This window comes from Cricetulus griseus, chromosome 5 (genome assembly GCF_003668045.3).
Source record: "Cricetulus griseus strain 17A/GY chromosome 5, alternate assembly CriGri-PICRH-1.0, whole genome shotgun sequence".
NCBI lineage: Eukaryota > Metazoa > Chordata > Mammalia > Rodentia > Cricetidae > Cricetulus > Cricetulus griseus.
In genome coordinates, this window is record NC_048598.1 from 143,501,665 (window position 1) to 143,645,843 (window position 144,179).

Sequence of the window (144,179 nt, forward strand, 5' to 3'; positions counted from 1 at the left end):
GTAGGGAGAGCCAGGAGGATCAAGAGTTCAAGGCCATCTACTGGTACATAGTAGAGACTAACTGTAGTCTTTGTGGGGTTTGAAACCAGCTCGTTTGTCTTCATGAGACTTAAAAAAAAAAAGTCCTGTCATACTTCATCTTGCATAAATTTTACAAATATGTTAGATGAAATAAACCAGTCACATTGACAATGAAGATTAATCATCAAAAACTCCAATCCTTTTCAACTTGACATCTGACAATTACTTTAAATCATAAAATTTTATCCCCCTAAGCTCTCACTGTATCCCATAATACAAAATGCACTTATTCCATTTCTACAAACTTCCATTATTGCGATTTCTCTTATCATTTTATTAAAAATAAAACTCTGGAGTAAATATTAGGGAGTAAACTTGAGAGATCCACAGAGCTACTGAGACATGATTCTGCCTTTCTTCACTTTGGGATAGAAAAGGGAGTGCAGCCCCTCAGCCCCTCCTCTTCATCCTCTGTGTATCCTTCCATCTCCCTCTGAGTCGGCTAGAAAACTATAGTCCACCCCAGCCTATTCAAGAGAGACTCATGAGAATCTCTTATGAGCTATAAAACACAAGTTACATATTTGCAACATATAATAGCATTGTATTATGGGAGGAATGGGGATAAATTCAGGAAAAATGGGACCAAAGGAAGACCAAAATCCAACAAGGCAAACACCATCTCCTCCACTTCCATGGTTGGCATATGGGGAATCAGGACTGCTCCAAAGAACTTGGGTAGACTTGCCTCTCTAGCTCTGACACCTGCACCATATCCTAACTTCTCTTAGGCCAGCTCTGCACCATACCTGTGGCTTTCCTCAGTTAATACCTTATGGTGCTGGCATCTCCAATGTCTTTGGGTCTCCATTGCATTGCACCTTAGGTTTCACTCAGTTTCATGTGTGGGCTGATGATTCTACCACATGTTGCTGACCCTCAGCCTGGAACCTTGTAAATAATTATTGGTACATTCCTGTAATCCTAGCATTCAGGAGGTTGAGGCTAGAAGATCATTAATCTGCCTGGGTGACATAAGAATGTGTTTCAAAAACAACCAACCCTAAAACAATCCAGGTATGGAGGCACACAGCTGTAATTCCAGCACTTGGGAACATCAGGAATTCAAGGTCATTTTCCTCTACATAAGTTTGAGGCCAGGTTGTGAAAATACACGAGATACTGTCTCAAAAGATTAAAATTGAAACATAACAAAAGTAGGCTTTTGAAGCCTGGTATGGTGTTGCATGTCTATAATCCCAGCATTCAGGATGCTGAAGTTGGAAGATGATACAAATTTGAGGTCAGTATTGGTTACATATCTTCCTGGGTAATTTTATGTCAACTTGACACAAACTATACTTGTGAAAGGAGAGAACCTCATTTGGGAAAATGTCTCCCTAAAAATGGGCTGTAAGTTGGGGAGCTCTTGATCCCCAGAATGATAGCTGGGATAGCAGCATGGGACTAATCCAGGCCCCATAAACGTGGGTTTCAGTGAGGAGACCTCGGAAATCTACAGGACCTCCTGTAGTAGTTCTGTACTTATCCCTAGCATAGGTGTGGACTTAGGGAGCCCATTCCATATAGAGGGATACTCCCTGAACCAAGACACACGGGGGTGGGCCTAGGCCCTATCCCAAAGGATATGATAGACTCTGATGACCCCTATGGAAGGCCTCACCCTCTCTGGGGAGCAGAAAGGATATGTGATAGGTAGGGTTTTAGTTGCGGTGGGGGGGACGGACGGACTGGGATTGACATGTAAAACAATCTTGTTTCTAATTAAAAAAAAAAAAAAAGGGATGTAAGCAGAGAAGCCTGTAAGGCATTTTCTTAACTAGTGACCACACATAGGTGGCAACACCCCTGGGCTGGTTGTCCTAGGTTCTGTAAGAAAGCATTCCTCCTTGGCCTCTCCATCAGCTCCTGCCTCTGTTCCTTCCCTGCTTGAGTTCCTACACTGATTTCCTTTTATGATGAACTGTGGTGTGGAAACATAAGTCAAATAAATTCTTTCTTCCCCGTGTTGCTTTTGGTCATGGTGTTTCATCATCACATCAATAGTAACCTTAACTATGGCAGAATTGGTACCAGGAGTAGGGTATTGTTGTGACAGACCTCACATATTTGGGAGAATTGTAGAAGCACTTTGGAACTCTGGGGCAGAAAAGCCATTGAAAGTTCAAATGTTGGTGAACTGTTCTGTGTGAACTTGGAAGATAAGATTATTGAGAGAAATGCAGACATGGAGCCTGGCTCTCGAAGTTCCAGAGGGAAGTTTGAGAGTTACTTAAACTATGTGGGCCGTTGCATTCTTTTTTTTTACCCCCTGAGACTGTTGCATATTTGAAATTAAGAATCTGTGGTTCTGGTTATCTGGGGCTTAAAAATGATTATTACGAGATACCAGAACCACTAAAGCAAAATCTTTGCTTTGCTGGGATACTTGGTGCTGGTTAGCTGGAAGTGATAAATTAGCAGTGATTAAGAAGAGACCAGTATCACTGAAGTGAAATCTGGGAAGTGTTTCTGTCCCGAGCTACCGTCTCGCCAGCAAGAACGACGCGGCACACTCAGGATCCTTCTGCAGTAAAGCTTTAATGCATCTTGAGAGGGAGAGCATAAGCTTACAGAGCGGAGACCTCGAACTCCCAAAAACCCATCCCTTATATAGGCTGGCAACCGCCGCCTCGGACGTGTCACCCCCTGACTGGCTGCAGCTCATCGGACCATATGACGCCACGGGAGAGGCAGAGACCAAGGGATGGAAAGTTACCCAGTGCCTGCGCACTAACTTGTTTACCATTCGGTGCCTGCCGGATGCAGGCGCCATCTTGGAGAGTGCAGGGACGGCTCCCTACATGTTTCATCAGTCAGCCCACAAAGGCTTTGTTCCAGAGGTGGCCAAGATTGTACTTCATAGCCAAGCACAGTGGTATTAGCCTTTAATCCCAGCACTTGCAGAAGCAGAGGCAGGAGGATCTCTGAGTTGCAAGCCAATCTTGTCTACAGAGCGAGTCCCAGGACAGCCAAAGATGATACACAAAGAAACCCTGTCTTGAAAAACAAAACAAAAACGTGCAGCTCAGTAGCAGCAAGAACATTTTGGAGATGCCAGTGCCATGGGACAACCATCAACAGATGGACAAGAACAGCAGCAACAGTGGAGTGGAGACAACCTGAGGTTAGGGGACAGTCTGTGTAGGCTGCAGTGGGTGGAGACAGAAGTGACCCAGGCCCTTTGGAGGAGCCCGGAAGTTTGTGAGTGGATCCTAGGCATTGGACATGCAGTTATTTACACAGTTGAGGTTTGGTTTTACTTTGTTCATATTGTGACTATGCCCTGGTTCTTCCCTCTTTATATTACCAGTTCTCAACCTGTGGATCATGCATATCAGATATCCTCATATCAGATATTTACATTATGATTTATAGGAACAGCAAAATTAGTTATGTAGCAACAAAATAATTTTATAGTTGGGGTTCATTACAATATAAGGAACTGTATTAAAGGGTCACAGCATTTGGAAGGTTGAGAACCCCTGCTTTATATTGTGATATCAAAATTAATGTTTGACCTTGGGATGAACAATAAAAGAAAGGTTGTAGCTTAATAGTGATGTTTGTGTGTCGAATTGGCAAGAGTTTAATTGTACTGGCTAGGAGTACACAGGGAAATCCTATCTTCAAAAGCCAAACACACACACACACACACACACACACACACACACACACACACACACACAGAGGAAAAATTGATGGCAGTTTCATGAAAATGTTTGAAGAGGGAAAAATACATACTATAGGGATTAGTGAATATCTGCATTTATAAGAACATTTATGCTCATGCTCTAACTCAGCAATTCCATTTTTACAAAATTAAGCTAAGAAAGTAAGGATATGAATAGTATGTAGGAGGGTTTTCACTAGTTGATTAAGCATTTATTGGTGTCGCTTGATTAAATGATTGTACAAAGAAATTCTGTGCAGCTGTTAAAAAGATGAAATGAATTTACATGTACACATGTAAACTGGTATTTTAACAACAAAAAATGAGAAGGGCTGGAGAGATGGCTTATAGTGTATCTTAGTTTTTCCTATTGTGACCCAACACTATGACCAAAGCAACTTATAAAAGAAACCACTTAATTGATATTGTGCTTTCAGAAGGTTGGAGTCCATGATGGTGGAGTGAAGGCATGGTGGCAGGTGGCTGGATGGCAGTTGAGTGCTCACATCTCACAAGCAGGAGGCAGAGAAAGAGAACTATGCTTTTGAAACTTCAGAGTCTGCCCTCAACCAGTGACACATTTTCTCCAACAAGGTCACACCTCTTAACCCTTCCCAAACAGTTCCACCAACTTGGGACCAAATACTCATTTTCGCTTTAAAACTTTACTTTTCATTTTCTTTTTTAAAACTGTATTTTTTACCTTTTATTTTCTTTTTAAAACTTTACTTTTCATTTTCTATTTTTCTATTATTTTTTACTTTTCATAACAATTCCTCTAACTGCAGTTTTCTTTTTGAGACAGTGCTTCTCTATTTCCAATCCAACTCTCTCAGGAGTTGAGGCACCGTCCACCCTTATAAACCTTACTTGCTGGCGCCAGCCTTCTGAGGGCGATCTCTCAGCGTCCCTTTTCTTTCCTGATCTTGGTGGAACCTCCACTTGTGTCGTCTGCGCCACGACTAAGTCTGGAGATTTAGTTAAACGCAGAGAAGTCTGGCAGCTTGTACTATGTGCGTCTTTCCATCGTTATTCATCTTCCTTATTTCAGGGGGAGAGCAGCCTGGAATATACACTTACAGCACAGTAGAAAAACCCCAGGTGTAAGAGCTCTTGGAAGAAGAGCTCGTGTTTTCCCAGGTGTGGTGGGGCAAGGGTCCGGGCTGTAAGCCAGGACTAGAAAACAGGATGCACCTGTGGTTATTGGCTGACAAGCAACTCACAGAGACCCTGTGGGGGCTGGGGCCCAATAAACATCAATGAATAGTTACCATCAATGCTCCCGGTATGAAAGTTACAAATACATTGTGAAGTAGTTCTCCAAAGCTTTTGACATTTAGCCTTCCTTTATATTTTGTGGGTGTCTTAGTGTTCTACTGCTGTGAAGACACCATGATCATGGCAACTCTTAGAAAAGAAAGAATTCAACTGGGGCTTGCTTGCAGTCAAAGGTTTAGTCCATTCTCACCAGGGCAGGAAGCTTGGCAGCCCAAAGGAAGAGATGGTGCTGGAGAAGGAGCCCAGAGTAATGGGCAGGCAGCAGAAAGAGACACTGGAACTGGCTTGGGCTTTTGAAACTCCAAAGCCCACCCCCAATGACACATTTTCTACACCAAGGCCACACCTCTTTTTTTTTTTTCTAAAGATTTTATTTATTTACTATGTATGCAACATTCTGCTTCCATGTACATCTGCACACCAGAAGAGGGCACCAGATCTTATAATGGATGGTTGTGAGCCACCATGTGGTTGCTGGGAATTGAACTCAGGACCTCTGGAAGATCAGTCAGTGCTCTTAACCACTGAGCCATCTCTCCAGCCCCAAGGCCACACCTCTTAACGCCACTCCCTAAGCATTCAACTATGTAAGCCCTATGAAAGCCATTCATATTCAAACCATCACAGTGGGTTATTAATGACCTCCACAATAAATGAATTTCTGTTGTGAGATACTAGGAGCTGCATGAGGGTGGGGACAATTCTAGGGTCCCAAAGAAACCTATAGGGTTATTGTGCAAAGGTATGGTTTAAAATAATTACTTCTATTTGTCTCCAGTACCCAAAATATCCTTACACCAAATTAAATCATTTTTGTTCACTTAATTAAACCACATAATCTCATGTTTGTTCATAATCCTCTAGCTAAACCAGGTATGGTGGCTCATGGCTGTTATTACATATAATATTTAGGAAACGGAGGTACAGATTCACACAAGTTTGAGGCCATCTTGGGCTACATAGTGACTTCCAGGTCAGGCTGGACTATGGAGTCTTAGCAACAATACCAATCCTTTAGTTTGCTAGTAGAGATGCAACTATGTAATGATAAGTCTTTCTGCCAGCCTCCTGCCAACACTTTAGGGCCCCAAGTAACACACAGAGAATTATATTAGTTTCAATGCTGCTGACCAATGACTAGGATTTCTTATCTGCTTTCTCTGTCTTAAGTATCAACCATAATTATTAATCTATATATTTTATAAAGACTTGTCTGATCAAGGATGCCGTGGCATGTGTCCTCTCTTGTCGGGCTCACATGGTGGCTCCCAGAGAAGAGAGGAGGAGGAAGAGAGAGATTTCCTGCTTGTCCCTGCTTATATTCTGAGTCTGCCTGTTATGTTACTTCTTGCCTGGATCACAAGACTTCTCTTTACTACATTTCCCAGAATCCTCCTAGACTCCTAGTTCACACCTATATTGCTTCCCTATTGGCCAACAGTACTTTATTTATCAACCAATAAGGCAAACATACACAGAAGGACCTCCCCCCATCATCACCTCTTTTCTGTCTAAATAAAAAGAAGGGTTTCAACATTAACATATATAAAAATATATATAAGTAAGATATATAAAAAAACAGTTATCAAGTAAGAACTATAGTTACAATATTTAGTTCATTAACATTTAGCCAGATTTAAAGAAAATATTCTTTCATCTATCCTATCTTTGTGAGTCTGAAGTCTTATATGTAGCTTAACTAAAGAAAACTAATCACTGTCTTCAACTCCATCAAAGACCACAGAAGGATAATATATAAATTCTAGATTTGACAGAGACATCTTGCCCAAAGTTCCTCTGTAACGTTGGGACATCCATCTTCAGCCTATAGGCTACAGTGTGTCTGGCAGACTTCTCCATGAAGCAGGAACCCTTCGGGACTGTCTTGTTTTCCAAGTTCAGCAGTTCCAAGTTCACTTTCCTGTGGGTCCTGCATGTCCAGTTTATACAGTAACAAACAAGGCGAGAGCAGTTTCTTGCCCAAATGGCTAATCTTGCTATGTTGAAAGCAAACTCCATAAGGAGTTTCTTCGATGCCCGTCTTCCTCTAGAAGTAATTGGTGTGCCAGGAGCAGTTGTCTCTCAAGGCCATGAAAAACCCTAAACCATTTAAATGCCATATATTCTGTAGCTCTTTGAAAGGTTTGAAGAATATCTATCCATCTCAAATACATCTCTGTATATCTGGAAAACCTAACTAACTTAATAATAAGTTCTGACTATTATAGGTGACTATATAGTCTGTATTTAATTATGCATTACATTTTAAAAGATCTGTATATACACAATACCTAAACAAGAGGAGAAATATACATATCACAAAATTGAGCTTAAAGTTGTATCAATTAATGAAAATCCATACCAATACAAAGTATTCATTTCTATATCCTATTCCCCCTTTTTCCTTTAAAAAGAGATTGACTGTGGTCATTACCATTTATAACCAACCCCATTTAAATGAAAACAAACATAAACAATATTTGGGAATTTGGGTGTCGTTGATTCCAAACTGCTTCCTGTTGGTTGGGGGCGATGTCCATACCATGGGGATCATGATAAGACACAGAAATCCTGGCTGTAGTTGTCTATGACTGCATCATCTCAGCTGTTTTGGATGTAGGATCAGTTGGGCCACTGCTTTAGGGGGTCTTGCTTGATCAAACCATATTAGTCTGGAAGGAATCCACAGCTTTACATTTTCTATGTAAACAAAAGCAGAAATTCTTTTCCCAAGTAGTCTGTCCTTAGACTTAAATTTTGAAGTCAAAGCACTTTTTAAAATATATAAATTGGATTAATTCAACAGCTTTGATAATCAAATGTCTTTTAGCAGTTGTTGCTCTTTCCTCAGCAATCAAACAATTTAAAGACAATGTAGCATATAGTATCCAGACTCTCTTTGTATTTTCCATCATTACATGGCTTATTTATTATTCTATTTCTTTTACTTCCTTCTTTTTTTTTTTTTTTTTCCTGAGACAGGGTTTCTCTGTGGAAACCCACCTGCCTCTGCTTCCTTCCAGCAAATCCTACCAGCATGTGCCACCACAACCGGCTTCTCTTTCTTTTTCTTCCTTCTTTCCTTCCTTCCTTCTTTCCTCTTTCTTTCTTTCTTTCTTTTAATTACTTTATCCTGTTTCTTTTCTTTCACATGTCTACGTATATTTTTTTATTTTTAAAGATTTTTGTTTATTTATTATGTATACAGTCTTCTGCCTTCACACCAGCAGAGGGTACCAAATCCCATGTGGTTGCCGGGAATTGAACTCAGGATCTTTGGAAGAACAGTCAGTGCTCTTAACCACTGAGCCATCTCTCTGGCCCATCTACGTATATTTTTAAACACACTGTAAACCTTTAGAGGTTTTCCTTCTTCTGAATCTGTCTGTACTGTAAATCTTTACCTTTTCTGGCCATGTGGTCTTTTATCTGCTAAACAGCACTGCTAAAATTAAGCAGCAGCTGCTTTAGCTGTTGTCTTTCCAAGATGGGAGGGGTATGTTTACTGCCAGCACTGAGAGCTGTGCTCCTTGCCTTGGTCTATGCTGCCATCAAGGAGCACACTGCCGGCTTGGAGATGTGGTCACTGCCACTGCCAGCTGCTCATAGACACCCTGCAGTTTTTTCCGCTTATGCTGAGTCAGGAAACGTCTCTTAAAGGAGCCACTCGAGTCTCTGCTTGTCTCTAGCAAAACAGAGACCACCTGAGAAAATGCTGCTACCAAATGTCATGCTTGTCTCTGTTCTTTTGCTTCTAAAAGGTCCTTCTGTGTATATGTTTGTCTCATTGGTTGATAAAGTACTGTTGGCCAATAGGGAAGCAAGATAGGTGTGACAAGGACTCTAGGAAGATTCTGGGAAATGTAGTAAAGAGAAATCGTGAGATCCAGGCAGGAAGTGACATAGCAGGCCGACTCAGAATATAAGCAGGGACAAACAGGAAATTGCTCTCTTCCTCCTCCTCTCTTGTCTATGGAGCTGCCATGTGATCCTGGCAAGAGAAGACACTTGCTGCCAACATCCCCCATAAGTCTTTATAAAATATGTAGATTAATAGTTATGGTTGATAATTAAGACTGAGCTAGCATATAAGAAATCCTGGTCATTGGCCAGCAGCATTGTAACTAATATTAATCTCTGTGTGTTATTTTGGGTGCTCAGGTGACAGTGGGCAGAACTCAGGCGGGTGGCAGAAAGACATCGTTACAGAACCACATTAAGGTGATAGCTTATACCTCTTATCCACTGCATATGCAAAACTGCTTTGTAAATGTTACCCACTCAGGAATTTTACTGTGAGTAGTACATATAACCTTATGCTACTAGCTGTGGAAATTAAAATAAACAAATAAATTGTAATTGACACTTCATCTGTACCATATCAGCAGTCACCAGTGCATTTTCCTCTCCCAAACAAATCAAAACAACATGAAGCTTTAAATCCATTCATGGTAAATGTTCTTGCTTTTAGATTTTATTTAGAAGATTTGTTTATTTTTAATGGATGCAAGTGTTTTGCCTTTATGTATACTAGTGTGCATGCCTGGCATGCACTGTCAGGATGACAGAAGCGGTGTAAGGCATGTGGATAGTGTAAGATCCTATGTAACTGGGCTGGAGAGATGGCTTAGTGGTTAGGATCACTGCCTGCTCTTCCAGAAGTCCTGAGTTCAATTCCCAGCAACCACATGGTGGTTTACAAGCATACATAATGAGATCTGGTGTCCTCTTCTGGCCTGCAGGCATACATGTAGGCAGAATACTATATATATAGTAAATAATTAATCTTAAAAAAAAGTGACAGACTTCGATGATCCTTCACAGAAGGCCTTTCTATGGAGCAGAAGAGGGATGGAATGGGGGTCGGTGGTGGGCATGGGAGAATTGGAGGGAGAGGGAACTGGGATTGATATATAAAATAAGATTGTTTGTAATTTAAATAAAATTAAAAACAAAGATCCTAGGGAACTGATGTCACAGATGGTTGACAGCTGCTACATAGGTTCTAAAGTGAACCCAAGTCCTCTGCAAGAGCAAGTGCTCTAAACCACTGATCCATCTCTAGCTCCCCCTGTACCCCTTTTTTGAGGTAGTCTTATATAGCCCAAATTGGCTTAGAACCACCAAATGCTGGAATGATAAGCTGTATCATGCACAGTTTACTAGGACATTACCGAAAATGACTTGCTAGAAAAAGATTTGGTGGTACAATTAAACAATTGAATTTAAACCTGGACATCTGGTTAGTTTTGTTGACTATAAACAGATTTGCCATTTGATCTATACGAACTATAATTCTAAGGACATCAACTGTCTTTTATTTTGTTCAAGAGCCAAATGAAATTTGAGTAGTCAAAATACATTTCAACATAAATACTTATGTATATTTGTAAACAAACAATGAAACAGCACCAGGGACTTGTATAAAATTTCATGTTTTTATGCAAGCTGCTTAAGTAATAAGTCACACTTGGTCTATTTTCAATGCACATGACTGAAGAAGCTATTGCAACTGTTCATCAAATGCCCCGTGGGCTTTTCCTTAGCTATTTCAGACACTCAAACCAATATTGTCTATATTCTGAATATCAACTTGAGTTACAGATTAAGATGAAACACTTCACATGGTGTTGAAGAAGTGATGCACTCTGTCTTCAAATTGCCATTATGCTTTCTCAGACTTAGACTGCCTTCCAAGAACTATTTTCCATCCCCAGGAGATAGGCTTTATCAAGATGGCTCATCAGCTAAATCACGCTGGTCAAAATACCTAGTAAGAAAAAGAATTCAGTGTATTCATATCAAGCACAGCATTGCCTATAACAGTAAAAGCTCACAACTCTATAAAGAGACTAAACTACAGCCTATCTACCCAATGGGAAAAAACACCCATATACATTAAAAAATGGGGGGAGAGGATGTTGCATTCTTCAGGAAAGCTGCCTAGGTTTGGATCCTGTCTCTACCATACACTACCCCTGTGAAGCTCAGGAAGTAGGAAAGTTATTTTCTGTCTTTCTCCCAGTTTCCTCATAAACCTACCTATTATGGCACACTAAGAAAAATGCTTGCTATAAAGTCCCCAGTAAAATGAAATTCATCAAACATCATAATTATTAATAGATCAAGAAACAAGATGAGCAGGGCAGTGGTGGCGCATGCTTTTAACCCCAGCACTTGGGATACAGAAGCAGGCAGATCTCAGTTTGAGACCAGCAAGGACTAGCTTGACAGAGAAACCCTATGTCAAAAAACCAACAAAAAAAAATCACTCAATGCTCAGTGTGTGTGTGTGTTCTCAAATCAAGTTTGGGGAAGGGGATAACTTCTGGGTATTTAATGAAATGTATTATGAAGTTTTAGAAAGGTGCTAGCAAAAACAAGACAAAGCAAATAATAATAACAAACCACTGATGAATGAGTAAAAACATGTCCAGGAAGGGACCTAAATAATTGTGTGCCTTTTGTTTAGAGTTAGAATATATTTTCAAACAAATTCAGGGGATACTCTGATACAAGGTATTAGATCAAACAAGGAATGCAGATGCAGCCTAGTTGGTAGACCTTTGCCTTAAACACACATACAAGGCACCAGGTTCTAGCCCCATTCTGATAAAAAAACAAACAAAAAAAAGGAAACGAGATTAAACATATTAGATAGAAATATACAGCAACTGAAAATGAATGAAGCATTAGTACATTCTACCTTCTATTGATAACAAACAGGAGATTGGATTTCTTAATTTACCTGCTAACTAAGCAGATCAGCAGATTCAAAGCGGGAACTCTTTCATCATCTTTACTGCCCTGAAATACAAGAAAAGTATAGTTTATTTCCCCTCAGATTTTTTTTTTTAAGATTTTATTTATTTTATTATTAAGTATACAACATGCTGCTTTCTTGTATATATCTGCACACCAGAAGAAGACACCAGATCTCATAACGTATGGTTGTGAGCCACCATGTGGTTGCTGGGAATTGAACTCAGGACCTCTGGAAGAGCAGTCAGTGCTCTTTTTTCTTTCTTTCTTTTTTTTTTTTAAATATTTTATTTATTATGTATAATCTTCTGCCTGCATGCCAGCAGAGGGCACCAGATCTCATCCAAGGTGGTTGTGAGCTACCATGCGGTTGCTGGGAATTGAACTCAGGACCTCTGTAAGAACAGTCAGTGCTCTTAACCGATGAGCCATCTCTCCAGCCTGCAGTCAGTGCTCTTAACCTCTGAGCCATCTCTCCAGCCCCTTCCCCTCAGATATTTTCATAATAAATTTCTTTTTAAGACAAAATCGTGAAAGTTTTATTAGATGACAGTCATCACCACATGGAATAAACTGTCAAGATGCTGGTTTTTGACTCATGCCTTAGATATCAGAGATGGGAGGCAGAAGCAGGTGGAGCTCTGTGCATTAAAGGCCAGTCTTGTCTCCAAAATGGACAGAAGAAACCTGAAGTTAAGCATTCATTGAAAACACTGGGGTATTTTTGTTTGTTTTGTTTTGTTTTGTTTTGTTTTGAGGCAAGGTTTCACTGTTTTCCCCTAGCTGGCCTGGAACTCCCTATGCAGACTGGACTGACCTAATGTTCAGAGACCTGCCTGCTTTGCCTCTTGAGCGCTGGGGTTAAAAGCAGGTGACACTATGTCTGGCTCATCTTTTATTTATAAAATTAAAATATAAACACATCATTTCCCCTGTTCCCAAGTTTCCTCCCTCCAATTATTTCCATGTACCCCATCTTGCTCTCTCTCAAATTCATGGCCTCTTTTCCTTGTTGTTTTACACACACCACACACACAAAATCTGCTTAGTCCATATACTGTTACTTATGCACAATTTCAGGGCTGACGAGTTGGATAACCAATTCGGGGGCCTCTATTATCATTCTTTAGTTACATATAAAAGGCCCCTTATTTTATTCTGAGGCTTAGGTTTCATGTAGCCCAGTAGGACCTAAAATTCCTATGTCGTTTCCAGGCTGCTTTGATCCTCCTGCCTTCACCTCTCCAGTGCTGACAGGCTTGGGCTATCACACTTGAAATATGCAGTGCCATGGCTAGAACCCTGGGCATGCTAGAAGAGCACTGTGATCAATAGGTTTTAGCCCCAGTTACAATCTCTTATTTTACTTTGTTGGTTTTTGAGACAGGGTTTCTCTGTGTAACAGTCCTGGCTATCCTGGAACTAGCTCTGTAGACCAGGCAGGCCTTGAACTCAGAAATCTGCCTGTCTCTGCCTCCCAAGTTCTGGGATTAAAGGCATGCCCCCCCCCCCAACCTGCAGTTTATTTTACTTTTTAATTATGCTTCTATTTATTGTGTATTTCCCAGGATATCAAGCTCAGGTCACCGGCCCAAGATCATATAAAGAAAGATGCTGTTCAGAAGGATTAATAATTAATGCTTGGCAGTGCTGGTGCATGCCTTTAATCCCAGCACTTAGGAAGCAGAGGCAGGTGGATCTTTTGAGTTTAGCAACCCTGGTTTACAGAATGAGTTCTAGGACAGCCAGGCTACACAGGGAGACCCTGTCATGGGGTGAAAAGAAAAATTAATGCTGTTTACAAGGGTTCTAGTTTTATAGGCACTACAACAGGGGTGGTTATAAGTGAAATGAGGCAGGGATTGCTCTGGACACTGTCCTATTAGGTGATCTTCCCCACTATATCATGATTAAGTTGGTAGGTAGAACAACACATGGGCTCTTTGAGCTTCCAAGACCAAACTAAAATCAGTTTCTTTTCAGGCTGGAGAGAGTGCTTGCTCAGCATACAGAAGGTCCTGGGTTCAATTCCTCCAGAGTTAATAAACATTTGCTATAGCAACACAAAACAGACTAAGAGAAGGGTGGAAGCCATGAGCATCAGAACTAAATCCTGGGGTCTACTCATTTTTATCTTGTCTGTACCTTCAGACTTCCTTTACCTGAAGGAGAAAAAAAAAAAAAATCTTCACTGTACTCCTTTTCCTTATTCTTTTTTTTTTTTTTTTTTGAGACAGGTCTTACTATGTAGTTGTGGCTGGCCAGAGGCTCACCATGTAGACTAGGCTGGCCTTACAGAAATCCACTGGCCTCTGCCTTCTAAGTGCTGGGATTAAATTAAAGGTACTCACCACCATGTCCCCTCCCTCCCCCTTTTGAGAGAGGGTCTTTAATATAGCTCAGGCTGGACTTAAGCAGCAGTCCTCTCCTTTCCATCTCCTAGTCTTGTCTACCATCTGGCTTTATGTTATTTAATCTACTATATTTGAGGCTTTGTGGTTTTGTGGCTTCTTTAATGTCAACTAATAACATATCCCAGATTTTTCTATGTCACATGATCACTGAACTTCTTTTCCACCATCTCCATGAGTAGACAATTCGTATCTGACATATATGTTATAACTCACCACCAGGAGCCTAACTTCAGAGCATCTTCTTGCAAGCTGTCGAATTAGTGAATGAGCTTCAGGTAGTAAAGGCTTTTCAAGACAAGCCAACAAAGCATAAAACCATCTTCCCTAAGTAAAAATATAAGAAGCAATGAATAGACAAATAATGAAGCATCCACTCAACTTGCTTTTCTAAATGCCCAATGTTGTTCCCTGCTTACATGCTACTAATAAATTGAGGGATGAATAAATCAAATGATAGCTCCTCTATTTCCTAGCCACAGACGTAGGCCACTAGATACATCAAAATAGCTTAAGATTCCCAACAAACTCACTTCTGATATTTGTACTACAGTTTAGGGGTACACTTCCCTCTCCATGCCCCCCGCCCCTTGAGACGGTTTCATTATGTATCACTGGCTGCTGGCTTGCTTAGAGATCTGCTTGGCTCTGCCAAGAATAAAGGTATGTACCACCACACTGGAGTATAAGCAAAACTCTTAATTTCTAAATTCGGTGGGCCTGTAGTGCTAATCACTTCAGAGGTTGAAAAGAGGGATTTCGAGTTCAAGGCCACCCTGACCAACTTAATAAGACTGTGTCTCAAAATGAAATAGTAAAATGGGGGCTGAGGGTACAGCTCATTGTAAAGCACTTACCTAGCATGCATGAAGGGAAAAATCTTAATTAAGATGTATATAAAAACTTGCTCTTCATCGACAATAGTGCAAACCATTTTAGTATTAAAACTTGTCTCCTGAAGCCGGACAGTGGTGGCGCACACCTTTAATCCCAGCACTTGGGAGGCAGAGGCAGGCAGGTGGATCTCTGTGAGTTAGAGACCAGCCTGGTCTACAAGAGCTAGCTCCAGGACAGCCTCCAAAGCCACAGAGAAACCCTGTTTTGAAAAACCAAAAAAACCCAACCAACCAACCAACCAACCAAACAAACAAACAAAAACCCCCGCCTGTCTCCTGAATCCACACAAAGGAACTGTAATGCAAACAAAACCGTTGGGTTCCCTTTGCCAAATGGTCCCATCAGCAGCTGTGCTTCACTATTCCCTACCAGCCTGGTGCTCTGCCTCACGGAAGCCAGGGACAAAGGAAAGGCAGCATAGGAGCAAGGACTCTGAAACTGTGAGCCCAAATGTGTCCTTAACAAAACCACAAAGCTCTGGAGCTTCATGTAGCTAGACTCTTGAAGTGGTACTTCAATTACAAAATAGAAAAGTAGGGCGCTGGAGAGACGGCTCAGAGGTTCAGAGCACTGGCTGCTCTTCTAGAGGTCCTGACTTCAATTCCCAGCAACTACAGGGGAGCTTATAGCCATCTATAATGAGAGCTGATGTCCTCTTCTGGTGTGCAGGCAAACATGCAGACAGAACACTGGCTACATAATACATAAATGAATCTTAAAAAAACACATCTTAAAAAAAATAGTAACAGTTTACACAGAAAAATGCTAAGAATATTAAGGAAATAGAAGAAACATAATTTCAGTCTTATCATCCAGATAAAATTTCTGACTTTTGAAATGTTTGACTTCAGGCTTCTTACAGTGTACAAAATGTTTAAAACTATGTGAAAAGTCAGGTATGATCCTAGGGGGGACAAAGTATGAGTGATTTTAATATGTTTTTATCTCATGAAAAAATACGCTAAAGACTTCTTTTTGCTGAGAAGGGCCTACTTTGTAGCCCTTGCTGGTCTCAGACTTACTATATAGTCCTGGCAGGTCTTGAACTCACAAGTGATCTGCCTGCCTCTGCCTACCCAGTACTAGGATTTCAGGTATGTGCTACTTTACCTGGCTGAAGGTTAAAAAGAGTGGCTCTCAGAGAAGACCACATTCATGTTCCTGCTGTGCCTTTTATTTAGAAAGGTTTTTTGCTTTCTCTTAACTCCCATCCTTAAAAATCTGTATTAAAATATCTCTTACTTCATTGAAAAACATGGCTTAAAAGAACGAAAAGTGAAAATTTAGTGTTAGTGTGAGCTCCACCTCTGACGGACTATGTGACTGTAATAAAATCTACTAAACTTACCTGTGCTTTAATGTCCTCACCCATAAAATGGGCTGGCAGTTTATAAACTCTTAGAGTTAGTAAAGACGTGTGCAAAACCTTAGAATAACACAAGTGGGCTGGAGAGATGGCTCAGCGGTTAAGAGCACTGACTGTTCTTCCAGAGGTCCTGAGTTCAATTCCCAGCAACCACATGGTGGTTCACAACCACCTTGAATGAGATCTAGTGCCTCTGCTGGCGTGCAGGCAGAAGACTGTATACATAATAAATAAATAAAATCTGTTTTTTTTTTTTTTTTTGGTTTTTCGAGACAGGGTTTCTCTGTGTAGCTTTGGAGCCTATCCTGGCACTCGCTTTGGAGACCAGGCTGGCCTCGAACTCACAGAGATCGGCCTGCCTCTGCCTCCTGAGTGCTGGGATTAAAGGTGTGCGCCACCAACGCCTGGCTAAATAAATAAAATCTTAAAAAAAAAAAAAAAGAATAACACACATGATATAGTGTTTGACTATTGCTCACACCTTTTTTGTATTTTCTTCTTTTTGGTTTTTCAAGACAGGGTTTCTCGGTGTTGCCCTGACTGGCCTGGAACTCCCTGTGTAGACCAGGCTGATCTCAAACCCACAAAGACCTGCCTGCCTCTGCCTCCCTAGTACTAGGATTAAAGGCACACACAACCACTGTCTTTCTCCCTTTTTTGTATTTTTTCCGAGACAGGGTTTCTCTGTGGCTTTGGGGGATATCCTGGAACTAGCTCTTGTAGACCAGGCTGGTCTTGAACTCACAAAGATCCGCCTGTTTCTGACTCCCAAGTGCTGGGATTAAAGGTGTGTGCTGCCACCACTGCCCGGCCTTTTTTTTTTTTTTTTTGAGACAGGGTTTCTCTGTGTAGCTTTGGAGCCTTTTTTGTATTTTTGAGAAAAGGTCTTATTCTGTAGCCTAGGCTGAACTACAATTCATTATGTAGCTGAAGCTGCCCTCAAACTCTTGTACCTGCGTCCCAAGTACTACAATTCACAGTAGGTGCCATTGTATTCCCAGTCCCTATCACTTTCTTAATGAGGAAAATATATTGATTTTTCTAATAAGGCCATTATTTATAAACAAGATTTGGATTTTATATTGCAGAACACATGAATACATGTATATATGAATACATATATGTAAGTATAAATACTGCAGTCATACCTCATATAAGTAAACTTAATTTTGCCTGCATAATTAAAAGAAAAAGATGCAATACTACCAATTCTGGAGTAAAATCTCTTTCTCCAAACCAATTACTCAGATATTCCAAGACACTAGTAACTGTTGCCTAAAAAAAAAAAAAAGAAGTCGGGTGGGGGCAGGAAACAGTGACATTAGAGATAAAACACTGACAAGTTCAACGTGAATTCCATTATTTGCAGTTAAAAAACAGCTGTAAGGGTTAAATGTTCTGTAAGCTTCCAGAGATTACTGTGAGTAAGGAGTGTGGCTCACACCTAGCAATTGGCTTTTTCTTTTGTTTCTTGAGACAAGGTCTCACTATGTGGCCCTGCCTGGCCTGGATTCACAATGCAGAGCAGGCTGGTCTCAAACTTGTGGCTATCCTCCTGCTTCTGCCTCCCAAGTGCTACCATTTACAGGCATGAGCACAAGCCTGACTAAAAAGGGTCCTTTAAGAGAAATAGTTTTATACTTTCAAGTGCCAACGTAGGCTTTAAATTTAGTTTGTAACTAATGAAAAATTTCAAACATTCCTACAAAAAGAGCCTTTAGTTTACTTACCAATTGAAATCAAGTTGAAAACCAAATCTAAAGAGAAACAAACTTAGCTAGAGAAGGATGTTTTAAAACTACAGATGAAATTATCAATGCTTGAGTATATTCTCTTACTTAAATGTAAGTGGGTACTTAAAAAGAGCCTCAAATAATAGACTTCAGCTATGACTACTAGCTTCTTTCCTTTCTGAGACAGGATGTCTCTACAGAGCCCTGGCTGTCCTGGAACTCACTCTGTAGACCAGGCTGACCTAAACTCAGTGATCAGCCTATCTGCCCCCTGAGTGCTGAGGTTAAAGGCATGTGCCAACTGGCTTCATTTGTTTTTTTAAGTTGACAATAAAAATCTCTACTCCTAAAGGAATAAAGAATGAAATCCCATCTGTTTCCCACTTTGGTCCAATAAATTATCTATTTCAATCTTTATGAATTATGCTGAGACAGGCTCTTTACAACTATAACTGTGTCTTGGCCTCAAGTACTGAATTCTGATGCAGACTTCACATTCATAACTAAATGTACAAAAATGAATGTTAGCACCATATCAGGAACATATAAGCACCATCTTTCACAGAATCCTTTTACTTGATGAAATTTTGTTTCCTCAGCTATAAAACAGCTATTGGCATTATTATTTTACATTGAAATATAATCAGAATCACTGCAAGGCCTAGTCAAGACCCTGCCTATAATAAATACTTAGTAAATGGATTCAAACCCTTTCATATACACTGCAAGCAAAAGACTGTATGCATTGTTTGACGGACAGTGCTTACCTGATTCATTCTGCTAACAATACTAAGCAAGGGAGGAAAACCAATCTGAAAGAAAAAGGAGAGATGGAGGTTTACTAAATGACAGCACAAGTGGGACTTCATTTACTTCTGGTCAAACTTTTAAGTTTCTTGCCAAACAAAGGACAGGAAATCCTAAGGGCTGGGTGTGTAGTTCTGTGATAGAGCACTTGGTTAGTGTGTGTTACATGCTGGGTCTCAGTTATGTGAGGAAAAGGAAGAGAGGGAGAGGGAGAGAGAGAGAGAGAGAGAGAGAGAGAGAGAGAGAGAGAGAGAGAGAGAGAGAGAGACTGGAGAAATGGCTCAGCAGCAGAGTGTTATTTCCTGACCCTGTAGAGGACCCATATGGTGGCTCACAGCTGTCTGTAACTCTAGCTCCAACAGGAGATCCTTTCCCCTCTCTGGCTTCCTGGACACCGGGCACACATATAGGCAGGCAAACACTCATATACATGAAATTAAAAGAATCTTAAAAACCAAACCAAACGGAACGAAAATTCCTTCTAAAAAAGAAAGAAGCCTTTGAGGCTGGGGAGATGACTCAGTTGGTAGAGAGCTTGCCTTGCAAGAATGAGGACCGGAGACCGGGCGTTGGTGTTGCACGCCTTTAACCCCAGCACTCGGGAGGCAGAGGCAGGCGGATATCTGTGAGTTCGAGGACAGCCTGGTCTCCAGAGCGAGTGCCAGGATAGGCTCCAAAGCTACACAGAGAAACTCTTGCCTCGAAAAAAACCAAAAAAAAAAAAAAAAAAAAAAAAAAAAAAAAAAAAAAAAAAAAAAAAAGAATGAGGACCGGAGTTCAATTCCAGAACCTCTGTGGCACATAAGCTGTGGTGGTGCCTGCCCACACTCCTAGTGCTGAGGAAACAGACAGGTTTCCTCACTAGCCCACCAGCCTAGAGAATAGGTAAGCCTAGGCTACTAAGTTTGGATGGACAGCCTCTGAGGAGTAAGAGCTGAGGCTGGCCTCTGGCTTCCATTATGCTCCTCTACATACATGTGCACCCTCAGATAGACAAACAGAGGCCAATTTCTTCACTATGAGACATTCTGAGCATATTTTTTTTTTTTTAAATTAATGTCTTTTATTTTTTTGAGACAGGGTCTGCTTATGTAGCACCAAAAATCACAGAGATCTGGCAGCCTCTGCCTTCTGAATACTGGGATTAAAGGTGTGCACCTCCTCCCTGCCTGGCTGCTTATCTGTTTTTAAGACAGTGTCTCATTATGTAGACCAAGTTGGCCTCAAATGCCAGAGATCTGCCTGCTTCTGTATCTTGAATGCTGGGATTAAAGACATTCATCACCATACCTGGCTTTTATTTTAATTTTTGGTTTGGTTTTATGAAAGAGGTTCTCGCCACACAGTCCAAGCTATCTTGAACTTACCGTATAACCCAGCTGGACTCAGGGATCCTCCTGCCTCAGTCTCAGAAGTACTTAGTGCTAACATTACAAATATGCCCCACAACTCATGGCTCGGAATAGGATTTTAGTAGCTGAAATATTAAAGTAAGCAATCTAAAAAAAAAATGCTATTTGAACATACTAACTTTTTTTTTGTTGTTTGAGACAGTCTTATATATCCCATAGTAACAGCCAAATCAGTAACAGTTCTACGAGAAGTGAGGTTGGGCATATTCTAGAAAAAGTTTTAGTATTTTGTGATATGTCTATTTATACCTTTTGTTTTTTCCTAGTTTTTTTTTTTTTGTGTGTGTGAGTGTGTGTGTGTGTGTGTGTGTGTGTGTGAGAGAGAGAGAGAGAGAGAGAGAGAGAGAGAGAGAGAGAGAGAATGAGAGAGAGAGAGCGCCTTTTACATTTTGAGAACAAGGATTTTAATGTTTTTACTGTGGAGAGAGAGAGAAGAGAGAGAGAGAGAGAGAGAGAGAGAGAGAGAGAGAGAGAGAATGAGAGAGAGAGCGCCTTTTACATTTTGAGAACAAGGTTTTTTACTGTTTTTACTGTACTCACTAGGCCTAACTTGGGAAGTAGTTTTAAACAGGAAAAACAAAAATATGGCACTGCATACCAAAAAGTTATCTGTTAAATAGAAATTTAATATGGAGAGTCTAGGGGTGTGGCACATACACTTGATCCCCACAATCATAAGGTAGATATAGATAGACATCTTTGAGTTCCAGGTTAGCCAGGGTTACATAGTGAGACCCCACCTCAAAAAACATAAAACAGGCTGGAGAGATGGCTCAGAGGTTAAAAACATTGGCTACTCTTCCAGAGGACCCTGGTTCAATTCCCAGCAACCACATGGTAGCTCACAACTATCTGATAACTCTAGTTCCAGGGGATGTGACACTCTCACACAGACATACATGCAAGCAAAACACCAATACACCTAAAAACAAAAGGAATTCTCAACAAACAACCCCACCAAACAAAACAATAATGAAACAAGCAAACTATATATATATTAAATGCAGTAATGCAGATCTATACAGGGGGTCTTAAAAAATTAAAAATGTATATATGTATTTTTCTTGAGTGTATGTGGGTGGGCAAACATGTGCCATGGTGTGTGTGTAAATGGGAAGACAGGAGTTGATTTTCTTCTTCTACCATGTGGGTTCTGGGGATTGAATTCAGGTTGTCAGGCTTGGTGGCAAATGCCACCTACACAGTCATCTGCTGGCCCTCACAATGGGTTTTATGGGAATATCTACAAACTTAGAAGCAGGTCAATTATGAAGAGCAAGGAGTTAGACACAAAACTTATGATTGTAGCCATATACATAGTTTGGGTGGTGTGTCATGATGATTATGAGATCGAGATCATCCCAGGCTACAGACACAGTGACTTCCAGGACAGCCCTGGGCAAGACTGTCTCAATATTCTCCACAAACTTGCGAAAAAATTTAAATATACTCTTAATATCTCATCTGCAGAATAAGTTTATTAATAACTTAAATTCCTAATTGAGCTGGGTGGTAGTGGCACAAACCTTTAATCCCAGTGCTGGGAGGCAAAGACAGGCAGATCTCTGTGAGTTTGAGGCCAGACTGGTCTACAAAGTGAGTTAGTTCTAGGACATCCAGGGCTACACAGTGAGTTCCTATGTGAAAAAAGCAAAAAGCCAACCAGAGCAAGTGTTTTCTAATTATCATGTTTTCCTGTGTTTCTGACTACTTGTAACTTAATGTTTAATCCATGCCCAATCATTAAAAACTTGTCTTAGTCATATCCAGTTTTGTTTTTAACAACCTGTGAAAAAGAGCAAGCACTCTTAGGTCATGAGGTGTACACAAACAGTTTGTGGTTTGAATTTGGTGGAAGCTGTGAACTGATATATTACTAATACACTAATCAATGTCTGTACTTCTTTCACTTCTTGTGTTTATCAACATCAGCACCTACTTGTACATAATCAATCCCAGGACTTTCATTTGTAGAGGGTCCAATAGCCCCTTCAGCATATAACCTTTCACCCAGACAAAATTTTTTCCAGCCTTCTTCATCTTCAGATTTTGGCTGAAAAGAAAAAAAATTACTTATTTCTATTTATTTATTTTTGTACTGAACAGTAAAAAAAGGAGGTGGGGCAAATATGTCACTGAAGGGAAATTCAAATGCAAGAAATAAACAAATAAAAAATTTTGGCTCATTTTCTCTTTCTTTCTTTCTTTCTTTCTTTCTTTCTTTCTTTCTTTCTTTCTTTCTTTTTGAGACAGGGTTTCTCTGTGTAGCTTTCGACCCTGTCCTGGCACTTGCTCTATAGACCATGCTGGCCTTAAACTCACAGAGTTCTGCCTACCTCTGCCTCCCAAGTGCTGGAATTAAAGGTATGCACCATCACTGCCCAAACTGAAAAAGATGAGGATTCCCTATATCTTGATTACCCCAACTTGAAGACATGGTATTAGTAATTAAGCACATAATTATCTTTGCTCTCCAAATTCCTATGTTGAAGCCCTAACTGCCAGAACTGTAGGCTGTGGCTGCTCTTGGAGATATGACCTTTAAAACTGCCAGAGTGAACTCTAATTCAACTTGACGGCCTCTTTTCCAAAAACCCAAACCAATTCTTATTATCTATTTGTATGTCTACACATCAGAGAAGTTGAAGATTCCTACTATTCATGTGTGTGTGTACACATCAGAGAACAACTTGAAGGAGTCAGTTCTTTCCTTCCACTATGTGGGTCCTGAAGATCAAGCTCATGCCATCAATTGCCTTCAAAGACTGAGCCATCTCACTGGCCCCTGACTGGTGGGAACTTGGTCATAAAGATACATTATAAGGGGGAACTTGGGTCATAAAGATACATTTTCCTCTCTTTCAGAAGATAAATAGCTTTCATCACTTTATTAGACGTATGACTCTCTAGAAAATTTAAGAAAATTGCCACCTGGGCAGTGGTGGCACAGGCCTTTAATCCCAGCACTGGGAGACAGAGGCAGGTGGATTTCTGAGCTTGAGGCCAGCCTAGTCTACAGAATGAGTTCCAGGACAGCCAGCAGACGGGGTTTACACAGAGAAACCCTGCTTGGAAAAAAAAAAAAAAAAAAAAGAAAGAAAACAGAAAATTGCCCAGAACAATGTATTTATCTCTCCCCCAATTCCAATCTTTAACTGCTAAATATTTGAAGGGCTTAATTATACCTAAGCTGCTATGACACAGAAAGCAGTATCTCCCAATGTAGACCACAGGCTTCACTATTATGCAAGTTACTGTCAAGCAGTATAAATGTGTTCATTGCATGACAATAATATCTCACTAAGAAAATCTACTAAGTCCCTTTCAGTGTTTTTAGATCCCCCAAATATATTTATATTCTAAGAATGCAACAGTTTAGAAAAATCCTTAAAAGCCTGTATAGGTCACACAGTCACCATTTGTCAACCTAAATGAAAAAGTAGAGAGACGCCCGCATGGCAGCACATGCCTTTCCCAGGACTCAGGAGGTAGAGACTTGAGATTCCAAGTTTAAGGCTAGGCTGAGCTACACAGTAGACCTTGTTTTAAGAAACCAAAGGCCAGGGGTAAGAACTACTTAGCATATGCAAAGCTCCGAGTTCAATAGCTAGCACTTCAAAGAAAAATATGCAGCACAGGAAACTCTAGGACACTTAAAGAGGGTGAGGAAAAGGACCACAGCAAACATTCTGAAAAATCAGTCTGAGGGTGAACAGACAGCAGCTGGGCAGATGTCCTCGTAGAAGTATTTTGTTTACTTGATTTTTGGGATAAGATTACCTCACAGCCTAGGCTGACCTTTAAATTACTCTTACTGGTCTCAAACTTATTATCCTCCAGCTTCACCCTCCAGAGTGCTGCGATTATAGGAGAGTGCCACCATTCCTGACATGGAAGTACTTTTGTGTAATGTGGTGGTGGTGGTCTTGTGCAAGAGTGCAGTTTGACAGTCTTTTATGGCTATTATTAGGCAATAATCCAGAAGAACATGTCCTAACTTCCCAGCCTTACTTATTATTTTGTTAGGATGGATACAACATTTATACTATACTTTGATCCTGACAACTTTCACATACAGTAAGTCTCTCAAGATAAGGTGAATTAAAACAGTCATGGGTCAGGCTTGGTGGTACATGCCTTTAATTCCAGCACTCCAGAAGAAGAAGGAGGCAAATCCCTTGTAGACCAGGTTAGCCTAGTCTACATAATGAGTTCCACACCAGCTGGGGCAATATAGTGAGACCCTGTCTCAAAAACAAATGAACAAACAAAAAATCCTCACAAAACGAAAACATGAACTGACTCAGGCTACTACTATAAAAAACTGATACATACACATTGGCATATGAAGGAAAATAAAAATAATGCAGACTAAGCAATTAACTCTTTAAAGACTAGAATATGGATTATTTCACACAGGCATGCACTGGACAACTTAAGCCAAGAAATTCACATACCATTGTCACATTGCTATCCAACTGCTGAGATTTCCAGTGATTTCTATGCTTGTTCACACTCTAAAGGAAGAAAGGTTAATCATCTTCAGAGAATGAAAAACTAGAAAGAAACTAGTTTTGTACAAAATTCCAACTACCCTAAAATTTAGAAAATACATACATACTAAATATATCTAACGATTAGAATAATTTGGTAATTGATTAATAAATACTTGTACATTTATAATTTTCCCAATTATAGTCTAAGAACTATAACACCTGAAGGAGGTTTAATTTGATTTAAAGGAACACTTGCCTGTCGAACAGCTGAAAACTGTACCACTTGTTGCTGCTGCCACTGAAGTGTTGGAGAATAACCTTCAGGGGCAGGCTGGCATCCTGAAATCTGGAAATCAGTCAGTTTTAGTGCTGTAACTAGAATCTATGCCTATGTAGAGTAAGACGAAAACCATGATGAAGAGTAAATATGTTTTAGTGAATGATGAGATTATTTAAGAGAATAAGGGTGTATTTTATCAGAGCAGAAAAGCAGGTAGTTCATTTTACAATCCTTGGACAAGTTAATAAAAGATATCCTTTGGGGCTAGAGAGATGGCTAAGTGATTAAGAGCACTGACTGCTCTTCCACAGGATCCGGGATTAATTCCCAATACCCACATGGCAGCTGACCACTGTCTGCAGCTCCAGTTCCAAGGGATCTGAGGCCCTCAGACATACATGCAGGCAAAACACCAATGCACATGAAATAAAAATAAATAAATCATTAAAAATAAAAAGAGATCCTTCATCATTTTTCTTAGAAAAATGTGGACTGAATGTTGTGGGTGAAGTTTCTATGAAATATGAATGATATGAACCTGAAGGATATAACTTAATTCTATTTTTCTATAATAGTGAAGAGAAACAAAAAAGAGAGACATAGTCCTATAGTTACTATATTTATTGAGTGCTGCTTATTTTCTCCATGCAATGACAAGATGATATAATTATTTGGTTATTTTCTGTGTCCTTTAGGAGACTGTAACTGTACAAGCATGGGGAACTTTCTTCATTTTTTTCTTTCTGATATGAGGCTCTCATATATTCCGGGCTACCTGGAACTCTCTCTGTAGAGAGAATGACCTGGACTTCCTAACTCTCTTGTCTCTTATCTCCAAGTGCTAGGATTAGAAGGGTGCTTACCCCCAACATGCCTGGTCTGTAGGGGCCTTTTCTCTACTATCTTCTGCTGTGTTCCTAGTGCCCAGTGCAACTTAATTGCTTAATAAAAAGTGTGCTGGATAAGCAAATGAATAAAGAACAGAGTATGCATGGAAAGGATAGAAAGATGATAAGACATTTGTGTTTTCATTCTGAGACAATACCAGGTAAAATGCAGAATGGGGCACCACGAACCGGTTTGATAGTAACTAAAAAGTCACAGCCAGAAAAAAAATTTCTTCATAATTTACTTATAAAGGTCAGCATAAGTAAACAATTGAAGTACTTTTTTTCGTGTGTGTGTGTGTGTGTGTGTGTGTGTGTGTGTGTGTGTGTGTGTAATCTTTTAAATGAGACACAGACACATTTTTCAGAGGGGTCTCATGATGCAGGCTGGCCTCCAAATCAAAATGCGCTGGCCTCCAAGTGGTGTTTAACTTTGTAGGGAGCAATCCAATCTTATCCTACACACCATAACTGATACTGCTCCCCTGCCCCGAGATAGGGTTTTTGTGTGTAACAGTCCTGGCTGTCCTGGAACTAGCTTTGTAGATCAGGCAGGCCTCAAAAATCAGAGATCCACCTGCCTCTGCCTCTGGAGTTCTGGGATTCAAGACTTGCACCACCACCGCCCAACTCAGCTCATATTCTTGATAAGACAGGAAAAGCGTCAGTTATTTGTGTGTGGTGAGAATATTCCCAGTCGGTTAGTAAAACTCACAGAAATATTCACACTCTGCTTCCTCTTCAACTTCTTCGGATCAATTTGGGCTACCACAACGTCTGGACACTGAGCCGCTTCGATCCTACAAGTAATACATGTGCGAAATTTATTATTGTGCTTTGCTCGTGTCTCGCGTGTAGTACAATAGATGCCTCTTCACTATGAAATCGCAAATAAAACTCAGACTCCCAATTAAAGAACAAAACGCCTGGTGTTATCTAGATTAAAAGCAGAGAGATTTAAGAGCACACCTTTTAACGTGCAAATCAAGTTCAAAGGACATTTGCCAACGGAGTTTGTAATCCAGGGATCTTAAACATCCTAGACCTCCCGAGAGATAGGAACCCAAACAGAGGAGGGACTGTCGCCCAAGGAGGGTCAAGCGCGGCACGGGTCTATTCCCAGTCCACTCTCACGGGGAAAAATCACTCACTGCACCCTCCTCAGGTATTCCTGAGGCGTCCTGGGGGGCACCGAGGGATCGAAGCCTTCCGTCAAGTCACAGGGCTCCACAGGTAACAACCGTGGCATCAACTCTTCCACCGCAGACTCGGCTGGAACCCACGCCATGGTATTCAAACCCGCCAATCCCTATTGCGCCTGCGCCCAGGGTAAACCCGGAGCAGGAGCTTGAGCGACCTCCGGTGGCGCGGACAGGCTTAAGGGGGCGGAGCCGCGCAAGCTTGCGGGTTGCATCGAGTTTACGGCTCCGGGGGTAGAATGAAGAGCGCGAGTTTAATTCCTGATAGAACTGGTTCCTAAGGAATTTCTAGGTCTTTTAATTCCATCTTCTCTTCTGAAGCTTGGGTAGGGAGAGCAGGGACTGAGGATGACATTTATAGTCTTGAATATTTTCTACATTAGTGGACAATATTGCTGTAACTATCATTTTTAGAGTTCTAAAGAATTCAACCGCAGCTGAATTCGTCTAAATCTTACAACCCTTTCAAGAGAGTGATGTCTTTCTGGGATTCGCGGGGAACAAAATTGACATAAAGTGTATGGATGGAGACCTTAATTTTTTTTTTTCTTTTTCGGATAGCATCTTAGTGGTGGTAGCTCAGGCTATTCTGGAACCCGTTAAGTAGCTCAAGTGGCTCTCAAACCTCATCCTCCGGCCTCAGCTTCCTTGACCCTGGGATTATAGGAATGGACCAAGTATCACACATGGATAATTTTTAGGGTTTTGAGACGGTGTCTCAGAAGGATCTACAGTTTGCAGTGTAACTTAAGCTGGCCTGCCCCCCCCCCCGACTATTAGGATTGCAGGAATGAGCAGCCACCAGCAGCCTAGAGAGACACTTGAAAGTGTAAAATTACGATTTTTTTTGTGTTTGTTTGTGTGCGGAGGTCAGAGGACAACTAAACTTTGGCAAGTAGGCTCTCTCCTTCCACCTTGTGATTTCTGCGACAAGCGAGTTCACTGGCTGAGCCATTTCATGGGTTCTTAACACGCTGACCAAAATTCAAAAGTAGAAGAACCTGGGCATCTTTTTTCAGTGAATACTTCAAGTATTGTTGGCTAGTCCCTTGTTCTTTCTCCGTTTGAACGCACGGATCAAATCCGTCAGAAAAAAGAAATACAAACCCTGCAAGAGCTTTTTTTATATGCTAGAGAGCTGGAAACCATTCAAACAAACAGTAGACACCAAAGCTCCATCTGGTGGTTAACTGAAGCATTTTCTTCCCGTTCCTAGAGATGTCCCAGTCGGGTATTTTAACGTGAATATCAAGCCTAGACTCCTGACCCGGGTAACTTGGCCGCAGCGGCCTTTCCGCCACGTCCCAACGCCTATCACACCGGTTACACCCTTTCTGCAGCCCGCCCCGCCCCGCCCCGCCCCTCCCCGCCTATTGCCTCCCGCTCGCCCCGCCCCTTCCTGAGTTATCCCCGCCCTTCGCTTGGGCTCCTAGGATTTATTCGCTGGCCCCACCTTCTTTATTACTCCTCTTCTAACCCTTCCGCCACTCATCCCGCCCATTACCACCCGCGCGCCCCGCCCCTTCCGGGACGGCCCCGCCCCTTGCCTCTCTCGCGCCCCGCCCATCCGCTGCTCGCCCCGCCTCGCCTCCTCCCACCTTGACGTGGCAGAGGCTGTACCAGCCATATTGTCCAGGCCGAGGCCCTCCTGGAGGCCGGGGGCGGGACGGCGCCGCCCCTCATTGCCGTGCCACGGCTGCTCCGGGGCGGCGGAGGGGACTGACTTTGCAAGGCGGAGGCTGCGGCCGGCGCGGAGCTCGTGGGAAGGTGCGGTGGTAAGGACTGGCGTCGCTGCCGCCTCCTCAGCTTTCCCCGGGCCGGGAGGCGGGCAGCGGGCCGGGGTCTTAGGACGGTGTTGTCTGTGCTCGCTGTGCCCCAGCCTAAGCTGTGAGGCGCGCCGGAGGCTGTGCCGGCCCGAGAGCGCTGAGCACTGAGCCTGTCACGGCGACCGAGCGCCCTCATCTCCTGTCCTCCTAGTTTAGGTGGGAGCGTGGGAGCGGGGTGGGGAAGGGCGGCCCGAGCAGCCGGCCCTGCACCCACCGCCACCTCCTGGATGACAGGCTTTCCCATCCCTGCCCAAGGCTCCTGGGCCCCGGGGCCTCTAGGTTCGTTCTTGACTTGATCAGGAGCGCCCTAGACTTTGAACCCAGGTGACTACATCACCCGTAATTCTGCCCTGGGCCTAATAAAGGTTAAGGAGAAAAGTGCCAGGAAACGCTAATGCCTTGGGCCCATTGCTAATGATCACATCTCAGAACTGAGCAGTACCGCACTCTGGGCATTCATTCTGTCGGTAGAACTTTACTGTTTGTGGAAAAAAGCAAGAGTAAGAGTTGTAGTAAATGCATAGGTAAGACTAAAGAGGAGGTATTTAATTCGCCTCACCCAAACTTCTTGTCATGCTGTGTCTTAACACAAGCCCACCCTAAGCCGCGGATAACTAGACTTATTCGCTTAACGAGATTTAAATACAAATGCATATAAAACATCCCTTCCTTCCAGTATCTTCAAGAGCCCATTGGCTTTTGTTTCTAAGACCTATGGTTTTATTACCCAAATTTCTCATCCAACTGATGTGAAAACTGAAGGCCAGAGTAGTTTATTGCCCAAGAGCAGAACATTTGTTACTCAGTTCATTTCATTGAAAACTTTACAACTGGGGCTGGGAAGGTGGCTCAGAAGTTAAGAGCAAGCAGTGGGATGCGCTTCCAGAGGACCTGCTGTTGTTCGTTTGCTGCAGCTTCTGTGCGGGAGAAACACGATCCACCAAACTTCAACAAAGCCACATAGAGTTAATTTGGGAAAGGGGGCAAAGGGAAGGGGGCAGAAATGGAAAGAAGAAGAAGAAGGAGAGAGAAGAACAGGCAGCAGGCTTCGTTTAGAAGAGTCTCAGTAGCTGGGGCGGTTGAAACTGGAGTCATGGAGCTGTTGTATTCCAGCTCTGTGCGGCCCCAGTTCCGCATAGTTCCTGCATGCACAGCCCTTATGCAGCCATGCAACCTTTGACAGGTGTCAGAAAGGAGCGATCCTGGGGTGGGGAGAGAGCAGGAGGATTAGAGAGGCCCGAAACCAGGAAAGGTTCCCCAAGGAGAAGGCACAGGTCGAGAAGAGGGCTGGTGCGAAGTAACAGGCAGATGGGAGAAGGCACAGGCCGAGGAGAGCGCTGGCATGGAGTGACAGGTGGGTGCTGAGGGGGAAACCACTGGGTGGGAGAAGAATAGAAGTTGGGTGCAGGGACCGGGCAAGGTTTCCCAGGATCCAGGGAGAGGGAGAAGCCAGGACCTGTGTTCAAGCTTAGCTCTGTGCTCATGTGCGCCTGCGCACACCCCCACACACGGTGGCTCACAAACATCTGTAATTCCATCCATTCCTAGGGCATCCACTGCCCTCTTCTGGCCTCCACAGGCACTGTACACATGGTTTACAGACACACATGCAGGCAAAAAATGAAATAAATAGATATAAAAGAAAAAATTTCAGCTGAAATGTAGAGAGGTACAATGATAGCAAATAACTAAGGGACTTTATTTACAATTTGTTATGTTTTTCAATTAGGAATGCATAAGGAGATTAAAATTGGACTAGAAAAAAACTAGGGAACGACTTTCAAGATACTATAGGAAAATATTTGCTGGGCTGCAATAAAGTGACATGATGCTTTTGTTCTACCAGGATAAATTAATAAAATAGCTTTCAGTGCTGTAAACTGTTGAAAAAATGTGACATTTCTTTAGAATGGCCTTTTGTGTCTTATATCACTTTTTTTATATAAAAAGATGAGTGTTAAATCTGCATCTCTCTCTCTCTCTCTCTCTCTCTCTCTCTCTCTCTCTCTCTCTCTCTCTCTCTCTGTGTGTGTGTGTATGTGCTTTCAAGACGGTCTCCCTAAGGCAGCCTGGAACTGACGAGATCCACCCGCCTGTGCCTCCCAAGTGTTAGGATTAAAGTTGTGTGCCAACGTTTTATATTTTTAGACTAATGTTAATACTAAGTAATAAAGTGCTTGCCAAATAATGTCACCACATCAAAGAAATTTGTGACAGGACTTTTGTGATGGGATTTGTGATTTTAAGCTTGAGCAGTTACTACTTTTGAAAGTAAGGAAGTGTTGTATGTGACCATGTAACTAGTCCAAGTAAGGACAGGTACAACTTGCTTCAGAAGATTGCTGGAAAGTGAAAATGTTAAGAAGTACAATGGATATCAGTGACTGAATATGATTTTTGAGCAGAGAAAACAACCGAGGAAAGGGAAATTGTACTCAAATATCACTCAGGTGAAATTTCATATGTTCTAATAAGATATAAGCATGTGAAATTAAGACTCCAGTCCATAGGCTGGAGAGATGACTCAGCCATTAAGAGCATTGGCTGCTCTTCCAGAGGACCAGGGTTTAATCCCCAGCACCCATGTGGCATCTCACAACTGTTTATAACTCAGTTCTAAGGTATCCGACACCCTCACACAGACGTACATGTAGGCAAAACAACGATGCACATAAAATAAAAACAAGTAAATAATTTTAAAAAAGACTCTAGATGGAACATGCTTTAAAAAAAATCCAGTTCTCAACCTGCCATAGAAACTTAAACCTGGCTCTTGCATAAGTGTGAATTCGTTTGGGTCTTTTAATCTTTCTCATTGAGAGGGAGCTAAGTCCGGATCTCAGGATCTCGTTATACTTTAAACATTATTGAGGATCCAAAGAAAAATGTGTTTACTCTTATAACCCTTAAACAAACAGACAAACAAGCAAAAAGACTACCACGTGTAGTCTGCATTCTAACCAAGAGGAGGGGGAAGGGGAAGCAATTGAAGATTTTTATTTATGTAACCATTGTCTTATGGTCTTTGCTCAGTTTCTTTTCTCCCACTACTTTTAGCTTTTTATTATTTATTTATTTATTTATTTGAGACAAGGTCTTACTCTGTCAACCTGTAGTCCAGGTTACAGCAGTCCTCCTGTCTCAGCCTCCCCTAGTGCTGGGGTTGCATGCATGTACCATCATGCCTCTCTTTGCTAATTATACCAGATGGGTTTGTTGCTTCTCTTTCCAAGGAGACAGGCTAGCACACAGGACAGCAACAGATGGGAAGTCCTTCAAGCTTGGTGGTTTCCAGCAACTTCATCCATCAGTGACGGATAGTTCACAGAATAATCTGAGGTGTGGCAACATCTAAACCCTTTCTCAACTTGGTCTTATCAGCATTTTTTTATTGACTAGAAACTTATTTTTCAGTTTTAGAAGAAATCCCAAATCAAGATGCTATATTGTGTGTTTGGTAAAGACCTGCTTTCTGGTGTGTATGTGGTACTTTGCAGTGTGTTCTCACATAGCAGAAAAGGCGGTATAATTTTCTGGAGTCTTTTAAAAATAAAGCCAACAATGCCATTCATTTAAAATCAGTTTCTTTTCCCTCCATCCTTTTCAGTACTTTAACATCCATATTTTCTTTTCTGACAATGTAGGTCCATGATTTTCAATTCTGTTTTTAAACTTAATTGAAAAACATTTTGTTTTTATATGTATCGGGGTTTTGCCTGTGTGAATATCTGTGCACCACTTGTGTGTCTGTTGCCCTGACATGCCAGAAGCGGATGCTAGATCCCCTGATATGGGAGTTACAGACTCAGGTTGTAAGCTGCCATGTGGACACTAGGAATTACACCCAACAGCCAGTGGTCTTAATCACTGAACTACCTCCTGCCTCTTTACGTTTTTTCTTTTTAAAATGTGTATGGGTACTTTGTCTGCTTGTATGTTTATGCATTACTTGTATGCCTGATGTCTTTGGGGGCCAGAAGAAAGAATCAGAGTCCCTGGAACTGGAGTTATAGATGTCTGTGAGCTGCAATGTGGGTGCTGAAAACTAAACCAAGGTCCTCTGCAAAGAGCAGTGAGTGTTCTTAACTATTGCCATTTCTCCAGCCTCAGTTCTTTTAGCCTGATTTCCTTCATTATTGTTGCATTAGTACTTGGAATTCTATATTTTTGTGCATTTAAATTTTTTGGCTTCCATTCATGACTAACCAGTCTTTGCAGTTTAAGAGCCCGAGGGCAGTACTATAGATGGAAATGCCAGCATCTGAGCCAGCCAGCTAGAAAGTGATAAGATACATGGTTGTGGAGACACACTTATCCCAGCACTTGGGAGACTGCAGCTGGAGGATGGACATTTTCTGGATAACCTGGATTATATAGTGAGACTCTTTCAAAACAATGACAGTGACAAACAATAACCAGAAAGCCTAAACTGTGATTTTAAAATATTATGTTAAAATTTTATATCTCAAAAGGCATTCACAAGTTGGGATTCAGTTTCTATGAGGGGCTCTGTGATACGTAAATTCTGGGGGACCACATAAGAGGCATTTTGTTAGTCATGCCACTAGTATTCTCTACCTAGTTTCAGGACAAGCTATCTTGTTAGCAGAAATACTGTTAAGTCCCCTCCTCTGGAAAGTCAGATGAGAACTTGTCATTTTTGAATTAAAAAGTATGTATGTTTTAGAGTTTTATGATTTTGTAAATTTATGAGAGTTACATAACTTACAAAGATGATGACAGGAATCAGGGTCTAGATCTCTACTCCCTTTTTGTTCTTTTCCCTCTATACACATTTAAATAAATAAAAAGGGTACTTACTATATATTTGTCATAGTTTTTTATTTTTTAAATTTTATTACATTTATCTCTTTTGTGTGTGACTAAGTACATGTGGTTCATTGTGTGCATAACACACATTTGGAGGTCAGAGGACAACTCGGTTCTCTTCTTGTATCACGTGGATCCCAGGGATCAAACTTTGGTCATCAGACTTGGCATCAAGTGCCTTTACCCCACTGAGCCATCTTATCTTGTCAATAGTTTTAAGAGTGAAAGTTCCTCTTACTAAACCTCACGAGCATTAGACTTTGTAGAGCTGAATTATTATGAGGAATTACTCTGTTTTTGTTTGCTCATACTTTTTAATGTGTCAGTATTGCTGAAGGTAGGAAAACATATTTACTTTGAGTTTCTTATGAGGCTTCTGGATTTTTAAGTATCTTTTAATTTATGTTTCAGAAACAAATAAGGATCAAGCACTACAATGACAACCTATTTGGAATTTATCCAACAAAATGAAGAACGAGATGGGGTCCGGTTCAGTTGGAATGTTTGGCCATCTAGTCGGCTGGAAGCTACGAGAATGGTTGTTCCGGTCGCAGCCCTGTTTACACCTCTAAAGGAGAGACCTGACTTACCACCCATTCAGTACGAGCCTGTCTTGTGCAGTAGGACAACTTGCCGAGCAGTTTTGAATCCTTTATGGTAATTAAAATACATAGAAAGAAATACTGTAATTTCTACTAGGGGATTTAGCTCAGTTGATAGAGTACTTACCTAGCACACTCAAAATTTTGGGTTTAGTTCCCCAATTCACATAAACCAGCATACTCCTGTGATCTCGGTGCTCAGAGAATGGAGGCAGGAGATCAGAAGTTCAAGATTATTTTCATCTCCATAGCAAATTCAAAGCCAACCGAGGCTGCATGAGATCATCTCAACAAAAAGAAAAGGATAATAGATTGTTTCTTATTCATTTATGTAAAGAATTCCATTTTTTCTATTTAGAGTTATAGTCAAAGAAATCCCAAAAGCTTAAATTTTAGTATTCTAGTTATAATGAATTATTGATGTGGAGAGACCAGATACAAACATCATTATAAAAACTATTGTATCCGGGGGCTGGAGAGATGGCTCAGAGGTTAAGAGCACCAACTGCTCTTCCAGAGGTCCTGAGTTCAATTCCCAGCAACCACTTTGTGGTTCACAACCATCCGTTATGAGATCTGGTGCCCTCTTCTGTTGTGCAGATACACATGGAAACAGAATGTTGTATACATAATAAATAAATAAAATAAAAAATTGCTAAAATGAAATCTATACTGTTTGAATAATCTATGCAGTATGAATTAAAAAAACTATTGTATCTTATTAGTATGTATGAACTGTCTAAATATGAACTCATCTCATGACTTGGAAAAGTCATAAATGAGTTAGTGTAATATTCAGAAGGTGCTATTATTTTTTTTCTTTCTTTTATTTTTTCTTTTTTGCTTTACCAGACAGGGTTTCTCTGTGTAGCAGCAGTCCTGGCTGTCCTGGAATTTGCTTTGTAGACCAGGCTGGCCTTGAGATCTGCCTGCCTCTGCCCCCTGAGTGCTGGGATTATAGGTGTGAGTCACCACCGACAGGCTGGTGCTATTATTTCTAAGGCAAAAATCTCAGGAAACATTTTTAAATTTCTCTTTTGACTTTTCTACAATCTAGTTTGCTAGTGAATGTAGTCAGTTTTACCTCCAAAGCATTGTGGAGTCTTAGTTTTTTTTTTTTCTTGGTGTTTGCTAGTGCTGGGCTTATCCAGCTTTTCTGATTGGTGTAACATCTTAACATCTTTTCTCTTTCTGAGCCTTGAGCATACCAACTTTACGTATAGCCTGGAACTTTGCAAGTATTTGTTAGTTCTTCATATATTGCTTTGGCTCCAGCTTTCCTGTCACTGGCTTCTTTTCCTTCAGACTGCTCTTCAAGTTTTGAAGGATCTTCTTTGTTCTGATTTGTTACTATCTTTGTTGATATTGATTTATGTATTGTAAGACAATATGTAGCCCCAGCTGGCCTGGAACTTGTTATATGGCCAGACTAGCCTTGAACTTGCTGCATGCAGTTCTGCATCTGTCCTCCAAGTACTAGGATTGCAAGTATGCACTACCATGCTTACTAAGAAGGCTCTTCTTTAAAGTAGCTGCTCCAAGCACATTCTCTGGAAATCCCAGTTTGTGTGTGTGTGCGTGCGCGCATGCAGGTGTGCACATGCACATGTGTGGTGCTAATGTGTGGAGGTCAGAGAACAACTTTTGGGAGTTGGTTCTCTCCTACCATGGCTCTGGGAATTGAACTGAGGTTGTTAGGCTTTCTTGGCAAGCACTTTGACCCAAGAGCCATCTTGCTGACTCTTTAATCTTTATTATTGCTATTTAAATAGTATTTTCAGCTGGGTGTGGTAGTAGAGGCCTATAATTCTAAAGATTTGAGGGTTGTGAATTCTAGGTCAGCCTGGATGTTTTAGCAAAAATAAAACCCAAAAAACTTGTTCTCAGGGTACAGTTTAGTTTTGTGGTAAGTGTTTGCCTAATGTATGAGACCCTGGGTTCAACCCCTCATGCCCCCAGTATAAAGCAAATCACTTGGATCTGAAAGGTTCAGGCATTATGCTGGCTGCCCCTGTTACCTGGCGGAACAGGCAGTACCCTGGTCAGTCCAGGGTTCCATGGGAACTAAGTCTGCATGCAGGTGCAGAGGACCCCTTTAAAAGACAGACCCTGCCCATTTATGCTCTCTACTCTATCTACACCTCTCTCTCTCTACACTTGCTCTCTACTCTCTCTATACTTCTCTCTCTACACTCTCTACTCTTCTCCTCTTCTATGTTTGCTTCTGCTTCTTTTATCTCTCTTTCTCTATGGTGACCGGCCATGGCGGTTAGTCATTACCCCTGTTCCTCTTCTCTCTTAGTCTCCCTACTCTGCTGGGCCTATAATAAACTGGTTAACATGTCTTATATGTCTCATCTTGAGCTTCCTCTTTTTCTTTATATCTAATTTAAACAAAAATTTAACAGGATCATCAATTTTTATCCCACTCATGCCTTTTAATGAAATTAATTTTATTTAAATTAAGGTCCTTGTAAAATTGAATTGAAACATAGCCTAACTAATCTGTCTTTTCTTAAAACAGTCAAGTGGATTATCGAGCAAAACTCTGGGCTTGCAACTTTTGTTACCAAAGGAATCAGGTAAGGACAACATCTCTTACAGATGCTAATGTTGTAGTAGTGCTCACATAGGGGATGCTTATGTCAAAAAGGATAAAATAGTTATAACAAGGGCTGGAGAGATGGCTCAGAGGTTAAGAGCACCAACTGTTCTTCCAGAGGTCCTGAGTTCAATTCCGAGCAACCACATGGTGGCTCACAACCATCGGTTATGAGATCTGGTGCCCTCTTCTGGTGTGCAGATATACATGGAAGCAGAATGTTGTATACATAATAAATAAAAATCTAAAAAAAAAAAAAAAGAAAAGAAAAGAAAAAAGAAATGCATCCCAGCATTATCTGAGTTTAAAAAAAATAGTTATAACAAAAGAATCTTTCTTTTCATTACATTTATTGGTCATGTGTGGGTGGGTGTGTATGTGCAATGGTGAGAATGTGTAGGTCAGAGGGCAACTTGAGTGATTTGGTTCTCTCCTTATACTGTATGCGCTCCAGGGATCAAACTCAGGTAGTTAGGGTTAGAAGTAAGAGTCTTTAGCCACTGAGTCATCACACCAGCCTGAAAATACCCTTTTTTAAAAAAAGTGTCGGTACCTGTAACTGGAGTTACGAAGGTGGTTAGCCACCGTGTGGGTGTTGGGAATTGAACCAAAGTCCTCTGAAAGAGCAGCCAGTGCTCTTAATCACTGAGCTGTCACTCCAGCCCACTGAAAATACCTTTTTAATAATTAAATGAGACCAGCCTGGTCTACATAGTGAGTTCCAGGACATCCAGGGCTGCATAAAACAACAACAACAACAACAACAACAACAACAACAACAACAAAAACCCAGGCAAAAATTTAAATGATGAGGAAATGATTTCAAGTTTAAATAAAAAACAAACAACAACAATAACAATAACAAAAACTTAGACAAAAATTTAAAATATTGGGGAAATAATTTTGAGTTTACAGTCTTATTTCTGTAAACTGTTACCAAATTACCAATAATTTGGTAACATTTTTTGTTTGTTTGTTTTTCTGTTTGCAGTTTCCACCTACATATGCTGGGATATCTGAACTGAATCAGCCTGCTGAGCTTTTACCCCAGTTTTCAAGCATTGAATATGTAGTTCTGGTAAGAACATAAGAGTGGGTATTGAAGAAAACTGTTTGCAGAAGTCAATACTCTTCTTCCACTGTGGGTTCTGGGGATGGACTCAGGTTGTCATGCTTGTGCCACAAGTGCTTTTACTTGCCGAGTTACCTTGTCAGCCCTTTAAACTTAGTGCTGGGTCTTAGATCTCTCTCCAAGACCACAAGTATAACCTGTTTCATTTCTATAATGACTCTATTAGAATTCCATTGTATGCACATATTAATATTTCTCTATTTGCATTTTAATTAGTTCTTGATTGACTGGTGGGGATGTCCTTCTGTATTCTGCGAATGTATGTTTCTCTTATTGGCTGATGAATTAAGCTGTTTTGACCAATGGACAGGCAGGAGCTATCCAGACAGGAAATCAAACAGGGATAAAGAAAGGTGGTAGATAAGAAGATTTTGTTAGTTTGAGGCCAACCTGGTATAAAGAGCTAGTTCCGGGACAGTCAGGGCTACATAAGAAACCGTATTTTGAAAAACAAAACAAAAACAAAAACAAAAACAAAAAAAAAGAAAGATAGTAGGTGGAGTCAGGGAGAAGATGCTGTGTAGTTGTCAAAGAAGAAAGAGACACAGGCATCACTGGTAAGCCAAGGCCATGTGGAGATACACAGACTAATAGAAATGGGTTAATAATTAAGAGAGAGAGCTAGCCAATAAGAAGCCTGAGCTATCAGCCAAACACTTTAAATTAATATAAGCCTCTATGTGTTTATTTGGGGCTAAATGGCTGCGGGACCAGGTGGGACAGAAACTTCTGTCTGCAATTGACTGTCTTGAATATTGTGCTAAAATGTTGATGCCTTTAGAAATCCAATTTTTACTGTGTTTTTTTTTAAAGCGTGGCCCCCAGATGCCTTTGATATTTCTCTATGTGGTTGATACTTGCATAGAAGATGAAGATTTACAAGCTCTGAAGGAATCCATGCAGATGTCATTGAGTCTTTTACCACCTACAGCTTTGGTTGGACTTATTACTTTTGGGAGAATGGTCCAGGTTCATGAACTTGGATGTGAAGGCATTTCAAAAAGCTATGTCTTCAGGGGAACAAAGGATTTGTCTGCCAAGCAACTGCAGGTGAGTGAGAACAGAGTGCTCAACCTATTCTTTTGTGTACTATATATGTTAATAAATACTTTCTAGATGACATGTATGTTTAAAAAAACATGATAAATTCATTTTATTATAATTGCCTTATGAAAAGGTTTTAACTTCAGTGTTGACATCAATTTTATTTCTTGTATAATTTAGCTGTCATACAAATTGAAGACTTTCCACTTTTCATAGCGTGTCTTGGATATCTCTTCATGATCACATATTTATTAACCTGGTTTATTTCTGTAATGGCTTTGTTAAAATTTCATTGTATGTTCTTATTAGGATTTCATTGTGTGCATTGTTTAATTAGTGTTTGGATATGTGTGCGCCTGTGTACGGTGTGTGTGTGTGTATGTGTATGTAGGCCTTACCATAACCTAACACATTGTTATTCATCAGGCACCCTCTACTTTATTTTTGTCTTTTGTTTATTTTTGAGCCAGGCTCTCTTGTTGGTCTGGAGCTTGATGATTAGTTTAGGCTGGCTGGCTATTAAGCCTCAGGTATCCACCCACCAGTCTCTATTACTCAAGTAGTGGATTACAGGTTTGTACCACTACACCCAGTTTTTGTTTGCTTTGTTTTTTTGAGGCAGGGTTTCTCTGTGTAGCTCTAGCTCTTGTAGACCAGGTTGTCCTCAAACTCACAGAGATTCACCTGCCTCTGCCTCCCGAGTGATGGGATTAAAGGTGTGTCACCACTGCTTGGCTAAAAAAGATTTTTTTTTTATTAAAAAAAGTGTGTGTGTGTATGTGTGTGTGTATTTGTGTATGTACATATATGTATGCACATGAGTGTAGGTGCTTGCAAAGGTAGAAGTGGGCATTGGATTCCCTAGAGCTGAGGTTATTGGTTGATATAGGCTGGCATTCTGATATGTGGGCCAGCTGATAGAGGTGCTGTATCAAACTCTGGTCTTCTGCAAGAGCTGCAAGGCTCTTAACTGCTAAGCCATGTCTCTTTATTCCTTACTCATAATCCTGCAGTTATGATTTTACACTACTTGATTAGATAACTTCATTTTTTTCTCCTTATGATTTTATACTACTTTAGTAGATAATTTCATTTCTTTCTTCTAGGTTTTAACTACCATGCGAGCAGAGAGTATTTTTTTTTTAAACACTGTATTCCTGCTACAGGCTAGGTGTTTAAGATAATAGTTGCTGAAAAGAATGAATACATATAAGTTAAGAAGAAAGATATTTAAGTTAATCATTAATGTATTTTTGACTGCATTAGATAAGAAGTACTTCTAAATTAACATCCTTTTCACTCCATCATACCTTGTATTTGCTCTCTCCTGGTGAGTTGCTTCTGAGAGAGCTCAGTCTCCACTCTGGAGAAAGAGACCTTATGTTTATTTTGTGTTCCTAATTTGTAGCATAGCATCTTGAACATCTTAAGTTGACAAATATTGTGGAAGTAAATAAAGAAATCTCACTAAAATCATCTCTTTACAGGAAATGCTGGGGCTGTCTAAAGTACCTGTTACTCAAGCCACACGTGGTCCTCAGGTCCAGCAGCCACCTCCTTCCAATAGGTAATTAATATGGCAAACAGAATTCTATAATTGAAGCAGGTATTTAAACATAGCATGCTCTCAACTTGACAAAGGCACTAGGTGATACTGTAATATTTAGCATTGTTAGGGATATAGCTAGATTGTGGTAGTATATAGTTTTAAAAACAAACTATACTTTTTTGAGGCACTTCCTTTTTCTCTGAAATAGTTCACTTTTTATCATTATGATGTTAGTTTTGATGTTTTTTTTAATTTTTAAGTTCATAAAACCTTTATGTGGTTTGAAGGCACCTTTACAGGTAGCTTTTTCTTTAAACTTCAAATCAGAGGTGCTGTTACTAAAATTGATTGTATCTTCTAACTATGTTAGTAACCTTAAAACTTTAAACAAAATTGATAGCAATTGTATTGATTTCTTGGTTTATAGCAGCGGTATGATTGGGAGTGATAAACAGACTATAGTGTGGGGCCTAGTAATAGCCCCTGCTTTTTTTTTTTCTGGGGGCACAGTCTCCTATAGCCAGGTTGGACTTAGACTAGGTATGCAGTTGATGACCTTGATCTCTTGATCTCCTGCCTCCACCTTCTTAGTGCTGGGATTACAGGCATGCACCACCATGCCTGACTCATTTCTTTCTCCCTCCTCTCCTTGCCTCCTTTTCTTCCTCAGTATCCTCTCTTTTCCTCACCCCTTGGAGTGTATATTTGTATGTGTATTTCTGGGGATCCAGCCTAGGGTCTCATACCTGCTAGATAAGCCCTTTTCTGACTGAGCAATGTCTCCAATAACAACCTGCTTTCAAAGAAACACTCCAGTACGTTCTGCTGCAAACTGAAAATTGTGAATTGTTGGTCTGCTGTGTATCAAATATTTTCTCTGTTTTTAAGAAAATGGCTTTTGGTTTACTGTTTTTTGCAGATTCTTACAGCCAGTACAGAAAATAGACATGAATCTCACAGATCTTCTGGGAGAACTTCAGCGAGACCCTTGGCCTGTACCACAAGGAAAGAGACCTTTGCGTTCCTCAGGAGTGGCACTTTCTATAGCTGTAGGACTACTTGAGGTAGTAATGATGAAAATTTAGTTTTGAAATGTAGTAGTCTGTGTGTGTGTGTGCGTGAATAGTAAAGGTGTGAGCAAACACCGTGGTGGTGGTGGTTGGTGTAAGTGTCCCGTTAGCTCTCTTCTTTCCTCCTTTTCATCCTTTTCTTCTTCCTTGCTCTGCCTCCATCTTTGTTGTCCTTTTCTTCTGTTTCACCGTGTAGTTCAGTTAGTGCTGAACTTGACCTAATGGCAGTCTCCTTTCTTAGGCTTCTGTATGTAGGACTATAGCTATTCATCACTATGTGTGGCTCTTCTCTTCTCTCATTCAGTAATCAGTGTATAATATGGTTTTTTATTTGTTTTGTTTTCTGTTTTTTTTTAAGTTCCACACTTCAGGCAATTCTGTGGCAGAAATAAGCTGCTTGTCCTATCAATGCAATTTTGATACTACCTACCAGAAGTAGCATTTGTTCTCACAGATTAAGGGTTCAGTTCCATGCATCTGCTGTTTACTTCAACAAGTAGTAGGTTGTTACTTGTACTTTTATCTATAAGTTGGTTATTTCAGGTTTGATTAATTTGCTATAGTGGCTGGCTCAGAGAACTTAGGGGAACCCTTTACTTATGTATCATTTGTAAAGACTGTTATAAAAGCCACACCCTGATAGAAGAAATGCATACAGTTGAGATATAAGAGAAAGGGCATGTCCTCTCTACTACCACACACTAGGAAGCAGCATGGGTTCAGCTATCCAGAAACTCTCCAAATCACATGATTTTTTAAAAAAGATATTTATTTTTATTATTTTAAATTTATGTGTGTGTGAGTCTGTGTGGATGTGTGTGTGCATCTGAGTACAAGTGCCCTCAGAGGTCAGACAGAGGAAGAGCTGGAGTTATGGGTGTTTGTGAGCCATCTGACATAGTTGCTGGGAATTGAACTTGGTTCTTCTGGAAGCCATCTCTCCAACCCAATTTTTTTTTAAAGATTTATTTCTTTTAATTTTACAAAACAAAAATATATGAGTGTTTTGCCTGCATGTATGTCTGTATGTATATCATGTGCATGCCTCGTTGCCCATGGAGGCCAGAAGAAGGCATTGATTCCCTTGGAACTGGAGTTACAGATGATTGTGGACTACTGTGTGGGTGTTGGGAACCAGGCGTGGGTCTTCTGTAAGAACAGCAAGTGCTTGTAACACTCAGCCATCTCTCCAGTGCCCCCACACCCATGATTGGTTATGGAAGCTTCACTACAGGAGGGTGATTGACTGCATCACTGACTGGTGGTGTTCAACTTGTAATCTTTCTTTATTCTTGAAATCTGTTAGTAGGATGGTTGTTGCAGTTAGTTTATTCTAGTACCTGGTGGGCCCCATGGGATTTCTTCCTGTAGCCCTTTCTTGGATTATATTTATTAGTTTTCTTTCATTCCTTCCTTTTTTTTTTTTTTTTTTCTTGAGACAAGGTTTCACTGTGTAGTGCTGTTTCGACTCAAAAAATATGTCACAGAAATCTTCCTGCCTGTCTCCTGAGTTCTGGGATTATAGATGTGTACTACTGTCCTAGTTAGGGTTACTATTGCTGTAGTGAAACGTGTGACCAAAAGCAACTTGGGGAGGAAAGGGTTTATTTTGCTCTCAGTTCCATGTAACAGTTGATCATCATCAAAAGCATTGAGGACAGGAACTCTAGCAGTGTGGGAACCTGGAGGCAGGAGCTGATGCAGAGGCCATGGAGGGTGCTGCTCACTGGCTTGCTCCTCATGGCTTGCTCAACCTGCTTTCTTATAGAACCCAGAACCACCAGCCCAGGGGTGTACCCAGGCTGGGTCCTCTCACATCAATCACTCATCCAGAAAATTCTCTACAGGCTTGCCTATAGCCAGATCTTTCTTTCTCTCCCTCCGTCCCTCCGTCCCTCCGTCCCTCCCTCCGTCCCTCCCTCCGTCCCTCCCTCCGTCCCTCCTCCGTCCCTCCCTCCGTCCCTCCCTCCCTCCTTTCCTCCCCCTTCCTTCCTTCCTTCCTTCCTTCCTTTCTTTCTTTCTTTCTTTCTTTCTTTCTTTCTTTCTTTCTTTCTTTCTTTCTGTGTTTTTCAAGACAGGGTTTCTTTGTGTAACAGAGATCCTTCTGCCTCTGCATTCCAAGTGTTGGGATTAAAGGAGTGTGCCACCGCCACCTGGCTTTAAATAATTGTTTAATTCTTTAAAAAAATTGTATAATTCAATCATTTCCTTTTCCCCACTTCTCCTTCCAAACCCTCTCAGGTACCCCCTAATTTTCTTTCAAATTCAAGTCTATTTTTTCTTTTGTATGTATGTTTTCAGAGCTTATTGGAGAACCAATTGGCATGTTTTTCCTTGGGAAGACTATTTTTCTTACTCTCAGCATACCTTAGCTGTCTGTAGTTCTTTATTTGTGGTTGAGGCTGTGTGGGCTTTCCCCCTTCCAAGTGTAGCTTCTTTGACATTTCTAGGAGACACAGTCTTCCTGTTCCTCTGGCTCGTTAAATCTTTCTTCTCCGTCCCCGACAATGACCCCTGAGTCTAAGGTGTAGGAGTTGTGTTGTAGATGTATCAGTTGGGACTGGACTCTATCACTCTGCATTTTGATTGGTTGTGGTTTTCTGTAATGGTCTCTCTGTTGCAAAGAGAAGTTTCCTTGATAAGGGTGTGAGGACTATACTTATCTGGTAAGACCCTGTCTGTCTGTCTGTCTGTCTGTCTATTTTTGTGTCTGTAAAGGGGGTTGTGGGAGGGAGAAAGGGAAAGAGGGAGAGTTCATGTGTACTATGTGTGTGCAGCAGCTCTTGGAGGACAGAAGAGGGTGTCATCTACTCTGGAACTAGAGTTGTAGGCAGTTGTGAGCTGCCATGTAGGTGATGAGAATTTATTTATTTGAGACAAGTTTATCTACCTGCTTTTTGTTGTTATCCTTTACACTTTTGAATGAGTTCCTTTTCTCCAATAGTGTACTTTCCCCAACACTGGTGCTCGGATCATGATGTTCATTGGTGGTCCTGCTACCCAGGGACCTGGAATGGTGGTTGGAGACGAATTAAAGACACCAATAAGATCCTGGCATGACATTGAAAAGGATAATGCTAAATATGTTAAAAAGGGAACTAAGGTAATTTTTTTATTCAGTATTTTTTCTTGTGAATTATTTTCTGTTTGTGTAACTTTACATTTTTAGGAGTGATTTGCAAATGTGTATTTCACTAAATGATTCTTCAATCTTTGGTATTGTTTCTGCTTGTTGATGCCCTTATTATTATTATTGTTCTTATTTTTGGTCTAATTTTGCAGTACTGTTTGATATTTTTTTGATAGTCATTGTTATGTATTTTTTTCTTTTTGATTTTTCAAGACAGGGTTTCTCTGTATAACTTTGTAGACCAGGCTGGCCTCCTGAGTGCTGGGATTAAAGGCATGCACCACCACCACCCGGCTCATTGTTATATTTTAACAGTAATTGATGTCATAATTTTTGATACTGTGAGTGCTTTTGTCTGTTAGTGAGTTTCTCATTTGACTTCAGATTTTTTTTGTTAAAGCTGCAAAAAATGCTTATTTTTTTTTTCTCTTTGCAGATGTGTTTGTTGCTTGCCTATGGATTTAGCTAGGAAAAAGAGTTCTCTTGTCTTTTTTGTTTGTATTGAAGAAGAGAATATATACCTCTGTTTAGTTTTGCTTAGGAGCATATACAAAAATAATGGATTTTAAGTCAAAGAATGTTAAAATGTCAGATTTTATTTATTTATTTGAGACAAAAATCTTTCTCTATAGTGCAACCCATGATCTTCCTGTTGTAACCTCCCCAGTGCTGGGATTTCAATGTCTGTCACATGTCTGGCTAGAAGTCAGACTTCTAGAAGTCATTTTATCATTTTTATGAAACTATAGGAAATTAAATAAGACTAGATCATATGTAAATTATGATGAATTATTCTTTTACTCTTAAATTGTTTTGATTTGTTAGTAGGAAAAAGATTCATAGGAAAGTTAGGTTATATATTTGATTTAATCAAAATCTTTTGTAGCATTTTGAAGCATTGGCTAATCGGGCTGCTACGACTGGGCATGTTATTGACATCTACGCATGTGCATTAGATCAGACAGGTCTCCTGGAGATGAAGTGCTGCCCAAACCTTACTGGGTATGTATGTGCATAGCTAGTAGTGACTGCTTACAAATGTGAACCAACATTGACAGCTTAGGAAATGGAAAGCTCACTCATGGTCTTGCAGCTTTATGACAACATTTGCTGACAGCTTTGCTGTGTCTTCTTTAGAGCTCATGTTACATTTTTCTTTTTCTGAAAAGACAGGATTATAAAGGCACAAGTTCTTTAGTTACTTAGTTGTTTTAGTAGTGTTTTTGAGATATCATGTTGTTGTAGGCTTTTCTTTTGGGCTACCAACCATCTCCAAAGTCATGACATGGAGACTTTTTATTAGTTTATGAATGTTCGGCCTAACTTAGGCTCATTTCTGGCCAGCTGTTTTAACTTAAGTTAACCTGTTTTTTTTTTTTTTTTATCTACCTTTGGCCTCAGAGCTTTTTACCTTTTCTTTCTGTATGTCCTACTTTTCCTGCTTCTTCCATGTCTGTCTGGTTGGTGGCTGCCTGCCCTGGGTGTGTTCCTCTTTTTCTCCCTCGTTCTCTCCTTCTTCTCTTCTCCCAAGCTTAAATTTCTCATCTTACTTATTCTTTCTGCTCGCCAACTCTGCTTATCCTTTCTCTGCCTACTTATTGGCTGTTCAGCTTTTCATGAGACCAATCAGGTCTTAGGCAGGTAAGATGAAACAGCAGCACATATCTCTTCATAACTAAACAAATGCATCATAAACAAATGTAACACAACATTACACAGTTAAAGTAATATTCTGAAGCATAAACAAATGTAACACATCTTTGCCCAGTTAAAATAATATTCCACAGCAACACATCATGAAATGTATCCATTTAAAATGTTCAGTGAGGTTTTAGTATGTTCACAAGTTACATGACCATTACTGTGATTGAATTTAGAATACTTGTCTGACCCTGGAGAGATCGCCTGTTACCTGTCACTCTCCATTCCTCTCTCCTTTCTCACTCCATCCACCTGCCCTAGGCAATACTACTTGCCTCTTCTGGATGTTTCTTATAAGGGGAGTAACAAGTGGTGTTTTGCCATTGCGTATTTTAAAAAAATTATGTGTATGAATGTCTTGCCTATGTATGTATATGTACTGTGTATATGCCTGGTGCCCAAGGAGGTGAGAACAGAGAGTTGGATCCTCTGGAACTGGAGTTACAGATGATTATGAGCCACCTTATAGGATTTGGGAACTGAGCTGGGATCCTCTGCAAGAGAAACCAGTGCTTGCCAGACAGTGGTGGTGCATACCTTTAATCCCAGCACTTGGGAAGCAGAGGCAGGCAGGTGTCTGTGAGTTCGAGGTCAGCCTGGTTTACAAAGCAAATTCCAGAGCAGGCTCCAAAGCTACTGAGAAACCCTGTCTCAAAAAATCAAACCGAGAGAGAGAGAGAGAGAGAGAGAGAGAGAGAGAGAGAGAGAGAGAGAAAGAGAGAGAGAGAGAGAGAGAGAGAAATCAGTGCTCTTGACCTCTAAACCATCTCTCCAGTCCACAATGGACTTCTTTTATTCAGCATGCTTTTTAAGTTTATACACATTTAGGCACTCCCAGTATTTCTTTTTATTGCTGGACAAAAGTGAAGTAGGGGTTCAGCTTCATTTAGTATTCTCTTTAGATAAGTTCCTAGGGAAATGCAAACAACTAGGGACTCAGTAGGGAAAGTACTAAAAGGTAAAGGCCATGATCATCTGTGCAAAACTTTACAGATACAAAATAATGCAGGAGGTTAAGTAATTCAGCATTGGATAGGTGAATTAGACAGACAACAAGAGGAGAGACTTGGAAGCAGCTGATGTGGACAAGAGCTTCTCAGGTATTAACTTGTAAAAATAACTTGGGCTTCTTGTTAAAAAACAGGGCTCTTCCATCCTATGTGAAGGGATGCTCTCTTGGCCTGGACACATGGGGAAGGGCCTAGGCCTGGCCAAGGATGATGTGGTAGACTTTGGGGAGTCCCTTTTGAGGGCCTTACCCTGCCTGGGGAGTGGAGGGGGCATGGCTAGGGGCAGATGGGATGTTGGGGGGAGGGGAGGGAGGGAGAAGGGATTGACATGTGAAACAAGCTTGTTCCTAATTTGAACTAATAATAGAATAAAAAACAAAACAAAACAACAACAACAACAAAACAAACAAACAAACAAAAAAAAACAGGGCTCTTTAGTATTTGTGAGATGAGGTTTGAAATAAATCCCTTTTAGGGTTGCTAGTGGTGTTAATGTTGCTGGACCAAGTACCACACTTCAAGAAATAGAAGTATAGACAACTTTTATAGATACTTACTGTGAAAAGGAGCAGTCACTAATGCATGATACGCGAATAACATGGGTAATCTTTGATGATGTGTATGCAAGGAGAAAATCTGGGCCAGTTAGATGGCTTCGTGAGGAAAGGCTCTGATGGCAAGCCTGATGCCCTGAGTTGGATACTTGGGACCCACATGGTGGAAGGAGAAAACTGATACATGAAAGTAGTTCTCAGACCTTCACATGCACACTGTGTTGTGTGCACACCCATATACACAATGTAAATAAATGTAATTAAGAATTATTAATAGAAATAGTGTTAATTACATTTGTTTTGGGAAATGTCTTTACTATTTGCTCATAGTCTAAGTAATTATTTTTTTCTGGTAACTCATGAGCCCAGTTAATTGTGTTGCAATGTTGTGTTTACCTTTTTTCTCTGCAGAGGATACATGGTAATGGGTGACTCTTTCAACACTTCATTATTCAAGCAAACTTTTCAAAGAGTCTTTACCAAAGATATACACGGACAGTTTAAAATGGGCTTTGGTGGCACATTAGAAATAAAGGTAAGAACTCAAACTTGGCATGTATGATATGTTTGTCAAGTGAGAACCTTGTAGGCTTAATGGTAACTTTAAAATACTAGTCAAATTCAGATGTACTTAAAAAATAGTGGTTACTTTAGAACCTTGAATTAGAGATTCTGTTTCCCAGAAAAAGGTATTGTCATTAAAAGTACATGAGACTGGGATCATTCCTAATAATAATTAGAAAAGTAAAGCTTCTTATATTGGATAATTTTGCTTTTTTAGAGATAATGTCTCATCCAGGTTGTCTTCTATGTCCTGATCCTACTGCCTGCCTCAGCTTTCCAGGTGCTGTGATGTAGATGTGTTTTACTATGCCTGGCACTAGACATTAGTTTTTTAATACTAAATTTATATGTTTTTTTCTTGTTTATCTGTATGTCTTGTTTTTTGAGACAGGGTTTCTCTGTGTAGCCCTGGCTATCCTGGAACTTAAATTTGTAGACCTGACTGGCTGGCCTCAAACTCAAAGATCTGATCTACCACTCGGCCCTGCCTCCCAAGTGCTTGGATTAAAGGCATGCACCATTAGTGTCTAGCTATGTTAGTTTTTATAATGGCAGAAATGATATCTCACTCGAGAGGAAATTATTCTTTAGTTTTGTGGTTAGTGTTGGTTGTACATGAAATTACATCATGAATTTCAAATTTTGGCTTAAAACACTTGGAAAGCTTTGTGTTAATTACATGGATATTACAGAAACACTGACTTTGAATTTTCATTAAATATTTCTTAACGACATTTTATTGAATGCTTACCATGTGATCAGCATGATGGTAGGAAATTGTAGAGAAGTGGTTGGATCTGTAAGGTGGAGGTCCTGAGAGAGGTTAAGCTAATGCCTATGATGGAATGAAGTAACAGTAGAACACATAGTGGTACAGAAGTTTAGGAAGAGAAGTGAGGGCTGGCTGCCACTGAGCCACTATCCCAGCCTTTTTCATTTTGTAGTTGCAAGACAGTGTGATAGCTTAAATTTGATAGCAGGAAAATGGAAAGAGACCAGTCTTGGGGCTGGGGAGATAGCTTGGTGGTTAAGAGCATTGGCTGCTCTTCCAGAGGACTCAGATTTGATTTTCAACACAGCTCATAACTGCCTGTAACTCTAGTTTCCAGCCATCCAGTGCTGCTTCTAGTCTCTGTGGTACTAGGCATGTGTGTGGAGCATAGACATACATGCAGGCCTAAGATTCCCACACAGAACTTTCTGTGGAAAAACATAGATAAAGCTTAGGTTTTTTTTTTTTTTTTTGATGTTGTTTGTTTGTTTTTTGTTTTTTTGAAACAGGGTTTCTCCATGTAACAGCTCTGGCTGTCCTGGAACTCACTCTGTAGACCAGGCTGGCCTTGAACTCACAGAGATCCACCTGCCTCTGCCTCCCAAATGCTGGGATTAAAGGCATGCACCACCAACGCCTGGCTAAACTTAGGGTTTTTGATTTATGTAATTTAGGGCATGGTGTGACTTTGAAATCAGAGTCAGATTCCCAAATGGAGTCTTCCTACAGCTTGTGGACATAGAAGACTAGAATTAAATTAGAGCTTAATGGTTAATTATTTTTAATTTTAGCATATTTTCATTGCCTTGTTTTTCTATGTAGCCCTGCCTGTCCTGGAACTTGCTACATAGACCATCTGTCTTTGCCTTCAGGTGCTGAAATTAAAGGGGTGCACCACAATGCCTGACTCTTCACTGACTTTTGAGCTTTAAATATAGGAGAATGTATTATAATCTTTTTTTTTGTTGTTGCTGTTGTTTTGTTTTTGTTTTTCAAGACAGGGTTTCTTTGTGTAGCTTTGGCTGTCTGGGAACTCACTCTGTAGACCAGGATGGCTTTGAACTCACAGAGATTCACTTACCTCTGCCTCCCTGAGTGCTGGGATTAAAGGCATGCAGTACCCCCACCTGGCTGAAGAATGTCTTATATTCTTAAACACTTATAAAATCTGAACTTATTAAAAATTTCTATTATATTTATTAATGTGTGTGTGTGTGTGCGCACATGCCCATGATATGACGCTTTATGGAGGTCTGAGAGCAACTTAGAGCAGTTGATTCTTCCTCCTACCATGTAGTTCCTGGAATTCAAATTCCAGTGGTCAGGTTGGTGGCAAGTACCTTTATCCACTTAGCCATTTTTGTAATTCTGACTTTGTCTTTGAGGGAACCAAATGTACCATGTTCTTATTTACAGACCTCCAGGGAAATAAAGATTTCAGGAGCTATTGGACCCTGTGTGTCTCTTAACTCGAAAGGACCTTGTGTGTCTGAAAACGTAAGTAATGTTGTTCCAAAAAAATGCAATCAATTTCTACGCTAGCACAAAGACAGACCAGATCCATCATGGAAGCTTCTCATTTTCATTTTAAATTGTTGTATATCATTGAGCTTCCATTGTACATTTCTATGTGTAGTTGTTCTTTTCACATACATGGCCATCAGTGCTGTATTTTTTTTTTCCTTATTTTTTTTTGTTAGTTCAAATTAGGAACAAGCTTGCTTCACATGTCAATCCCTTCTCCCTCTCCCTTACCTCTCCCCAACCCTTCCCCCTAATCCCCCACCTGCCCCCCTTCCCATCCACCCTCCACTCCCCAGGCAGGGTAGGGCCCTTGATGGTGACTCCCCAAAGTCCACCACATGATCCTTGGCCAGGCCTAGGCTCCTCCCCCATGTGTCCAGGCCAAGAGTTCATCTCTTCACATGGGATGGGCTCTCAAAGTTCCTTCTTACACCAGGGAAAAATACTAATCCACTACCAGGCGCTCCCTAGAGTGCAGAGGCCTCCTAATTGACATCCATGTTTAGGGGTCTGGATCAGTCCTGTGCTAGCCTCCCAGACAGCAGTCTGGGGTCCATGTGCTCTCCCTTGTTCAGGCCACTGTTTCTGTGGGTTTCACCAGCCTGGTACCAACCCCTTCATCAGTGCTATATTTTACATGGCTAAGCTATTCATTGTCTTAGTGTGCTCTTAAATAAATTCTCATGATTTGGAAAGTTTTAGGGTTCTGAAAGCCAAAATTAATTTCAAGTGGTTTTTGTCACTAGACTTAGCAATGAAACAACCAAATCAGAGAGATTTAAGTTTCTCTTCATGTTAACAGGCTGTAATGCATTTCGAAATTATAGTTATAGAGTTGTAGATAGGATGATAGCACAACACTAAATAGTAATCAGCTTTCAAAAATGATAAAGCTGCAAAATCAGTTTATATGCAGTTTTTATGGTAAAGATCTGTGTCTAAATTTTCCTGGCATTAGAATGCTTATAATTCTATAATATATAATGCTTATATATTCATATGTGCATATATATAGGGTTCCTTTACACAGATAGGAAAGTTGGGTGGAAAGGTAATGTCAGTGGTTAATCCTTTGTTAAATAGTGCATATTTTAAAATACCTTGTATCTTTTTAATTTGCTTAGCAAACCTTTTCAATAATCTTAATGTTTTGTCATGTAAAAATTGCCTGATTGTATTTAATTATGTGTTTGTGATACGGTGTTAAATTTTTTAAAGCTTTTAACATTTATTGAATAAATCTGAAAGCTGAGTGTTTTTTCTTACTGGAGACTTATTCCTGCTTTTATCCTTCCTATAAATTAATAAATAGTGTTCTTTAGCTTTCAAGCACCCTGTCTTTTATTTTTATAGGAGATTGGAACAGGTGGCACTTGTCAATGGAAGATATGTGGACTCAGTCCCACGACAACCTTAGCCATGTATTTTGAAGTTGTTAATCAGGTATGACTGCCTACATTTAAAAAAAATATGTTTTTGGTATTTGAGACAGAGTATTTAGCTCAGGCTCTCTGGAACTCACTATGTAGACCATGCCAGCCTTGAATCCCAGCACTTGGGAGGCAGAGGCAGGTGGATCTCTGTGGGTTGAGACCATCCTGTTCTACAAGAGCTAGTTCCAGGATAGGCTCCAAAGCTACACAGAGAAGTCCTGTCTCAAAAAACAAAGCAAAACAAACAAACAAACAAAAGAGTGCTGAGAGAGATGACTGGAAAGGGGAGGCTTTACGGGGTCCGTTGGAAGCCTAATGGAAGGAAAACTCAGAGTCTGTAAGGATGGCCCGGCTGAGACTCTTGGTAGCAGTGGATGAATAGCCTGAACTGGCCATCCCCTGTGAATTGAATTGACTACCAGGGTTGTCATTGGAGAGCCTTCATCCAGTAACTGATGGAGGCAGATTCAGAGACCCATGGCCAAACATGGAACCTTTGGCCCATGTTCTAAGAGTCCTGATGAGGAGAGGGAGGAGGGATTGTAGGAGCCAGGAGGGCTAGGGACTTCCCAGGAAAACCCATAGTATTTACTCTTAATTGCTGTCTCTCTCCAGCTCCTCCCTCTCCCAACATTCAAAGGAGGTTGTTCCAATTTTGATGCTCTGTTATTTTCCTCTTGCCTGATTTTGTGGATTTTTCCTTGCCCTGGAATGATTTTTTTTTTTTTTTTTTTCCGAGACAGGGTTTCTCTGTGTAGCTTTGGAGCCTGTCCTGGCACTTGCTCTGTAGACCAGGCTGGCCTCAAACTCACAGAGGTCTATCTGCCTCTATTTCCTGAGTGCTGGGATTAAAGTTGTGCGCCACCACTGCCCGTCGATTTTTTTTTTTAAATGCTAAAGAATATGTTGTCTTTGATACTGTGACATCAACATAGTAGATTTTGCTTTGTTCTTACTTCTTTATTTTTATACAGCATAATGCTCCAATTCCTCAAGGAGGGCGAGGTGCAGTACAATTTGTGACCCAGTATCAGCACTCAAGTGGGCAGAGACGTATTCGAGTGACCACAATTGCTAGGAAGTAAGTTTTTTATTTTATTATTAGAGGTTTAAATATATATTAAAACTATTGTAGGTCAGACTCTCAAGTTGGGTTACTTATTTGGGTAACATTTATGACTAGAAGATAAACAATTATGATTAAAGGTTTATTTGTGATTTATTTCTTTCAAATTTAGTTTATTTTGTAGAATAGTCAGTGATAAGTTTAATAGAAGTTTTTTAAAGTTTTCCTAGGACAGCCAGGGCCTGCATAGAGAAACCCTGGAACCAGTATTTATCCCTAGTGTGCAAATGGACTTTGGGAGCCTATTCCCCATGGAGGGGGACTCTCTCAGCCTAGATACACAGGAGAAGGCCTAGGCCCCCCCAAGTGATATGACAGACTTTAATGATTCCCCCATGGAAGGCCTCATGCTCCCTGGGGAGTGGAAGGGCGGTGGGATGGGGGTTGGTGGGGGACATGGGAGGATGGGAGGGAGAGGGAACTGGGATTGATACATAAAATAAGATTGTTTCTAAATAAAAAAAAATTACAAAGAAAAACAAAACAAAACAAAACAAAAAGTATTTCTCAGGGTTGAGAAGATAGCCCAGTCGGTAAAATGCTTTCTTTGCAAGCATGATGACCTGAGATGGATCCCAAGAACCCAGGGGAAAAAAGTAGAATCCACATGTAATCTCAGCTCTGGGAGATGGAGACAGTTGAATTGTTGGGATTCACTCTCCTGCTAGCATAGCTTATTTGGTGACCTCCAGGCCAGTGTCTCAAAAAACAAGGTGCCTGGTTTCTGAGGATCGACACCTGAGATTATTCCCTGCCTTCCCATCCATATGAATAAATGTGCAACCACATATGTACACAAAAGTGCTCCAGAATCACACGCTTTACAATTTGTTTATTATGACCAGGTATGGTGGCACAATTGTAATCCTAGCACTTGGGAGGTAGAAGCAGACCTCTAGATCAGGAGATCTAGGTCATTCTCAGGGAGTTTGAGGCCAGCCTGGCAAACATGAAATTGCCTCAAAAAACAAAGGGCTGGAGGAATGGCTCAGTAGGTAAGAGCACTTGGTGCTGTTGGAGAAAACTCAAATTCAGTTTCTAGTACCCATGTCTGGTAGCTAACAACTGCCTGTAACTCTGGTTTCAAGGGATCTAATGCCTTCTTCTGACCCCTGCAGGTACCTACCCACACATACACAGACACATTTACATATATACACTCCTTAATAAAAATTAATAGCAACAGCAAAAAAGAAATAAATAAGAAAACAAATTTTATTTACCTAATCCTCATGGGGAGAATCAAACATTGTATTTAGTAGTCACTAATATACGCATATTATTTACACACATACACTTTTATACCTGCATATATATATCTCACATATATATATTGCTATGATTAATGACATTTCTTTTCAACTGATGGTTAGGTTCATAACTATAATTTTTCCATGTGTTATTAATGCTCTAATTCATTTATCATGCTGTCATGCAGCTTCTGCTTTGTGTACCAGGTACTGTAGAGACTTGCTCCACTATGATGTAGTGTAGACTGCTCTTTAGCTGTCTGTGTTGAAGGGTTACTTGGGATTTTTCTTCCCATCCTTTGGAATGAATGCTTTTTACAATAAAAGCAAGTTACTATGAAAACAAAAATTTTAAAGACCACTCAAAACACATGTTCTTATTTTTTTTATTATTTGGCTGTGATGAGACAATGTGACTGTGGCAACTCTTGTAATGGAAAACATTTCACTGGGCTGGCTTACAGTTTCAGAGGTGTAGTCCATTGTCAGCAGAGAACATGGGAGCTTACAGGCATACATGGTGCTAATAAAGTAGCTGAGAGTTCTACATCCAGAGCCACAGGCAATATCAAGCAAAAGCCACTGGGACTGTCTTTGGCCTTTGACGTCTCAAAGCCCATCCCCAGTGACTCATCCTCCAACAAAGTCACACTTACTCCAACAAGGCCACACCTCCTACTCCCTGATGCCACTCTCTGATGACCAACTTTTCAAATATATGAACCTATGGGGGCTATTCTTATTCAAACAACCACAGGGCTGGAGTCATGACTCAGCATTTAAGAGTGCTTGCTGCTCTTGCAGAGGACTGTCATTTGGTTCCCAGTACCCAGGCTGGACAATTCACAACCATTTTTAACTTCAGCTCCAGGGGGCCTGACACCCCATTCTGGCCATTGTAGACATCTGCACTCAATGTGTACATACATACCTACAGATACACATTCATACACATAAATAAAATTTAAAATAAAAAGCAGAAAAAATTAAATGTCACTATAAAACAAATTACATGTGAAATAAATTATACATGTATACATTTTATAAATAAAATAAATAAATATATGTGGACTAGGGAATAGGTCAGTGGGTATAATCCTTGTCTGTACGTGAGTTTGATCACCAGAACCCGTATAAAAATGCTAGACATGGTCCTGTGCTTGTAATCCCTGTATGGGGGTGTGGGAGCAGAGATAGTAGTATCTTTAAAGCTTGGAGTTAGACAGTCTAGCCTAATTGGTGAGCTCCAGACCAAAGAGATACTGTCTCAAAGGAGATGAATGGTGTTCTTGAACATGGAGTCTGGGGTTATCCTCTGGTCTCCACAAGCTTCTGGACACAGTGCATGTACTTCACTGCGCATGATCATGTACAGGAATGATAACTCACACACAAGAAGTACACAAAGGATGGTCAGTTTTGCTTAAAGTGAGATTCTTTGCAACTAGGATCATTAGAAGTATTAAAAAATTATATCTGAGATATTGCAAATAAAAACTAATATTGGTTCTACCCAGAGAAAGTTTGACTGGATTATGTTTCTTGAACATGTGACCTGGGAAGCAGAGGTGGGCAGATCTATTTCTGTGGCTTTGAGGACACCTTGGGCTATGTGGTGGTTTGAAAGAAAATGACCCCAAAGGGAGTGGCACTATTAGGAGGTGTGGTCTTACTGGAGAAAGTATGTCACTGTGGGGGCGGGTTTTGAAATCTCTTTTGCTCAAGCTTTCCTTAGTGTGACAGTAAGTTGACTCCTTTTGCCTGCAAGATGTAGCAGTCTCAGCTCCAGCACCAGGTCTGCCTGTATGCCACCAGGCTCCCCATCATGATGATAATGGACTGAACCTCTGAAACTGTAAGCAAGCCCCCCCAATTAAATGTTTTCCTTATAAGAGTTGCCGTGGTCATGGTATCTCTTCACAGCAATGAAAACATTAACTAAGACAGGCTATCCAGGCCTACACAGTAATATATTATTTATTTATTTATTTTGTAAAATATTATTTATAATATCAACTCCTCAGACTGAAATTCTCACTTAAATTTTTTTTTTTTTTCTGAGACAGAGTTTCTCTGTGACTTTGGAGGCTATCCTGGAACTAGCTCTTGTAGACTAAGTTGGTCTTGAACTCACAGAGATCTGCCAGCCTCTACCTCCTGATTGCTAAGACCAAAGTCGTGCGCCACCACTGCCCGGCTCACTTTAATTTTTTAAAATCTTTTTTCCATGCGTGTGCATGTGTGTACATGAGAGCATGGGTGCACTCATCTATGTGTGATCTATGAAAACCACAAGCCAAAGACCATCAATTGTCATTTTCTATCACTTTCCATCTTAGTGCTTAATACAAGACATCTTTTATTGCACCCTGAACTTGTTGTTTGCTCTAGACTGGTAACCAGCAAGTCCCTGAGATCTACCTGTCTATGTTTTTCTAGCACTAGGTTACTGGCATGCCTCTACATCAAACTTTTTACATGGGTGCTGGGGATTTGAACACAGATCCTTATGATTACATAGTAAACACTTTATCTGCTGAACCATTTCCCAGCCCACCACATCACTTCATTAACATATGTTGTTTGTGCAAGTACTGGGTTTCATTATGACCTATGTACTTTGGTCAGGTCCTTCTTGTTTCCTTTTCTTGTTCTCCCTTCTCCCAATCCTTTCCACATCTGTGATAGTTCTGCTTTTACTGTCATGTGTCGTTCCATGTATGGAAGGAAATGTAATGCCTGTCTTTATCAGATTGACTTATTTTGATTAACAGGATGGCTCTCTAGTTACCCATTTTCCTGGTGTATTTTCATTCTCCTTTACAGTGGAATAAATCTTCGTAGTGTATCTATCTAAGGCTGCATTTTCTACCCCTTCCTTCTTTTTCTCTTCTGTGTGTCTCAGGCTGGTCTGGAATTTGCAGTGGTTCTCCTCTACCCCCCATATAGCTCTGACTGTCCTGGAATTCACTATGTATATTAGGCTAGGATTAAAGGCATGTGCCACTAAGCCCAGCCTGCCTCAGCTGCTACCACCGTGTTCAGTGTGACATTTTCTTTGTCCATCTATTCATTAATGGGTCCTAAGTTGGTTATATAATGTGAGTATTGACAATACATAGTAGACATAGGTAGGTAGGTTTTTCTCCTCAGAGCTGATTGTGATTCTCAGAGAATGGTTTAGCTGGATCATATGGAAGGTTTTTTTAAAAAAATATTTCTATTTTTGAAGTATGTGTGTACTTGTGTGTCTGGGGTGGGTATATACATGTGAATGTAGGTACCTGTGAGGGTAAGAAGAGGTGGGTACTGGGAACTGAGCTCCAGATCTCTGAAAGGAAGCAAGCTCTTAACTCTTAACTGCTGAGTCATCTCTCCAGCCCCAGAAGTTCTAGTTTTAATTTTTTGAGGAACCTTACTACTGCTTTTTATGATCTTGTTTAACTCCTTTTGTTTCTTAGAGACAGGATCTTATGTAGTCCAGGCTGGCCTCAGATTTGCTGTGCAGCTGAGTTTGGTTTTGAATTCCTTATCTGTCTGTCTCTAACTCCCAGGTATTGGGATTATAGGCTTGTACTCTTATGTTGAACTCCCTCACTTAACTTTTGACCTGTCTTGATCAGTGTATTAACAGGAAAGAAAAGAGTACAAAGCAGTTTTAATTATGTGATTTTTATCACTGATGATTGAACTAAAGACCAATGAAAAAAATTCCTTTTTTTTTTTTTTTTTTTTGTTTGTTTTTTGTTTTTTGAGACAGGGTTTCTCCATAGCTTTGGAGCCTGCCCTGGAACTCGATTTGTAGACCAGCCTGGCCTCGAACTCACAGAGATCCACCTGCCTCTGCCTCCCCAGTGCTGGGATTAAGGGCGCCTTGTGCTGGGATTAAGGGCTGCCCTGTGAGAATAAAATTCTTATGTTTTCTTTTCTAGTGTATCAAATGATTTTCTAAGGTTGATAATAAGAGCTTTATATTTTTGTTTTTCTAAAATCAAATATATTAAAATTCAGCAAAGAATTACGTAGTAAGATAGTCTAATACTACCATGCAATGGCATAGTCGAGAAAGATGCCCTCCAACAACTGGCCACTTGTGGCAGTTGGCCTTGGGAGAGAGATGGCCTTGGGAGCACGAGAGTGGGAGAGCTGGCCCTGACCCTTACCAGCTGCAGCACTCAGGGGCATGAGTGTGGGTCCTGTGCCTTGCCTGGGCAGTACAGTAGAGCTGGCCCTGGTGATGTGGGTGCCTGTAAGCTGGCCCTACCCCTTGCTGCTTGCAGCGCTGAGAGAGCTAATTGAGGCCATCCTAGAGAACTCACCCTAGTGGTGACGATGTGGGAGAGCTGGCGGCTGACTAGTAATTCAGTTACCACCCAGGCCCAAAGCCAGAGCTATGAGTTGGCCAACCCCAACATCCACCTGTTTTATGAACTGCTGAAGCTTGAGAAGGGGGCAGTGCTACAGATCCAAAGCTGCAGGATCTCCACAACACAGGGCAACAACAGGATATCTGAGAGGAGTCCCAGTGAGGATCCAGTGTTGATAGTGTAGCAGAAGCCAGAGTCCTTGAACTGGACGATGACTCATCACAATGAATATTTGTGAGTGAAGATTTATGGACTGAAGGGTATACTGTGTGACTCACTGTGATACACTACAGCTTCTGCTATGAGATTTTTTTGTTTGTTTTTGTCTTTAAAAAATATTTTGGGAGGAAGTTGCAAGGGTAGAGGACAGATACCAAGAGACAGGGAGATGAGTGGGATTGGGGTGCATGATGTAAAATCTACAAAGAATCGATAGAAATTTAATACATGATAAAGATTGATAGAAATTAATATATGTCTATACACATCTATATGATATACTCTATCTGTCTATAGTATGTGTTTATCTGCATGTATTAAGAGTTCTCAGGAATGATATCACCATCAGGATTTCTATATCATACGCACATTCACATATGCTATGTCATTAAAACATGTTGATTTGTGTATGTATAATATGTGCACACATGCAGGTCACTGCATGCAGGTAGAGGTCAGAGGATAGCTCTTAGGAGTCAGTTTTCTCCTGCTACATTGTGGGATCTGGTACTTAAACTCAGGTTGTAGATCTTTGTGCTAGTGTGTCTACCCACTGAGCCATCCTCCTGACCCATATTCTATTATCTTTATATATATAAAAATCTTGATGTCTTAAAGAATATGTTTGGAGATATTCCTTTTGAGTTATTTTAGAAAATATTTCAAGGTTTGTTTTTGTTTTTAGGAAAATCAGTGTAATAAACAGCTGTTTGCAGTGTTTTAATAATGCTAATTAATCTATATAATATTAGAATTTTGAAATGTTGAGGAGGGTTTCTGTATTCTCTAAGTGTAGCTCTGTATGGTAGCCAACTGTGGTATTATGATATATTAATTTATATTTCTGTGCTTTATTTTTTTAGCTGGGCAGATGCTCAAACTCAAATCCAAAACATTGCTGCATCTTTTGACCAGGAAGCAGCTGCCATTCTCATGGCCCGACTGGCAATATACAGAGCAGAAACAGAGGAAGGGCCAGATGTGCTTAGGTGGCTGGACAGGCAGCTCATTCGACTGGTAAGAAGTGGACTTTGTGCTTTTCTCAGCTTGTCAGCATAGTACATGTTTGATAAAGTGCTTATAGTGGGTGGGGAGAACTGTACGAAGAACGGTTCAAAGTACTGAACTAGTAATAAAGAGCAGTGTTGATTCGCTTCCTTAAAAATGGATGGCAAGTATGCTACCTATTGTTTTGGCTGTGTGAAGTTAGGTTGGAAATTAATTTTATATTATTCTATGAATTTTGTTTTTGTTTTGAGACAGGGTCTCTGTGTGTAGCCTTAGCTGATCTGGGGCTTGCTGTCACTGTGATTAGTCTTTACCCTGGCTTTTATTTTCTGTTTTATATTATTTTATATATATTTTATATTATATATATTTCTATTTTATATTCAGTGGAATATCACTATGTAGGCTGGCCTTAAGTGTACTCTCAGATCCTAGGATTATATTATAAGCATAATCAGTTCTTAACATTTAATTTTTACTTTGTAAACTCTGTCCTGCACTTTTTCATTCTCTCTTCAACTTAAACACATGGTTGAGACTTCTATTAGAGGTCTACTAAGTGTCATAGGAGAGCTTGTTCAGAGTTAGCTACTTTTGCAGTATTGTCTAGATTTCTCCAACCTAAGAGCACCCCTTCCTCACAACACCTCTTTGTTAAGAAAGCAGTGTTGTGCTATTAAATGCGTCTTTTCAAATGAGCATTAACCTTGTATAGCCCACCAGTGATAGAACACTGTCAATATAAATGCTGGCACAGGTCCTCCATGGGTCCTCGATGGGGATAAATTATTAAGAATTTCACTTATGCTTCTTTAAAACATCAGAATACATTTGTAGCGGATAAGTTTTCTTGACTGTCACTATCATTAGATCCATATACATTCCTGAGCCTCCAACTGGAGGCTATTTCCAGCTTATTGCATAGACCTCCTGTGCATTGTGTGGCATGGAGCCAGTGCTTTGACTAAGTGCACTGTTTGTTTATTTATTTATTTATTTATTTATTTATTTAATACTCTCCATAACTTTTTTTAAAAGACTTTATTTATTTATTATGTATACAACATTCTACTTCCATGTATATCTACACACCAGAAGAGGGCACCAGATCTCATAACGGATGGTTATGAGCCACCATGTGGTTGCTGGGAATTGAACTCAGGACCTCTGGAAGAACAGTCGGTGCTCTTAACCGCTGAGCCATCTCTCCAGCCCTCTCTATAACCTTTTTATATAACTTTAGTTTATTCCTCTGATTTTCTTAGACATTCTTAGACAAATTTCTTTTTCCCTTTCTTTATTACTTTAGTACATTCTCATTTCTCAGTCAACATAAAATTTTTTTATCAAAGTCCTTTTCATAGTTTTTAATAACTTTAAGGCCGATTTTTTTTTTTTTTTTAGAACATCTAAATCAGACCAGATAGTTCACCTGCCTGAGTTCCACGAGTTCAGGGAAGAGAACTTGGGTGGGGGTGCTGCTGGTAATTCCAGACCCTCGGCCAATGCAGGGGTGGGAAAAAGCCCCCCGAAGCCCCCCTGCATAACGTGTGTGGAGCACAGAGAAGGCCAGGCAGATGGCAGCCCTGCAGCCATGTTCCCTCAGAGCAGGGAAACCCCTGCCTCAAGCCAGGACCCATGGCAGGATGGCAGCTGGGGCAGAGACAGCCCCACTTGGCATGCCTCACAGACCCACAGGTGGGGATAGAAAGGAGGTGGCGTGGTGGATCCTGAATTGAAAACCAATGATGACAACACAGAATAGACAGGAAAGAACAGACGCCAACCCAATCCGCCCGCGCTGCTTATAAGGCAATGGCACTGGGAAGACGGGCGGCAGAACCCGGCAGCTACAATCGCTGCTAACTGAGGCAGGTCTAAGTGTCCTTGGCCTCCATTCGTACCTCCTGGGTGTCCTCAGAGCAGCAGTCTGTAATCCTCCTGGCACATCTGCCGATCACAGTTGAGGTGGAATCCAGGGATGGGGTGGTTAGTATGGAGACAGACTCGAACAGCAAAAACAGGATAGACATCAGACAGAACAAACCTCACGGCAAAGAAATGGTGCCCCTAACCAAAATTACAAACAACCCTTGGACTTTCGTCCAGGGCGGAACCAAGGGTTCTAGAAACACAGTTTCTCGAACGTCTGCTTTCCCTATGGTCCAAATTATACAAATAGAGGTCACGAGTCCTGCGCAGGCTCAGATCAACAAATCAGCAAATTCAAGTGGCACCAAACCAACAAAACAGCAAATTCAAGTGGCACCAAACCAACAACACAGCAAGAGACATAACAAGCAAATATATAACATTGAACATATAAGTTGCGAGCTTGAATCATCTTACCTCCAAGATCGAATCCACTCAGGTGAGGGGTGGTCGCAAATCACGGACGAGCCCCCAAGTGTTAGACCCCCGGAAAACTCAGGTATCTGGGGTTCCAGGCCACGACTGAGGTCAACCCAATCACCAGGTGGATTCGAGAGCTTGCTGCAAACTGCATGAGGCTTTATTGTAATTTAATGAGCTAACCCCATGTTAGCTCGGGTCTTTCACCCACCCGCCATGGCGGATGGCTAGCAAAGACCTATTTATTTTTCTTAAGGATTTTATTTATTTATTTATTATGTATATAGTGTTCTGCCTGCATATATGCCTACAGGCCAGAAGAGGGCGCCGGATCTCATTACAGATGGTTGTGAGCCACCATGTGGTTGCTGGGATTTGAACTCAGGACCTCTGGAAGAACAGTCAGTGCTCTTAACCACTGAGCCATCTCTCCAGCCTCAAGTGCACAGTTTTAAATGGAACTTTTTTAAAAATCCTTTTTTTGTATTGGTGATCATACTCAAGGCCTTGTCCAGCATGCTGATTCCTTAGCTCTGGCACTGGGCTCTAAAATAGGAGTGTTTCTGTTTCCTAAGTTGCATTTTGCCCTGGCATTTTACTGACTGTAATTTTAACATATTGGTGTTTCTGGGATCTCACCAACCATGTGAACTTAACATTTGTGGATAATAAGTTGTGCTATCTATCTATCTATCTATCTATCTATCTATCTATCTATCTATCATCTGTCTGTCTGTCTATCGATCGATCGATCCATCTATCGAGACAGGGTTTTACTGTGTAACAGTCTTGGCTGTTCTGGAACTAGCTCTGTAGACCAGGCTGGCCTCTAATTCACAGAGGTCTGCCTGCCTCTACTTCCAGAGTGCTAGGATTAAAGGCATGCACCACCACCCTCTGGCCTTGATTTTGTCTTAAAAAATGCCCTATTGTTTTGAGAGTCTAAAAGCTGAAGTATCTGGTGTGTGTGTATTTGGGTAGTGGCTGTGATTTACAGTAAAGTGTCTTTTCTATCTTGCTAGAGCTGTTGTATATTAATAGGCTGTCACATATGACACTAAAATTTTATAAATGCTCTGGATTATCAACAAAACCCACTAAGCACTTTTTTTTTTGTGAAAAAAAAAAGACTTTTTTCTTTGTCCTTTGTGCACAAAAGACTCAGTATTGTAATTTTCTAAAGCATTCTTAATAGGTTTAGGCTTCTTTTCTATTTTATCTCTCACCTTCACAAACTGCTACAATTGTCTGATATATTTTAAAATGAGAAACATTAATAAAAATCAAAAGGTCCTAGTGAATACCAAAATAGACAGTTGCACTAGACATAAAACAACAGTTTCCTCACTGTGTATGGCCGCTTTTAGCTACACATTGAACATTTTGCAACATGTACACAGCAGCAAGGCATCTGAGCCAGAGGGAAGGTTATACAGGATGGGGGACCTCCAAGTGCCAGCTGTGGTGTCCTTTCATGGTTCAGGCAGGACACTGAACAGCAAGTGTGGGGGCTGGCTAAAGGGATCTGAGGGCAAACAAATCATCTCACACACATATTATCCTCATGTCTCTTTATTCTTCAGAAGTTGTTGTTCCCCAACCCCACAAGGCTTCCAGTTTATATACCCATACAGACACAATTAGCAATTTTCTGGCAATAGCAAGGATACCAGGCATGTGTTTCTGAGGACCAAGAGAAGAGATAAGGTTGACAAAGCATCTGTTATTTTACTATGTTTCAGAAAGGGTGTGGCTGAGGAGTGCCTGGGCATATCTGAAAAGGGTAAATTGAGGAAGGGACTATGATTTCTAAGGGGGGGGAGGGAATTGGTGTGTTAACTACATTTGTGTGGTTAAGTCAGAAGTTTGTACATTGATTGTTGTACATTTCTACATTGGTAAATGTAGAAAAAGGGAAGAAAATGTGGCAGTGCTCTGCAGTCTCTGAGCACTTTCTTCTGCCTCTTCCAGGGCATCTGGGAACACCGCATTGTGGTAACCATGGCAACCAGCATAAGCTGTGGCATTTGATCTGCATTAGCATTTTCAGCATTTAGCTGATTAAAGGGAACTTCTCAGTGCTAGATCAAAGGGAAAAACTATGGCTGTGTAGTGTAAGATGTGGAGGCTGCTGCTTGCAGCCTCAGTGTAAGCATCCAGGTGTTCCTATTGCTGATGCCCGGTGAGAAGGAATTCAAGGCCCCCAGTATATATTCTATATGCCAAGATTACACAGCCAAATGAAAAGTCATCCTCCTGACTTGCCACAGATATATGTGCCCAGTAGATGGAATATTTTCATGAGATAAACACACCCGAGCAGTGGGAAACACAGGAAGCTATTCTTAGGGAAGAGATAAAGTGACTCATGAGAGAAATTATAGACAGTAACAACTGATTTCCACAGCCAGTGACTCCACAGACTTGCCTGGTTAGCTCCCTATCACTCATGTGGTAGGGCCTGTTGAATATTAGTTATCCTGCTGTATTTCTTATGGCCATTGACAGTATAGATTGAGTGTCACATCAAGAGGAGACCAGTGGAGGTAATTTCGGAGAAAGGCTGATATAATCCAACTACTATCCTACTTTTGTGAAACATCTATTGCCCTTTTTTTGTGCCTTAGCTGTATGGTGATCAAAAGTGAGAATGGCATTATCCAAATGTTAGTCACATTTCCTTCACCACAACATAGAAAGGGTTTAGTTTGGCTTATTGTTTTACAGTTTTCGGTTTGTGATCCTTGGCCCTGTTGTGTTAGGCCTGTAATGTTGCTGCAGTGAGAAAGGGAGACTGTGATTATACAGTTCCCTTCAAGGTGTGCCCCAAGGGATCAAAATATCTCTCTCCCATTAGGCCCTTTTCCTCCCACTGGTGCTGTGAACTGGTAACCAAATCTCCAACACATGGGCCTGTAAGACAGAGACTTTCTGCTTGACAAAGTGAGGCTAGTGGTTAAGGTTCATTGCCTGTTGTAGTAATAGCTCATCATTGTGCAAGGCAGCTGATGCCTCTTGCCATATTCTCTTGTGTGACTGGCTTCCTTGTTGCTTGTGCGTTCCAGTTTTTGCTTCTATAAATCCATTTCTTTACTAGACTTTTTTTTTTTCTCTTTTGGGCACTTTGGGTATGGCAAACTTGGTATCATCAGTTTACTTTTGTAGCTGCTGTGGTGTGTTGACTGTGCATCTTTTTGTCCTTGACCAATATTGAAAAAGATACTGTGATAGTCTTAGGAAGCTTCTGTTGACCACACCCCCACCGGCATTTACATATTTTTTATTTGCTGCAAAAGACTCTTGCTTAAAACAATCTAAACATTTTAGAGTGATTTTGTTGCATTTCTAAAATTCAGATAGTTTTTGGTTGTGATTAGTCTCTTGCTAAGCCAATACATGATATTCCAACTTTACCCTATGTTAAATATCTGTCTGCTAAAAAGTAATAACTTTTTATAAATAGAATATTTATGGGCAGAATTTTACTTGTTATACCCGGAACAAATCACTACTATTTTATTTTATTTAGTGTCAGAAATTTGGAGAATATCACAAGGATGACCCAAGTTCCTTCCGATTCTCAGAAACATTTTCCCTTTATCCACAGGTAAGAAGGTCAAAGAACATGCTCTTTTCTCTTGTTACCCAATAGCACTGAGTTTCATATTTTTTGTTGTTTATCTTTTAATAATGGTTTATGAATGTGTTTTGTTGTATTATTCTTTTAGATTGGTAAATTTTGGGATAACTCAGAAATTAATTTTGTGCTGTGTGGTTAATGAAAAGAATATAATATCCCCATATAGGCCTTACAAATAGTTACTATTTGTAGTGCCTGAAGACTTAACTGAAGCTTACTGTGGGTGCAAGCAATGCTAAAGCCCATTAGCGTGCCATCTGAGGTAAGAGGTTCTAATTACACCAATGCTAAAAGAACATAATTTTACCATTGAGGTAATCTGGTGGCACGTAGTCATCACCTGAGAACAATTTTATAGTACCATACGAGCTAAGAGACGTGAGCTTAACTTGCCTTACTGTACCTTTACCATCTTTGTGTTTGTCTTTTTTCTTCCTTCCTTCCTTTTCTTTCTTTCTTTCTTTTTTCTTTTTTTTTCTGTTTTTGAGACAGGGTCTTCTTTGTAGTCAGGGTTCGTTTTGAACTTGTCATGTTCTCACCTTAGTCTTCTAAGTGCAGGGATTATACACTTGTACCTTTAGTGCCTCAGTGAAATTAATTTTTGCCTATAAAAGCTTTGTCCTGAAACTCCAACTTTCAACACCCCCACCTTTTCCTTTTGTTTTTTTGAGACAGGATTTCTCTGTGTAGCTCTGGCTCACTCTATAGATTAATATGGCCTCAAACTCAAGAGATCCACCTGCCTCTGTTTCCTAAGTGCTGGGATTAAAAGTATGCATCACTACCGCCCAGCCCTTTTTTGTTTTCTCTTGAGGCAAGGTCCCCAGCCTAGGCATGTCTTAACCTCCTGTACATCTTGTTATTTGGTAGCCGGAGTGGAACTCTAATCCCCATGCTTGCCTAGCAAGCTCTCTTAACTGCAGAGCTTTATCTCACCAGCCCAGATATAGCTCATGAATATCAAGTCAAGCTTTCTTGGGATATACTTTAGAGTATTCTTTATGAAAACATTTATCTTATATTTTATATGTTTGTGTATATCTATATGAGTGTTTGTGCACCATGTATGTGCAAGTGCCTGCAGAGGCCAGGGCTTCTGATACCCTGAAATGAAGTTAAAGGGAGTGGTGAACCACCCAGTGTGGGTTCTGGTAACTGAAACCCCCTACCCCTGAGTCCATTGGTAATGCCCTTAATTGCTAAGCCATTTCTCCAGTCCTACTTTTGTTTTGCTAATGTGACACAATAGTGTAAGCTAATGTTTTGTAAGAGAATTGCTATTGCCATATTAAAAGCAGTAAAAGCTATCTCACCTGTTTTATCTTGTAGTTTATGTTTCATTTAAGAAGATCTCCTTTCTTGCAAGTTTTTAACAATAGTCCTGATGAGAGTTCATATTATCGTCACCATTTCATGCGTCAAGATCTGACACAGTCTCTAATCATGATTCAGCCCATTCTGTATGCCTATTCTTTTAGTGGCCCGCCAGAGGTAAGAGGAAAAAGAAAGAATTGATTGGTCTTGTTACTGTGATGTATGGCATTAAGAAAATGAAAACAACTATTGTTTTGAAATGAAGTGGAATTTTTTAAATTATTATTATAAGATATTAGTTTAAAAACATTTATGAGTATTCCCTATATAGTAGATTATATCATTGCATAATATGAAAGTATTATAGAAGATACTCTTTGGTGACTGTGTTTAGTGTTTGGTTGACAAAGCTCCCTAGAATTTACAATTAGTTTTTGAAGGCTCAGAAATGATCATGGCTGTGGAGGAGATGGCTAACTTCATAGCTTAATGTCTGTTAGGACAGTCTATCACAGTCAAATCTCTTGTTTTCACATATCTTAATTTTCCTTTGGTCCCTTGAGAATGTAAGCAGAACTGATCATAAGGATAGGGATTTGGAAGAGTGATAAAGTCACCCTCTGAGCTATTTTGGAAAACTGTTCCACACACATTTATCTATTATCAAATGAATAGCTTTTCCTTATGATAATTTTTTTTTTGAGACAGGGTCTCCCTAGCATTGGAGCCTATCCTGAAACTGTAGACCAGGCTGGCTTCAAATTCACAGAGATTTGCCTGCCTCTGCTTCCCGAATGCTGTTACACAGAGAAACCCTGTCTCCAAAAGCCAAAAACCAAAAAACCAACCAACCAAACAAACAAAACCCTAAAATCTATATAATGGCTATATTTGGAAATAGTACTTTAGGAAAGGTCAGCATAACTGGGTGTTTATTGTATCTCAAGTCTCATAAAATAGTGAGTTAATGATGCCTCTTTTGTTACTTTTTTTTCTTTTTTGGTCTTTTTGAGGCAAGGTTTCTCTCTGTAGTCCTGGTTGTCCTGGAACTCACTATGTTGAACAGGTTGGCCTTGAACTCACAAAGATCCTCCTGCTTCTGTCTCCCAAGGGCTGGTATAAAAGTGTGTGCCACCATGCTTGGCTTGCTACTACTTGCTACCTGAGAATTGAAGATTAGTTTAGAAGAGAACTAGAGTCCTTCATCTTGAGCACCTGTCCTTGTCCAATCCCAGCTATTGTGAAACTGCATAATGTTTTGCTTTAATTCTCTTTCTGTCCCTATTCTTTTTTCTTCTATCTGGGCCATTTTCATTAATATAGTGACTTTAATAGCACTCAATCATCAAAACCCCAATTTGTCTCCTTTATTTTCTCTATCACTTAATTTCTCTATTCCCTGACACAGTTAAACTCAAAGTTATTTGTTGGCCATACTAAAAATTTTTTTCTTTTGAATTTGAATTTTTTTCTTTGCTCCATGTGCATGCTTGGTGTCTGAGGAGGCTAGAATAGGGTGTGGGATCCCCTGGCAGTAGAGTTTAGGCAGTTGTGAGTCACCATGTAGTTGCTGTGCCATCCCTCTAGCCCCCAGACTTTAAATTTATTTTTATGTAGTGTATGTATGTGTGTCAGGATGTGCACATGCACAGGGTGGCCATGGAGGACAGGGGAGGCTTCTGTGTCTCCTGCAGCCATAGTTATCTGGAGTTGTGAGCACTCCGATTATGAGTTCTGCGAACTGAACTCAGGACCTCTGAAAGAGTAGCAAGTACTGTTAAACTTCTGTGTTCTCTCTCCAACTCTGTTGTCTATATTTTCTGACCTCACAGTCTCTTCTCAACTTAAATGCGGCAAACTTGTTGGACAGTATCCTTCAACAAACTCAACAGCATTTCTCTGGAGAGGGCTCTTTCCTTCAAACCTTTTGTTATCTACTATTCCTTCCCACTTTTCTTTCTGGCCACAAAGAGCTTTTTAGTCTCATTTTGCTGATTCCCTCCTTTTAGATTTCTAAGTCCTTAAAAAGAGATTAAGAGGTTAATCTTTTTTGTTATTGTTTTGAGACAGCATCATACTTTGTAGCCCAGGCTGACCTTGAACTCACTGATGCTGCTTCCACAGCCTCCCAAGTGCTGAGATTACAGGCATAGACCTCTCTGCTTGTCAGGGGTTCAGACTTTTTATTTTCTTTATCCTCAGCTTCTCTAAATGATGTCATCTAAACCCATAGCTTTGGTTGTTCTTTGTGTATGTGTTACTCAAACTTACAATCAGTTTAGGATGCTTCATTTCATATTCAGAGCTATTTTCTCATGCACCCTAAATTTCTTATATCCCAAGCCTTTCATCTTTCCCTCAGTGTTACATTCATCAGGCTTAGGAAATCACCTTTGATTTCTCCTTAATTATTTTAATTTTTTTGAGACTCTGTATATAGCCTTGACTGATATGGAACTTGCTGCATAGACCAGTATGGCTTAGAACTCAGAGATTCCTGCCTCTGCCTCCCAAGTGCTGTGATAGTTGTGCACCATCATGCCTGAAACATTGACTCTTAAAATTGTGACTTTAGTGTTAGAGTCCTTAGAGAATTAAAATACATTGAGAATTCACAATGTCAGGTAATGTTTGATAAATTTAAAATTTAAGAAATAAGATGAAGTGGAGAAGGAGCTACAAAAGCACACTTTGCTGGATAGTGCTATAATATCTAATACCTTGTATTATCTAATACCTTGTATGCAAATGTGAAACAAGAATTAAAACGATTTAGATGATAACCTTAATCTCTGTCATTGCTTCATTTCAGCCAGTTCTTCTGGATAGCAGCAGCATTCTTGCAGATCGCATTCTTCTCATGGACACATTTTTCCAGATTTTGATTTATCATGGTGAGGTAAGACTCAGCATTTAAAGTTATATATACCAAATCTTTTTACTTTAAGTAAAAAGTTTTCTCTGACTAATATTTGGTTTATATTTAGTCTGTGATAAGTCTTTATTTATAGTAAGATAAGGTTGACTAATTCAAAGATTAAAAATTCAGTGTACTTCAAAGTGCAAACATTTTGAGTACCAAAATGTTAGATATGGAAAGTCTCGTTTTTTCCTGTTCATAGTTATTATTTAAAATTTAAAATAAAATTGGTTTTGTTTGTTTATTTTATGTGTATTTGTTTTATCACCTCTGTGTGAGCTCTGTTTGTGTTCTTAAACTTATAGTGATCCGACTGTCTCTGTCTCCCAAGTGCTAGGATTAAGGGTGTGTACCACCACTGGCCTGGCCTTTATGGCTAACTAGTGTGGCTAACTATGGTCTGATCCTCAGGCAAGCTTTATTTGTTAAATCATAAACAAATTATCACCACAATGATTCTTCATGGTATAGGATTTTAGGTGTCAATCATATTTAGCCTACTTGTGTTTATTTTGTTGTTTTGTTCACACACTGGTGGACACAAAAGTACAGTATGATGAAAGTATAAACATGGACATACCACACTCTTGGGTTTCACCTAAAGAAACGGAGGGGAAAAAAAATCAGCTTTTGTCAATGGGCAAACTTGCCTTTTCATTACTATATGCAATCTAAAGGTTTTTCTACATGTTCAATGTAACCTGAAAATTCATTTAAGGCATAAATGGAAGTTTATAACTTTTTGAAGTGATGACTGGTTGAAAGAACAGAGTGGATAGCTGTTAAGCTTTATTTGGTTATTTAGCAGCCTATTCCTGCATTTATTCATTTAGGCAATACGTCAATATATCCCCCATGTATGAAAACACTGCTATGCCCAGTTTGGAAAGCACATCCACTTTTCCTGGATCTGTGCTTAAGCTTGTAGTGTAGTGTATTATAACTTATTAGGGATTTATTTTCTAGTTAACCTTATTTGTAAATTATTTTAGGTTTTATTATTGAGGATGGCTGAGTGTTGAAACAGTCTGAAATGGTAGTCCAGCCTTTCCTTGGACTTATAATATTCCTGCCTCAACCTCCTATGCTGGGATTACTTGTGTTAGCCACCACAGCTGGCTTTGTAATATCACTTTAAATAATACTGTCCAGTGTCTTCAAAAGGATTTTTTCACTGGGCTTGATGACATATGTCTTAGATCCAGTACTTGGAAGTCAAATCTGTGAGTTTGAGGCCATTCTGGTTTACATAGCAAGTTCCAGGCTACATGGTAAGACCCTGTCTCAAAAGTTTTTAAATTTTTTTTTCCTGTTTGGCATTTTTTAAGATTAATTTTTAAATGTGTGTGTTTACTCATGGGCACCCATGCACACATGAGTACAGGTGCTAATGGAGTTAGAAGAGCTGGAGTTCTAGGCAATTGTGAACTGCCTGATATGAGTGCTAAGAACTGAATTTGGACCCTGTGCAAAGTACTCTTAACCACTGAATGCTTCTCCAGCCACTACTTTTATTTTTAATTGACACCAGTTTCTAATTCACCTTATATTTGAAGAATAGAGACAGGGTTTTTCTTTTTCTTTTTCTTTTCCTTTAATGATAATTTTTGCTTTAACTTTGTTAATATGAAAAGTCCAAAGTGCATTAGTCTTTGATATACAGAATGTAAAATTATGCAGATTATATATTGACTGACTCAGACAACTTGGTTTCCAAAACAGCTTTAAAACTGAATTAATTAATATGGCTCTAGACTCATTTATTTAATATAAAAGTGGGTACAGTTGCCCTTCTACAATGCATTGCCTATAACATTATTTCTATCATTAGTAAAGTTTTTAGTTTATATTCTTATCAGAATGTAACTAACTGAGCATGGTGGTGGATGCCATGTGCTGATCCTCCTGCCTCTGCCTCTTCAGGGCTGGGATTACAGGCATATACCATCACACCGTTCTGTCTTTACTTTCTTTAAACTTGTTTTTATGTTAGACTCCCTCTCTCCCTCCCTGCCTCCTTCCCTCCCTCCCTTCCTTCTTTCCTTCCTTCCTTCCTTCCTTCCTTCCTTCCTTCCTTCCTTCCTTCCTTTCCTCCCAACCCCCTCCCAACCCCCTCCTTGCTTTCTTCCTTCCTTATTGGTCTCTTACTTGTAGTCTACATTGGTTTTGAATTCTGAGCTTAAGTAACTTCACCTAGCTTTCTGAGCAGCTGAGATTACAAGTTGTGTTTATTGCGCCTACTTTTATTTTACTCTTAATTGGAGAAGAAATATGCTAATTTTATATTTAGTAATATATTCTTCTACTGAATATATTGTCTCCTGAAAAAGAACTTGTAACTTTAGAAATTGAGGTAGTGGGAGTATTTTCTCTTATCCTCTTGTTTTCTGAAGATAACTTCCTTTGAAGAGAACTCTACTCAAGAATTTTAGATCACCAAGAAATTTAAAATAATTCCTAATATTGTTTTAGACTATAGCACAGTGGCGGAAGTCTGGATACCAGGACATGCCAGAATATGAAAATTTCCGGCACCTTCTGCAAGCCCCAGTAGATGACGCACAAGAGATTCTTCACTCCAGATTTCCAATGCCGAGATACATTGACACTGAGCATGGTGGCAGCCAGGTGAGGAGTGCTCCTGTGTTGGGTGCAGGCTGCAGTGAGGTGCTCCTGCGTGTCTTCTGATGGTAATGTGAGCATCTGCCACACAAGGCCAAGGCCAAGGGCAAGGGCAAGGGCAGGAGACAGGAAGGGAAGGCAGCTTTGTGCAGTGCTCTGAGAGCAAAGCACTACAGTTACTGCCTAGAACAGCCAGCATTCTCTAGTTCACTTCCACCATAGCTCTTTTTCTTTTTTTTAAAGATTTTATTTATTATGTATACAATGTTGTGCCTGCATGTATGCCTGCAGGCTGGAAGAGGGCACCAGATCTCAGTATGGATGGTTGTGAGCCACCATGTGGTTGCTGGGAATTGAACTCAGGACCTCTAGAAGAACAGTCAGTGCTCTTAACCTCTAAGCCATCTCTCCAGCCCCAGTTGTACTGTATTTATAGTATGAGCATACATGCAGGCACAACTTTGCAAGCATTTTCCATACCTCCTTCATTTGAGCCTCATGCTAATTCTATTGCCATCTCTGAGACATTATTAGTCAAGGAAGCACATTAAATGATGGAGCTAAGATTTTTTTTTTTTTAAAGAAAAACAGTATCTTACTGTGTAGCTCAGGCTAATCTTGAACATTCCTTCTGCCTCAGCCTCCTGGATTCATTTGTAAGCTAGCCAAATCAACTAGTAATTGAATCCTAGGTTTCTTACCCTAGGAGTAGTGCTACTTAAAAACAGAAAAAGATTTTGTATGATTCTAAATTTCAAAAGATTAGATTGCTTTTGTTCTTCTAAAATGAATTAAAATTTTTGGTGAATTCACTCATCAATATTCTTATTTTCTTTATTTACTTATTGATTGGTTCATGGTGATTAGCTGTAGTAGAGGACAGATAAAATTTTGCCTGAGTTATCACCTGTGGCTTAAAAAGTTTGAGGTTCATTAAAGTAAAAGGATGTAGGTTTTCATGTTTCTTTGTTTGCATCATTTTATGAGGTTTCAGACTTCTGTTGTTTCATACTAGTTGGTAACAACTGTATTTCCAGACTTATGTTAAAATAATTTTTATGTTTATAGTTAAAACTTTTTTAAACTTATTTTTATTTCATGTGTTTGGGTGTTTCGCCTGCATTTATGTTTGTACACCACATTCAGTGTCAAAGGAAATGAGGAGAGGGGATTGGATTCCCTAGGACTGTAGTTACTGATGGTTGTGAGTCACATGTGGGTGCTGAGAATCCAATCCAAGTCCTCTGGAAGAGCAACCAGTGCTCTTAACTGCTGAGCCATCTCTCCAGTCCTATACATGCAATTTTTATATGCTGAGTTTGGGATTCAGTAGTTTATTATTTTATGACTGTTACAAATATGTAATGTTGAAAGAGTACATTATTTATACTGTGGCCTGTGCATTTTAAAAATGGAATCTTTTTAAATCTTAAATTTTAATAAAGTTAATTTTACCAATACATTCAGTTAAGTTGATGTTAGATGGTATGTAGTATGTAGCTTATCTTACTAAGTCTGTTTCTAATCAGTACAATTATTTATTATTTATTTATGTTTGCTTTTAAGGCACGTTTCCTCCTTTCCAAAGTCAACCCTTCACAAACTCATAATAACATGTATGCCTGGGGACAGGTAAGTGTGAATAATTTCTTTTTGTGTTCTTAGTTATTTTAGTAAAAGCTACATTTTCCCTGTGTATCTAATGATGATTTCTGTAGGAAAATGTAAGAGAATAATAGAAAATATAATTAGTATTTGGTGCTACCTTAGATAATTAAAAAAGCAATTTTGTCACATAGAACCTCTATAGATTCCAAGTTTAGTACCAATACACTGGAGACAAAAAGCAATAAAGCCTATAAGACAGGTAGGTGTGTGATAATTCAAGTGTAATGTGAAGCAATGAACTACAGAAGACCACAGTAAGCCAGGAATGCTCACGGACTGTGGTTAAGAAGGAGAAGCAAGAAGCCTGGAAACCATTATCTCCATGTTTTAGATTGGTTTAAGTACTGCCTCTTGATGCAGCATGCCAACATTTCTGGACTATCCAGTCTTCATGGGCCTCTGTGCTGGAACTTCGGGGAGTGTGATGACAGCTTCTCCCACCTTTGGAGAGCTAGTGGTCTAGTACTAGAGATAAGCTACATCAGTGAAGTACAAGACAGAAAATGCAAAGTATGACTACAGAGAACTAGAAAGAACCCATCCAGTGGTGGTGAGAGGAGAGGATGTGTGAGGAGGAAAGAGCTCAGTGAAAGAAAGGACTGTTCAGTTTAAGGAAGGCTTTTATCTCCGTAGGTGAGGTTTCACGAGCAGGGAATTCAGGTAGAAGAAAGTAAAGGCTAAGGTGATAGGCAATGTGTAGAGATGAGTTGCAGAACTTAAAACTGTGGAGTGGATTGAGGAAGACTTTGAATGCCCCGGTGAAGAGTTGTCTTCACTTGGCAGTTCCCAAAAGCTTTTGGACATGTACAGGTTGAAACTATATTAGTTGAAGTAATGCAAGCTAGGAGGAATGAAGGCAAGGTGGCAAAGAGAATAGATTCAGGAAGTATTTCCAAAGTAGACCTAGTGGGACTGCAGTGGAAGTTGCAGGAAATTACGTTACTCCAGGGTAGGACAGCTTCATACAGTCTCAGTCCTGACTGATCCTGGATTAGATGGAGGGGCTTGCTATGATGAAGGTGAATGGGGTGTCTGGTGAAATTTGAACATACACTGTCAGATAACTAGTTCAGTACCTTGAGTTTGATTATAGTGTTGGGGTTATATTCAGTTTGTCATTAATTTTAGAAGATACATTTGGATACATTTAGTGGTAAAATGTCTTGACACCTTCACACTTAAAGAAATGATTCAGCAGAAAGAAAAAAAGGAAAATTTAAAAAACATAAAGCCAGAATGGCTCAGTGTTAACCAGTGAATTTAAGTATTCCATGTGTGACTGCTTGTTGTACTTCCTTCCTAACTATTGTAAAAACAGTTGATGGGGGAACACTATAAGCTGGAGGTTTGGGGCAACGTTTCTGGGAGAACATGTGCCAGTAAGTGGGAGAGTAGAAGGAAAATACTGTTTTTTTTTTTTGTTTTTTGTTTTTATTTTTTGATACTGATATTGTAGAGTGGTGCTCACTGATCAGCAATGGGACACTGGATAGGAAGTTCAACAAGCAATAACTGTTGAGGGACAACTTCAAGGCAGTAGCCCAGGTGCCATTGCCTGGTGCTAAGAGCCTCTCACTGCAGCAGCTGCTCTAATGAGCCCTCTCTTATCAGCCCTGCCCAGCACAGTCTCCCTTCCTTCTGAAACTTAACAGTCACATGAACTTTGCTTATAGAACTGTGCCAAAACTTGTCCTGATGGATTCTCTGGGTGACTGCATCCAGTCTATGGCTTTAGCTTTCATCTTTAGTATAGCAAAGTGAGCTATAGACTTGAATTTCCTATAGACATTTCACAGACAGAAGGCCTTGACCTCTCTTGCCTCCTTTTATATATTGTCTTGGCCGTCTTGATTTTCTGTTTCCACAGAGCACCTTTCTAGTCTCTTCATATATGTCCAAGGCTCAAAGCTAGTCTTTACAATTTCTCCCTCTTGTCTCTGATTACTCACATCCATTTTGTCTGTTTCATTTACCTATTCTCTTTCATCCTTGTCATTGACCAAAGCCAGGTCCTCTTACTACCGTCTCAAATATTGGAATTCCTTGCTAAGTGATATTAAGACTTAAGCTACCGAATTTTCACAGTTTTCAGATTAGTCTTGCTAATATTGTGGCCTGAATATCAGTTTCAAAATCAACACTCTTGATTAAATTACATGTGATAACAATTACTCTTTATAATGTTACTGCTTTACCCAAGTATCTTTTCAATGGTTAGCTACCATTTAGACCTTTTAGCCAAATATCTAAATCTCATTCAGCTAGTAACACATTGAGCTTGTTGCCATCTCTATAGTTTTGTTGAAGTCACCCTTATCACTCCTAAAGGCTAGTGCCATCTCACTGAATCCGTGAGATCTCTCCTCCTCTCCTATGGTTGTGTGACTGGATTATCATTATCCCTGCCCTGTCAGGAGAGCAGAGATGAGTATATGGGAGATCTGTGGAGATGGTTTGGAATTAGGGAGGTTTTTGTTGTTTTAGGTTTTGTGATACAGGCACATCAAGTCCAAGATTGAAAAGTCATGAAAGATGGGGAGATATTTATAGTGAGGAAAGTAGCTCAATCTTGGGAGTGTGGAAAGGGCATGACTGTATGAAAGAATTTATGACTAAGCATACATATGCAACATCAGTATTGTCTTTTACCCATGTCCATTTTGCTGGGGGTGGGGAAGTCAAGAAGCCAAGTGTAATGCTAAGAAATGGAGTTTTAGACACAGAGTAAGTATTTCATTAATCAGCCTTCTATTGTACTTAATTTTGAGAACTGAGTTTTGGTTTTAATTTTGGATCCCAGAGTAAGAAAACTTAGAAATAGTTAAGAAAATAAACTAAAACTAAACAAAACAAAACAAAAAGCAAGAGGCTAGGAAAATAGCACCAATAAGTAGTTCAAAGAAGTAAGTAATGATTAGCATGGAGAAAGGGGGTGAGAGGAGACTTTAAAACAAAATAGTACTTGTGGGGCTGGAGAAATAGCTAAGCCATTAAGACTGCTTACTGCTTTTGCAGAGGACCAGGGTGTGATTCCCAGCGACTTACATGGTTGCACAATCATTTCCAACTCCATTTCCAGGGGATCTGATGCCCCTGTTTCTAACCTCTGTGGGCACTTCATGCATGTGGTACACACACACACACACACACACACACACACACACACACACACACACACACATAACATAAGAATAAATAAACTTATAAAAATAGTATTTGCAATGGATTATATATCAAGTGTTCCTAAGGGCCAGGAGAGTCCCTAAAGGGCCAGTTGATTGACAGATAAGCAAAGCTGGCTGGCTGGGTTTAAGAAAACCTGACACTTTTAGTGTCAGTCTGTGGTGAGCTGGGCTTTGTGGAGAAGAGCAGTTTCTTTTTTAAAGGCAGTAACTACACTTTCCCTTCTGATTACTACCATTGACACAGTTAAGTTGAAAAACCAAATGAGGGCAGCAGGTGAGATGGGTGGGTAAAGCTCTTCCCACCAAGCCCAGTGACCCGAGTTCAGTTCCCCAAGTGGTTCTCTCACCTTTAGTGTATACACACACACACACACACACACACACACACACACACACACACACTCACAAATGTAATGAAATATTAAGAGAAAAATCTAATAAAGCATAGTTAACGTTCTGCTGCTAAATTTCTATATTTGTAAACTGTGACTTAGTTTATAGAACTATATGGTTTAAGAAGCAGTGGTTTCCTATTATTGCTTTTTCTGGTTTTAAGTTTCAATATGAAATTCTAGTTGACAAGCTTATATAGGAAATAACTTGTCAGGTTAGTAACCCGGAAGAAACATCATTCTGGAATGGAGGTTGAGATTACAAACTCTCTAAATTACTTACTTCTCTCTGTTTTCACTTCCTGTCTTAGAGTAAAAGATTTATATGTGCTCCAAATAGACGATGATACTTAGTATATGTTGACTATTAGTTTTCACTGTTATTTTTTATTTTTTTTGTTTTTTGAGACAGGGTTACTCTGTGGCCTTGGAGACTGCCCTGGAACTAGTTCTTGTAGACCAGGCTGGTCTCAAACTCACAGAGATCCACCTGCCTCTACGTTCTGAGTGCTGGGACCAAAGGCGTGCATCACCACCGCCCGGCCTAGTTTTCACTCTTATAATTAACTGTTCTAATTAACAGAGCTGGGCAGTGGCGGCACATACCTTTAATCCCAGAACTAGGGAGGTAGAGACAGCCAGATCTCTGTGAGTTTGAGACCAGCCTGGTCTGCAAAGTGAGTTCCAGTAGAAAAATCAGGCTAAAGAGAAACTCTGTCTCAAAAAACCAAAGCCACCCACCCACCCACCCACCCAGCCAAACCAAAACCAAAAATATTTTACACAGGGGCTAGTGACATGGCTCCTTGGGTAGAGAGGCTCTTGGGACAGTCCTATAACCCGAGTTCAATCCCCTGATTCCACAAGGTGGCAAAAGAGAACCAGTTCAAAAGAGTTGTCTTCTGACTGCTACAGGGACACTGTGTCCCTCCCTCCCACCTTCTCTCCCCCCCCCCTCTCTCTCTGTCTGTCTCTAAAATATGTAACATAGGGAAGAAAAGCTATTTTGGACTTGGAGTTTGATTATTACCTCCCAGAAGTAGGTTATTAAAAGCATAAACATCAACACCAGGGTTGTTTGTTTCTTCCTCTGTCCTTCTGTCCCTTTTGGAGATAGGACCTCATTATGTAGCCCCAGCTGGTCTGGAATTTGTTGTGTAGACCAGGCCAGCCATGAGCAACTCTAGTAATTTGCTGATCTGCCTCTTGAACAATGTCAAGGTGTATGTCACCATGCCCAGCTCTTCTCCTCCTCCTCCTTTTTTTTTTTTTTTTTTTCCCCTCTGCCTAGATCTTACTTTGTGGCCCAGCCTGGCCTTGAAATTATGATCCTTCTGCTTCATCTTCCTGAGTGCTGGGATTACAGTTGCATGCCACTACACTTGGCCTGGATCTGGCCCTATGGTCTTTCTTGACATGTAATCAAATAAATAAAACAACCACCCATTTATTTATTTAAACAAACAAAAGCTGGGCATGAGCAGAGGCAGATATCCACAGATACACACTGAACTGAACTTTGGAACTTGTTGCAGAGAGGGAGGAATGAAGAGCAAAGGGGTTGGTACCAGGCTGGTGAAACCCACAGAAACAGCTGGCCTGAACAAGGGGGAACACATGGACCCCAGATGCTGTCTGGGAGGCCAGTACAGGACTGATCCAGACTCCTGAACATGGATGTCAATGAGGAGGCCTCTGCACTCTTAAGGGGCCCCTGGTGGTGGATTAGTATTTTTCCCTGGTGTAAGAAGAGACTTTGAGAGCCCATCCCATGTGAAGGGATGCACTCTTGCCCTGGACACATGGGGAAGGGCCTAGGCCCAGCCCAGGATGATGTGGTGGACTTTGCGGAGCCCCTGTGGAGGGCCCTATCCTGCCTGGGGAGTGGTGGGTGGATGGGGTGAGGGGTAGTTTGGGGTGGGGTAGGAGGGGTGTGGGTGAGGGGAGGGAGAGGGAGAAGGGATTGACATGTGAAACAAGCTTGTTCCTAATTTGAACTAAAAAAAAAAAAAAAAAAAAGCTGGGCATGGTAGTGCCCACCTTTAATCCCAGCACTTGGGAGGCAGAGGCAGGTGATTTACAGAGTAAGTTCCAGGATTGCCAAGGACCTGTTTTAAACCCAGGCCAGATTCAGAATTTATAGTTTAAGTTAATTTAATGATTGCAATTTTGGAATTAACTATCTAAGTATTTTTGCTAAAGACTAATGGAATCTAATTTCTTTTTTGTTTTTGCTAAAAATCAAGAACGCAGTGATAGTTGCACACGGTAACATACATCTGTAACCCCAGTCTTAAAAGTTGAGGCAGGAGGATTAGGTCAGCCTTAGGCACAGTGAGTTTGGGGTATATGTCCTTGTCCCTTGGTACCCCCAAAGGAAGAAGTCTGAAAATCTTTTCTGCCTTGTATGCTATGACGATGAAGGCCATTCTGAGCACTCAGATGTCAGCATTCTGGAAAACTCGAACACCACTGTGAAGGGGCGCATAGTTAACGTGAAAGGCTCCTGGAGAAGTCTCTGGAGGAACTTTAGTCACATCTGTGTGGAACTCAGTTTCCTTGGGAAGAATGAGTTGTGGTTCTGGGCTGATGGACATTGGGGTTGGAAAGGAACAGGCTGCTGTTTATACTGTCTGTAGTCAGTGACGCCATGATGGAGGTTGTCACACCAGGCTTCCAGCACAGGATGGGTGAGATCTTCCTGTGCTCCAGAGTTCATCGGAGGACACATGTTGTTTGTTCAGTATCTCAGTCCCAGAAAGATGAGTTAATCTTGGAGGGGAATGATAGTGAACTTGTTTCAAATTCAGCTGCTTGATTCAGCCAATATCAAGTTAGAAGTAAGGACATCAGAAACATTTTGGATGTTATCTATGCTTCTGAAAAAAGAAACAGGTGATGAATAATCAAAATATAGAAACAAGATACTGACTTGTGAGGAAAAAAGACTTTTAATGATGACTTTTAATAATAATAAAAAGAATGTCACACACACACACACACACACACACACACCTCAAAAAGAAAAACAAAACAACCCCCCCCCCAAAAAAAACCCCAAACCTCCAGTGATGAGTCTTACCTCTAAATGGCCTGAAGAGGGCATCACTGTAGCACTGTTATGCAGTGCTTCATATTAAGTGATGTAAAGCTTGAGCTTCGCTGTCTAACCTTGGGTGTATTTTATTGTTTTAGTTTTTAGATTTTACTATCGGAATGTGCATGTATGTGTATATGTACACATGCCACAGTACATGTGGAGGTCAGAGGACAACCGTCAAGTTAGCTCTCTACTTCCACCTTTATGTGGGTGTAGGGGATTGAATACAGTCTTCAGGCTTGCATGGCATTCACCTTTACCTGCTGAGCCCCTGGATGTATTTATAGTTCCCCTTTTACTGCAAACAGAGTTTTTGAGGGGCTGGAGAGATGGCTCCGCAGTTAAGAGCACTGGCTATTTTTTCAGAGGACCCAGGTTCAACTTCCAGCACCCACATCGTAGCTTACACCTGTCTGTAACTCCAGTTCCTGGGGATCTGACACCCTCACATAGACATGAATGTACATAAAATAAAAATTAAATAAAAAAACCTGACATTGGTTGTCAGGCATTGGTGGCACATGCACTCAGGAGGCAAAGGTAAGCAGATCTGTGAGTTCCCCTGGTTTACAAAGTGAGCTACAGGATGGCTATCCTGATTATGGTTCCCCTCCATCTTCTCCTCCCAGTTCCTTCACACCTATCCTCCCGTCTAAATCCACTCCTTCTCTGCCTCTCATTAGCAAACAAACAGACTTCTAAGAGAATATAATAAATATAATATAACATGTTATGGTGTATGATATGATAAAGAAAGAAAGAAAAGATGTGAGTTTGCTTCCTTCTGGCTAACATTTCTGTTAAAAATGACAGGGAGAAGGGAGTCTGGAGATCAAGCTGGAGAGAGAGAGAGAGAGAGAGAGAGAGAGAGAGAGAGAGAGAGAGAGAGAGAGAGAGAGGAGAAGGAGGGAGAGAAGAAGGGAGGGAGGGGAGGGAGGATGGATGCTTGTATGCTTGTGTGAGTCACCTCCCCCCATCTTTTTTTTTTTTTTTTTTTTTTTGAGACAGGGTTTCTCTGTGTAGCTATGTAGACCAGGCTGGCCTCATACTCACAGAGATCCTCTTGCCTCTGTGAGTGCTGGGATTAAAAGTGTGTGCCACCATTGGCAGGCTGCTTGTGTGAGTTTATTTGCACCATGTGTATGCAGGAGGCCAACGAGGCCAGAGAGGGTGTTGGAGTCCCTGGAACTGGAGCTGTGGGTCATTGTGCACTGGCATGTGGGTGCTGGAAATCAACCCTGGATCTTCTGCTGGAACAATAAGTGCTCTTGACTGCTGACCCATCTCTGTAACTCCTAGCTATTTTCTTTCTAATACTATATTTTTGGGTTAGCATACACAGTGATAGGTTTCTTTATGGTGTCTTATATATTTATATTTGCTACTTATGTTTTTTATTTTTATATTTAATTTAATCTTATATATTCCTTTGAGAAAGGGTCTTTCTGTATAGCCCTGGCTATCTTAGAGCTCTCTATGTAGACCAGGCTGTCCTTGAATTTACAAAGATTGATCTACCTTTGCTTCCCAAGTGCTGGAATTAAAGATGTTTGCCACTACACCTGGCAAGATTTTATTTTACTTTATTTATTTATTTATTTATTTATTTATTTATTTATTTATTTATTTTTGAGGCAGGGGTTTCCTCTGTGTAACTGCTCTAGTTATCCTTGAACTTTCTCTGTAGACCTGTCTGGCCTTGAATTCACAGAGATCTACCTGACTCAGCCTTCAAGGTGTGCACTACCACTGCCTGACTTTGTGGTTGCTTTTTTAAAAAAGATTTTATTTTTAATTATGTGTATAGGTCTCTCTCTCTCTCTCTCTCTCTCTCTCTCTCTCTCTCTCTCTCTCTCTCTGTGTGTGTGTGTGTGTGTGTGTGCATGTGAATGCAGTGCTTGTGAAGGTCAGAAGATGGTGACAAATTCACCAGGGCTGAAGTCAAAGGCAATTATGTACCATCTGATATGGGTCCTTCCTTGCTATGTGACTTGAATCCTTTGCAAAAGTAGCAAGCTCCCTGAACAGCACTCACATTTTATTCTAATTTGTCTTCCTGTTCTTCTGCCTTTTCAGTCTCCCATGTGTTACTCCCTTTTCTTGCCCTAAGTACCCCCTTTCTGCTTTCATGTCAAATATATCATACTGCAACACCCTCTTTTCCATTAAAATTACCTCTTCCTCTTCTCACTGTCTCCTTCCTAGTCTCCCCCCCCTCACACACACACCCCCTCAAGACTAGGTTCTGTATGTGAGAGAAAATGTTTTGTTGTTTTTATTTTTTTATTTTTTTTAGTAATTTCAAGTTTCATCCATTTTTGTGCAAATGTCTTGGTTTCTTTGCATCTAAGTAATGTTCTAAATAGTGCATGTGTACCGCATTTTTTGTATCTGTTCATAGGAATCTTGGCTAGTTCTGTAGTCTAGCTATTGTGAATAGTTCAGTAATAAACACGAGTGTGTGAGTATCAAGCGTCTCTGTGACAGGGCTCGGATCCTTTGGTATAGTGGGGTCATATGGCAGCTCTGGTTTTGCTGTGCTGTTTGAATGAATTGCTGACATTTTCATTGGGCCACACATAAATGAACATACTAAGCAGTGCTTTTGAAAAACATCTTTGATGTTCTGTGGTGGCACCTCTTTCCTTGCATCCTCACCAGGTCAGGCTTCCAGCCCTTATCCTCCACGCTTACACTGTTGGTCTTTGTGGTAACTAGCCCCATCCTGAGATAGTCCATTTCCTAGCAGACTTAAGTTCTGGGAGATGCCCTTTTCCACCAAGACAATTCTGCTGCTCAGGACGGCCTGGGAGTTTAGATGAGTTCCCCTTAGGAACCAGGGCCCTCCGCTATCCATTACTCTATTTAAAAGGAGTTCATTGTCTGTTGTAGAGATTTACATATATATTCTTTAGTACCACCCTGTGTTTTAATCACTAACCCTTCTCTTTTCCCCTAGGAGTCTGGAGCACCTATTCTTACAGATGACGTTAGCTTACAAGTGTTTATGGATCATTTGAAGAAACTTGCTGTGTCAAGTGCTGCTTGACATGCCAGACACTCAAGATGAAATATTACTCCAGTTTCCCTTGCTTTTTCCATTTATCTGTTGAAACAACAGAGATCCCTCTCTAAATCTGTTTTGTGTCAGTGTGATTTAAGGCAACATATGAACAAATGTTGATGATTGTAGATTAAGCTGAAATATAATAAGAGCAATGAGAACAAGTTTGTTTGCTTGGTGCAGTATTATAACTGGTTTTATAAATTTGAGGTCTTTATGATTTAATTTTGTTTAAAGAGTTAGAATGGTCTGCTTTGTATTGCAGATACCACTTATTTGTATACTGCAGACAGATCCAAAGTGGCACTGGTATCCTCATTGACCTGTTAGGGAGTATTTAATAGCAGCCAGAAAGGAACAAATTAATAGTGATGATATATGAACAGTTTGCTTCATTGTTAAATAATTTTTCTGTGTTTGTTTTGGCACACATGTACACCCTATTCTATATTTTGTTAAAGTAGATTTATTTAGAAATGATTTGACTTTATAGTAGTAATTCTTATGAAGGGAATTTAATGTTTTTGGTTATTTGCAAAAATTATTTAAGCTAAAAAAATTTGAGTAAGGTAACAACCTCATAGCTAACATTAAATGTGAAATTCCCACCAAGTACCCAACTCATGTGACTAGAGTAATTTTTTTAAAGGAAGCTAGAAAAATAAAACATGTTGTTGATTAAAGAAATTCTTTGCAGTAAAAAGACTATTGTAACTATTAACCATATTTTGTTTTTGTTATATCATTTTGTTGTTTCCCCTTCTTAGGTAAATTTTTCATTGTATCCTTCAGTATTTTAACACTATTTTAGGAGTTTTACTTTTTGTTTCTTCTTTTTTGTGAGATTAATTTGTGGTTCTTACTGAGACAGTATTATATAATGTTTAATTGTGTAATGTGGAGATAGTTCTGTTTGATTTATTGATTAGTATCATTCACTTTTCCCTTTAAAGTTTACTTGTAGCAAATGTTTACATTGCTAAAGCAGATAAGTTTGACAATGAACTTTATGTATCATGTGTTGCAAGTGCAAGGTGGTGCTCTGATAGTTGCTAAGGACAGTGTGACTGTGATTGAACTTGCATGAACACAATCAGACGATGGCAAAAAAGAAACATCTAATTGTTATACTCAACTGTTTAAATAAATTACTTTGTTCTGTTTTATTTGAATTGAACTGTGCTAGGCCAAAATGCCAATAAAATATTCTTTTCTCTATTTTCTTGATTATTTGAAAATCTATTAAAGCCTGGGAAGCTTAATGTAAAATTAGACTTTACTTTTTTTTTTTTTTTTTTTGAGACAGGGTTTCACTATGTGTCTCTGGCTGTTCTGAAACACATTATGTAGACCATGCTGGCCTCAAATGCATAGAGATCTGCCTTCCTCTGCTGGGAATAAAGGTGTGTGCTACCTGGGTTGGAGAGATGTCTCAGAGGTTAAGAGCATTGACTGTTTTTCCAAAGGTTCCAAGTTCAATTCCCAGTGGTGGCTCATAACCATCTGTAGTGGGATCTGGTGCCCTCTTCTGGCCTGCAGGCACACAGGCAGACAGAGCGCTATATACATAATAAATAAATAAATCTTAAAAAAAAAAAGGTGTGTGCTGCCAGGCCCAAAATTTTTGATTGATTGACACACAGTTGTACAAATTTATGGGTACAGTGTGATAATTCAATACCTATAGTCATGATCATATTATCTTAATTAGCATTTTCATTTTTTCTAAACAGCATTTCTTTGTGTTGGGAACCTTTAGACTATTCTGTCCTAATTCTTATAAAATATGCAATAAATTGTTGTAAACTGTTACTCAGCTGTGCTAAAGAACACTGGAACTTTGTTCAGCTATATTTTGATACCTGTTTTATGACCTTCCTTTCTATCCCTTCTTCCTAGTCTCCAGTGATGACTATGCTACTTTTGTATGAGTGTGTGTGTGTGTGTGTGTGTGTGTGTGTGTGTGTGTGTGATATGTGAATTCTGGTACATGAGTGCCACAGTGCACCTGTAGAAGTCTGGGGATGCCTTTTCTTTTCTTTTCTTTTCTTTTCTTTTCTTGAGACAGGTTTTCCCTGTTTAGCCATGGCTGTCCTGGAACTTGCTCTGTTCTCCAGGCTGGCCTCAAGGTCAGAGAGCTGCCCACCTCTCCTCCCAGTGCACTACCATGCCTGGCTTGAGGACAGCGTCTAAGTCGGTTTTCACCTATGTACCTTAAGGCACAGTTTAGTTTCTGCCATGCTTCTACTCCAGGGTAGTTGACCTTTGAGCCTCCAGAAGATTGTCCCATCTCTGTAGGAGTGCTGGGGAAACAGACATGTGCTACTGTATCCAGCTTTGTCCTTGGTTGTGGGGATTGAACACAGGTTGTTGGCCTTTGCATCAGGTGCTTTTATTCACTGAGACATCTTTATAGTCAAGAATGCTGTTTCTGAAACACAAAATTGGACCAGTTCCCTTGGCCCTTAAAACAAAGTTCAAACATTTCAAACCTAGTCACCCCATATAATGCACACCAGAACTTAGCCCTTCCCCTAGAAAATAGTGCAAAAGACACAGTTGAAAAGTAGGGTGGAGTTGAGTGTCTAATTTGACCTGAGTGTGTTATTTTAGGTGTTTTATTTGGGACCTGTGTAGTAACAAAACCAAATATGTATTTTCTTTTGTTTCCTTTTCCTTTTAATAGAGAATTATACACACTTAGGCTCACAGTGTGATCCAGTACATGCAGGTAACATGAATGGTCAGGGTTATCAGCCTTTGTTTTTTTATTTCCTTATGTAGTAACTTTTGAGCTCCTCTCTTCTGGTTGTTACAAAATTCATGGATAGTTATTTTAAACCACACTTGCTCTAGAATCTAGAACTTCCATCTGTATGTGGGTATCTGCAACCCTAACCTCCAGCAATCACTGTTCTCTTCTATTTTGAGATTAACTTTACACTTTTGTTTTTTGAGACAGGGTTTCTCCATGTAGTCCTGGCTATCCTGGAACTTGCTCTGTATACCAGGCTGCCTTGAACTCAGAGATCTATGTGCCTCAGTCTCCTGAGTGCTGGGATTAAAGGCATGCTTCACTATGTATGGCTATTTTAAAAAGTTTTCACATATGAAAGAGAGCATGTATTTGTTTTTCTAAGTTTTGTTTACTTAACATAATGACTTTCAGTTCTATACATTTTGCCATAAATAGCAAGATTTCAAACATCCTATGGTTTAACAATACTCCAGTGTGTGTGTATGTGTGTGTGTGTGTGTGTGTGTATACATTAAAAGTTTGTATCAAGTCAATATACAAAATAATGTGTTTTGCAGGGTGTTAGTGGCACATGCCCCTAATTCCAGCACTCGGGAGGCAAAGGCAGGCAGATCTCTGTGAGTTCAAGGCCAGCCTGGTCTATAGATGGAGTTCCAGGACAGCCTGCAAAGCAATACAGAGAAACCTTGTCTCAAAAAACCAACCCCCCCAAAACAAACAAAAACAAAAACACCCCCAAATAATGTGTTTCAGTATGGCATTGTTAAACATATATGTAATTACACTTTATTCCTATTCTCCTTTCCCATTGTCTTCTCCCATGTCTCTGCTCCTCTCTTGCTTATACCAGATTTTCTCTATACCTTTATCTGAGTCCTTATCTTGACTATTATACATTAGGGCTGCAATTAACATGAGTTCAGATAAAATCTTTGATAGAATGATTTCATACCCAGAAGTTATAGCCAAATCCTGTGGTGGGTCCATTTTTAGTTTCTTTTTGAGAGCCCCATAACCATTTTCATTAAGAGGTGTATGAATTTGCATTCCGATTAGACTCTAGACTCTAGTGTTGCAGAATATTTGTTTATACTGTGTGAAGATGTGTCACTGTGATTGGTTTAGTAAAAAGCTGGATGGCAAATAGCTAGGTAGGAGAGAATAGGTGGGACTTCTTGGGAGAGGGGAAGAACGCTGAGAAGAAGAGTGGTGGGAGACACCAGTGAGATTCTGAAGAAGTCAGACATGTGGTACAGAGCAGAGGTAAATGAGTCACATGGCAGGATGTAGATTAATAGAGACAGGCTAATTTGAGTTTTAAGAGCTAGTTGGGAAAAAGCCTAAGTTAAGGCCAAGCTTTCATAATTAACTGTAAGTCACCATGTCATTATTTGTGAGCTGGCAGTCCCAATGAGAAAGTACTACTACATGCTAGTGACTAGAGGTTTGCAAGAATCCCGTGTTCTCTGTGTCCTCATTAGCATGTGTTAGCTTTTACTTTGGTAGTAGCTGCTTTGCCTGGGGTGAGATTTCTTGGTGTGGTTTTGCATTCTTCAATGATTAGCGATACAGAGTAAGCATTTTTCATATACTTGGCTGCTAACCATATTCTTTGTTGGTTGCTGTAAATTAAATGCGGTGGCATATCACACTTGGATTTATTTATTTATTTATTGCTTTTTTTGGAGACAGGGTTTCTCCTGTAGCCTTGGCTGTCCTAGAATTCACTCTGTAGACAAGGCTAGCCTCAACTCACAGAATTCTGCCTGCCTCTGCCTCCTGAGTGCTGGGATTAAAGGCGTGTGCTGCCATCACCAGGCTCTTTATTTTTTTTGGAGACAGAGTCTTGCTATGTATTTCAAACTGGCCTTGAACTCATGATCCTCCTGCCTCAACAGTCTGAGGCAGGAGTTACAGGAATTTGCCACAACATCTGTAAGCATATAGTTTTTTAGTTACTTTAAAAATAGTATTGAAAATACAAATTTATTCATGTTTCTAATGTTCTTGGAACTAGAAAAAACGTCTATTTAGGTTTTTTTGAATATGAGTGTTGTCTGCATGCATGTCTGTGCACCACATTTGTGTCTGGATCAGAAGAGGGTGTCAGAACTCTGGAAACTGGAGTTGTAGATGCTGTGGGTAATGGGAGTTGAACCAGGTCCTCTGAAAGAGCAACAAATGCCTTTAACCTGGAAGCCACCTGCCCAGCCCATTTTTTGGAATTATTTTCATCTTCCATGTCTTCAGTATGCCTGTGTGTGTTCTTCTACTTGGTTGTGTTCTATATCAGTAATATATCCTTTTTATGTTATGTCTTGCCATGCTTTTTTTTTTTTTTTTTTTACCATTTTTTCCCTACCGTTAGTAGTTGGATAGTGATTGCTCTGCCCTCTATAATGCTCTATGTCACTTTGTATTACCAATACAACCATACCAGCTTGCTTTCTGTTGAACAGATGTTGTCTTTTATTTGTTTACTTCCAAACATTTCATATCATTCTGAATGGTCATGACGCTTTGAGAGGTAGCAAATAACAGATTAAAAGCAGTCCATTTTGATCATGTTGACTTAAAATGTTATCTTTTGTACCTGTTTTAACCATCTAACTTTAAAAATTCAATTTTTTCTTCCTCTTTCTCCATCTTTAAATTTTTCTATATCATTTCTCCAACAACTAGTGCTAATTTTAGTATTGTGATCACTAATCTTCACTGTCAATTAGCCTGAGTTTAGAATCACACAGGAGACAGCCTTGGGTATGTCCATAGGTTCTTTCCAGAGAGGACTGACTAGGAGGCAAGATCCACCTGAGTGTGGGAAACCAGAAAGACTGCCATTCCCCTTTCTCTGCTTTCTGATTTGCCCAGATGGGAGCAGACTCGTTCCTGCAGGCAAAGGGATGGGAGGGCAGCTCCCACCAAACCTTCCGAACCCTTAAGGACTTCGTCACCAAACTGAGAGCCAGAGTGGGTCCTTCCCGCCTTGAGCTGCTCTTTGTCAGGTTGTCATCACACTAAAAGGAAGGATGCTAGAGATATACCCAAACCCAGACAAGCAACTTCCAAACCAGAAGAGGAAAGGAGGGGATAAATGCGATTTTATCAAAATGAAGGAAGACAGCAAAGGAAAAGTGTGGTCAGTAAACAACAGCAACAACAAAATACTTTTTAGTGTATTTTATGAAAATGCCAAAGATAGCTTTTGGTCTGTCACAGTGATGAGTTAATAGCATTATAGACGCTCTTTACTCAGTTTCTTGCAAATGTCACAAGCCTATTGATGGCAACACAGCCATCTTCTACAGAACTTACCCAGGTTTGTTACTCTGGCGTTGTTCACTGTTGAAGAGCACCTTGTCAATTTCAAAGGTGTTTTTTTTATATTTTTTCTTCAGTTTAATACAAATAAATCCAAGTTGCTGAGTGCTGTGGGCATCTTATCCTTTAGACCCATAAACAATGTATTGGGTAGGATTTAAATATTGCATACTCAAGTGAGCTTTGACCAGGATTCTTACAGAGCAAAACAAGCATGTTCCTAAGAGCAATTACTGTCACCTATGAAGCCACCTGGCACTTTCTGATACTGTCATTTAAGGAATTTAGGGCAGCCAGTTCACTTGTTGACTAGTTGGGAAAAATGTTTTGAGTCAGTCCATCAGAGATACCTATCACCCACAGGACTGTCCAACCCTTTCCTAACTGCAGGAACCTGGATGTTTGGCAGAGAAAGCAACTTTGTTAAGTCTGGTGTTACAGATTTGTACCTTTGGGAACATGGTCTGATGTGCTGGGGAAGTCACTGTTTTCTTTGGTGGCTTTTTTGAGACCATGTAGCCCTGGCTGTTCTGGAACTCCATATGTAGACCAGAGATCCTCCTGCCTCTGCCTTCTGAGTGCTGGGATTAAATGCTGCATGACCTTAAAAAAGAAAGATTATGTATCTGAATCCACAGCATATGAGTGCCTGGGAGTGATGGATGGTTTCAAGCCATTGTGTGTGGATGCTGGGAATTGAACCCAGGTCTTCTGCAAGAGCCACAAGTATTTTTAACCACTGAGCTAACTCCCCAGCCCCATTAAGGACACAATTACACACTGCTCCTAAGTGAGTGTTTAACATGTTCTGGGGACCACCTTGTTTGTTTCAGATAAAATGAGAAATCCATAAAATCAATTGTCATAGGGATTAGAATCTTTTCTTAAGAATAACAAATCTGGAGATTAATTATGGATAAAGATGGCTGTGAAGTGGCACATCAATTAAGGAGCCTCCAAAAAGGAGGGATCACATTTCACTTTTTTAGTGACTTAGAGCCCTTTCTTCAAGGCAATTTAAAAACAGCTTAATCTCCAGAGATTTAAAAATCAATTTTCGTGAAATCTTCATGTGATGCTGATAGGTTAAATGTTTGGAAACATTTGTGAAGAGGTAAAATTCAACAGAAACAAGAGCATACAACTCAGTGCTGCTTTAGCCTGAATGTGCACAGAAACACTGTGTGTGTGTGTGTGTGTGTGTGTGTGTGTGTGTGTGTGTGTGTGTGATGATAAAATACCAACATCCATTCTGTCGGAGAGTTTTTGCTTTTAACAGCTCCAAAGAGATACCAGCACTGCCACCGCAGGAGTCTAATGTGTCTTCGATGTTTCGGGACTTTCACCAGCAGACAGACAGTGGGTAATGTGCATTTTGGAATTTTGGGGACCATGGGCATGGAACTGATAGCTTAAGTTATGGAACTAAATGAGATGGCCCTTCTTTAATTATTTATTGGGAACTAACAAGGTATATAGGGAGCAAAGTGCCAGACACAGTCTTCCTTCCTTGGGCATGGATTATGCTGTCACGCATGGGCTCTTACAATGTTTAATTCTAAAACTTTATTTTTAATGAGAACATTAAGCCTACTGATTTATCAAATATATATTTTCAGCAAGAAAGTATTTCTATTAAAAAAGCTATCAAGTTGCTGAAATATTAATGGTAGTATAATATCATTTAACTGAAGAGAATATTTTTTATTAAATCCTGGATTATAATACCCAGAATTATGTTCTGTATTTTAATAGGGATGTTAAGAAAATAAGGTCCTGAGTAATAAATTGTGAAAAGGCTCAATTAATAGTTGTTCTTAATTAAGGGAGATCTCACTTTTTAGGGATTTGTAGAAGAATGTCAGTGCATATTATGAAATGCTCCTACTCAGCTATGCTTAGTAATTGGTTAGCTAACTATTACAGGGTGCATAGACATGGCTCTACCTGAAACTAAAACATAAATTTCTCTGCAATCTGACTGTGGAGCAGAGACTTCTGCTTTATGTTTGTTGTGCAGTACTTTTCCCATTTAAAAGGGCATTTCAGTTACATTTGTTTGTTGAGTGCTGCACACACTCCTCACATGCTCACGGTAAATGACTGATGATTAGTTCCCATTCGGAGTCTACACTCCAGCTTGGTTTCTGGGAGCTATTGTTTTATTATTGCAGGCTCTTTGGCAAGAAAGGCGAGCACAATTGCTGTGCTTACTCAGCTGGTATAGTGACAGCTACACCTGCGGCTCCTTGTGGATCTAAGTCTATATCATTAGCTGTCTGTAACGCTAAAGAACTTTCCTGAATCTGCTGAAGGAAACTGACTACTGGATCGGAAAAACTCCACCCCTCTGCAAGCTCTTCCACAAAACAATAGCTTTGTGGAGTGATTCCTTCCTTCCTTCCTTCCTTCCTTCCTTCCTTCCTTCCTTCCTTCCTTCCTTCCTCTCTTCCTCCCTTTCTTGTTTCATTATGTAGCCTTGGCTGTCCTGGATCTCACCATGTAGACCCAGCTGGCCTCAAACTCATTAAGATTCTGCCTTCCTAGAGCTGGGACTCAATGGATGTTCCACCATGCTCAGGTTGATGCATTTCTTATGGTTAAATTATTAAAATGGTGACTATCAAATGGGGATATGTTAAAATCTGAAAAGCTAACTATCAAAATAGATTTGATAATGATGTAGCCAGTGTTATATGTTATGCTCTGATCTGTCCCTATACTTGATAAAAACCTGTTAATAAGTACCTATCCAGAATAAAATAGCCAAATCCTCAGCACAGGGAATTAGACTCATCAGTGATCATATTCATGTCCTCTCATTTGCCGCTCCGTGGAACTAAGCCACCAGTGCCAGTCTCTTCCTTTAAGCAAAAGGATGTGACCCAGTTTTTTCTACTACGGAGTCCAAACACTGGCTGCTGCTCTATGAAATAGTTTGGTATGGAAAAGTTTCCATCGGCATAATGGTGGTTAATGAGCAGTTATATTCTAGAAAGACTGAATAGGAACATTCAGAAGCCACCAAGCATTCCATGATGAGAGAAAAGAGGGTAGACAGAGGAGCAACACAATCTAGAAGCAGCAACGTTGAGGTGAAGGTTTGCCAATGGCTGCTGCTGCAAAATGGTTCCCAGTTTGTGTGAAAGCTTGAAGCGTGGGCATGAGTTTCTTTGAACATTGCTTCTAAGTGTGTTCAGCTGTTGAAATAACTCTTCATTATTTGAGACAAGTTAAATTTACCTGTGGAACAAAGGATCTGGTGACTGATGATTTACCTTTGACCTAACTGCATTGGAATGAATAGGGATCCAATATTTCCCAACCAACAAGTGAAATCAGTAGTATATTGGGACGGAGTTCCAGGAGATACCTTCCTATATTTTATTTCTTTTCTCATCTCTTTCTTTTCAAGACAGGGTTTCTCTGTGTAACAATTCTGGTAGTCCTGGAACTCGCTTTGTAGACCAGGCTGGCCTTGAACTCAGAGATCCATCTACCTCTGCCTCCTGAGTGCTGGGATTAAAGGCATGTACCACCACTGCCTGGCATCTATTTTCTTAGAAAAGATAAATTTCACCCAGTTGAGTTGTCTTATTTAACAATATCCAACAGAATTAATATTTACAACTTTCTGAGTAGACTAGGACTTTAACCATTTTAAAGTTACTTTTATTTATTTGTGTGCAAAACTATGTGTAGAAACGAGAGGACAACTTTTGGGAGTCAACTGTCTCCTTCTACCATGTGAGTTCCGGAGATTGAGCTCAGGTCATCAGGCTTGGTGGCCAGCACCTTTACCTGCTGAGTCATGCCACCTTCCAACAACAGAGGACTTCATCAGCAATGGGAAATCTGTATGATTCAGCACAGACCTTTGTAACTAGAGCACTGAAGAAACAAGGGCTAAATAATCATGGAAGGTGGACTTTTTTTTTTTTTTTTTTTTTTTGAGACAGGGTCTCACTATGTAGCCATGGCTGGCTGAAACTCACTGTACAATAAACTTGACTTGAATGCAAAGAGATTTGCCTGCCTCTGCCTCCCTAGTGCTGGGATTAAAGGCATGTGATCTACCATACCTGGTCCTGAAAGGTAGTGTGTGTGTGTGTGTGTGTGTGTGTGTGCTGGGGCTTGAACCCAGGTCCTTATCATGCTAAGCACAGAGTAGTGCTGAACTATACTATCAGACCCTATCAAAAACAGCTACTGCATTTTTGTCTCCATCTGTCCCTTTAAGCTTGTTTAGTGTGGAGGCATCTCACCTCTAATTACTCAGTGGACACTGTCAGCCTGATTTTTGTATCACTTAACAGCCTCTCAATTACAGGCAGCCCCACTTAACAATAGCCTCACTTTGTCTCGTGCTGGGTTAAGAAATTAATTCATCTATGTTTCCGTGTGATGGTTTAGCTCATGGCTCATATGGAATAATCTACTGTATTATCTTAACATTAGCCCAAGCCCTTTGCTACATATTTATGCATCAGAAGAATATAAATGATACATGGGAAATTCTCATCATTATGATTCCTAAGGACAATTTTTAATCAGTTTGTCTCGGGAGTGGCTCTGTTTTATGTAGTCTCCATTTAGTTCATGGAGATTTCTATTGAGATTCTCCCACTCAACTCTTGCCCCATAATGATTTCTCAAGTACATAAAAATGCTTTTAAAAGTTTTCATTCTTAGTCAGATTTTGCTTGTAAACTGACCACCAAAATCTTAGTAGCTGATTTATTTACTTTTTTTCTAAATGCAGACACATAATAGTTGCATGTATTTGTGGAGTGTACTATGATTTCTCATTCGTGTGTACAATGGCAAGAATTGAATGTCAGCCAATTCTAATGACAGTCTGCTTTGGCTGTGGAGAGAGTGCCTGCCACATAAGTGTGAGGACCCATGTAAATGCTGGTTTCCAGCATTGGGGAGGCCAAGACAGGGAGTCCTAGGAAGAAGCTAGTTGGCTAGACAAGAAGGACTGGCCATCTCAGGTTCATCAGGAGATTCTATCTCAGTGTCACTCTCAGGTGGAGAGTGACCAACAAAGATGCCCACTGTCAGCCTTGAGTCTCCACACACTTGTGGACCTGCACACATAGGAGCATGCCAGCAAAAAAAAAAAAAAAAAAAAAAAAAAAAAGCATGCAGGCGTGTATGGCATCACACAAGGAACATGTAAGAATAGAAAATCTATGCTTGTCTCCAAGCTGCAAGGTTCCCTTTCTGCTTCTAATGAAAATGGTTACTTGAAGTTACAACATCATGTGGCCGGTCATGGGTTGAGGGTTTCTGCCTATTGGCTTTGCTCTGGGTGGTGGCAAGGGTGTGTGTGTGTGGGCATCCTTTGTAGACTGTAGTCATGGGAAAGAAAGGTAAGGAAAGTCCCTCCTTATTTGGAGTCTACCCTCTCACGTGATACTCTCCCACCTGCCAGTCCAGGGATGCTACTGTTCAGTCATCTTCTAGGTAATGTATGTAGGTGACGAAAGGGCTGATGAACTAGAGGTAAACTGGTTTATAGAGCAGTGCCCTGTGCTAAAAATATCAGTTGCTGATGATTTGAGAAAGTTAGAAATAGAAATAACCTAGCAGCCATATATCTTCAGGGAGAAAGGCATGTGATATTTAATCATTTGTCCTCCCCAAACTCTCTGGGAAGAAAACTATGATCTCATTTCCAATAATCAGTGGAAGATTTTTCCATGCTAGGTGACTCAGGCATTAGAGTTTTGTCCTTTATTTCTGAATCTTGTGATTTTACAAAATTAGCAATGGAGTTTTATCTCTAGCCAAGTATTCTTTATTGCTAAATTTTAGAGGGGTTGGGAAGCAAAACTCATCAAGAAATGCAGACTATTCTGTGCTTTTGGTTCTGTTGGGAGATGTGTCATTATGTTTGTCTCAATTGTGCCGTCCACTAACTTGGAGAATTGCTCCCATAGCTCTTGAGTGAACATTTAAATTCACCCTTGTTCCTTATGAATCTTTCAGTGAACAAAGGATGTAATTACTAGAGAAATAAAATATGGAAAGATACATTGAGAGTAAACAGGAAAATACTTCATCATGTCTATCAAGTATCAAATGCAGTTTGGATGCTCTAGCTCCATTGTTCCACCAGGCGGCAGTGGCTACCACATAATAGGAAACTGGACTTTAAATTCTGAATTTTTTTCCTAATACTTTAAGTGATCCCCCCCTCCCACCAACATTCATGCTTTGGTAATCGTTGATTTTCGAAAGCTAATATCTGTTTCTGTCTGAAATAATTGGACCCTAAAAGTAAAATACAGTTTGCTGAAAGGGTACATAATGGGAAAACACTTTAGCTCCATCATAAGTGAAAAGCTTTCAAAGTCTGCATTCCCAAAGGAAAATGGTAAGTACATGAAGCCTTTAATTTTCTTCGTGACTCAATTCATTTAAAAGTGGCAATTGTGAGCCCGCAGCACGTGAAAGCCTGTGTGGTGATGGAAGGCACATCACCCTTGCATCTCTAGATGTGACCGAGTCTGACCTACATGTTTATGTACAATGTCTAACATATTGGCTAAATTTCCATTTTATTTGCAACCTGAGTATAGATTTAAGGGATAAGGCTATTCCTAATTCTGCAAAAGTCAGCCACACCTGGGAATTCATGTCAGAACGTTACATTTGGTAGATGATTTTGCAGTTCAGAGCGGCGGCCTGTTCAGTTCCCATGCTCGCACCGGTCACTCGCCGTGTGAGTGCAGAGGTCTTCTGTGCAGATATGAAACTATGGTAAGTGTTGGGGAGAGTGAGAATCTCAGCTATTTCTAATCAGCAGTTTCTGAGTATTGGCCGGATCCCGTTTGGATAACTCAACAGTTTATATAGAGAACTTGAAAAAGGATTTGTTTTACTATTAATGATGTGTATGTTGCGTACTTAGGTATACCTACTTGAGTGCCAGTGCCCACAGAGGCCAGCAGCCTCAGACCCGCCAGAAGTGGAGTCATGGGCAATTGTGAGCCAACCTGTGTGGGGTTCTGGGAACTGAATTCAGGTCCTCTGCAAGAGCAGCCAGTGCTCTAAACTGCCGAACCCTTCTCTAGCCCCCAGAATTGTTTTTTAAAGACAAAGTCTTAAGTGGTCTGGGATGGTTTCTGATCCACCTGCCTCTACCTCTGGTGATGGGATTACAGGCGTGTGTGATGGTACCCAGTACTTTGTACATGCTAGGCATGTTTTTTTTTTTTTTTCCTCTTTGAAGTGTTTTACTGGTGATCACTGAGGAAACAGATGCAAGTTGGGGTGAGGAAGACAGGTAACAAACATGGAGAGTGTGAACGTCCCTGGATTATGGATCCCCGAGGCTTCCTATCCATTCTTACCGAAAGACCACAAGCCTCTTCTCAGACAGAGGAGGCCTCTTCAATAGGAGGGCCATGCCCCCCAGCCTAGGACTCTACAAGTTGATATGGGTTGAGGTAGGTAGAAACTCACAGGCCACTGCAGTGTACCTGAAGTTAGATGGCTTTGGAGGACCTGCAGACAGTGATGCCATCTCAGGCACTTCCCACAAAGCCGGGGGACTGATACCCCAATGACAAGAGCATGTCCTGAGCGTATCCCACTTTCTCTACCCCTGAGGAAATGAAATGAAGACTGGGCACTTTGATTTTTCAAGGCCAGAAACTGCCTGGGAGGAGGCAGGATTTCCTGATTTCAAAGGCAACAAGGGACCATTCTACAAAGTGAAGGGTTTGCAGTCAAGGTGGCTGTAGCAGGTGCTAAACTAAATGCCTCCTTCTGCCAAAGTGGGCTATATGCGCTCCCTCACTTTCTAAGCAGGGTTCCCCTTTTGCTAGAATCTTTCTCATCCTGCTCACCCAAGTGTGTTTTCTGGTGTCGGGTGAGGTTCGAGCTTTGGGAGAAGAGTTTCCCACACAGAGTGCACCTGTATGGCTTCTACCCTCTGTGTGTTCTCTGGTGTGCACCAAAACTGGAGATATCACTGAAAGTCTGCTCACACTCGGTGCACTCATAAGGCCTCTTACCCGTGTGGGTACAGTGGTGCTCCCAAAGCTGGAGCTATTGCTGAAGCTCTTCCCACACTCATAGCAGATGCAAGGCGCTGGTTCCAGATGGGTTTGGTGATGGACAGCCAGCGTGGCACTCAGGCTGAAGCTCTTGCCACAAATGTCACAGCGGTATGGCCGCTGTCCCAGGTGATCTTGCTGGTGTGTAGTGAGGTCTGAGCGCCGCCGGAAACTCTCCTGACATTTGGCACATAGGTAGTGCTTCTCTTCCAGGTGGATCCTCTCGTGCCGGATACAGTTGGAGCTTCGACAGAAGCTCTTGCCACACTCTGAACACTTGTATGGCTTCTTACCGGTGTGGATCCGCTGGTCTGTTCTGAGGTTGGAGGTATTGTTGAAGGTTTTGCCACACTGCACACATATAAAAGGCCTCTCATCCGCCTCTGGGCTTGAAAAAGCAATAGGCTTCCCAGGGCCCCCGGCTTGGGCAGTGACTTTCTGCCACGGCGTTTTGGGGTGTGATCCTTGAAGCCCCTTCCACAGGCTCGCCTGCCCATGTTCCTTCCTAGATGCAATCTGAAAATCCTCTGAGCCATCCACTCTCCAAGGCTTCCCTGTTCCTCTCCTTCCTCAGGCAGGTGTGCTTCTAGACTCTGCCCCTTCTCACTGCCCATCTCTGAAGCCTCACTCGTGCAGCTCGGTCAGAGACCGCAAAGCATGTTTTTTTAAATATTGCTAATGGCTCAGAGAAATGACTCAGCTCTTAAGAATGCTTGCTGCTCTCACAGAAGACCTGGGTTCAGTTCCCAGCACCCACACAGCTGCTAAAAACGGTCTGATTCCAGTTCAAGGGGATCTGGCGCCCTCTTCTGGCACCTACAGGCACCAGGCATACATATGGTGCACATACAAGCCCATAGGTAGAATATTTATGTACATGAAATAAAAGATTGGAGGATAATAGTAGCTTTTTAGCCTTTTCTATAATTGTTAAATAGTGAAACCAGAATTGTTCAGAAAATTGTCTGCATTTTGAAAACCAATGTTTTTGTTTGTTTTCAGTAAGGAAGATTTGATACCTCTGTTTGAGGTCCACTTTGTCAACAAGAAAAGAATAAACGGCTGACTTGTGGGAAGTCATTTCAGCTTTCCAAGCATCTGAACACCATTTAAGAAATGACCTTTACCAAGACGAGTGTGCTAAGTAGAGCTCTGCTCCTGAAACAAAGAGAAAACAGGCCCTCCCTTCATTTGGGGTTACTTTTTGGAGAACCCTGGTGCTTTACCAAGAAACCCTTCCTCTCCTCTCCTCTCCTCCCTTCCCCTCTCTTCTCTCTTTCTCCTTTCCCTTCTCCGTTTCTCTCCTCCCCTCCCTTCCTCCCTTCTTTCTCTCTCTTCCTCTTTCTATCTCTCCATCTGTCTTTGTCTCTTTCATCAAGTTATGAGAACCACTCATGTTATTAGTGATTATTTTCAAAAGCAATAATAAATATAACAACTGTTTTAGAATGGCAATGGCCATGCATCTCAATGCATATGCAGGATACTTAAAAGATGAAAAGCTCATTCCAACAGGAATAGACTACATCTGTATTATGATTAGGTTTGACTGAGTACATCTGGGATCAGAAATTTCTCTTCTGCTCTAGTAGTTACATTCATTTACCACATTCAATCAGATTTACGGTTGTTCACAATTCTTGTATGTATCATCCACTTAGTATTTTATAATAAAATACATTGCAGAATTTAAATAAAGAAAAAGTATTATCAAATGTATCTTTACCCAGAGAAGATGGGAAACAGGTACAGGCCATTTCTTTTAAGGGGAAATCCCATTCATATTAACTTTATGTATGAATATGAAGTCACACAGTGCAGCAGAGATCCTGGGACACCAAGGGGTCCAAGGCTCAGCTTTGCCATCTGCTGCTGAGTAACTCTGGGCAGGTTCCCTGACTTCTCTGGGCCTGCTTCCTGACATTCACAAGGGGAAAATCACAGGCCTACACCGATGTGTGTGAGAGTTGAGTGCTCTAATGTGTTTAAGACACTCTGTCACATAATAAATGCCCTGTAAGTACTGTCTGTCCTCCTGGTCACAGGAGGCCTTGTTCTGAGACTCTTGTGTATGAGCTACACCACATGTCTGCCCTTACAGACATGGAAGCAAAGGTTTAAGGATTTTTAAGAAGGGTTTCATGCCTGGTAAACAGTAGTGTCCACACATTACGCTGGGGACAAGAGATGGCACACAGATGGCCCACAACGGGCAAACTGACAATGTCTTTGGCATGGACTGAGTACTCACAGCACACAGAGAGCACAGGGTCTGTGTCTGCATGCTAAGGAGGCCGTGACACAGACACCATCGCACTCTTTGTGAATGTCCTGAGATGCCAGCAGGGTGCTTGTCCCTGAACACATACCCTTCCCTTCTCTTTCCCATGATAGTGACCAAAATTGCAGCTTGTGTTGATCTTCACTGACTTGGGGTTCTCTGTGGCTTCTGCCTAGGAGGCCATCCCATTTGGTCCCTGGATGGTTGCCTTCACCCGAGGGTCACCTATATTCTAGGATTTTTCCTCTCAATGACATCCCAGGAGACATCAGCACAGATTTCCTGGTGATCAGGATCCTGATGTCCTTTTGCTAGCTGTGGACCATCGTAATGTTCCTGATCTGTCCCTGTGTCCCAGTCTGTGACTGCTCGTTGCCACTCAAGTTGGGTGTGCTGATTTTAGAGTTTCTGTCCACTGTCTGTAACTGCTCACTGCCACCCATGTCCAGTGTGTTGATTTTAGATTTTCTGGTAGCTTCTGTCTTTTCTCTGTTATGTCTAGAGGGTGCTATCAATCCACTGGCATCTTGAGCCTCAGACTCTTACAATATTTTCTCCCCAATTTCTGTGATTTTCCTTGAGCTTTACGTGTAGGGGCTGTATTGCAGAGTATCAGATGGGGCTGGGCACCCCACGATCATATATTCTCTGTATTTTAACCAGTTGTGGATCTCTACAATGGTCTCCATATGCTATAAAAAGAAGCTTCTTTGATGTGTGAGAGCCACACTTTTTTTTTGACTGTTGTTCTGTAGTTTATTATTTTGGGATAACAAATTATTTTGTAATATAGACACACAGTGGGAATAGGAGCAATAACATTATTTTAAAGGTAACTTTGCTCACTTTTTCCCTTTTCCAGCTTTTGATCCTTCATTCCTGAAACTTATAGCTGTAACCTAGTTGGTCTCATTCCCTATTCTGCCCCATAGTTTTCCCAAGGACCCTTTTGCCCTCTTTTACCCATGACTACACCCCTCAAAAAAAAAACCCAGTAAACTAGATGAGAGCCACACTTTTTAAAATTAATTACATTTTTCATTTATTTTACATCCCAATCCTAGTTTCTCCTCCAACCTCTCCTTCTGTCACCCCCCTCCTCCCATCTACTCCTCCTCAGTCTCTATTCAGAAAGTGGCAGGCCTCCCATTGGCTTGAACAAAGTATGGCTCATCAAGTTGAGGCAGGACCAAGTTCCTCCCCTTGCATCAAGACTGGGTAGGGCAACCAAACATGGGGAATGGGTTCCCAAAAGCCAGCTCAGTGCCAGGGACAGGCCCTGATCCCATTGCTGCTAGGAGCCCCACAAACAGACCAAGCTACATAACTATCACATCCATGCAGAGGGCCTGGGTCAGTTCCACAATGACTCCCTAGCTGTCGGCCCAGAGTCAGTGAGCTCCCATGAGTTCAGGTCAGTTGGTGAGAGCTACACTTACGTAGATATGAAGGTAAGTATTTAGGAAACAGAAGTTATATTAGTTTAGGATACTGGCAGAAGGACATTCTCTTCTTGAGTCTATAACCTCTTCGGCTATGGGTAACTGGCTAGGACTACAGTAGCAGGCATGGATTCCTTCTTGTCGAGTGGGCTTTAAATCTCCATTCCCCTAGCACTTGAATTGCAAGCACAATTCATCCTGCCCAGTTTTTTTGTTTGTTTTCCTTTCCCCATTGTGTGTGTGTGTGTGTGTGTGTGTGTGTGTGTGTGTGTGTGTATGTATTCTGGGGATTGAACTCAAGTCCTTGTGCTTGCAGAGCAACAACCACTTTACCTATTGAATGATTTCCCCAGTCCCATGTGTCAATCCTTTATTTAAGAATATTTTCCTACCTGAGTTCAAAGTCCTCTATCTTTATCTGTTCTTGTTCCTCTTATTTTTTTTAAAGATTTTATTTATTTATTTATTATGTATACAACATTCTGCTTCCATGTATATCTGCACACCAGAAGACGACACCAGATCTCATAACGGATGGTTGTGAGCCACCATGTGGTTGCTGGGAATTGAACTCAGGACCTCTGGAAGAGCAGTCAGTGCTCTTAACCTCAGAGCCATCTCTCCAGCTCCTGTTCCTCTTATTTTTAAGGTATAGTGTTTTTTTTTTTTTTTTTTTTTTTGAGACAGGGTTTCTCTGTGGCTTTGGAGGCTGTCCTGGAACTAGCTCTTGTAGACCAGGCTGGTCTCGAACTCATAGACGTCCACCTGCCTCTACCTCCCAAATGCTGGGATTAAAGGCATAAGCCACCAACGCCCCGCTAAGTTATAGTGTTTTTTATTTCACTTTTATTTGACTTTTATTTTATTTTAAGTGAAAAATGAAGATGATACCTTAAGATAAAAATTTTCCCCCAGAAAAGTAGTTGCTACTAAAAGCTTATCCCAAGGAAGATAATTATATGAAGTCATTAGAAGGAGAGATGGTTGGTTAGGACTAAAGGGATGGCCAAGATGGCTAGAGTCTGACCTCAGCCACCAATTTCTCTCCCTACCAACCTTCTTACGGACTTTTTTGAGGCTTTGTAACATTTGCCTGTATGTGGCAGGTATATCTGCCAATCTTTTAGGTTTTTACTATTCAGTTCCTTTCTTTGATTCACTTTCATTGTGCTGACAGGCATTATAAGCTTCTGGGGGAGAAAAGTTATCATTTGTCTTACCCAGCAGTGAGTGGCTCCTAGCCTAGCCAAATATGCCCATGAGTGAAACAGTGTGATGAATGTTATAGGTGTAACCATCAGCTTTCTAGTTAGATTAAGGCCCACTCCACAAGAGGGAACTCATGCTTGGCACTGAAACCTGGCCAAGAATCTGTGCCTATGGAGGTCATAGGGGGAGAACCTGCTGTTACCATTTTGCTAGATGGAAGTAGCATCAAATTGCCTTCCAAGTATTTACCCTTGTACCTACAGATAATGTGGTTCTCATGCCTCGTCAAAGAAGTCTCTTTTTATAGTTGAATATAGTTAACTCAGAGACTTCTAATTGGCCAAAGCACAGACACATAGTAACTTCGGAGTCTTTAGGTCCTAAATGGAACAACAGTATCACCCCTGCACCCCCATCCACTCTAAAGGCTCCAGGAAACATCCTGGAGGAGGGGCTGCTAAGATTGTAAGAGCCAGTGGTCAGAGGGGGTGTGGTCAGAGAGGACTGCTGCATAGTAATGTCTTCTGGACATGACAGGGCATGTCACGCATGATCTCACAGCAGCTGTGATGGCCTGTACAAGACCCGCACAAAGTAAAGCCAGCCAGAGTCCCAGCATGGATCACGGAGACCCTCATGAGGTTTCACCCCTGCCGGAGGAACTGCTGGAGGAAGGAGGGAGAGTCAGTTTTCGTTAAAGTCAGCTTTATCTGGCCCATGGTAGGCCACCAAAACTCTAGTAGATGGCCCTAAACCCATGGTATATAGGTAGCATTAATTGTATTCAGTGGATTATTTAAAAAACAAAAAGGACATGAAGTTGAGAGGGAAATGTATGTGTGGGAGTCCAGAGGAGGTGGAGGAAGTAGTGTGTGTGTGTGTGTGTGTGTGTGTGTGTCAATGTGTTCTAAAAGTATTGAGTACATGCATGAGATTATTGAAGGACATGTGTCATATTATTGGTCCTTCCAGGAAGCCATCTTTTGGGGGTTATTTGTCAGCTTTAACCTTTTCAGCGTTCTTACTATCTTTTCATTAGTTTCTTTCTCATTCTTACCCTTAACTTGCTTTATTGTTTGTTTTTGCAAGTACTCAGCTAACTTTGATAACTTCACGTTTAAAGTCTTTGTTGATCTTTTCTTTCAGTGCCTCATTGATATCATATTCTTTTATGAGTCATGTTTTCATTTTTGTTATCTCTAAATAGATTCTAATGATAGTTTTTTTCTAAAATAAAAGATTAGAAGATTTTGAGAGCTAACTTTTTGTTTGTGGGGTGCATATGTGATTTGCATTAGGTAATTACCATTAATTGGTCTTGTTAGGCTTTTTTTTTTTTTCAAGACAGGGTTTCTCTGTGTAGCTTTGGAGCCTCTTCTGCAACTCGATCATGTTGACCTTGAACTCACAGAGATCCGCCTGCCTCTGCCTTCTGAGTGCTGGGATTAAAGGTGTGCGCCACCACCACCAGGCTTTGTTAGGCAGTTTTTACAGCATTGTCTTGACTTATATTTTGCCTACTAGATTCATCAAAATGGAGTCTGTGCCAGTCTCTTCCTACTGCTGACTGAAAATGTACCCTAGCATTTAAAATCACTTCTAGTATGTATTCCAGAGTGTCTGGCCAGCATTTACATTTATGACTATTAATGTGGCCCCATGGAACATGTTTATTAATACTGTACAGTGCTCCTGTTTGCGTTATGCGATGTCTTGGCATTAACATCTTTTGTGTGACACCTGGGATAACCCACTGCTTCTTTGTCCCTGCCCTTCCTATATTCTCCTTTAGTTTCCTTTTATCCCATCCATGTCACTTTGTATTCTGTGGATCTCTTTAAAGCAGCAGCTTTGCCTTCAGTCTGAAGCCCTTTGGCTTCTGCATGCTTAGTCTCTGTTACCTTGTTTTATGTCTTGTTTTCATATCTCTTTACATTTCCATTGTTTTAAAATACAGATCTTATTTTCTTTTGCTTTCATCTTTCTTTGGACTCTCCCTCTCTCTCTAGCTCTCTTCTATAGTAGGTCTCAGTTTCAAAGTTTTGTTGCTAGTGTTTTATTTTTTTTTGACTAGTCTCATGTCACTCAAGCTGACTTCCTGCTTGCTGTGATCCAGAGAATGACCCTGAATTCCTCATCTACTTGCATCAGCCTAAAGATGCCGCGGTTACAAGTCTGTCCCTCTTAGCTCAAAGTTCATGTTTTCTTAAAATTAATTTTAAAGTAAGCATGCAAAACAATGGGTTTCATTATTGCAGTCCCCCCCACTCCGTATAGATGTTGTTATACTTTGTTCTAATATGTCTCTTTCTCTCTAAGTTTTTGTTTTCCAAAGCCTGTCTTCACTTACATTTCTCTAATTGTTGAGGAGCAAAGCCATGCCTTTGGTTACCTTACTTGAGGGGACTGGTTTACTTTCCAATTTCTAATTTCTCACTGTTTTTCACCCACCCAGTTTTTGCTAGCATAATCTGGGTTTTAAGATGCAGATTGCTGTAAAAAATGAAAAGAAATATGTCAGTAATATTTTGATATTGCTTTGTAAACTGTTTTTCCAATATTCAAGCTTGTCTTTATCTCATTAATTTGCAGAGCTCTGGCAGGAAGTTATTTATCACTCAGTTGTGTGGTCAGATTGGTCTCTCCCTCCCTCTCTCTCTCTCACTCACTCACACACACACACACACACACACTTTATACTTATTTATTTGTGTGTGTATACACACAAGCTGCAGTGAACAAGTGGAGGTCAACTAGCAGGAGTTGATTCTATTCTTTTACCATGTGGGTTTTGGGGATCAATGGGTTGAATTCAGGTCATCAGGCTTGGTGTCAAGTGCCTTTAGCCAGTAAGCCATCTCACTGGTCCCTTGTCACATATTTTTCATAGATACTTTGGTGTAAATATAGAGGTAGTTCTTTTGAATGATTTTAACCAGAATAAGTTTGATTTTGATGTTATAATGTCTAGTTAGCAAAGAGAGAAACATGAAGGCAAGTGCATATTTTAAAACATGTTTAAAGTATATTTACTGAGCTACAGTGGTATGTTGCTTAGTGATGGAGCTGTGTTCTGTAAAATGTATTGTTATTTGACTCTGTAGTTGCAGGAACAACAAGGTATGCTTGCACAAACCTAGATGTATAGCTTGCTGTGAACCTAGGCTAAATAGCATTTACCACTGTTTATGTGGAATGATGTAGACTGCAATATCCGTATTTGTTACACACACACACACACACACACACACACACACACACACACACACACACACACACACAATGACTTACAATGGCTGGAAACATTATAGCAAAGATTCATTAGCATCTGTTCAAAGACCCAAACTGAAATCCCCTTTGTCATTTTGTAGAGTAGTGGTTGCAGTTTTAGGATGGTTACTGTGATTTTAAAGAACTCATCCTTTCAGATATGACATTAACAATCATTAGAGAGTATGGCTGATGATGTCTAGTAAATTGAAGATGTCATGATAGACAACCCATATAACTAAAAGCTACATCTTTGCTCACATGCCATCAGTATAATACATGCTCTGAGAAGTCAACACCAACAGTTTACTTGAATGGACAAGGATAGTGGTTTTCTTGGCTTGCATTAGAATTAATTGAGGACCTAATAAAAATGCATATTATCTGTAGTCACACCCAAAATTATTGTGCCAGTTGGGTATATCAGGAGGTGACTATGCATTTCATCAATCCATCTTTCTTCTAAAAAGACAGTAGCTCATGTAGCCCAAGCTAGCATTCACTGTGTATCTGAAGATGATCTGGAACTAAATCTCCAATTCCTTCATTTACCTTCCAAGTTTGGAATTCGAGGTATGTATACCATTGCCTGGCTTGGACGTGCATTGGACTGAAGGTGCTGTATGGTGAAGCTGGAGATGATGGCTACACCCAACTGCTGCTACAAGTGTCCATGAAGACATGGAAATTGTCACAAAGATTTGTTTTGAAGACAGATTTTTTTTTTATACTTTAACACTGTTTATACTTTAACACGGTCAATGTGCTGTGGCAACTTGTTTTCTATTGTACACTAAACCCAAAATTTAGTGCCTTAAAGAAAAATAAAAGCTTTATTTTCTTAGCATTTTTTTTTTTTTTGTATTTCACAGCTAGATAGCTGTATAGATTCGCTAGTGACCACTGCTGTCACTCATTTGAGTTTGGGGTCATCTAGAGACTAGATAAAATGTGGATACTGGGATGGTTGAGACTCCTCTGCAGTACTTCAGAATCCCCATGGACTCAAATGCAGAAGTTCCAGATATTCCCAAGACCTGAAACTGGCACAGTATCATCTGTACTGCATTCTGTGAATGAAGCTGACCCCACAGTAAATTGTCAAGTATATGGGATGAAAGCAGAGTGTGCAGGTACCGGGAGTTATGGTTCACTGGGGCTACTGATAGACTCTCACAGTGATTTCTGCTGAGGAAGATACTGATAATGGGGAGATAGTACAAGGGAGTGAAATCGATGTTCAATTGTTACATCCTAGTTGGAGATATTGAGAATGTACAGGTATGATTAAGAAAAAGTTCAGGCTATGGACCTTATTCAAATGCCAAAGCAGAGCTAAGAGGATACTGCTGTAGGTGCTCTATTGCTCAAGGAAGGCCAGGGATGTTGGTGAATGTTGTGTAACATTGTTTCTCAGAGGATGTATGTGAACAAGTAACTACTCACCTTAGATAGGGAACCAATGACAAACCAAAGTAAGGTGTCACTTACTTCCAAAGTCTAATTTGGTGAACCAATGAGCTCTATTGGGTTACTTACAGGAGTGGAAATGACTCAAGACAACTTTGGACCAAAAGTCCAGCCTTTCCAGCATGGAAAGCTGGATGCTGGAGCTCAAGGCATACTTGTAGCCAGTTTGGCAGGTTGAATAGCTCCTCTTACAGACAGTTTGGCTGGTCTCAGTCTCATCAAGGCAGCTCATCTGGTCTGAGCCTGTTATAAGCAGATTAGCTTGTTTGAGAGTGTCTCTTAGAAATCTTTACTATTCATATATGCTTGGGGAAGGAGAGGCCTATTGAATCTCTTCAGCTTCAGGAACTTCCTAAAGTGATTAAGTTGTTTAGTTTCCCAGTTTCAGCAAACTTCCCTGCAAGACAGAATGTTTTACTCTTGTTTAGAACAAGGTATCTTAAGGAGCCTCCCCCTAAGATGGAATGTCTTATCTCAGAGGAAAACTAGTACGCAGCAGTGAATGAGCTCAATTCTTGTGAGATTGTTAAGGGGGAGGCAGTTAACTGTGTGCCTCCAAGGTCACCAGACTGCAGTAGCCCCATACCCTAGATTATTGATATTCTTTCCATATAGCTATGTTTTGAGTTTTTCTAGTTAACCATTATTCCCCAGATGGTTTCTAATTTATCAGGCAGAGGTAGGGGCAGCAGGGAAAGAAATGTATTTGGCAAAGGAAAAGACGGTAAGTTTTTGGCAAAGTCAAGGCAGGGATGAGGTTGTCTGATATATCAGACTAGTCTATTGTAGAGGGAAATGTCTTCATATCTTCTGCTGGAATTGTGTCCCCTTTTTCTTGGTTTTAAGTGCTGGTTATAAGCTGTTGTTAGTTTTTCTTTTTAGCCTGGTCCCGCTGCACTTCTAAGCCCCAAATAAACACATGAACTCTATATTAATTATAAAATTATTGGCAAATGGCTAGGGCTTCTTATTGGCAAGCTCTGTTTTAATTATTAACCCATTTCTATAAATCTATGTATTTCTACGTGGTCTTGGCTTACCAGAGAATGCCTGGACCTGTTACTCCATTGGTTGCTACATGGTGTCTCTCTGTGGTCTCTCTCTGCCTACCTTTCCCAAAATTCTCATCTCCTAGTCCTGCCTATTTTCCTGACTCCATTGTCCAGACAATGTTTTATTCATCAACCAATAAGAGAAACATATATACAGAAGGAAATCCCCTTCAATAAGATACTTTGAACGAGCTCAAATGAGAAAGAAACTACGAGGGGGAAGCAGAATCAAGAAATAAAGGAGAAGCCAGGCAGTGGTGGCACATGCATTTAATCCCAGCACTTGGGAGGCAGGGGCAGGTAGATTTCTGTGAGTTCCAGGCCAGCCTGCTCTATAGATTGAGTTCCAGGATAGCCAAGGCTACACATAGAAACCTTGTCTCAAAAAACCCCAAGTAAATAAATAAATAAATAAATAAATAAATAAACTAACTAACTAACTAACTAAATAAATAAATAAGGAAGAAAGTCTAAGGATGGCACACCTGCCCCTCCACACCTTTCACAGTCTGTTGTATGAACAAATGCAGCTCACTTGCTAGTTTTCTTTTCAGTGAAAGATGAAGCAATGCGAGCTTCCGTGCTAACATGAACAGCATGCACAGAAATGTACAGGTTAGCGAGATGGGGGAGCTGATGGAGCTGGGGAGGTTGCTGCTGAAGAGGTTATTTTGGCTGGCATCCAAGGGTGGAGGGAGAAGATAAGGTGGGGACAGAGAGGAGAGGAATAAAGGGCTGAAAAGCAGGTGTGAGAAGAAAATTCTCTTCCTTTACTGACATGAAAATTTAATGACATGTGAGCAGGGGAAGAGTAGCTTGAAACTTTTAAAACTGCATCTATTTGTTTACTTATTTATGTGCTTATGCATTCATGTGCACACGGCAAACCCCATGCATGGAGGCAGGATGTCAACTTGTGGGAGTTTGTTCTTTTCATCCATCAGGTGGGTCCTGAGTATTGAACTCAGGTAATCAGATTGGGTGTCAAGCGCCTTTACCCACTGTGCAATCTTCCTTGCCCACAAAGGGCAACTTAAAGGAATCTGTAAGCAAAGTGAAGTCTTGAAAAAAGCAGAAGTTAGCTAGACTTCTGCTTATTGCAAACCTTCATGCCTTTAAATAATCCCCTTACTTAAAAAGGTGGACTGTTTCTCTTAGAACAGTACTTTGCTTTATTTACTTATTTAATTATTAATTTTTTCTGTATTAGGGATTGAACCAGAACGTCACACATGCGATGCAAACACTCTTCCACATTCCCAACCCTAGTGTTTGAAAAGAGAAATGAGATGCAAAAGGAAGAAAAAAAGACAGCAGTTATTAATTATTCCAAATAGCACTTTGGATGATAACAAAAAGGAAACAACAACAACAACAACAAAACAAGCTTATGGTGAAATGGAGCACTTCTGGTTTTAGTCAACTAAGTCATCATGGACAATAAATATCAGATCTGGCCGTTAGCATTTGCAAGGGGAATTTGACCTTTATGTTTTAAAGGAAATGAGAAACAAAGAGATTCCATAATTAAAAATCTGTTTCTGTCTCTTAAAAGCAATTCAATTTATGTCGGGAGCCAACCATCTCCTTTTCCCTCTAATTGTTTTACCTTGGCTCCTGGTACCCTGCCCTTGTTTCTCCTGTGAATAGCTCATTAGTGTTTGGCCAATGTTCCCATTGGGTGCACCATGTTAATGGTGGAAACAATAAAGGAAGCATTATGATCCAAGACATGTTAATATTGAATCCAAACTAGAATAATGAACAAGACCGTGTGCTTCCTACATGCCTGTTAGCAACAGACTCTCCACTGTGACTCCTTTCCTATTTGACCTTGTTGGCTAACCATCATACAGAAAGATAGGATGAAAATGCTTACCGTTCAGTAGCTAAAGCTCTGAACCTGTCCCCTTTCCTCTGATCTACGTTACCTTTATTGTTTGCAGAAAGCCCAAGTAGAAAGGTTATATAAAAATATGCATGTGGACACTTTAATATCACCAGTAAAAACAAGACAAAATCAAGAAATTAGTCACAAGTACAGGGCGTTCTGGGGAAATATGATAAAAGTAAATTAGTAGGAAGTAAGTACAAAAAGACAAAAGTTTTTGTTCTAGGCTAGGAAATACATTTATAAATTTCAATTATGAAAAAAATATAGAGGTTATTACAGGGTATTTTTGGAGACTGTTATGGATTTTCTTTTCTGACTTCAGACTGACAAATGGAATTGTGTAATGTCAAAAGCTTCCATACCACGAAATAAATAATTTCCATCATGAAGAGACAGCCTACGGAATGGGCAAATATCCTTGTCAGCTACTCATCAGACATGGGATTAATAGCCACATATATAAAGAACTAAAAAATTAAATGCCCAAGGAACAAATAATCCAATTAACAAATGGGCAATTGAACTTTTCAAATGTCTCTGAAATATATGAAAAAAAAGTTCAACATCCTTAGCACTTCAAAATGACTTTGAGATTGCATCACACTTTGATTAGAATGGCTGTCATCAAGAAAACAAAGCCCAAGAAACATTGGCAAGAATGCTTGGGAAAAAAAATTTACCCTGTTGTTGGAAGTGTGAGCTGGTGCAGCCACATGAAAATTAGCATGGAGGTTCCTCAAACTAAAGATAGACCTAATGATGCAGCTTTACCAATGCTGAGTATTTTCCAGAAGAATCTTATGTAGCATACTGAAGCGACAACTGGATGTCCTGTTGATTGCAGAAGCAGCAGCATCACCATGTTGACTGACTGCAGCACTTACTCATGACAGCCAGTTATGGAATGACCTTGGATGTCTATCAGCAGACTGATGGTTAAAGAAAATATGTTATCATAATAGAGTTTTATTCAGCTATAAAGAGCAGAGTTTGTTAATTGTGGGAAAGTATGTGGAGCTGAAGGTCATCATGTTAAGAAAGATAAGGAGATCCAGAAAGACACATCTCATGCTTTCTTTCATATGAAGAATCTAGATAAAAAAAAAAGATGTGAGAGCTGGAGAGATGGCTCAGTGGCTAGGTGTACTTGTTACTCTTGCAGAGGTCCCAGGTTCAGTTCCCAGCACCAACATGGTATCTCACGACCATCTGTAACTCCAGTTCCAGGGGATCAGAGCCCTCTTCTGATCTCCAGTACTAGGCATGTACATGGTGCACATACATACATATAGGCGAAACACTCAAACAAATAAAATAATAAATTTAGAAACCCCCCAAAACATGAAATCAGAAAGGGGCTACTAAGGCTGTAGAAGAAGATAAGGGGGTACAGAATGGTTTCATACTGGATATATTTTCACCCTCCTCAGTTAATAATACATGTTAGAAATACAAGGTCTGTGCTATGGTATTCCATCATTATTACTGTGTATGCATGAGGTATATGTGAGTGGTGTGTGAGTATACATGTGTACAGGTGTGCACACCCACGCATGCACACAGGGAGCAAAGAAGGACATCAGGGGTGTTGTTCTGTCACTCTCTACTTTATTCCCCGGAGACAAGGACATTCACTGAACCTGGAGCTAGGCTGACAGTCAGTAAACTCCAGCCATTGCTCTTCCTGTCTTTGGCCCCACAACTCTGGGTTTACAGGCATGTGTAATCACTCATTGATTTTCGTGTGAGTTCCAGGGGATTTGAACTCAGGTCCTCATGCTTGCACAAATGCTCTTCCCAGTGAATGCCACCCCTCAAGCCAGAGTCTAATGACTTTTAGAGTTCTAGATGTGGAGTCCAGAGAGTTTTGTACTGCCTTCATCACAGTACCTATGGCATAATATTGCCTACTGCTAAAAGCACACAAAAAAGGCTGACTCGTTACTTGATAAAAAGCTTTAGACACAGCTACTCAGTTTTCTTTCCAATCACTTTTTTAACCCTTTGCACTAGTTAAGATGCCTTCCTTCCTTCATTTTTTTTTTTTGAGACAGGTTTTCTCTGTGTAGTCCTGGCTGGCTTGGAACTCACTTTGTACACCAGACTGGCCAGGAACTCTTAGAGATCTGCCTGCCTTTGCCTCCCAAGTGTTGGGATTAAAGTCATGTGCCAACACCACCTGTCATCAGTTCTTGATGTTTAATGATAATTTTTCCTTTGTTGTCCGTGCTTCATTGTTGCTTTCTTTCTTTCTTTCTTTCTTTCTTTCTTTCTTTCTTTCTTTCTTTCTCTGTCATATACATACACACATTTCTATACCTGCCATGCATATGCTTTAAAAGCAAGATGATATTATATCTATAGTTCTGAAATCTCCTTTTCTTGCTTAACAAATTTTTATGTCAATAGCTATAGGTTTATACCACAAATGCCTCCCTCCCTCCCTCCTTTTGCTGCTCTCCTAATCTCAGTCATCCTCCCCTTTTCACCTCCTTAGATAACAGGTGATGGATGGGGGCCAGATGTAAGGAAGTTTTAAGCTGTCAGCAAAGAGGAACAAAGGTTTCTGGCTGTTTGTACCTCCATGAGGCTGTGAGGGCTGAGTAAAGCCCTGGCTTTACACATGTCTCAATCTGATATATGTCACTCTTCCTTGATGACTCATTTTTTTTCCTCAGGATTTGTCTTCTTATAGCACTTTAATGAAAATTCAGTGGTGGAAAAATGCAGTCATAGATTAAGGATTTGGCCTCTTAAGAGTTTTCTTTTTTCTTTTAGAATCTCATGTATTAGTAGGTAAGCACACTGTCATTTAGTTATATCCCAGTCCTTTTTAATATTTGGTTATTTTGAGACAAGGTCTCATTCAGTTCCCCAGGCTGGCTTGAACTCATTCTGTAGCCCTGGCAGGCCTTGGATGTGTTATCCTCCTGCCTCAGCCCCTTGAGTAGCTGGGATTACAGGTTGGATATGAGGTGATTATTTAGAAAGATACATCTTAGAGGAAAGCCACTGATGATCTTCCACAGCGCTGGACCTTGCATATTATAACATTAGCCTGCCACTCAACATGTGTCCACTGTCGAAATAGTGGCATGACTACTGTCATGGGGGTAACTAACAATTTTCTCATTGGAGTTGGGGACCTCTCCACAAAGGGAATTCATGCCTGACACTGTAAACCTAATCAAAAGTTCAAGACTGAGCATGCCATAGATTCTGTGGGAAAACCTAGTATGGTTGTTTTGCTAGACATGGCAAACTGCCTTCTGAATGTTTATTTTCATACTTATATATTAATGTGGCTGTCAGTCTGTAATGATAAGTCTTTCCGCCAGCCGCCCCAGCCCTACCGCCATGTGGGCTGCCAAAATAACACACAGAGACTTATATTAGCTACAATGCTGCTGGCCAATGACTAAGATTTCTTAATCTATATATTTTATCTGATTGGACGCCAGTGGCAGGTGTCTTTTCTTGCTGGGATCACATGCCAGCTCCAGAGCAGAGAACATGAGGAAGAGAGCCACTTCCTATTTGTCTCTGCTTATCTTCTGAGTCTGCCTGCTATGTCACTTCCTGCCTGGGTCACAAGACTTTACTTCATTTCCCAGAATCCTCCTTCACTCCTAGTCCCGCCTAACTTGCTGCCTCATTGGCTGAACAGTGCTTTATTCAACAACCAGTAAGATAAGCATACACAGAAGGACTTCCCCGTCATTAGTCTCCATCAGAAGCGTCGTTTCATAGTGTTAGAGCAGAGACTCATAACTCATAGATGGTCGAAGTACTGAGAATAAGTGATTGCAGATACTCAGCCTTCAATGGAACATTTGTATCACCTTCTTCCCCCAAGGCCCGGATGACAAAATATGAGAGCAGGAGGATGAGGAGGAAGCTCTGAAACAGCTCCTTCTGGCCCTTGCACATCAGAAGCTATGAAGTTTTGATTAGGTTTTATACTTTCACTATGAATTATATTTTTATGCAGTTATCTACCATAGAAAAAGAAAAAAATGGACAGAGTTGAAACTAGAAAAGCAATCAGCTTTGTATACTCTTTCATGGCTCATGTGTTTTGGAATATTTGTTTACACTGTAAAGATATGTCTCTGCCTAAGGTGCCTTCTGATTGGTTTAATAAAGAGCTCAGTGGTCAATAGCTAGGCAGGAGAGAATGAAGGGATTTCCAGGGGAGAGAGAGAACTCTGGGGGAGAAGAGAAGCGGGGAGACACCAGCGGGATGTGGAGCAAGTTAGACATGTGGTAAAGAGAAGAGGTAATTGAGCCATGTGGTAGAATGTAGATTAAAAAATGAGTTAATTAAGTTATAAGAGCTAGTTGGGGACAAGCCTAAGCTAAAGGTCAAGCTTTTGTCATTAACAATAAGTCTCCATGTCATTATTTGTAGACTGGCAGCCCAAGAAAGTCCAACAAGAAATCTTGCTACATTCATGTATCCTCTGCCTGCATTCCCTCATTGGTCATCTTGGTCTCCTTTCTACATGTTATTCTATACATATGCTTACAGCTGTTTAACACATATACATGTTTATATTATAAACTGCAATCTACATATGAGGGAGAACATACATTTTTTTTTCTGAGTTTGAGTGAACTTGCTTACTAATATATATTCTAACTCCATCAATTTTCCTGAAAATTTGATTTCAGTTTTCTTTAGAGCTGAATATATTCCATTTCATGTGCCAAATTTTCATTATTCATTCACCTATTGATAGATATCTAGTTGATTTGATTTCTTTGCTGTAGTGAAGAGAGCAGCAGTCAACATGCATGTACCAATGTCTCTACAGTGCTCTGGGTATGTGCCCAGGAGTAGAATTGCTGGGTCTTAGGTAGCTTTATTTTTAATTTTTTGGCAAACCACTAAAATGATTTCCATAATGGCTGCATTGATTAATTTGTGCTCCCACCAGCATTGAATAATGTTTCTGCTTTCTCCTTATCCTTTCCAACATTTGTTGTCAGAATTCTTTGTGATTGTCATTTTGACTGGAGTAAAGTGGTGTCTCAGAGTAGTTTTAATTTGTGATTACCTGATGATTAGGGATGTTGAACACATTTAAAAAGTAGTTATTGGCCATTTGTGTTTCTCCTTTTGAAAACTGTCTGTTCAATTAATTAGCCAACTTGTTGATTGGCAGTTTCATTCCCTTTGCATTGGATTTCTGAGGGTTTTTTTTTTAATTTATAAATTCTGAATTGTCTGAAATGTAGTTGGCAAGATTTTCTCTCATTCTGTGGGCTGTCTGTTTGCTCTCCTGATATTTTTCTTTGCTTGCAGAAACTTTAATTTTATGTTGTCCCATCTGTTGATCCTTGGGGCTGGTTCCTGGGCTATTGAAGTTCTTTCTATTCAGAAAGCTTTTGCTGACCCCAATGTCTTGAAGTCTGTTTCATATGCTTTTGTCTAGGAGTTTCAGCATTTCATGTTTTAAATTAAGGGCTTTGATGTCTTTTGAATTCAGTTTTTTTTTGCACAAAGTAAAACATATGAATCTAATTTTATTCTTCTGTTGGTGGATGTCCAGTTTTACCAGTACCATTTGCTGAATCTCCCCCACCTGCTACCCTGGTACCTTTGTTAAAAAAATAGATGGGTGCCTTAGTTAGGTTTCTATTGTGCTGAAACACCATGACCAAAACCAACTTGGGTAGGAGGGGGTTTATTTAAGCTTGTAGTTTCTCTTTGGGTCCATCACTGCAAGAAGTCAACACAGTAACTCTTGTAAGGCGGGATCCTGGAGGCAGTAGCTGATGCAGAGGCCATGGAGAGGTGCTGCTTACTGGCTTGCTTCCCATGGTTTGCTCAGACTGCTTTATGATAGCTCCAAGGAGCACCATTCTGTAGGTGATACTGCCCACAGTGAGCTGGCCCTACCACATCAACCATCAATCAAGATCAACCAACAATCAAGAAAACGTACCACAGGCTTGCTCAGAGCCCAGTCTGGGGTGGGTATTTTCTCAATTGAAGTTCCCTCTTCCCAAATGTCTCTGATTTGTGTCAGGTTGACACAAAACTAGCCAGCACAATGGCCATAGCTTTGCTGGTTTATTTCCAGGTTTACTGTTCTGTTCCATTAGTCTGGTTGTCTGTTTTTATGGCTTTTTTTTTTTTTTCCCACTGTATCCTCAGAGTTTAACTTGAATTTGGGTATGTGACACCTGCAGCTACAGTCTTACTTCCTGGGATCACTTTGGGTATTCATGGCCTTTCCTGGTTCCAGGACTAGAATAGGATGTTATAAATTAAACACAATTAGGGTCACTTACCTGAGTCTGTTGGAAAAGAAAAATACTTTTGAATAGGGTGAGAGCAGCTATAATTATATTATGTATTAATTTGCATCTCATCTTCCAGGCAGTTCATGCAGGACAGGAAAAAAAAACAATTAGAGTTTTGTAATGTGGTAATCACATATTTCAGGAGAATAACTCACATGTGGCAGTCAAATGAAATTCACGGGCTGATGGCACTAAACCAAGGCACCACCTCTGCTTTAGTCTATGCACATTTTGCATGCTCTTATGCAAGGTGGACACAAGGTTTTAGAGATAGGGTCCTCCCCGAATGAAGGACTAACCCAGCCTCTTTATAAAATCAGATTGCTGCCCTGGATGCTCTGTTCCCAGTGGGACTTGATTTTCCCTTGTGAGAGACTAATTCTGTTTTGGGGTAAGGCTGTGATCTGTATGCTAGCAAGCTCCTCAGGGAGTCTCTAAGACCAAGGGGTTTGGGAGGGAGTGCTCTGTGAGAGAGGCTAGGAGTTAGCTTTGAGTCAAAGGGATCTGAATGCAGGGAATGATTTGTAGTTTCCAGCTGGGTAAACCTGGGTTTCCTTCGTTCCTTCGTTCCTTCGTTCCTTCGTTCCTTCCTTCCTTCCTTCCTTCCTTCCTTCCTTCCTTCCTTCTTTCATTCCTTCCTTCCCTCCCTCCCTCCTTCCCTCCCTTCTTTCTTTCTCTCTACACTCCACCAAACAGTGCCAGGAAAGAACTAAGTGCATTCATACTAGACAAGCACTGTACCACTGAGCTATGCCATGAATGTATTTCTTTTCTTTTCTTTTTTTTTGCAGATTTTTAAAATTTGAATTAGAAACAAGATTGTTTTACAAGACAATCCCAGTTCCCTTCTCCCTCCTGTCCTTCCCTACCACTCCCCCACCCCCAACTAAAATCCTACCTTTCACATATCCTTTCTGCTCCCTCTGGATGGTGAGGGCTTTCATAGGGTATCATCAGAGTCTATCGGATCCTTTGGGATAGGGCCTAGGCCCACCCCCGTGTGTCTTGGCTCAGGGAGTATTCCTCTATGTGGAATGGGCTCCCAAAGCCCACACCAATGCTAGGGATAAGTACTGAACTGCTACAGGAGGTCCCATAGATTTCCGAGGTTTCCTCAATGAAATCCATGTTCCTGGGGTCTGGATCAGTCCCATGCTGGTATCCCAGCTATCAGTCTGGGGAGCAAGAGTTCCCCAATGTTCAGTTCAGCTGTTTCTGTGGGTTTCACCAGCCTGGTCTGGACCCCTTTGCTCTTCACTTGTCCTTCTCTGCATCTGGATTCCGGTTCAGATCAGTGATAAGTTGTGGGTGTCTGCTTCTACTTCCACCAGCTGCTGGATGAGGGCTATCGGGTGGCATATAAGTCAGTCATCAATCTCATTATCAGGGGAGGGCATTTAAGATAGCCTCTCCTCTGTTGCTTAGATTGTTGTAGATCCAGACATTTCCCTAATGCCTGATTTCTCTGTAAACCTAAAATGTCTCCCTCTATTATGGTATCTCCATTCTTGTTATCTTCTATTCTTCCCCTGACTCAACCTTTCTGTTCCCTCATATCCTCTCCATCCCTCCTCTTCTCCCTTTCTCATTCTCCTAACTCCCTCCCGCCTCTTCCTGGGCTCTCAATTTGCTCAGGGGATCTTGACCCTTTCCCCTTCTCCAGGGGACCATGTATGTCTCTCTTAGGGTCCTCTTTGTTTACTAGCTTCTCTGGCAGTATGGATTGTAGGCTGTAAATCCTTTACTCTATGTCTAAAATCCACATATTGAAAGACTTAAAAATTAGCAATGAAATATAGCCCAGAAACTGACCAAGGCTACTACTATGACTTAGTGCCTGGAATTTACCAGCCACCAGCAATTGCTCCCTTACAAGGCCATAAGATAACTGGGTACCAAGAATTCCCAGATGGCCACCCTCTACGAGGGGCTCATGAAGGAAACAGATTGCCCCACCGGCCAATGTGTCAATAATTAACAATTAAGGGTCTCTGTGAAACAAAGAGATAGTGCTAACCATTAGTTAGCACATCTTGAGGTCTGCAGGTTTTACAACTGGTGGGGTCAGGAGGCTATCTGATTCCTAGGCCTCACCTCAAGACAAAGGGACAGAGAGTCGAGGCCCCTCCCTAAGCTTATGTTTTTTGCCTTTAAAAAATGCCTGTGCCTGGTGTATGGTTCCTAGTCTCCGGTGGTGTCATATTGGGTTTTCTGTTGTTGGATGTGCTTTTACCTTGTCCTCTTCTCATCCTTTCTTTTGGTTGGTGTAGCAGGAGTCTCTTTCTCTCCTGGTGGCTATGGGACCAAGGTTCCCTTCTGGTAGATGCAAACAGAGTCAATACTCTGCTGTCTGTCTTCTTCTTGTGGATGGAGGTGGCACTGTTACCGGGGCCTCGGCAGTGTCCAGGTGTGTTGGATCCCGCTGCTGAGTTGGGATCCGGTGAGCAGATCCCTGGTGTCAGATGTCTCTGAGCAGGGCTGCCAAACCAGAACTGGAAACAGCTCCTGGCCTACCTGGGCTGGTGGATGGAGGCAGAACTGTTGTCGGGGCCTTGGCAGTGTCTGGGTGTTCGAATGTATTTCTTAACTTCTCCGCATTTCAGTTTCCTCATTTGGAAGGTGCCTAACACTAAGCTTATGCCCTGCTCCCTTTGTTAGTTATGAGCCAGCCACTCTTGTTGCTGGCCCCCAGGGAATTCTTTTAGTGAAGCCACAGACACTTAGGAGTGACCCAGCTCTGTTTCCTTCCCATATTGGTTCTTACCATTAATTCTGATTATGCTACCATTGTAACTCTTTCTACTGTTCCTCAGTCACTTCCCAATTGTTCCTCACAAGCTCCCAGTAGCTGCCTTCTGAACTGAGAGAAGTTCATGCAGAAATCCCTATAATGACCCACACGTGGATTTCCAGTACTTCCTCAAATTAGCCCCAACCCATAATCATTCTCCTCTGTGTCACTAACTTGGGCCTTTCCCTCAGGTCTTTATTCATTGTTTCAGGATGGTGTATGAATAACTCACTGAAACATCTAATACCCCTCTTCCCTCAAGGGCACCTGGAAAGGCCTCCTTTGAGCACAACTCTGCTGCCTAATGGAGATTTACAGAACAAAGCTGACCTTGAGGTGCCCCTGGGAGAACCAGAAGAGATGGTCAGAGCCGACCCCTTTGCTTCAGCTGTCTTTATGACCGATTGAGTGAGTCCCTGCTGAATGGGCTTCATGGAGCTGAAACTGGTGGTAAAACCACCAGACTGAACTCTGTGACAATACTGCAGATGTCCCTTCATATTTTCCACGCTGGCTGAGCATGGCTTTTTTTTTTTTTTTTTTTTTTTTTTGTGGTCCAATCATACTGAAGACACCTTTGAAATGGACTTAGGTAAGGTTTCTTAATCTTTTGTAGTTTCATTTATTTTTGTCACCTTCTATAGTAATTAACAATAAAAACCTGAGGATGAAAATATGCATACACCACGTGGGGAGCAGGGGGATGTCCTAACCCGACATGGAGGCCCCCAGTGTTCGTCCCATGTGCTCATTGACTGCTACGTCACAGCTTGTGATACGGGGTTTTCTCAAATCTGTCCTTCTCTCACACATACGTTCCAGGAGAGAAGGAGGCATATATAGTTTGTTCCTTTTGGGATTCACAGGGCCCAGTGCGCAGCTTGTGCATATCCCTGGGGAAAATCCTTTTCCTTCCTTTCTCCTTTAAGGTTTTTTTTTTTTTTTCTTTTTTTTTTATGGTGGGAACAGCTAAACTCAGTACATTTTCCCCCATTGGGACTAAGGGAGAATTCCTTATTTAGTCTACAATAATCTCAGTCTTACTTAATATCTCCCTAACTGACCTTCCCCCCTTTCCTCCTCTGTCTTCTTCCTCCCCTTGAGCCAGGGTCTCATTTCACCCAAATTGGCCATGAACTTTCAATGTGGGAAGGATGGCATTTAACTTCTGGTTTTCTGGCCATTGTCTCCCAAGTGTGAGGGTTATGGGCATGCATCACCAGTGGACACCATGCCTGGCCCTTGAGAGAGGGAGTGTGTGTGTGTGTGTGTGTGTGTGTGTGTGTGTGTGTGTGTGTGTGTGTGTGTATGCGTGCTCGCATGCAGGTTCTCCTGTAGCTCAGTCAGGCTATCTTCAAACTCACTATATAGTTAGGGATGACCTTGCACTTCTGATCTTCCTGTCTCTATCTTGAAGATGCTAGGCTAACAGTGTGTACCATAATGCCACAGGCACTCTAACCAGTTGAGCTGTGTCCCCACTAGAGTTTTATTAGGTTCCCCTGGGAAATATTTTTTCCCCCCAGAGCTGAGAATTGAACCCAGGGCCTTGTACATGTTAGTAAACTCTATCCCTGATCTACATCGCCATCCCTTTGCCTTTTAATTTTACTTTAAGGAGATGATTTTGAGGTAGTTGCTATTTTCAGCTTTAATACTAGATATTGTTCTTATGTTATTTTGGGAGCTTAATACAAGACTCACTTTTAAATGGTGGTGGTGGTGAAATTTGTTTAAAGTTAAGACAATATGTCTATATAATAATAATGTATTAATAGGAAACAAGTATATTTATATGTATTAATGTCATGAGGAAGATTCACATTATTTCTGAAGTGAGACGCTCAGGGTCATACCCTGTTTTGTTTTGTTTTTCCTTTGAGACAGGGTTTCTGTGTAGTCCTTGCTGTCCTGGAACTCACTCTGTAGACCAGGCTGGCCTTGAACTCACAGAGATCTGACTGCCTCTACCTCCTGAGTGCAGGGATTAGAGGCATGTGCCACCACCCATGGATGGGCTGGTCAAATACCCTGCTTTCAAAAACTATGATTTCAGCCTCTTTGTGCTTTCTGATGATGTGATGGGAACGGCTACCTTCAAGCTCCTGCTGCAATGATTTCCCCAATACGAAGGACTGTACCTTGGAACTCTGCTGTTTCTTCTCTGCAGGCATAGTTTGCAACTGGAGCTTGACCCAGACTTGCGTAGTGTTTATTACCTAGTGTTTGTTGCCTCATAAGAGACCGCACAGTCCCAGAAAGTCCTGCTGCTATTCCACAAGTAGCCACTGGAGGGCCTCAGACACCATTTTGCATCTCTAAGGCTGCTCATGAACCACAGCTGCCCTGTCTCCCCATTGCTGGGAGACAATCACTTCATGGTTACCACGTTATTCATCACAAACAAGGCAAGAACCTTACCTAGAAAATCTCCTTGCAGGTTTCTATGGCTAACCTTTGAGAGTACGCAGTCTTCCAGGTCAGTGACACTGGCGATATCCTTAAAAAGACAGGCACCCCCTCCCCCCCTGTCATTCAGAATAGGTCCCCACCCAGAAGGCTTTAGTTACTGCTCAGTCCCCAGAGCTGCAGGGAACTATCAGGACATGCACTTCAAAGTTCACCTCATGTGTTCAGGGCCCCTGATACCCAGAGCCCAGGGACATCTGTGAGAGAAGATCCCATTGCTAATCCCACCGGTTGAGAATAAGACCACCACTACAGTTTAAAGACAAAATTGAAGCAAGCTTTAATTAAATACTGGCCAGGTGCATCTCTAGTTTCCTAGAAAAATGGCCCCAATCAAGTTTTTCAGTGGCTTAAGGATTTCCTATCAGGTCCAATCAGGAGTAAGTAAGTACATATCCTGACATACCTCCAGTCAACATCCAGTCAGGGGCAAGCATACATCCTGATGTATTTCCTGCCTGTGAAAATCCCACCTACATGTGGTCAAGCACATCTGGTCCAGATGAGTCAAAGAAGCTTGTTTAAGGGAGTGAAAACACCAGGCTTGTTATCTCCCATAAACAATAGCCTCCAGCATTTCAGGAAGTAGCGGTCCTTGGGCAAGGAACTTACAGATCAGAGGCATTTTTATGTCATGGATCTCTTAGGCATAGTAATTAAAACTTAAAATGTAACTTTGGCTTTTACACATCTGCAGATCAGAGGGAAAACAGTCTTCTAGGCTGCATCTAGGCCTTAGAACTCCCAACAGCACAGAGCCTGCGCCTGTTCTGGTTAAGGGCACCCCCGAGGAGAAATTTGGGATGAAGGTCACATGGAGAGGAAGGCATCTGTTCACCTTCCTTAAGGAGCGAGAGAAGCTGGCAGGAACCAGTCCCTTGTGAAGATCTGACTGGATTTCACAGACATCAACTTCATCTCAAAAACTGCGGATTGTCATAGAGTTTTAAAGTCACTTTTCTGGCTCAGATGCATATATTGAAAGAATAAATTAGAACAAACACAAAGAGGAAAAAGACTTACCCAGATGCCGAAGTTGTAAGGAAATTCACTTTAGATTTGCTTTGTAAGACACCTTGTAGCACAAACAGTTGAATTTAGTGTTATGAACTGTCAGGGTTCTTCTCATGTTAACTGTTTAAGCCTCTAAAGTACCCTGTGTTTATAAGGTTTGTAAATAAATGGTTGCCTCCCCCAGTATACAATTTCATTAATTACCTATAGTAATTTCTGTCTGTATGTGTAATTGTTCCAGTCAAACCAAATCTACTGCTCAGTTAGGTTTTCATTTTGTCTCAAGATGGATTAGTTCCGTAAACATTCTAAAGAATTACAATGTATAAAAAAAACATATTTTTGTTTTGTTGCAAAAGCATCAAAATGCCAGAACATATATCTTAGTGAAGAAAATGCATTAATTCAGGCATGCTAGCCAGAAGATATTAGAGACTTTAATGAGAACTTTCAAAATGAAATAGTCTAATTTATTGTAAAGGTCATAGCAATACCACTGTTTTAAAAAACTTTTAGATTTATGTGTGTGTTTCCTAGGGCATCAGATCTTCTGGAGTTGCAGACGGTCATGAACCACCACAGGTGTGCTGGGAACCAAACCCAGGGGTCCTCTGCAAAAGCAGCAATTGCTCTTAGCCATGAAGCCCTCTGTCTAGCTCATTATGACTGTTCTTAAGTGCTACTTACTCTTTATTTATCTGAAATTTATACTATTAGCTCACTAATATACGTATGTAAAATGCATTTTCCATGTGAAAATCTGCTTTTTTTTTATACTGACAATTATCTAGTCACTACATAATAGGAAGTTGTCACCCTTTTCCTTGGAAATAAACAAGGAATTATTATTATTATTATTTTATCAGAAAAGGTTTTGTGACAAGAAACAATGACATCAAGTAAAAATGCAAAAAACCCCTGCAACCCTTTTCCGTGGACTCACCGCAGACCAGGTGAGCCACCCCCTGCTTTTACCCAATTCTTGTCCTAAGCGCCATCTACCCAGATCCCTCCAGGCTCGTCCCTGCTTGAAACAGACACGCCCAGGCAGGGTGGAGCTTCCTGAATCTGGCTTGGTTCAGGACACTCTTCCTTCCCTTTCCGTGGACTCACCGCAGACCAGAGTCCTCATCCAGTGGCTGATGAGAGCAGAGACAGACATCCACAGAAATACACTGAGCTGAAATCTGGAACTCAGTTGAAGAGAGGGAGAAATGAAGAACGAAGGGGTCTGTACCTGGTTGGAGAAACCCACAGAAACAGTTGGCCTGAAAAAGGGAAAGCATATCGACCCCAGATGCTCTTTGGGAGGACAGTACAGGACTAATCCAGCCCCCTGATCATGGATGCCAATGGGGAGGCCCCTGCACTCCTGGGATTTTTAGACATAGAGCAAAGGTTTACCAGCCTATAATCCTCTACCCCAAGGAAACTAGAAATCATGAATGACTCCAGAGGGAGGTGGACTGGCGTTTTGCCCTGGTGGGTGGGAGGGACTTCGAGAGCCCATCCCACTTGAAGGGATTCGCTCTGTCTCTGAACACATGGGGAGGGGCCTAGGCCCAGCACAGGAAGATTTGGTGGACTTGGTGGAACCCTGGTTGGGGGCCCTACCCTGCCTGGGGAGTGGCGGGTGGATGGGGTGGGGGGTAGGTTGGAGGTGGGGGAGAAGGAATGGGGGTGGGGGGAGGGAGAGGGAGAGGGAAAGTATATGTGAAAATATTAATAATTTAATAAAAAAAAACCCTGCAATTATGGGGGGTTAATTTTTAAAGATTAGTAATGGGCTGAATTATAAATAAAACACTAAAATCCTGAGTACTTACATACTGGGATGGAGTACGATGGGCAGAGGTAAGGCTCAGTCAGCTGCACACTGCTGAGAGGCTGGAGGCAAAGATCCTCATGACTGGCAGAAGAATAGATGCTCGCTGGGCGTTGGTGGTGCACACCTTTAATCTCAGCACTCGGGAGGCAGAGGCAGAAGAATCTCTGTGAGTTCCAGACCAGCCTGGTCTACAAGAGCTAGTTCCCGTACAGCCTCCAAAAGCCACAGAGAAACCCTATCTGGAAAAACAAAAAACAAACAAACAAAAAACCCAAAATAGATGCTCTTCCTGGATCACTCACTCATCCCCTCTTTTTAAAAATCTTTTTAAAATTATTAATTAAAAAATTTCTTAATCACAGCACTTGGGAGGCAGAGGCAGGCAGATCTCTGTGAGTTCGAGGCCAGCCTGGTCTACAGAGTGAGTGCCAGGATAGGCTCCAAAGCTACACAGAGAAACCCTGTCTTGAAAAACACACAAACAAACAAATTCATTTATTTTACATCCCAACTGCAATTCCCCCTCCCTCCGGTTCTCTCCCTGCACCCTTCTGCTCTTTATCAGTGCTTTTCTGTGTTGTTTGACATTTTATAGAACTCCAGATATCTGTTCACTGAGCTAATTAAATAGAAAGTTGCCAAATTAACGTCTGGAATCTCATGACAACAAAAAAATGTTGGTGTGTGTCCCTTTAATGTCTATACCAACTATATCCACACAGGATGAGGTTGTCCCTAGGCAAGAGGGAACTGGCATTGCTTATTGGCTTTGTTGAGGCTAAGGGCAGTGATGTTCAGGGATATGGTAGGAAATCAATCAAGCAGTCAGGGAGATGTTGGGAACAAGTCAGGAGAATCTCTCCTCTTTCTCCCCTCTTTAGTGCATGGTGGTGCCTGGGTGGAGGTATTCTTAATGGTTTTCTAAATTTTCTTTCTTTCTCTCTGTCTTTTCCTTCCTTCCTTCCTTCCTTCCTTCCTTCCTTCCTTCCTTCCTTCCTTCTTTCTTTCTTTCTTTCTTTCTTTCTTTCTTTCTTTCTTTCTTTCTTTCTTTCTTTCTTCCTCCTGGAGTCAATCAAATCAAGTGTTAGGAACACTGGTTATGAGTTCACATTGTTCCATGTGCTTGGGACACATCAGATAATAAAGGAGCCCTGCCCCCATGGACTCTACAGTCTATCATTTACTACTACCTCATTTATGTGCTGCTTGTGACCTTGTCACTACACCCCTCTGCACCTGTCATCAGCTGCCCAATGGGGTGAGGTCAGGATCAGAACTGACACTGAGCCTGGTGTACTACAGATGAGGAACAAGATTCCAAGCCACCATCCAGGCAGCAGAAAGGGCTGGAAATAGACTTAAATTTCTTTTTGTAGATTTATTTATTATGCATATGAGTGTATGTATGCACACTGTGTGCATGCCTGGTGCTGTTGAAGTTGGTGCCAGAGAGGGCTTTGGCACCCTGGAAGTGGAGTTACAGATGGTTGTGAGCTACCATGTGGATGCTGGGAACTGAACTCAGGTCCTCTGAAAGAGCAACCAGTGCTCTTAATCACTCTTCAGCCAACTCTTCAGCCCTGGAAGCAGACTTCTAATAATAAAGTACAATGGGGGAGAAGGGAGAGGGAGTTGAGTTGCTCTGGCCAGTGGGCTACACAGACTGTTACCACTGCTGTTGCTGCTTGGTGGCAGCCTTGCTGGCCAGATCCTTGGCCTCCTCTGCAGTTGCTAGTGTCTTTTCTTCTCTTTGGCCTCTTTTGCTGTCTCAACAAGTGCATTAGAACAAGCCTCACCTTGTAGATTTGCCAAGATGCACTTAAAATCATTCACTGTCTTGGTCATATTGCTTTTGAAATGGGCAAGAGCAAATTCTTGGACAGCTCTAGGGATGCCAAATAAGCTAGAGGAGACCAAGACTTCCTGTGGGTTTTGGTCTAGCAGCTGTTTTCAGAGTTCCCACAGTGAGCACATTGTTCCTTTATACCATCAGCTGGATGCGGTCGATGTTCCAGGTGAAGGTAGTCATGTGATTCTGTGGCCCCACAATAGAGTCTTCCAGGATGTACACCAGTGAGAGACATTGGCAGGAATGCTTGCTCTTCTCAGGGTGCCATCCTGTTGGTCTTGGCCAAGAATCTGAGACAGAAGATTCTGGTCAGGGGTCACCTTCCGGTGCACTGTATATTCAGTTAAGTTATGTTTGATGGAGGGATTGAGGGGTCATTGCCACAGGGTAGTGAACATTTGGTCCCATAAACTTAGAGCATGTTCTGGCCCAGAAATATGTCACCATCACTAAGGCCTGGGAAGGTCTAACACCCGCATAGCATCAGGGTGCAGAGTCAGGAGTGGACAGGGCTTGTTGAATGTCTGCCAGGCTCACACCACCACCACAGCCTCTTCTGGCATAGGCCCATGTTGCTGCCATGGCCACAGGGACTATAGGGCTGTGAATTTTCTTAATCAAATATTATTTATTCTGTAGTATAGGTAGTTATTTAAAAATAATACTTAGAAAAAATGGAAATTGCCAGTGTACAGTTACTCTTCTGTTTCTGTGATAAAAGATATCATGACTTGTCAAGGCAACTTACAAAAGAATTTAATTGGCTTATAGTTCCAGAAGAGTAAGAGTCCATCGTGGTGGGTAGGGGTGGCAGCAAGTGGCAGACAGGGATAGGAGGTTGAGAAGTCACATCCTCAACCACAAATAGGAAGCAGAGAAAGAGAGAACTGAAAGTGGAGAGATGTTATAGATTCTTCAAGCCCATTACCACCTCCTCAAAGAGCACTGCCACCTGGGTACCAAGTGTCCAAATGTCTGAGCCTATGGGGGACTTTCTCATTCACATCAGCAATTCAGAATAAACATGGAGTTGCTGTGTCAACCTTAATTGAAAAAATGTTAAGGAAACCAAGATGTTATGAAGGAAGGGTTCCTGTGCATGGTCACTTATTGGAAAAGCCTTCCAGAACTACACATGCATGTGCAGAGGCCCCCACAATCTCATACACAAAAACTACAAAATATAGACTCAGCAATTTTAACCTCAGACTGAAGTTAGTATTAGTTACCTTGGTAAAAGTTCACTTTTCAAATAGCTCATCTAATCCTCTTCATTGTTGTCTTGTCTTTTAAATCTCCCCTTGCAGAGGCCTTTCCCTCCCTGGGGAGTGGGATGGGGCTTGGTGGGGGACATGGGAGGAAGGAAGGGAGAGGGAACTGGGATTGGTATGTAAAATAAGATTATTTTTAGTTTGAATAATTATAAATAAAATTTATATAAATAATTTCCCCTTGCCTTGACCTGATTGGATATACCCATAAATTAACATGTATATTCACATTGTATTTGTCTGTTCACACATAAACATCATTATCCGTGTGTGTGTGTGTGTGTGTGTGTGTGTGTGTGTGTGTGTGTGTGTGTGTGTGTGTGTCCACATGTCTTTGGAGGTGAGAGGATAACCTCAGGTATTATTCCTCTGGCATTGGTCCACTTTTTTTTTGAGAGTTAATTTTCTTTTTTTTTAATTTTATTTTATTAGAACAAGCTTGCTTCAGATGTCAATCCCTTCTCCCTCTCCCTCCCCGCCCTCCCCAACATCCCACCTGCCCCTAGCCATCCCCCCTCTATTTCCCAGGCAGGGTAAGGCCCTCAAAAGGGGCTCCCCAAAGTCTACCACATCATCCTGGGCCAGGCCTAGGCCCTAACCCATGTGTCCAGGGCAAGAGAGCATCCCTTCACAAGGGATTTTGGCCCACTTTTTATTTTTTGTTTTTGACACAGGGTCTCTTACTGACCTGGAGTTTGCCAAGTAGGCTAGGTGGTCTGCACAGCAGCTCTAGGTACCCCATCTCCATCTTTCCAGTGCTGGGATTACAAGAGCTCATCACTACGAGTGAGTTCTGGGTCTAGAAGCCAGGTCTCCATGCTTGCAAGGCAAACACTTCAAACTCTTTACCAAACGAGCCATCTCTCTAATTCCACTGTCGTTGCTCTTTACAGTCTTCCCTGGTGGTTTCTAGTTTAGGTCAGGATTCATGTTCTGTTTGGAAATGATCAGCATTTTATTTGTGGCCCATGTGGTTTTGTATTGTAGAAATCACTGGCTTGTTATTAAGGTGAACAGCAGCAGTCTGGGAACTGGAGAAAAGTTCTTTAGTGAGGGTTTTACTATTAAACCCCCAAATCTAAAAAGAGAAAGGAGACAATCCTTAGGATATGAGTGAGGCCTAAGGTCTTCACTTAGTTACGTAGGCACATGCATCCCTTTCCTCATAAACTCACTGCTGAAGTGATGTCAAGCATTTTTACTTTCAGGTGCCAAGTTCCTTTTTTTTTAAATTAGGATAGCTCTCTGTAGCTCAGACTGGTGTCAAACTCATGACCATCCTCCTGAATGCTGGGATTATGGGTGTGAGTTACCACATCTGACTTGATTACATTTTACATTCTCTTTCAGACATACAATTGTAGCCTCAAATAAATTTTTAAATAATTAAAATATTTAAAGCAATATTTTTATTAAAAATAGATTTTTTTCATATATGAAGATTGTGGTTTCCCCACCCCAATTCCTCCCAGATCTTGGACAGGTGGCTCAGTGATTAAGAGCATTGGCTGCTTTCCTAAAGGAATCATGTTAATTCCCAGCACCCACATGAACTCGAAATCATCTGTATCTATAGTCCCTGGGGATCTATTGCCATCTTCCGGTCTTGAGGGTACTGCATAAATATGGTGTATAGTCACACATACAGGTGAAATGCCCATCCACATAAAAAAGTAAACATTTAAACTATTGACATTTATTTTATAAGGTGAAGGAATTAAAAACAAATCCCAAATGCTTATGTCTATTTTTCATCAAAGCTAGGTTGATTTTCAATTGCACTGGGCATTTGGGGTTACTTGTTAAGTTTCTCTTTGGGTCCAGTTGTTTAGCAGAACAAAGAGTTATGCTATTTTATTTTATTTTGTTTTATTTTATTTACTTTGTAGTGCTGGGGATCAAACCTAGAGCCTTGTGCATGTCTTCAAGTTCTGTACCATGGAACTAACCTAGCCCTCAGTGAATCATTTTAAAAGACATTTTCCCCCTTCATTTTTAAGTTAATTTCTTTAGTTAGAAGAAATGTAGCCCATTACTCCAAATAACAGGTTCCATGAATACATTTCCATGAATGTAAACCATTGTACTTTCCTGACCTTTGTAAGAATTCTTAATCTTGTAATGTGAGTGGTTGGCTTTCTTTTCATTTGAGTACTGCTGTCATTGGAAGCATGAGCCGTCTTCTGCAGAGAAACACAGTTATTCTTCTCTTGATGCATATTGATTTGTTCAGAAGACGATAGCACTTGTTATATAACTTGAAGTTGAGAGGATAAACCCATGGATGTAGAAGCAAAATTGAAAGCAGCATTTCTGAAATTCATTGATCTCAGCTTGTCAGTCTCATTTGAGATGATAAAAAGATGCTCCGGCAATATGCAGATTCCGACTAATGATTGAATCTGAAGGCGGCATGGGCAGGGAAGCCTCAACTTTGTATCATTGTATTATCCTCAATAGCAATTGCACACAGACAGGAACACCCACTAGATAGCTATGCCAACACACTTATGAGCTCATCTGAATTAATCTTCATCAAATCCCATGAGCCATCAATACTTGGACATTATGCCAAACAATCTACAGGAGGACATATGGCTTTATTATAATTAGAAAAGGCAGTTGGAACATCTCTTATCTTACAAGATGACAAAGAAGCCTCAATTCACTCTGCTTTGGTTGAAACTTTTAAAAAGAGAATGAATAAAATGTTCTGTATTAGAATTCTTCATCATGCTTTAGTATGGCTCAAAGAGCTCAAAATTAAAGTCATCATCACAACATTGATTACCATCCCCTCCCCACCCCCAAAAAGAAAAAAAGTGGGCAGGCACCATGTTGCTGTAGAACAGGCTAAGATAGTGCGAAGTCTGTGTTTGGGGAGAAGGCTAAGTTAGGTAGCCCGTGAAGTATGGGATTCAGTTCCCTTGCCTCTAAAATAAAGTCTTTGGATTCAGGGGAGTTTATTAAGTATCTTCTAATTTAAAACACCCCAAAGCTAGGGGTGAAAATGGAGATGTCTCCATTTTCTTGGACTATGTCTCTGAGCACTTCCACTAGACTTGTAGTTTCCCGTCCTCCCCCCATCCACACTGAGAGGCTTCTCTGGGGTCTGCCACTCTGCTAGGTGTGGGTGCTGGAGGTCAGCAGCCTAATTGGTTCAAGCGATTGTTTTACAGTTTCAAAAGCTCTGAAATGTATCTCCATCACAACATATCCAAAGTATTTACAGAGTGACACTTCTCTACTTGCCCTCTTATTTCCTTTAGCATCTCTGCTTTAATGTTCCACAGCAAACTTGAATCTTACTGCCTCAGGTAAGGAAGGACACAGGGAGCCTCTAAGAAAGGTTTTGGTTTTAATTTATCTCTACTTAGTTAATTATCTTTTTGTTTGTGTAGATCTTCAGCCAGCTCTCAGGAGTTGGTTCTCAACCTTGTGGGTCCAGGGATCAACTCAGGACCTTAGGCTTGGTGACAAGTACCTTGACTCACTGAGCCATCTTCCTGCCTCCATTGTCTTTCTAATTAAGAAAAGAGGGCTGGGATGGAGTTCAGTGGTTGGAGTTCAGGAGTGCTTGGCTAGCATGTGGGAAGTCCTGGGTTCAGTCCTAAGCATCACAGCACTCAGAAGGTAGAGGCAGGAGGACCAGAAGCTCAAGATCTTCCTCAGCAACATAACAAATCAGAAGCCAGGTTGGACTCATGAGGCCCAGTCTTTTAAAAAACGAAGGGAGATGAGAATGAGGAGGAGAAAAGGAAAAAAGAAAAAAATCAAAATAAAGTAAAACAACAACAAAATAAAGGAAGCAACCGGAAGTCTAGTGGTAAGAGAAAAATTGTTGGTTTTAATGGCAGTGAAAGACCCCTGCCCCTTAGCTCTCTCTCTTTCGCTCTCGCACACTTGGTGACATGCCCGCTCGTGCGCGCACCCACACGCCCGGCCGACGCCGGTGCCCTCCCAAGCTGGTACACCCCGGCGGGGCCAGCGCCCCGCCCGCCGCCTGCACCGCGCCCGGGGCTGGGGCCAAGCGAGGAGCCCCGCGAGGCGGCGAGAGGGCGAGCGCCAGGCAGGCCGGCCAGGGCTCCCGCCCCCGGCGCCCCCGCCCGATGGGAACGCTCCGTCCCGAGGATATCTATGGTCAGCCATCTGGACGCGGAGGGAGGAACTGCTGGGTCTGTTGTAGCCACTGTGTACCCAAGATAAGATAGAGCCAAGGCAGCTTCGCCTGATTACCAGACCTTGAGAACATGCTGACTTGAAATAACCCTGTAAATTGTCCAATAGAATCCCTGTAACTATGCTTTTCGCTTCTGTACTGTGCTTTTTGCTATATAAGGACCCCTCTCCCTTGGCTTGGCGCGCTTGGCCCCACAGAAGCTAAATCGCCCCAGGTACCCGTGTATCCAATAAAGCCTCTTGCTGTTTGCATCCAAGTTCGTGGTCTCGCTGATTCCTGGGTACGGGTCTCCTTCTATGAAAGTACCTCTTCTGGGGTCTTTCAGCAGGTCCTTGATTCTGCTTTTAGCAATGACGTATAATGCCTATCAGAGAACTTTCTCAAATAGACAAAACCCTGCAGAACTACAAACCATCATCCGGAGACATTAGAGCATCAACCCGAACAAACATGGGCCAGTGAATTTCACATGGACATGTGGAGGGAAGGAACAGCACTGACAAGCTCTAATCTCTTAGAGATATTTATTTTAACTTTTAGCATATGTAGTCTATATATAGTAATAGATTTCATGGTATTCTTGATATGTGTACAACGCATTTTCATCATGTTCACTTTCTTTACTCTCTCATCTTCCTCCCATTCCTGTTAATACTCTTCCTTTTCCTAACTAGCCCTGCCTCCACCCGTGTGTGTGTGTGTGTGTGTGTGTGTTGTGTGTGTGAGATCTAATGAGTTTCATTAGGATTGCTTACAAGAGTGTAGGTTGGAGTTTTTTTTACAGGTGCACAGATACTTTCTAGTGGCTTCTGGGCTAAAGAAAATGTCTCTCCCCCATTTCCTACACATTTTAACCTGAAAGGAAGTCATAGCTGGTACACTAAGATGCCAAACATGGGTGGAAATCTCACAGTCTTCCTGAGAACAGAATTTGAAGCAACCACAATGACTGAAAGGGAGGAAGGGTCTTGGCAAATAGAGCCACAAAAGGGAGCCCCAAATTCTGTGTATCATCTTGGATTTCTGTCTGAACCCTGAACTATCCATATGATACAAGACTCCAAGCTACTCAAATTAGGGCCAAAAAAAAAAAAATGGGATTGGGATGCCAGAAATGGATGCAAGGAAAATGCTTTCTATTATTTTCATTTAAAAAATATTTATTTATTTATCATGTATACAGTATTCTGTTTGCATGTATCCCTGCAGACCAGAAGAGGGCACCAGATTTCATTATGGATGGTTGTGAACCACCATGTGGTTGCTGGGAATTGAATTCAGGACCTCTGGAAGAGCAGCCGGTGCTCATAACCTCTGAGCCATCTCTCCAGCCCCTCTACTATTTTCATTTTTAAAAAATTACTTTTGTTACCATACAAACAATGGATTTCACTGTGGCATTTATACACACCGCCCCCCCACACCCACACACCTCTATTTCCCAGTGAAGAAATTGAAACTACAAAGACAATAAAATGGAAACTTTGGAACTGACAAATACATCTGAAATAATCTACTGAACAGGTTTAAAAGTAGATTAAGATTTAGGGAACTTTAAGGTAGATCAATTGAAATTAATCTGAAAGACAAAGAGAAAAAAAGAAGAGAAAAATGAACAAAGCATTAGTGACCATAGGTTACAAATAAGTGGGTAGAAAAGATACAGCATACAGATGATAAATGTAAGAGGGCTGAATAAACTATACAATAGCAGATAAAACACAGAGACAAAAATTACCATAAGACACAAAGGACATGTCGTTGCATTAAACAGGTCAAGTACAGCTTGGGGGTATTGGCATATTTTTGTGTACCTAAGCAGTCAGGAGGCTGAAGCAGGAGGATCTTGAATTTGGGGCTAACCTGGGCTACATATCGAGACTTAACAAAAAGACAAACACCCCAAAACCCAAAACAAACTACCACAACAAACAAACACACAGATCAAAACCAAAGCACCACCACTACCACTACCAGAAACCTAAGCAAGCAAACAAACAAATGATGTCAGTATACAAAGGAGCTGTGGCAATAGCAAATGCATTCCTGATAATGGAATTTTGAAGTACATGAAGCAAAATGACAGGATTAAAGATAATGACACATAGTATATCAGAATTTTCCAGATGCTCAGTGGTTGGTTAAATCTTAAAAGTCAGAATCTGATATACTCAGAGGTTAAAGCTTGCAAAATGGACCCAAATATAGAAGAGATTAGGATGTGGCTATCTGAGGGGCAGGCCAGGGGTGGGGGAAAATGGGGGATGAAACCAGAGAAGCATCCCGGATTTGGGACTGTCCTAGAGCACAGACATGGGGCAGGAGGATGGAAAGCAAAGGATAAACAAGGCAGAGGCAGCATCATTAGGGCCTCATGCTTGGAGGGGCAGCACACAGGAAGTAACTGAGAGTTCCTGCACCAGTGAGAGCCATGCAAGAGCCATGTAAGAACCATGTAAGAGTAGGCTACAGAGCCTAGGTCTCACGCAAGAAGATTCAGGGCAGTCTAACTCCAAGACCAGTACAGAGCAGAGGGTCAAAGTGAGCTCACTTTGGATCAGACACCAGAGCACGTCGTCCAAGTCTAGGGGAGATGAGCTGCTAGTGATTACAGATGATTATCTGTGGACCATTTAACCTCCTTTAGCTATCAGGGATTTCATGGAATCCTAAGGGAAATTATGTCATAGTCAGAGGAGGAGGAGAGGTGGAAGTGGGTGGAAGGATCTTGAACTTATGGAGTTTATTCAACTAAGAGTTATAAATCAAAAGTGAGTGGATTAACATTAGGCAGGGAGACTAAGAGGCTGAAAACATATCTCATAACTAAATGTTTAAAGGAAGGTGGACAAAACGTATTTGTATAATTAATTCAGCTTAAGAGATGAATATGCTAGTGTTTTAGATTCCCCCATTTATCAATCACCCCCTTTCAGTCCCTTTCTTTCTTGTAGTAACCATCATTTTGTTATTCTCTTACTAATTCATACCTTGATATTATTTTGTTAGTAATTTTTAAACCACCTGCTGTCAGAATAATCATAGGATTATGACTCTTGTGAAGGCCACGCTCACACGGTCACAGTTTTCTAACATTAATTGCTAGAGGTGGCTTTTCTGGGTCATGGGGTGTATGAATGTTTGCTTCCACAAAATAAAGGCATCATTTTTCAAGTGTTCCTACCAGTTTTCATACCTGGCAGTAGTGTATGACTGAATCCATTGTTCCACATCCTGGCTACTCATCCTTTTTTTGTGTGTATTTGTCAGACAATTTTTACCAATCCTTCTTTAGAGTATTTTTCAGGTGTCTTGATTTTTCAGGTGCTGAGTTACCTTTCCATTCTCTGATAAAATAATGACAGACATGTTCCAAGTTGCATCACTATTCCTGCACTCCTCTGGAGTCTGCCTTTTTTATTACTATGGAGCAACTGTTTGTACTCTTAACCAAGGCCAGTCATTTCACTTGTGTGGATTCCATCTTGTAATATCGACTCAAGATTGTTGCTCCATTAATTCTCTCTTCTTGCTTCTGCATTATCATTGCCCTCTCTATTTGATCACTTTCACTGACATCCAGGAATACATATATGTTCCCAACTTAAAACACAGCAAACTCCAGTTCCTAGGACTAGTTAACAAGTGCTCCATTCCCTGGTATTGCTTAATACCAGAACTACCTGAGAGTTTTCATCTTCCTGTCTCTAAGTGGCCTTCCATTTTCTCTTAGTGTTCAGTTCAGTGTTCTTTGCCATTATTTCACTAGAATTACTCTAGTTAGAGTGGTCATTGTTCACTGCATTACTAAATCCAGAGGTCATGTTCTAGTTGTTTTTTAAACTCATCTATCATCTGAACTTGACCTTATCCCTCTAATTTTATTCTTCACAATGTATTTTGAATTCCCTAGTGCTAGCTATTTTTGCTTGGTTGGTTTTGCTGGCTATTCCTAATCAATCTGACCTCTCAACAGTGGGCACTGCAGATCTCAGGCTTTGGCACTCCTCTTGTTCCTTCTCCACTGATGAGCTCATCTAGTCTCATGATTTTAAATAGTGTAATGAAGCTGGCAACTTCCCAAATGTCTTTCTGGAACTGTTCAAGGATGGCCAGATTTGTTTATTCAATTGCTTATTTGACAAATTACTTGGCTGTCTAGTAAATCCCTTACCATGCCTGCACCAAATACTTTCTTAGGCGTTTTCATGGCATTTATTTTAATGCAAATTAGACAGAGGGCTTATCTTCTGGCCTGAGTGAGGTACACAACTTTGGCTGGGCATTTGTACACCAACATGCACAGCTTACTTTAAGTTCCTCTTCAAAGAGTAACACCTACCTTCTTCTGTTTCATTGAGCAGCCTTTCCATCTTTCTTGGTCCTCTCAGACATTTTGGAATCATTATTGACTTCCCTATTCTTTCCAGTCACATCCAATTAACCAATCAAGCTTTGACTGATATGTTCAGTTGCATAAGAGGAACAACACAAAGATAGGGAGACTAAACAACAACACATATATTTGAGGGGCTCCTTAGTCCTGCTGTCTTTTTTCATGGTCTGTATTTAGAGAGTGTCTTGGTCAATGTTCTATTGCTATGAAGAGTTGCCTTGAACAAGGTAACTCTCATAAGGGGAAGCATTTAATTGGGGCTTGCTTACAGTTTCAGATGTTTAGTCCATTATCATCATGGTGGTGGGAAACTGGGCAGTTTGCAGGCAATGATGGAGCAGTAGCTGAGAACTACATGCTGCAGAGGCAGAAAGAGAGAAAAAGACTGGACCTTGTTATGCCCAGTTCACCGGACCCCCCAAAAGTCCACCACCATGTAGACAACTCACCAAATGCAAGAACAAAGGTTCCTTTATTGGCACACTGCAGCATGGATTCTTCCTGCTTGGGAACAAGCAAAATATGGCTTACAGCTGAGGGGAATTTTTAAAGGGAAAGTCCAAAAGACTGAAAATCTCGAGATTACAAAGTTTCCATGGTTACATAGGATGAAACAATAACTGTATGTTGAGGCAGGATACAATTAAGCAGGATATTGTAGGGGAAATAAGTCTGTTAATTATCTTCTGGGCCAGGGATTTTTACAACTGTGAGCTGATGGCTATCTGGTCTTCTTTAGAACAGGGAAATGTTGACACAGCACTTGGGAAACAGAGGCAGAGAGCTTTCTGTTAATTCAGTGTCACCTTGAGCTACACAAAATCAATCCATTCTAAAAGAGAAAACAGCTCACACAAAGGTGATCTCAGCACTTGGGATCCTGTAACGATAAATCTTTACGCCAAGCTGCCCGAGCCCCATCACGAGCCCCATCACCATATGGTTGCCCCGAAATAACATACAGAGTCTTATATTAGGTACAATGCTGCTGGCCAATGACTAAAATTTCTTATTTGCTAGCTCTGTCTTAAGTATCACCCATAACTATTAATCTATATATTTTATAAACTTATCTTATTGAGGATGCTAGCAGATATCCTGCCTTCTTGGCAGTCACATGGCGACTCTTTTCTCTACTACATTTCCCAGAATCCTCCTTGACTTCTAGTCCCACCTAACTTGCTCCCCTATTGGCCCTCAGTGCTTTATTCAACAACTAATAAGATAAACATATACACAGAAGGATCTCCCCCATCAGGATCCCATTCCTTTAATCCCAGCACTAGAGAGGAATATAAGGCAGGAGGAGACAGGAGCTCAGTCTGAGGAGCAGTGCAGTCTGAAGATGCAGTCTGAGGACATGATCTCCCTTTCAGTTTGAGCATTGGCAGAGGTGAGAACTCTCTAGTAGCTGGCTGCTTTGCTTCTCTGATCTTCAGCTTTAACTCCAGTATCTGTCTCTGAGTTTTTATTATTAAGAATAATTAGAATTCATTCTACAGCCTTCAATCCCACAAATAAGAGGGGCAATATCAATGATGCCCAACATCAAAGAGTTTTTACGAGATTAAGTTGAGTTAGTTCTTTAAGAGATTATAATGGTGCTTGGTACAAGGTACACTAAAAAAATTGGCTCTATTGATAATGCTGATGATGTTACTGCCTTCCTGGGTCAATAAGGTTATCTGATTTGTTTTTGAGTATGCAGTATGTAACATTGTGCTAACAACCTAGTGGAAGTTCAATAAATGTTTATTGAATAAATAGGTTCATAGGATATAGATGTAGTAGGTAGATATATGTTAGAAATATATACTTTGGGAAAACTGCTAGATTTGAGAGATTTAGTAGCCAATTTCTGGCTCATTTCTTACTGTTTGAATGTCCTTGAACAAACCACTTAAGTTTTTGAACTTCGGCTTCTTCAGCTAAAATTTGATATAATAATATTTTTGGGTGATAAGGATTATTCTAGATGATATGCATGGAAATTCTTGATAATCTCTAGCTCATGATGCAAATTAAGGTTATTTGGTTTTAGCATTTATGACTCAAGGCTTATCTATTTCAATTCTAAAGCCACGAGGCTTACTGTAAGTTGTGTAAGAATATAAATTTTGTCATTTTTATATCTGCCTCTCCTGGATGTATGCGTATGTCTTTGCTCTGTGTGAGAGGGTGTTGTACAGCATATATTTTGTCTGCACATGAAGGCTGTGGGAACATTTACATGCTCTACTCCCAGAAGAGTTAGATTTTGGCCTGCCTGCCTCATCACAATTGCAGTCTGTTGTTCTTTGCAACACAGCCTCTTAGTTTCCTTCTGCCTTAGAAAATTAGTTTGTAAAATATAATGTAGACTAGATGCAATCAAACACAATTTTGAAAGCAGTTGGTAGAATTAAGATTTAAAAACCTAGTTGTTAGTCTGTTAGTAAATAACTGTTTACAGAATAAGTTGGGAGATGATTATAAAACCATAATACCCCCCTTGACAATTGTATAGCTATTTGGAGGGTATTTGTAATCAAGCTGTTTGTGTGACTGGTCAGCTTGGAATCTTAGTCAAATAGAACCTACATCTGCCACATTTCTGTATAAATCTCAGTTCTTAAGTCTTGGGAAATCCTTGAGTTGGGAGAGGCAGTTTAATCAAAATCTGTTCTTGCTGGTGAGGCAGTGTTTCACCCCATTTGTTAAGGGTTTCCTCTGTGTCCATTCATAAAGAACTGTTTTGTATTCTCCTGTAATCTGTTTAAACCCTGCTACTTTGAAATGTAATAAACCCAGCTTCTGTGTTGTTGTATTGATTATGTTTCAGGTCCTAGGTATTGGTGATCTGCTCCATCTGGGTATTTAGCAACATTGATGAAACTGTTCAAGAGCTCATAGTCACCAGTGGCCATCCCAGATCTCCCAATCGCACTATAGTTTGTACATAATTGGTTTGGTCTGCAGGATACAACCGGAACCCTAGCACCTTGAAACTCTATTAGATGCTTTATTGCTTTCAAATTTACTTCAAGATTAGCTGTGCTCTGACAGTCTCAATAACATCTCAATGCTGTATAATAGCTAATGTGAGAGTCATTCATTTCAACATTCTCCTCAGAAAGTGTTATATAGGATTCTTGGTACCAATTCTACATAAAATAATGACACCTAATATGACTGAGTATGCAATTTCACATTTTAAACATTGAAGGTGTATTATTATGAACTCAAATACCTTGGACTAGTGATTGGGGAAAGAAATACTATATCTGATTTCTCTTTATAAGGGTAAATGACTCCTCAGTTCAGTGTGTGTGTGTGTGTGTGTGTGTGTGTGTGTGTGTGTGTGTGTGTGTTTGTATGTGTGCTTATGTGTATGTTGTCTTTCCTTAGGAAGGAAAGACCATTGGTCCAATTGTGAAAAAATCAAGAAAGCCAGGAGGAAGAAGAAATCCTTAGTTTAGTGTTCCAAATTGTATCCCAAGACAAGTATAGTGCAAGATACATTTCCTGTGTCACTGGAACAGAGTCTTCCAGAAGTCTTCCTACCAGAAGTCTTGGTTTAATCTAATCAAAAATATTTCATTTTAAATTATGTATATATGTATGTGAGTACAGGTGCTCCTAGATGCAAGAGGAGGACACCGTATTCCCCTGGAGTTGAAGACAGCTGTGAGCCCTCTAACTCAGATGCTGGTAACTGAACTTGGATCTTTGGCAAGAGCAAGAACTGCTCTTAACCTCAGGGTCATCTCTCTAGCCTGATTTTAAAGAATGAGTGTGAATGAAGCAGCTTTGGGAGATGGAGGATGACAATGCAGAGAGGAATAGATGAAAGAGGCAGAATGGGCAGTATCATTTGTGTTTCAGGGAATTGGGCTAGTATGGTGGGATCAAAAAGAGACTATGTAAGTATAGTAGGATTGGGCTATAGCTCACAGCCAGGCAGAATAATTATGTTACTCATTGTGTCATTGTTGCTGCCATCATCATCATTGCCATCTTATCATCATCATCATCATCATCATCACCATTATCATCACACCATCCTTCTTTATCTTGTGTTTGTTTCCACTCTCATTGGTATCTTCATCATAGCACATGGTATCTTGGTTCAACAGAGGAAGTATCAGAAAGGAAGAGGTCATATCTACAGAAATGGGAGTCTGATTTGATGTAGAGTAGGTTATATTTAGATAGGTGGCTGTTCTTGGGTTTTGTTTAGAACTGACACACAGTAGGGAGATACACGCTGAAGACAGACTTCAGGGTTCTTACAATGAAGGTATAACTTCAGATGATGGGGAGGTGACTCAGTGGGCAAAGTGCCTTCTGTGTTTGCATGATGACCTGAATTTAGGATCCCAAGCACCCATGTAAAATTTGGGTGTGGTGGTGGTGTCTGTAGTCCCAGGGCTGGGTAGGGCCAGAGACAGGGCTGGGTCCTGGGGTTTTGTTTGGCTTCCAGCATAGCCAAAGCAATGAGTTTTAGGTTCAGTGAGAGAACCTGCATCAGAACATGAGATAGAAAGGGACAGAGGAAGACACCCAACATCAACTTCTGGTTTCCACTTGCATACCTGTACACACATGTGCACACAAATGCATATATTACATACACACACACAAATAAATAAACAGAGACCTCATACTTCAAGCTTCCAGGGTTTTCAAAGAATACAGGAATGAGAAAAAGTAAGGGAGAAGAGAGAAAATTATACAGGAGGAGGGAGAGTTGAAAGTGTTGATATGGAAAAGGCAAAAGTGAAAGGACAAGAGTTTGGGAGGAATGAGACAGTAATGGGGAATGATGAAATGTCATTAGCAGAAAAAGGAGAAAATTAGTTTATTCTTATGCACTGAATGGTTCCTGTGAATAGTGACAGAAACAGCAAATATGATGAATAAGATTCTTCAGGTCTTACAGGCCAGAGCTGTTCTAGGTGTTCACAGTGTGTTGTTAGTGGACAGAGACATACAATAAGGGAATAAACCTCATAATGGGAACATTATTATGGCTGGGATTAAGGAAGACTTTTCTGTTTTAGTGTGTGTGTGTGTGTGTGTGTGTGTGTGTGTGTGTGTGTGTGTGTACAATGTCACAGCATGAAAAGTGAGTCATAAGATAATTTACAAAGGTTGATTTTCTCGTTTCACCATGCTAGTTCCAAGTATAAATTTTGTTAGGTTTGGCGAGGGTATTTTTTTTTTTTTGAGACAAATTTCTTCCTATGTAGCCCAGGCTGATCTGAGCTTATGATCATTCCATCCTGGCCTCCCAGGATGGACTTATAGATATGTGCCACAATGCTCAGGGGAAGGCTTTTTTTCTTCTTTTTAGTTTCAAAATTAAAAAAAAGTTTATGTGTATGTGCAAGAAGATGCCTATGGAGGCCAGAAGATGGTGACAGCGCCCCAGGAGCTGGAGTTATAGGAGTTCATGGACTTTCCAATGTGGGTGCTAGAAAGTGAACTCCAGTACTCTAGAAGAGCAGCAAGTGTTCTTAACAGCTGAGCCATTCCAGTTCCTTCCCTCCTTGCCTCCTTCCCTCTCCCTCCCTCATCTCCCACCTTCTTTTCCTCCCTTCTTTCCTTGACAGGATCTAATTATGTAGCCTTAGCTAGCCTGGAGCTTGCTATGTAGACAGGTTAGCATCAGACTCACAGAGACCTGTCTGCCTGGCCCTCCCTCCTAAGTGCTGCATTTAATGGCATGGGTGACACCTGATGGGCTCCTTAATAAGAAGGAAATATTTGGGTAGGGTCTGGAAGCTTGAGAGGGATATCTCAGTGGAGAAGAAAGAAGCACCTTGGGACAGGGGATAGTGTATAAATTTTACAGACTGAATCGGGCCCCTGTCAAATTCATATGCTAAAAACCCCACCCCTTACATCATTCTTCAGATGATGTGAGATGGTTAGATGTCTGTGTAATGAGATGAAGTGAACAAGGAAACACAGATGATGTAGTGTTGAACTTTTTACCCTAAAGCAAGTATTGTGATACCAGCTGGTCTGATTATCAAAATGGCTACTAAGTGACTAATGAGTATGTCTCTGGATATGTTGGGCAATGGAAGGACATGCTCCAGGAAGGACAGAGCAGAACAACATGAAATTTCATTATCGTATATTTTCTTATAATTTTCATTTTATAATTTTGGGCAGGGGTTGATTTCAGATTAGCAAAACCAAAAGCAAAGCTGGGGACAAGTAGGGACTACTGTAATAACAGAATCTTGCTAAGAGTTGTTGAGAGCAGTGAAAGATACCACAAGCAAAGCCTTTGGAAAGAGCTGGTGGCTAACCTGTGTTTAGTAAAAGTACCTCTTCTGTTCTGTTGTTACTCCCATTTCCTTATTGTCTTAGTTTTGTGTTATTATTGTTGTGATGGAACACCATAACCAATGCAACTTGGGGACAAAGGGTTGATTTGGCTTACATATGCTGAACC

General features: G+C 40.8%; 2 protein-coding genes and 1 pseudogene across 7 annotated transcripts; 1 reads left to right on the top strand and 2 right to left on the bottom strand.

Annotated features, from left to right (window-relative positions):
- Positions 1–10,327: 10,327 nt before the first annotated feature.
- Gemin2 (gem nuclear organelle associated protein 2) lies at positions 10,328–27,431 on the bottom strand. 6 transcript variants are annotated; one of them, XM_027419660.2, is made up of 10 exons: positions 27,235–27,425; positions 26,799–26,883; positions 25,173–25,262; positions 24,878–24,937; positions 22,360–22,473; positions 18,969–19,013; positions 17,675–17,743; positions 14,422–14,532; positions 11,781–11,839; positions 10,328–10,802 (listed from the first exon to the last, which is right to left on the bottom strand). In XM_027419660.2, the coding sequence occupies exons 1-10, from the start codon at positions 27,369–27,371 to the stop codon at positions 10,763–10,765; spliced, it is 810 nt and encodes a 269-aa protein (XP_027275461.1). In that variant the 5' UTR covers positions 27,372–27,425; the 3' UTR covers positions 10,328–10,762. The 6 variants fall into 6 exon arrangements, with proteins under 6 accessions (XP_027275461.1, XP_027275464.1, XP_027275465.1 ...); XM_027419663.2 differs by lacking the exon at positions 27,235–27,425 and adding an exon at positions 27,053–27,205; XM_027419664.2 differs by lacking the exon at positions 22,360–22,473 and having other exon boundaries at positions 27,235–27,430.
- Positions 27,432–28,901: 1,470 nt separating this feature from the next.
- On the top strand, positions 28,902–86,070 carry Sec23a (Sec23 homolog A, COPII coat complex component). Its single transcript, XM_027419666.2, has 20 exons — positions 28,902–29,057; positions 34,350–34,595; positions 37,065–37,122; positions 38,134–38,220; positions 39,088–39,324; positions 40,806–40,885; positions 41,787–41,931; positions 44,882–45,040; positions 45,954–46,069; positions 48,744–48,867; positions 51,085–51,165; positions 52,546–52,635; positions 53,600–53,706; positions 60,451–60,604; positions 66,477–66,554; positions 67,917–68,078; positions 70,714–70,800; positions 73,294–73,449; positions 75,010–75,075; positions 84,748–86,070. Exons 2-20 carry the CDS (start codon positions 34,375–34,377, stop codon positions 84,835–84,837), a joined length of 2,298 nt encoding a protein of 765 aa, XP_027275467.1. The 5' UTR covers positions 28,902–29,057; positions 34,350–34,374; the 3' UTR covers positions 84,838–86,070.
- A 41,631-nt stretch (positions 86,071–127,701) lies between these two features.
- On the bottom strand, positions 127,702–128,246 carry LOC100757787 (annotated as a pseudogene).
- Between the last annotated feature and the right edge of the window lie 15,933 nt (positions 128,247–144,179).

Coding starts and splice junctions, on each gene's coding strand:
- Gemin2 (XM_027419660.2), bottom strand. CDS start 27,371: ATGGCGTGGGTTCCAGCCGAGTCTGCGGTGGAAGAGTTGATGCCACGG. Junction 14,533..17,674: donor GAGATTTTACTCCAGAATTG/GTAGTATTGCAT, acceptor ATTTTTACTTAG/GGAAGATGGTTTTATGCTTT. Junction 10,803..11,780: donor CTGATCTGCTTAGTTAGCAG/GTAAATTAAGAA, acceptor TTTTCTTACTAG/GTATTTTGACCAGCGTGATT.
- Sec23a (XM_027419666.2), top strand. CDS start 34,375: ATGACAACCTATTTGGAATTTATCCAACAAAATGAAGAACGAGATGGG. Junction 34,596..37,064: donor GCAGTTTTGAATCCTTTATG/GTAATTAAAATA, acceptor TTCTTAAAACAG/TCAAGTGGATTATCGAGCAA. Junction 40,886..41,786: donor CAGCCACCTCCTTCCAATAG/GTAATTAATATG, acceptor TGTTTTTTGCAG/ATTCTTACAGCCAGTACAGA.